At 43.4% G+C, this 144,179-nt stretch overlaps 1 protein-coding gene across 2 annotated transcripts; it reads left to right on the top strand.

Moving 5' to 3' along the window:
- The first annotated feature begins 27,091 nt into the window (after positions 1-27,091).
- On the top strand, positions 27,092-118,347 carry RUNX1 (RUNX family transcription factor 1). 2 transcript variants are annotated; one of them, XM_063079101.1, is made up of 6 exons: positions 27,092-28,906; positions 35,121-35,277; positions 54,587-54,691; positions 75,762-75,953; positions 108,111-108,272; positions 113,952-118,347. In XM_063079101.1, exons 1-6 carry the CDS (start codon positions 28,637-28,639, stop codon positions 114,425-114,427), a joined length of 1,362 nt encoding a protein of 453 aa, XP_062935171.1. In that variant the 5' UTR covers positions 27,092-28,636; the 3' UTR covers positions 114,428-118,347. The 2 variants fall into 2 exon arrangements, with proteins under 2 accessions (XP_062935171.1, XP_062935176.1); XM_063079106.1 differs by lacking the exon at positions 75,762-75,953.
- The last annotated feature ends 25,832 nt before the right edge of the window (positions 118,348-144,179 follow it).

Raw genomic sequence — 144,179 nt, 5'->3', positions numbered from 1 at the left:
GGTTATTGTGAGCATTAAGTTAGATGACACACATAAAGGACTGATTCAGGTCCTGGCAACTCAGCAAGTGCTGCATGTCCTGGGGCTGGGCTCCGTCCTGGCCTTGGATGCTGGCTGGGCTTTCTCTTCCCCATGTGGCTGCAGCTGCAAGCTACATCCATGATGGCCCCTGAGCTTTCCCTCTTCCCTGCCTTCACTCTTGTCCTGTGAGCTGTCTCAAATTCCTTCCCCATTTTTGCTTGTCCAAGTCCTACACTTCCAGATGCAGTGCTCTCATCTCCTCCTCCTCAAACTTCCCCAGTCCTCCTGGGAGAAACTCATCTCTCCCCTTTCCTGCACCCCTGTAACACTTGGCTTATGCCCCGCTGCATTCACTACGTCCTGCATTGCCCTGTCAGTATTTGATGACCAGTCTGCCACCTCCTCTAGACTGTGCATTTGTTAAGGGTTAGGGATCATGCCTTCACCAAATTTTACTCCCTAAAAATGCCCAGGATAAGACTTTGCACATTGGAAGTACTTGCATTCCATGAATTGAATATGGAATTCGTATTTTGTTGTTTTTTTCAAGAACGGTATGGGGTGTACTAATTATAAGGAAACAGAGATCACCTCCCTTGCCCCCACCCTGAAACACAAACTTCTAGCAACTAAAATGCAGCTCTGCATTGAGCAGGAGATTGTGTGTCTGACATGCAATACCAATGGGCCACTCGAGTTCCGTTTCACTTATTGTGTCAGAAAATCAATCAGTGACTTCAGCAAAATCTCAAGGCTTTCTTCCATCTCTAGAGCCACAGTAAATAATTCACGTCTCTTTCCCCACTCCCCCCTTACAAAAAACTCTTCTGTTCTTAACCTAAATAACTTTCAGAATATGCATTATTGAATCTGCCTTAGATTTCTTGTTCCCATGTTTTTAAAGAGTAAAAGAGACAACCTGTATCTCTAGGTAAAAGCTTTCTACTTCCAAAGATAAGGAATGCGAAGAGGCTGTTGATACTCAGCTCTTCAGACCCCCAAGGATACTTTTTTTCATATTTTTATAATGTTAACTTTTGTTCTGTCTCAGCAAAATAACACTGACTTTGAAAAATGGAATTTGCAAGTGTTAAAATGTGAAGGTAATTCTGAAATGAATTACTCAAACAGTACTGATCTCTTGCACTTATTTCTCTAGCCTGACAATACCTTCCGCTTTGCCAAGAAACAACAAACACAGCAATAGACATAATCAAATAGTCATACGGTTATCAATAAGAACACTTTCCATTTGCATAGAATGCTTCTTCACACGATTTTAAAATGTTTTTCTCCTTTGAGGCTTACCACAATAACCATTTTGTGCAATCAAAGCGGATGCTATGAACATGAGTCTTTGTGCCCACTCGGGTTTGGGCTAAGCAAGGATGAATGAGTGGTAATACAATTACCAAAGAAATTTCAGGTACCATTCTCTGTGGGAGCAGACCAGTGGTGAGTTTGATTTTACCTGTGAAGTATTCCCTACACCTCTTCTTCCTCCTAAAGAGCACTCCCTTCACTCCAGTCGTCATTAATTCTTCCATTAAATTTTCCTCCTATAAGCCTCAGTCAGAACTTAAGATGTCCTCAAATTATTAAAAAGTAAAACAGCACAATATGGAAAAAGTTTAAGGCTCTTAAATACTTTTTATATGTCTTTTTTCTGGTACTTTGCAATACAAAATAATTCAAGTCCCATTAATTGGGCAACTGCTAGGGTAAACACAGTCTAAAAGTTGTCTTATTGAATATCTCATTGAATCATCCTAATGATGCTATAAAGAAGAAATCATTTTCCACCTTCTATAGTTCAGGAAGTTGAGAGTGAATAACCAGCCCAGCGTAAGGAATATAGCCAGGAAGCAAGGCCTCAGCTCACTGTATGTCAAGTCCAAGAGGGGTTGGTCTGCTATCACCACATGTCCTGGCTTTATGTTCAGATTGAAGGACATTTAATGATTGGCAGCCTTCCTGAGTGCTGAATCAATTAGGAAACAGATAAAAAGAAGTGGGACATAGGCACATCAAAATGCCAGCTTGGTGACTCCTTAAGGCCAGATTGTAGAACGGAGCTTCAACGTGCAGCAACACAGGCTTCTTAATGCCAAACTCACCACCTGTCTCCAGCACAGCCGAATCAGTGCTAGGCCCGCACACATGCCACGCGAAGACACAGACCAGAATCTGTGCTTCCTGCAGGTGCTGGCCCTGGGAGGAGGGAGGCAGAAGGGGCTAAGTGCCCCGAGCTGCCACTTTCTTCTCCCGTACTCACCAACTGACCAGGTGAAGGGGAGAGGCCCAGTGACAGCTCCCTGTAGTCCTGTCCACTCCCCACAGCAGGAAGCATCAGGAGCGGGGAGGAAACGCTGCTCCCTGACATTTTCCTGTAAGGAGTTTTATATCTCAGGTACAGTAGGTGTTGAAACATACATGATGACTTCCTAGCAGGTACAATGCCATCCTCATCACAGAAGTTTGTCACACAAATCCCTATAGAGGCTAAGATGTCATTGTTTCTAACACTCCGCAGACTCACCGTGTGACCTAGGGCAAGCCGCTTAACTAATCTGTGTCTTAATGTCCCTATTAATAAAGTCTGCATTGTTGATGGGAATCATCCCCATCACAGGCACCAATGAATGAATCTTCAAACTCGGCCACAAAAAGAGCCTGTCTACCCAGGGGATGACCACTCTCAGCACAGAGCTAGTATCTGCCTTCTTCCAAGAGTCCGCAGCAAAGCGTGTGGTGACAGAGTTCCTCCTGTTTGACACTGACTGAGAGAGAACTTCCTCAGCATAGCCTGGGCGGCTTTTAATCCAAAGTTTTGAGCATATTGAATAACAGCGGGTTATTTCATGCCTCTCGGGTGTTTGAAGTCTGAGTAGCTACACACACTCGGACCTATATTTTACCCCATTGACAGCCCCAGAAAGGACATATGGTTTAGATTTTTAGACAACACTCCATGTAAAAAGCCTCGCCTTTTATAGAGGCATATTTTTAGATTCTCCTAGGCTAAACTCTAGGCTGAATTTAATCCATACAACCCTCAGTCCAATCAAGAGCCAAAACACAATTTTGTGTCAGTGTAATACATTGTTAACTGATAAGTCAGAAAATCAATTAATTACTTTTAAGAAGCAGTTAAGAATATGCCTACAATGCTGCCCTGTGAATTATTAAAGAATACAATGTAAAGGGTCCCCGGGCCTGCCCCAGACTGAAACCCTGTGCTGTAGGATGCTGCAAAATATGCATTCTGCCCTGAATCCTAGTTGGAAACAGTGTAATATTGAAGGAGCAAAACAGCGAAGAAAAGGTGAAAAGGCTGAGGAAGTGCGGGCCCGACAGAAGCAGGGCTCTGCTGCTGCTGCTGCCACTGCCAAATGTTGCCGGAGATGACACTGTGTCCTGGGCTTCCCAACATGTGCACTGTCTCTGCAGACAATCCACTCCCATCTGCACTTCTCCGCTCACTTGTGGGTGGGCAGCCCTGCGTCAGAGCCCTTCAGGCTTCTTGCTTTGCCTGAGCCCTGCTCAGCCCAGGGAAAAGTTCATGCAAGGCTGCTGCTCCTTCCTTCTCCTGCCATTTCTATGCTTGGTTCTAGACTAGACGATGCCAGGTGAAGCCCCCCAGGAGGGAGGCCAGGGGCTTCTCCCTACATTCTGTTTGCAAGCACTTGGGATGTTTAGTTTAGATCCAATCACTAGTCATCCATATACATGCTATGTATCATCCGCACATGTCCTAAATATCTGGAAACAGTTCTAAGACTGACTGGAGTTTCAGACTTGCATCAGATGTGAGTTCCCCAAATGCAGAGAGATCCTTCCTACCCCAATTTAGCCTGTACCCTAAAGACTAGGAAAGCAATGGAAACAGTTGTCTACCATTCTAAGAAGAGGGGAGCAGGCTGGGGCTGTGGGACTGAGGGGACTGCATAGGTGAGTCTTCCTTGCTGTTTTTCTTTGGTTTTGATTTGACCAGAAATGTTTACCCTCTGAATGAGAAAAATCATATATTTGCATAACAAAAGCACTGGCAGCAGTGTGCTAAGGAGAGGTCTCCTTGTACTGTGGGCCAGTGTGGTTATCACTGTGCCTGAAACTCAATGCGGTCTGAAGTGGTTCCTTGGGCTGCTGACCACATCAACCTCCAAAGCCCTCAAGGCACCAAGAGTATCACAAAATAGAGAGGAGAAGTGAAGGAGGTGGCTGGGCTTCTGGCCTTACTGCGACCTGGTGATAAAAGAGCAACTAGCAGAGGGAGATTGTTTTCCCACCACTCAGTGCCTGGAAGTAGATATCCCCTCACTCTAGGATCTGGGCTGCCTCAAGGTGCAAACAGGCTAGACAAGGCGGCAGCTACAGTTCATTGCCATTGATCGATTCATTCATTCATTCATAAAAGGTATTTGTTGAATATCTACTCTGCTCCGAGTACTCTTCTTGATGCTGGGTGCCCTCCAGCAGTGAATAGAACAAAGCCTCTCCCTCACTGCATCTACTCCACCTGTTACCTGGAGGGTGGAGGCAGACCATAAATAAGTAAGACATGTGCAGTGGCAAAAATAAATCAGCATATGTCATGAGATACCAGTGATGGTGCAGGGGTAGGGAGTGGGGTAACTTGAGCCCCTACTTTAGTGGAACAGCCATGGGAAAAACTGAGGGGTGGGGGACAAGTGGTCTGGGCAGAGGGAAAGCAGGTGAAAAGGTCCTGAGGCAGCAAGAGCTTGGCATATCTGAGAGACAGACAGAGGCCATGGCAGAGCAGGCTGAGAGTGACAGGTACTCCCAGGTCAAGGTATTCCAGGGCCTGAAATTCTAAGTGCCCTGGAAAGCCCTCATTGAGTTTGGGTGGAAGAGAGACATGATCCAATTATCATTACTCTCTGGCTACTTGACTGCATTGGAGCAAGGGCAGAAGCTGGAATAATGGCCACCGCAGTATAGGCAGGAGACGCTAGCAGCCCAGTGAGGCTGGCTGGAGAGGCTGTTCCTCCTTTCTCTCCACCACAAACTCCAGCACTGAGCAGACTACAGGCCCCTCCCTCCTCTATGCAAGTATGGGTTTAAATGTGACTATCAGGTACATGACCTTGGCAGATCTCCCATCTCTCTGTGCCAGGGTTGCTGTATGCAAGGTGTCTGGTGCTGGGTTCCTCATGAAATAGACACTGGTGGTTGCTATCATTAATATCACCTTTATTCCTTATGCTATCCCCATAAATGTATTTTTGATGCTGATTTTCACTAATTTTTATTTAGCAAACATGTATTGAACACCTATTCTTTATTTCCTGGGTCCTGCACCACACCTAGAAGCAGATGTATGAGCCAAAATTAAGAAGCAACCCTTCTTCTTTCCCCAATCTAATAGCTCCTACTGCCCAGTAAACTCCAACAAAGATGTTCTGTGCCCTCTTCCCAGGTCTTATACTAAAATATTATGCAATGTTTAAATAAAATGCCAGTCTGAGCACTAGGAATCCTAACTGGCATGTGATTAAGGAGCAAGCCCACCCTGGGAACAGTGCTGGCCAGGCTGAGGGCTGAAGACGTTCTCGCTCCTGTGTACAGGGCTAGTGATGGAGAGGACAAAGGGTGACAATGGTTTTTGCCTCTGCATTTAGCTTTCATTATACATTCTCAATGTCAGAAAGACAGTTCATTTGTTCTCACTTCCCAGAAGCCTAAAAGAATTCTTTACAAGATAAAAAGAAAAAGACTTCTGAAAATTATTTCCATTGCTGTAGATTCCATCAGGAAATTACCACAAGGGTAAGAATAGGACCTGGGAGAGTCCTCAGTGCTCCAAGCAGTGGGGAGCGCTACAGAAGTGACAGACCTTTGCTCATTTGTCAGACGCCAAGGAGCCATGTGGGGTGACTCAGACCCTCAGACCCTGGACGGAGGCAACGAGAGCTGGGAACATGGTGAGTGCTCGAGCTGGTGTGTGGGAGCTGGTTTCAGAGCCAGTTTATGCAAATCTTGATTTGTTTAAAACCAAATCAATTGGCTTGTTTCAATGGCCATGCTGGTATGGAGGAAGTTCCTCGCACCACGAAACACCGTGGTGGAGCCCATCCACCACTTGGTAGGCAATGGTAAGATTAAAAAAAAAAAGGAAGAAAGAAAAGTAAAGGAGAAGGGGGCAGAGGAGGAAGAGAACAGAGAGATATGATGTGAACAGAGGAAATTAGTGAGAGGACCCAGAATCCTGATGACCAAGTTTGAATCTTGCTGAGATGTATCAGCTCCTCTCTACTTGGCAACACTGAAATAAGCTCCTCTCCTGTCATGGCAGATGTCCCTGCTGGAGCCACAGACCCAGGGGACCTGCCCATAGTGAGTCTTCCTGACTCAGCTGAGGTCTCCACCCTCTGCACCTCCCTTTAGAGAAGTTCTTCAAACAGAACTATTTTTTTGACAAGGCATTGTAGTCTCTATGGGACAGCGACACTCCCTGTGTTTGCTGCAGCCCATGCGCCACATTAAGAAGTTGCCTCTGTGCCCAGAGAAGGCAGGAGCATTCCCTTCTCCACCTACCCCCATCTCCCCTCCTTTCTAGTCCCATTTTTCACAGTTGCAGGGTAGGGCTTGACATGAGCTATGCAAAAAAATAAATTAATTAAAAGGGAAGGACAAAGTTATAAACCTACCTGATGTGCTCCAAGTGGATTCCATCTGTCTTCCACATTAAGGAGAGAGAAGTAATAGAAGCAAGCATTAATTCCTTGTGCAAGGATTGATACTCAGTTCCAGAGATCCCCATAACAAGTGAGAGCAAGGCAAGAGTCTTATTAAGGCCCTGACTATTGATTGACTGCAAACTGCACAAGGAAGAAAACCCTGAGTTGGCCTGGTGTACAGTCAACACAGAAAGCCCTGACCCCAAAGTCAGCCCCACCCACAGTGGCACCTTCAGTGCAATCCAGCACAAGTTGGCGCTTAGCGTTTTTGCACTGCCCCAGGACTCAGGTTAATTTGTGCAACAGCAAAAGGTATAAAATATTTGTATAGGAAAATCTATTGCATTACGCCTTAAAGATAAGCAATGAGATTATACATCTTACCCTCTAGTATACAAATGCACACACACCAGCACCAAGAAGATATATCATAGCAGAAAGATCAATGACTCTGTTCCTCTTTCTTTAAAATTATAAGATAAGGCTTTTACATATCCTGAATCACTGGTCCCACTCTATGTATATGTAAAAGAAGTTCAAAGGCTGACTTTGACAAGGGCATTTGGAGAAGGATGATAAAATGTGTGTGATAAAGGAAACACAAAAGACTTTAGCAATAAAGACCCACAAATTGGGAAAGCAGGACTTGGGCAGCAGGGTGTGAAACTGTGTTATCTACAGCTTGGGCACTAAAAGATAGTGGCTGGGAGCAGAAGGCTTATCTGGTCTGCACAAAACTGGAGATTACACCTCCCCCGAGCTCCCTGTCAGCAAAGCCCAGGAAACACCTTGCAGAAGAGTTGCTGCAACAGCTGCCATCCCAGCCCTCGGTGACAGTTAGGACAGTGTTACAACATGAAATTGAGCAACGACCTTGCTGTGTCGTCCAAGTCTGTGTTTTAGACCAATTTTTCCCCTGGAGAGACAAGTAGGACATTTTGGGTGACATTTTTTGGTTCTCCCCTTACTTTCAGTTTAGACCATTAAAGAAAGGAAACATTTTTCCTTCTTCCCCTCCAATACAATTTTAAGATACCTTCCTGGTTGACATTGTAGGCAGAAGATTAGTAATATTTACTCTTTGTATCTTATTGCATTATTTCTTGAGACTTAAAGAATTCTCGATATCTCTTCTTAGAGATGTATTACTCAGTCTGTGCAACTTCTTCAGACCCAGAGTTTAATTTATGTGATTGCAATCAGGAAACCGCTTTGAAAGGGAAGAAATCAATTTGCTTTCCACAAGTTGTAAATTTTCTATAAATAAAATTTCACAAGACCCTCCCTTGTGTAAGAAGTAGAAAAATAAAGGTCAGTTGGAGGGATGGCAGGCTATAGGGGTGGGACACTAATTTATAGGTCAAGGGGTCCTAGATTGGCCACTGTTTTGGAAGCTTGCAAAAGCCACTCATTTTTTGGAGCCTCCTTTTCCCTCTATAAATAAATAGATTGGCTGACTGGTTAACTCAGCAGGTTAGAGCATGGTGCTGATGATATCAAAGTCCAGAGTTTGATCCCTGTACTGGCCAGCTGCCAAAAATAAATAGATAAATAGATAAATAGATTGTGCCGTGAATCTTTTTGTTAAGAATCTTTTCACCTCTCAAACAAAAGGATTCGATGGTATTCCACAGAAGGGCGCCCTTCAAACAGCTTCACTCTGATATATTTTATAGTAATCCTTTGCCTTCAATGACTGTGTTTAGCCTTTCAAAGGTCTTTAGCAGTTTTGTTTAATTTAGTATTCTTGATAACTTTTTGAAAATGGCATGGTTTTAGACTTGGAGAATAAGTAAACTGAGGCACAGAAAGGTTGGGAAACCTGTGGAGAGCCACAGAGATTCAAGCACCAAGTCATGTAAAAAAATGAGTACTAAGAAAAAAAAAAAAAAAGACACTTTAGGCCAGAGACTTTTAAACTTTTTTGAATAGCAAGTAACTGTAAGAAATAAATTGCATGCCATGACTCAGGATAGACATATCCATCAAAACAAGAGCTTCAGGAAGTGGGGTTCGCCCTCACTACTCGTGAAGCCCTCTATTTTCCAGTTTTTCTATTATACTTCTTCTTACCTTTCTTTTTTATTTTCATTATCATTATCATTATTGTTAACTAACAATAATTAACAGGTCACAACCCAGGGCTTAGAAGTCACTGTTAAGAAACTTTTTACATGGCAGCCTCCTGAAGCTGTCTTCTCAATTGAAAGTGGAGATCGACTTCTCTGTGTCCCATATCGGGTAACCATTGAGTGGGACTCTCCTGTTATGGTTTTCTCACTTCATCAAGAACCCCCCAGTGCTGCACTGTCCTTAGAGTCTAGCTTTGCACTGGACATGTGCATTGGGCACATAACCTCCTTGCTGGCTTTGAATATACCATCAAGTGCTAATAAATAATGAATACTAATGATACTATGGAGAGACCTATTTGCATTGTACTCCCACTAAACTCAGAGGGAAAATTGGAGCTGCTTCCTAAAAATGGCATGTGGCTCTCTAAATAAAGAACTTTAATGCATTTTATATTTAAACTATAAGGTCATGGGCTCAAACCCAATCTGAGATGGTCTCTGCTCCTTAAGTACCGTTCTGAAAAAGTCATAGAAATATTTATCCATCTATCTGGGTTCAGTGTTTCTAAAGTAGTTCATTTCCTTATGCTGTACTTCTAGAGTGGGCTATTTGCAAATCCCCCCTTAACTTGGGAGGAGCTGCCCTTCAGAAACAAAAGCGGTCATTTTGGAAAGCCATTGTCTATGAAACCTCTTGAATGAGAAATATGAAGAACAACATTGTTTTCTAAAATGCATGCAATTCAAAGATTGTCTACTCTGTGCACAGGGTCAAATTCTTACTTTCACTGTTCCATCTCTAGTGGCCTTGGGCAAGGTGTTTAAACTCTTTAAGCCTAAGGAGATAATCATTCCTAACGGAATAGAATTAGCAAGAGGATGAAATGAGATAATGCATGAGAAGCCCTTGCCTCATGCCTAGAGCTCAGAGTAGCTCAGTAAATGTCAGAAACCGCTGTTATTTGTCTAGTAAAATTTACTCAGTCATCATAACCCTATTAGCATAAACAGGCTTTCACTTTTGAGGAACCAATTCCACTGTTCTCTGTTCTCATAGACTAGGAACCCTTGCTCGATCCTCAGAGGTCAAACAACCTCATCTCTTATCTTTATGACCCCTAAACCTGCCAAAAACTGGGATAACCAACATCCAACTCATTCATGAGCTGCTGTTCTACAATCCAGGCTGTTCCTGGTATGAGAAATTATTTCCTTGACCTACTAAGCCAATAGTACAAGGGTACTTCAAAAAATCTGAGGAAAGACAGAATTAAAAGATAATATGAATCTTTCCATGAACCTTTTGAAGTACACTCATATATACACTTATATATTAGATTTCTTTTGGAAGAAAACAGAAAGGAAACATAGTTACTTTCAAGGATCCCAAAATGTGTCTCATAGGGGAAATCAGCTTTTTTCAGGAATGCTGAATCTGCTTCCCTTTCAGTCATTTCTTGTTTCAGTATTTCTCTTGAGGAGTGAATTGAAGTTATGTGCTTTGACTTCAACATTCCAAAATCTTAAAGATCAATAAAGAGAGAATGTTTTTTCTATAGAAGTTTTTATTTTTAGGTTCTGAAGAGTGGGGGTTGGGGGAAGCTATTTGATAAGTTTCAGGTGATCCAGCTTTTTCTACATGTATCTATCCACATTTTCATTTTTAGATTCAGATATTTCAAGCTTAGTAAAAATCAAGAGAATATTCCACTTTTGCTGCAGCTATTCTCTATTGTATTAGGAATCAAGTGATTTTTTTTTTTTTTTTTTTGCTTCAGTATAACATCCTAGTTTGTATAAGTATAAAGATAAGTAACAGAATAACATTCTGACTAAAGTTGGCTTTTCTCTTTCTGCTTTGCTTTAAGGCAGTATCAGGTCTTCACTCACAGAATGTCTTGGGGAGAGTATGATTAATCAAACCTGTGTTTATCAGGATGAGAAAGAAATATCACACACAAAAGTGATATGAAAGCTTACAAGTAACTTTATTTCCATCTCATTCCTAGTAACAAAGGGGTTAACCCAAAGATTTAATCCTTTTCCACTCTACTTGGGAAGGGTGTGGGGGGGGGGGGGGAAATCATTTCAGTAACAAAATGAAAATTGCTAGCCTATATGTGCCTGAGGCAAAAAGAAAAGAAATGAACTCTCTTGTAAGCTTGGTTAGTGAGGGGGAAAACATAGCTACATCTTTCATTTCACTTCATGTCACTTTCCACTGTGCCACTGTTAAATAGTGACCTCCAGAGCAGTGCATGGACCAAGAGGAGGATCTGCCCAGGTCTTCTGGGGTGAGTGCACCCTGCACTGTGCATAGCTGGGCGCTGTTTGTCCAACACTCAGCTAAATTGGGAGCTGGCTCGGTTCGACAGGTCAGCTCCCTCGTGCCCGATGTGGTGTCTGCAGACTAAACGTGGAGCCCCACTGGCACACTTGGTAAAGTTTTCTTCTTTCCTCCTTAGAAGTTCACTTCATTATTTGGTGTCTTTGGCGAGAGAGAGTTCTCAACTAAACAAAATAGTTCCTATTTTAGAAACTATACAATTCCTGTGTTAAGGAGAAAAAAACTTGATCTAGGATACTTTTGTCTAAAATGTGAGATGCTCTCTAAATTGAGAACTTGACAATTACAGAACTTCTTAAAATGGATTGCTTTAAAAATTCATATCCACATTTCTCTGTGGTATATATACACATTTCTCTGTGGTATATATACACCATGGAATACTACTCTGCCATAAAAAAGAATGAAATTCTCCCATTTGCAGCAACGTGGATGAGCCTGGAGAAACTTATGTTGAGTGAAATAAGCAAAGCACAGAGGGCTAAATACCACATGTACTCACACATATGTGGGAGCTAAGAAAGAAAGAAGGAAGGAAAGAAAGACCACAGTGGTGTGTTGGACTTGCTTACCTAGGGATACAAAGTGGAGTAGAGAAAGGGGGAAGGGGTGGGAGGGTGGGGATAACTGGGTGGGGGACATGGGGTACAATTGCAATTTGTGGTGATGGGCATGCTGCCAGTATGGATCTGGCCTTCACATCTTGGGCAGAAGGGGTGACAATCAGCTTTGTATCTCAAGAATATTCATAACTAAAAAAAACCAAATCCACATTTCTATAAATATTTGCTGCAGGCCCTTCTTGAAAACTTATCCATGAGTACTGTATTAACCAATAATGCATTTGAAATTCTCCTCAAAATAAGTAACTGTATAAGCATTAAATTGGTAAGCTAACTAGAGAAGCAAGAAAAAATGTGTGTTACTGTCACTAAAGATCAGGACACTCACTGATCAGTGGTTCAACTAGAAATAAACTAGAATTCATTTTGGGGCTCATTTGTGGTCATGTTTGGGCAATCTCTGTCCCTTGCTCTTGCTATTTAAAAAAAAAAAATTACTGTCTCTTCTGTAAAAATATGTGATGAAATTCTTCATGTTGTGTGCATGCTTAATCATTTTTAATAATTTTGGATGACCTCTGTATATTGCTTTTATTGCACATGTACATATAAATTGGAAATCGCTTTTTAAGTAATATATGTATTTCATATGTTTTTGTTTAATTTTATCAAAAATTCTTTTTACTCTTCCTCTCTACCTTTCAAAAAGAGGTGAGATCAATAGAATTAGCATCGTTTATTCATTCTAACAAGGTAGCAAAATTTGCTCCATTTTTTGGAAAATAAATTTAAATCTTAGTGTTTTTCTAAGCATGTCTAAAACAATCATATCAAAAAGTTTAAATTTGACAACCATTGTTTGATTAAGAAATAGACAATGATGTTTCATAAAAAGTCTCCACAAAAATGTTTAATGTTCTCTTTCAGTGCATGGTGCATTATCCATAAAAATATAATTATTTCTTAAACATCAATTATATAATATTAATAATGTAATATAATATGTGAAATATGTAACCATTCCAAAGCAGATCTTAGCAGTTTTATGAATTGAGAAGATGTAATATTGTTGTTAGAGAATATAATTATTACTTCTATTGTTGCTGACTTTTTTCAGCTATTTTTTTATTTCATACTACAATATGGAATTTTAAAGCTTTTGTGGAGTGTGATAATTCCATGACCACATAAGAAAGCAGGCTAGTGATAATCTCAGCCCACTATTTCGTATCAAAGTCTGTTTCCCAAATTTGGAGAGGGCAGAGTTAATATGAAACTATTTGCTTTCTTTCCGAGTGCTTATGAAACACTCTTAGGCCAACACTTGGCCATTCAATTGATCGATATAGACATCTCACGATTCCTTCACAGATTGCCTGTACTTCCTGCTCTTGATTCTTGAGTTGACTTTCTACGTTTGAAACAGACGGGTGATTTGACATCCATTGCAAGTTTCTGTATTCCCTTCCTAAGGAATTCTGCTATATTTGTGGGAAATTTCTCTACAGTCTATATGAGATTATAAATTTAAAAAATTTTATTTCAATTTAAAAAGCACCAATTTGAGGTACTAATAGTTGTAATAATAATAATAAAGAATCTTTTATTCTAAAGGAATTAGACTATGTTCTCCATCTGTATTATTTTATAAGCTATTATTTTGTAAGACAATACATAGTGACACTTCACTAGTTGGGTTGACATGGAGGAAACAGAATTAGTGAAAATGCTGAATTTTAATATTTTTTTAATAATTGCCATAATAAGTTATTATAGATAACCTTAATTGAGTAATTATGTGTTTCTCTGTAATCTCAAGTCTTGTGTAAATTATAGAACAGCAATGCATTTTTCTTGTTTCCAGGAAGATGCAGAATCTCAAAGCTATTTTTGTTTGTTTGTTATAAATCGTATCTCCTTAGACCTGCTTGATAGAATAAGTGATACTTATGTGAAATTAGAGGAGCCCTATGTAAAATGGTAAAGTCCTTAAAATGTACTGTCTTGAGTTGAGTCTGTGTTCCCCTATTTCCTTCCTTTTTCCTCCCTACTCAAAATCTAAGTTTGCTGCAGCCATATGTTGACCTGGGTTAGCACCAGAGCCAGATCAATTTCCCACAATTCCAAATGGCACATTCATAGAGTTGGAAAGCTTACCTTGTCCAAGTCTCTCATTTTGCAGATGAGAAACTGAAGCTAGGGTAAGGCAAGTAACTAACTTGCCCATGTATATTATATATATTTTTTCATGTTTTTATATAATATATATATATTTGTCTTTATAATATGCATATACACATATATATATTCATGTCTTTACTCCAAGTGTTCAAAAGTGAGTTGCCTCCTTAGAAATCTAATATTTAGCCAGATTTAGGGAATTTTTTACCATTTCTGTTTCCCACCATTGTCCACATTTAACACTGAACATGGATCTTATCCACCGCCTACTGGCTCACAAAGGGTCATTGGGCTCATCTTATCAAACTGGTCTGCAGTTAATCTCTACCCCTCCTGCCTATGTCTAGCAGTTTAAGAATTCAGTTATTTTTAAACACAAATGCTATAAAAAGGGGAAAACATCATACCTTTCTATCTCATTATTCCCCCAATGAAAGAAAAAAGATAACCTATAAAGACAAGGAACCAAAGTAGACTATTCCATTTGGGAAGGAGAGTTCACTGTGGGATGATGTGGGAAATGAGGAAGAGGACTCCTGTTTATTTATTCATACATTTATTCTTTTTTTTTTTTTTCCTGCTCAACTTAGAAACAATGTGTTTTGTTTCTAATTCATTGTGGTGGAAACAGTTTTAAATATATTAGCTAAAATGCCTAAAATGAAGCAGACTACAAAATCAAGCAGACTCTAAAAGTATCAGTTGTTTTATAGACTCCGAATCTATCATTCATCAGAAAACTTTATTGGTATAAAACTACCCAATCAGAGTACTCAAAGCCACAGTAAAGTCCCTAAACTCACCTCCTTGCTCTTCAAGTGCAGTTGATTTTAAGATGCCCCTTGACACTTGGGTATTTTCCGACTTAGCTGAAGGATGTCACTCAAAGAGGACACTGGTTTCACTCAGAAGCTTCTTGGTCTATCACTTAAAACATATCTTCTGCCTATGGCTAATGGAGCCAAAGAGAATATGAGGGAGAGTCCATATCCATTTTAGGGTCCATGCATCAGCCCTTGACCTCTGTATTCAAGTCAGGGCTAAAGGTTAGAAGCAGGTATGTTTGTCCAAAAGAGACACTCAGACCTCCAAGGGTTCCCCGTGGTCCCTGAGAACCGGTTCAGGCAGGTAGGGCTAGTGGTTTCTGTTACAGACCTGTCCCCATATTTCCTCTCCTTCGTTATTTATTCTGAGGACTGGAAGAAAGAGAAGATTGACTTCATAACTTAGACCACAAGCTGCCTCACTGTATTAAACTATTGCTGTACTGGTAGCAATAGGTAGATTGGTAGCAAATTCACATATTGAGTGGCTTTTAAAAAAATATCTATATGCTGTATTTCAAAATAAATCTGCTTATAGGAATTTCTATTTGGAAATGAGTATTTTTTTTTTAACCACTTGGCAATACCATTTTAAAATCATGGCCTATTGAAAATAGAAACTAATTGTAGTCTGTATTGGTTAGATGTAAGAATCCATCAGATGAATTTCATAGAAAACTAGTTTTGCTGGAAAAGAAAGGGACAAGAGCTGCTTTTGTAATATTGTTTCCGAGCTCAAACAAGCCAAAGCACTATTTTATAGGCTGAGCCATCGTGGCTGGTGAATGTTGAGTGGAAATGAACAGTGCATGAGATTACCTTGTGGTTCATCTGTGGCTGTGAAAATGCATTAGTGCTGTGGACCGTGGTTAGTGGACCTCTGCAATGCATTAGTGCTGTGGACCGTGGTTAGTGGACCTCTGCAATTCAGTTGTTGTTGCTGTGCATGTGTGTTCTTCCGACTTTGGGTCAATCAAGTGATGCTATAGTAAGTCAAGAAAGACGCACTATTTCGTGGTCTTCACCAAATAGCAGTTTTAAAAAAGGGCTCACTTGAACACTAGTGGAAAAGTAGCAAAATTGCTATTCAGGTGAATTGTGTTTTGAGTGTTCACTGTACAAATGCACTGTCCAGTACTGTAGCCACTAGCCACAGGTGACTGCTGACCACTTGCAATGGGGCTAAACTAAATCGAGATGTATTTTCAACATAAATGACACACAGGATTTCGGAGACTTAGTACAAAAAAAGAACGTAAAATATTTCAATAATTTGTATATTGATTACATGTTCAAATGATAATATTTTAATAGATTGGGTTAAATAAAACATTATTAAAATTAATTTCACCCATTTCTCTTTTTAATGTGGCTACTGGAAAATTTTTAATTCCATATATGGCTCACATTATATTTCCATTTGACAATGTTGCTCTAGAATAAGAAAGAACATCCACATGGTTTAAGGGCAGCTTGTCAAAATCTAATAAAGAAATTTGACTGAAAATATTATCATGCTATGACCCATCTTGCAAGGTGGTTTAGCTTGCTGGTTCCTACTGGACACTCCAGAAGCAAACTGCATGGTTTCAAATGGGCCAATTACTGAATCTTAGTCTCTTTATCTGCAAAGTGAAGGGAGTGATTATGGACCACTCTCTGCTCCAGGGTCAAAGGAATTATGCTCATAAAGCACTCAGTATGAGGCCTGACAAAAGATATACTGGTAAAAGGTAACTTCTACTATCACGGTTGCTTCAGTCTGCTCAGCTGCTGTAACAAAGTACCACAGACAGGGTGGCTTAAGAAACAGACATCTATTTCTCGCAGTTCTGAAGACTGTCAGTCTGAGATCAGGGTGCCAGTGTGGTTGGGTTCTGGTGAGGGCTCTCCTCCTGGCTTGCAGACAGCTGCCTTCCTGCTACATCCTCACATGACAGGAAGAGAGAGAGACAGAAAAAGAGAGAGAGAAAGAGATCTGGTCTCTTCTATAAAAACACTAATCCCACCCTCATAACCTCATCTTAAACTAATGACCTCCAAAGGCCCCACTCCTAATACTGTCATATTGGGGATTAGGGGTTAACATGAATTTGGGGGTACACAAACATTCAGTCCATAACAATAGCTTAAAAAGTCCAATCAGAGATAGCTTTACTATCAATTTGCATTCACAGAAACCTTTTAGACACTGCAGACTAGTGTGTGCTGGGCAAGATTTTTGCTGGAGACCAGGCAGTATACTGGGGCCTTGTTGACTCTGGGTGTAGGCCCCAGGCCAGCAGGAGCAGCAGCAGCACTAGGAACTTACTAGCAATGCAGAATCACAGGCCCCTCCCCAGACCTGCTGCACCAGAATCTGTGGTTAATGAGACCCACAGGGGCTCTGGATACACATTCAGTTTATGCAGTACTGCTTAGAGAATTTAAAAACACTAAAACATAGCCTCACGAGCAAGGTGTTCAAAATCCAGTGGTTATGTGTTTGTGTGGAGGTGAGAGTGAATCAGAAGACAATTATATAGTGTGCTTTGAGGGGGACTAATAAAAGACTTTCCCACTCCCCAATAATCCAGAACCAACCATGAGATAGATAAGGCAGTCAAGCAGACAGAGACCAAAACATCAGCTTTGTCACTTATAGAACTTCTGGAGAACATGGCTTAGGTATGTGGCTTCCTGCCACAGAGCCCCAGAAATAGGGAGACTCACCAATACACACGCAGTGTCTACCCAAAACAATCAGGGGAGGTGAAGAGCATGCTCAGTGTACCAGTTTTCTATTGCTGTTAAACTAGCAACTTATCAAATTTAGCAGCTTACACATTTTTGTAGGTCAGAGGTCCAGCTGGGCTCAACTGGATTCTCTGCTACGGGTATCACAAGCCCAAAACTCATAGGGCAGGCTAAGCAGAGCTCTTACCTGGAAGCTTTAGGGAAAGATCCACTTCCAAGCTCATGCAGGTGGTTGGCAGAATGCAGTTCCATGCAGCCTTGTTTCCTTGCTGGCTGTCAGCCAGGGATCACCTTCCGCATCTAGGGACTGCTCACCCATTCTTGCACGTGCTTCCTCCATCTTCCAGCCAACAATGGCAGGCAAGTGGAATCCTCTGCTTTCGCCTGTGCCCCAGCCTGAGAAAACTTTCCATTCTTAACAGTCTCCTGTGACTAGATTAGGGTCCCCAGGAAAATCTCCCTATTGGTTTACTCAAAGCCAACTGATTAGTTACCTTAACCACATATGAAAAATCTGCGCCCCCCCCCCTTTTTTTGTTAATGTAACATAACCAGAGCATGGAATCTCATCATATTCACAGTCCCAGGAATTAGGGTGAGAAATTTGGGAGGTACATTTTAGGATTCTGTCTACTACACCTGGTTTCTGCTTCCAAAGCTACAAACCAGGTAATTCAATATTTTATGGTGGAGGATGAATGAGGGCATGGAAAGAGGCCAGGAGTTTTACACTGAGCAATGTCACTCCACAAAGAAACCTGAAGCCAGGAAAGGAGTGGCTTCACACCTCCCTCTCACCCACCCCTCCCTGCATATATTCAAATAGCTATAACACATTGTAAATTATACTTCAAGGGTCATGAAGGAGACATTGACCCTTGAGAGGGAATTTCCCCTGAGGCAGAGGGATCTGACCCTCCTTCAAGATGAAGACAGGGAGGGTGGCCCTTCATCCTGCAGAAATGTGATCAAGAGATTACACTGAATTCAAGATGTGTAGGAGAACATAGCTGGCAGAAATGTGGTGTAGGGGATTAATCTGGAAGTACTGTATAAAATGAGCAGGAACCACTTTTTGGGAGATCTTTGAAAGAAATCTGGTGTGGGTCATGAGAACTTGATCCAGGATGATGCCAATATGGATGGAAAGGGGGATAAATTATAATAAGCAAAAAAACCAAAAAGAAGAGTTGGCAACAGATTGGATGAGGTCAAAGACAAACCCGGGGATCCATGTCTGGAAACTGGGAGGATAATGGTGCGATGGAGAAAACAAGAGGAAGAGCTAGTTTGAGGTGGGAGCTAATGGCTGATCTTCAGTAAAATGCACATGACGGATGTTAATTTTCTCGTTTCTTCCATCATGCGTGCGCGCACACACACACACACACACACACACACACACACACACACCTCTACATTGCTCTTTCCCTCCTCCTGCTACCCACCAGTTTTCCTTTCTCTTCCAACAAGCTCCTGCCCCTCTTCCTTACATCCCGTTCACTTTCCCATTCTCTGCTCTGTTTCTGCTGCTACTGCTTCACAGAATCTCTCTGGCGAAGGTTACCATGACTCTCTCCATAGACAAATCCACTGTAATCTTTTCAGTCCCCTCTTTGGCCTTCAGGACATGGCTTTCCTCTCAAAGCTCCCATTTCCCTTTGGTTTCTAAGACCCTGTTCTTTCCTCTTTCTCTTCCTGGCTCAGCCTCCTGGCTCATTCCCTCCTCTCTGCTCATCCCTGGAACATTGATGATTCCAGACCCTGCTAATGCTCTCTTCTCACTGGACACGTTCTCTGGACAGTCTGAGCTACCACAGATATTCTAAGAATGCTCAATTCAATATTTCTACACGAGACTGCTCCTTGACTCCCCTGACTTCCTGACTGTATTCCACCAGCACTTCTGATTCTGTTCTGTACATGCTAAGCTGAATCCTGATGTCTGTCTCCAAACCCAGCCTCTTCCCGGTCTTCTCTACTGCTGCTACTGGCCAGAAATTGGGGAGACTCCTCCACTGCATCACCTCAGTCTCCCCTTCCATCTTCGTTGCTTCCTTCTTCATTCAGATCTTCATGATTCCTTGTCTGACCACTGCAGTAGCTCTCCTGCCCTCCATCTCTGCCCTCTCCAATTCAGCTACTCACCTTTGACAGATTTATTTTTCTAAAATATGTATTAATTATATTATTTCCAGTTTCCAAGGCTTTGATAGAACCCATTGCCCTGAGGTTGAAGTTCATATTTCTTCATGTTGTAAAAACTGCCTATGACTTTTCTATGTCCATGTCCATGTCATTTGTAGCTGCCACATGCCACCCCCAAACTGACCTCAAATCTCTGCTCCAACTATACTGAAACTGGCACGCAGATCTGTTTCACAAACTCACACCTTTGCTCGTGATGCTCTTTCTGCCTGGAGCACCTTGTCCCCACCCCATCCTTATCTTCCTGCACCCTTCCTCTAGCTGTCCCAACCACCTACAAATCTACCAACCTCCAGGAGTCAAGTTGAATATCATTTCTACTACAAAAGAAGTCTTTCCTGAGCCCACAAGGTGGTGCTGGCCCCTCTTCCTCCTGAGTCCCCTCCCACCAGCTCCCTGGACCCCTGTGTTTATCAGCAGTCCTGACACTCCTTTGCTCTCATCTATTTGTCTTTTGTCACCAACAAGCCTAGCACTCTACCTGGTACATAAGAAGCACTAGAGGAATGCTGAAGGCAGGAAAATCAAATACTTCATGTCTAGAAAAGTCTTAAAGCTGCCACTTTGAATGAGTAGAGGTAGGATAAGACTAGAAAGCCATTTATTTTTATTAAGAATTTAAAAGCCTCTCAGCCAAATGGACCTTGACCTGGTCCTCAAACTCTGTGGATGACCAGAAATAACTTTGGGATGTTACCCCTAAATATTTCAGATTTGCGTGGTGAAGAATTTCAGAGATATTTTCTGGAGACCATGACACAGGGGAGGATAAAAGCAAAAGATGAGATCAGAGTTAATATTTTGGAACTCTTCATAGAATACGCATAGAAACACATGGTGACGGTAAAAAAGAAACATAGCTTACCATGCATGTGGACCCAGATGTGGATATGAGTGTGTGCGTGTGTTCGTGTGTGTGTGTTTAGATCAAGAGCAAAGTGACCTTGGGCAAGTTTCCTAAGCTCTCCAAGCATGAGGTTCCTCACCTGCAAAATGGGCATGGTAATGGTGTTGTTGAAAGGATTAAATCAAGCAAGGATATAAAAGCACTCTAGGTACTGCCTGGCATTTAACAGCATTCAGTGATGGGGTGGAGGAGAGAGCACTGGAATGAACTAGCCAGATTCAGCTTTCACTGTCATGGACACATACGACCTCTCCTTGCTTACAGTTCAGATTCTAGCACCTTTAACAGCTCCTGGGGCAAATCCTTTCCAATCTCCACAGGTGCTACCTCACCTGCACACCTGCCCCTTCCCCCCACCCCCTTCCCCCGCAGTCAAACCATGTTTGCTGTGTTCTCAAGGTTACTGATACAAAACAAACTAGAAAAGTTTTTTAACAGACTACATGCATACCTTTCCAAATCCACTCACTTCTGCCTTTGTTTCTAGGTTTAAAAAAAAAAAAAAAAATCTTGGCTTTTCCCTCAAAATCACTGAAATATTAGGTGTGTAAATGAACCCTTGCCTTCCTGCTCAGCGACTCCAATTTCTCAGCCTCAGACTCAGAAAAGCTTCTCAGGGTCTCACAAGAGAATTCCTAGGGTGCTTGGTTCCACTGGGTCTCTTTAGTATAAACTCTGCTGTCTGGTCTATCTTACTGTTGTGAATCCCTCCACCCCCAACCCATGCCTGTTAAAACTGAGCTCACCTAATTTCAGGATACATTTTCCATTTCTTACCTTATCATTCATAATGAGTGCAAATGATCCTTTCCCTGCCCTGTTCTTTAAAAAAAAAAATTGTCATAAAGTCATTCTATGTCCTTGTTAACCACATTTATTTCTTTTTTTAATTTTTTTTCAATTTTAGGATGCTCCTTTGAAACTATACATATTTAATTCCTTTAATCTTTCATCATAGGGTAGTCCTTCAGAACCCCATATTATTTTAGTTGCTCTTTTTGCTTTGGCAAAAACAGAAGACTAAGGAGCTGCAAATCTTGTTCTCCTGCCTATTTAAACAGCGTCTAGAAATCTGAAATAATTACCTCCTTTATTATTTCTAAAATGTTTTAAGCCATATTATACTAATATTGTCGAGTGGAGTTGAAAGCTTTAGGTCTGCAGTATTCAAAATGCTCAAATCCTAAGGCTTTGAAAAAATAATATTCCCTCCTTGTTACTCAGTGCTGACCATTATCAATATGCAAGACTGACAGAGTAATTTCAAATTCACAACATTATACACAGATATTCAAGGGAAAGAGAAACAGCTTCATGACTTTGCTTAATGAGTTTACCTGTAGCTGTACATGCAGCAGTATACAGTAAGTGACTCATATTTGGGAATGATTAAAAGATAATTATTTTCAATAATAATTGATATCAAGTGTTATATCAAGAATTAGAGGTTTCAACAAAAACCATCTGCCCTTCTAGCAAAGGGGTGGAAAGGAAAGCAAACAAGGGAGGCTATTTTTAAAATGTCCCTATCACTGAAAGTAAATGATCATAATGTTTAACTTCCAACTTGCTTCTTTTGGAATTTCTATTTCAAATTGTTTGTTTTCATCACTTCAAAGTATATTCGTATTTTTTTTCCTTGCATTTAGCCTCTGCAATATTTTGAATTATTTTAAAATATTTTAAAATTAGATTTTTAAAAACTTTTGCAGTAAGTTAGGGTTTGGTTTTAATTTTACCCTGAATTCTCATTCATTTTTACACCTTCCAAATGTATGAGTATTTTTAATCATCATTAAATAAATTACATTTGTGTCACATATAGAGCTTAAAAGAGGTGATTCTATGACATAAAAATTCAGTATTTGCTAGCAATGGCAAACACTGGTTGAAGGCACATAAAACCATGTGCGTATGTCACAGTTCATTTTTTATTTGATGATTTATTGTTTTATTTTTGTGCCAAATATGCTGGATATATTTGGACAATATGATATAAAATCTTCAGTGCTGAAAAGTATAAGAAGCAATGAGCTAGCAAAAAAAAAGAGAGAGAGAGAAAGAGAAGGGGAATTTAGTTTTTAAACTTGCATTTATTGCAATTAGAATGAAAATTCATCAACTATCAGCAAATTTGGTGTTTGCTGTCAGTATACTCATGTGATGATTTTTATTTTCCTACTTTCTATTACTTCAGAATGCATACACGGAATGAATCCTTCTAGAGATGTTAATGGTATATTAGATTCTAAATTATATTTTTTATAAAATATGCACATTTATATATGCATATGTATGATTTTATATCTATGTGTCTCTATGTACAACTTCTGATATAATTTAACCAAATAATTAAGGCTCCTTTTGCTGATTCAAATATACTTAAAAGCAGCTCTCCATATTGTAGATGTCATCCCACATAAAATATTCCAATGAAACCTTAAATGATACCTTCAGTTCTACAGTGCTTCCACCAGGTGCATTCTGCTGTTATTAAATAACTCTATATAACTCTAAAAAAATAGAGCTTGGCTTCTATCTGTTGTAACCCAGTTTATTACCTTTGTTATACGAGTGATAATGCAAAAAATTTATGAGGGTAAAATGTTTACTAAGGGATGCCTAAATTAAAAAAATATTAATTTTAAAAGTCTCTCAGTTTGCTACTTGTGAGGTGCACAAATGATTTATGAAGTTAAAGTGAAATAATCACACTTTAACCACAGCATGCCATGGAAACATTCCTAAGGAGGAAGGATGTAGTGGAAGAACTAAGGAGTTTCGTCCCCAAAGTAATTAGGTTTCAAAAGTGAAATATCTCAAAGCCACTTCTGAGAAAAAAAGAAAAAAAGGTTTAATTAAATTCCAGTGTTCAAAACTGGACAGTATGTGTAGCAGGTTATTTTTACATATATGTTACTCTTCAGCAAAACTGTTCTCCACGCTGTGACATTAGTACTAACTGCAGTAATAAAGTGCAGAACCAGTAGCAAAATATATTATCTAATTTTTAAAAACTTAAATGGTCATTTAAAATAGAAATAATTCTTTTTATAGAAATAATTCTTTTCGAAATATTACGTTTTTTAAAATGTAATTTTGGACATATCACATTATATATTAAGGGTAACTTTGATTTAAAAGAATTGTTGAGATTCTAATCCCATTTCTATGCATATTTCATCAAAAGGGTTTTGAAGATCAAAAACGGAAAATATTTAGATATTTTCTGAGACCACCGATAGTTATTTACCTAAAGCTGAAGAAGAAAAATGTCAATGAACTGTTATTGTTTTCCAGTGAAATTGTTATTTTTCTTTTTTCTTCCAAGTAGCCAAATACTTTTTAAATTCACTGTGGAAACTTACATTCCATTTTTGTCGTTAGCCTTTCTCAATCCTCCTCCGCCCACCCGCCCTTAAAACAAATTTGGAAGAATCTGTCATACAGCATCCACCCAACATATCCCTTCGTTGTATTTTTTATTTTGTGTTATGACAAAGTAATTTTTACTTTTATTCCAGGGGAGCATTAGGAATGGACATGGTAGTGTTTCCTTTCCTTTCTCTCTCAGAGGGGCAAAGGAAGGAAAATTCTACAATGTCGTTGAAATGAGCGCTCTTGGAGGAAAGGAATTCCTCGTTTCGTACACGGTGTCACTGGACTCTGTAAGCTCCGGAAAAAGCCCTTTAGACTAAGGGGTTCCCGGTACCCCTCGGTGGAGCCCCACGCCACCCGCTCTCCATTCATTTTAGTTACTCAGTAAGGAGGGGCCAGCGGTTTTCTTTTTGTTTCTGGTTTCAGGACAGCGCCGCGCAGCGCAGTGACAGCGCGCGCAGGTTCGGGAAGCCCAATGTCCGGCGTCCCGATCTAGAGGACAAGAGCAAAAGCTTTCGTTATCATCACCACTGTCGGGCTTCGAACTCGTGATTTATACCTGGAACTCTTAGCTGAGTAGCGCCCGCGGTGCTGCCTTTGAAAGCTAAACTTGGTGCGTGTTGCTGTAACTAACTTCTCTTACTTGGAAAGGGAACTTGACTGCCGCCCGAGACACCGCAGGAAGGGGCCGACCCGCAGTCCCTGGCATGGTTTCGGGTTTTAGGCAAATGGCCTGAGCCCCAGAGGTGCCTTTGACCTTTCCGAGGGGAGCCCTACCCGAGTCAGCTATTTCCCCAGAAGTCAGCCCGCTTTGACCTCCGTCACACTGTCGTGCTCCATCCCCGTCCCCGGGGGTCCTTGGGGATGCTCTTGGTGGTGGCCCCAGGAGCCCTCGGTCGGCCTTTAGGGAAATGCATTCGAGCCCAGGCGAAAAGATTTCACTTGCCCCGAACTCGCCTCCAAAGAGGGCAGCGTTAGACCCTGGACCCAGGGAAACGGTGGACCCGGGCTGGGGAGCCACAGCACGCTGGGAGGAGGGAACGATGCAGAGTTTGGCGTCCCTTGGCCAAGGTGGAGAGTTAGAAAGCGGACGTTTGGGATCTTTACACTTGAAACGGAGCTCCTTCAAAATGATTTTAAAGGAAAAACAAACATTCTCTTCCCGAGACTCCAAACCCACTAAAGATAAATGCAGTTGGGTGCTGGCAGGGTCTCGGGTTTTCCAGCGCGAAAGGAGCGAGGGGACGAGCCCACGCCGGGGACAAGCGTGGAAGGCTGGAGGCAGCCGAGGCCGCGGGCCCGGCGAGGGCGCGCCTCTGCCCCGGGCGCCCGGAGCATCAGTGGCCCTGGGCGGGCAGACGGCGGTGTTCAGGCAAAGGGCCTTCGGGAAGAGGCCCCAGCTGGGGCCAGCCCAGACAGCCGAGAGCCCTGGCCCGGGACCCCGGGCCCGCGGGGACTGGACGCGGCCGCTTCCTGTCGTTTTCCCCCAAACTCAAGTTCTTACAAAGGCGACCACAGGCGGCCGGGCAGAGCCCCGCGCCGTCGGGGGCGTTCCCGGAGCACTGCGCGGCCACCGGGCGCCCCGGGCGTGGAGCGAGGGCGGCTGCTGCCCCCTGCCGTCCGCCCCGAGCTCGCGGCCCAAAACGCCTCCCCGCCGCCCGCCTCTCTGGGCCTGGGGCGAGGGAAGCGGCCGGGCGCCCGGGAAAGGCGTAGGCACCCGGCCTGCCACGGCCCCCTCCTCCGCCAGGACGCAGCAGGGGCGCCAGAGGAGAGTCCCGGCGCGGTGGCGGTCCCCTGCACCCCAGCCGCGCGTCCGCGGGGGAGGGAGGGACCTGCGAGGGCGACGGGGTTCAAGTTGAGGGGCTCGGTGGGAAGGAGGAAGCCCGCGGCGGGGAGGGATTCGCTGTCTGGGGAAGGAAATAGGGAGTCCCGTGGAGTGGGTGAGAGACCCCCGGGGGGATGGAGGGCCCCTCGGGGGAGAGATCGGTGGAGAGGGAGGGAGCTCTGCGCGCCGGGCAGGAGGCGGGGCCCTCGAAGCTCCGCGAAAATGCCCGCGGCGCCGCGAGGACTGGCGCAGGGGGAAGTTGCCGCCCGCGCGCAAAGCCGGGGTGGGTTCGGCACCCGGGACCGCTCGCGCGCGGGGGGGCGGGGAGAGACCGTTTCCCGGGAGCCGGACGGTGAATGCGGGGCTCGGGCGAGCGGGGGCAGCCCCGGGTGGGCGCGGGCTTTTGCATGGCCTGCGAAGGATCCGACGCTCCCGGGAGCTTTCAACTTTCTTTCCAGTCGCTGCTACTTTGGGGTCTTTTCCTACTAGGAAACTCCTTTGCTGGCCGCTAAGCACACTCACAGGGAGCCGCGCTGCGTAATCAAGCCGCAGCCCAGAGGCGGCGAGAAACAGCAATTAAAGAAAAACCAAGAGAGAAAGCGAAAAACACAAAAACCATGTTGTGGAGCACCGGCTGACCTTATTAAATGAATCAGCGCCACTTGGCCGCAGCTGCCAAGCGGGCCGTGGGCGAGCAGAGCCGCTCTTTGGCCGGGCCCTCTAGCCTGCAGCCCCCTCGCAGCCGAATTCCACCCCCGCCCAGAGGCTTGGCCGTGGGCGGCCGCATAGGGCCTGGGGCTGCTTAGATCCCGGGAGCCTCGGGGCTGCATCTCCAGGGCGCGCGGGGAGCCTCGCTCCAGCTGGTCTCCAGGACCGGGCCTTTCCTGGTGCGGCGTGCGGGCCGGGTCTTCCGCGGGCCGCCCGGGCCTCCTTCCCTTCCTCCTCCTGGGTCTCCGGGTCGCGGACGCCTATGGCGCCGCTGCGCACTGCAGCCCCGGGCAGGCGGTAGAGCAACCATGCCGGGTGCTGCAGGACAGGGGTCCGCACCCGGGCGGGGTCTCGCGCCAGCGTGGGTGCGGGTGCGCGGGCCGCGTGGGGGCGGACTCAGCGGCTGCGGACTCCGCGGCCCCACTGCGTACAGTGGCGCGCGGCGCCGGGGGCGCGCAGGCCAATTCCAGGAGCCGGCGGCCGCGAGCCGCGCCCTGGCTGATACCGGAAAGGCCCGTGATTGGCCGCTGGCCGTCCCTATGCAAACGAGCTGAGGGAATGGAATTCCTCCGGCCGGGCTTACAGTAAAAGCACGTTCATTTCCAGGCACTCTCATTCATAGAGCCAGCGGGCGCGGGCGGGACGGGCGCTCTGCGGCCGGACCCAGCCAGGGCACCACGCTGCCCGGCCCTGCTCCGGCAGGCACCTCTTCCCCGGGCTCCTGGGGACGCCAGAAGAAAGTCAACCGTTCTTGCTTATCCTTGACCCGCGTTGGACCTGCATTTTTTTTTTCTTTCTCCTTACTTTTGAATTAACTGGCTTCTTGGCTGGATGTTTCAACTTTTTTCCTGGCTGTGAACTTTTCCCCGATTGTTTCCTTTGCAAACTGCTGGAGAAAGTGCGCTGTGGTTCGAGGAGAGCCGTGAGGATGTGTGCGCGTGGCAGTGTGTGCATGCATGTGTAACCAAAGCCGGCCGGTCTGTTGGGATCTGCGCCGCGGAGCCTCCTCTCAAGGCCGGCTCCACCTGCTGCGGTTACGCGGTGCTCGTGGGCATTTTTGCGTCGGAGCAGCTAACCCGCGGGCGCTGGGCGACGTTGAAGGAAGATCGTCTCGCTACTGCTCAAGTCGGGGCTGACTCACCGAGCCAATGTAGACAGTGCTGACTGCCGAAGAGTGTGTGTCTGCGTGTGTGCGACTCGGCTGCCGCTCAACTCCCACCAAACCACAGGCTCAGCCACAAACTTAACCAACATCCCCAAACCCGAAGTGCTCAGATGTGGAGAGCTGTACTCTGAGTTTCCTTGACTTGGACTTTTCTTTTAAGATTAGCTAAGATCTTTGAAAAGCTGAATTTTCTGCACTGAGCATTTGGTAGAATTTATTGAGAGAAAATGACAAGTACTTCTAGCCCTGCCTTTCTCCAACTACTGAAGCTGATTTTCAAGGCTACTTAAAAAAAAAAAAAAAATCTCCAGCGAACATTAATGGGTTTCTGTTGTGTTCAAATTCTCTACAGATTGTATTGTAAATATTTTATGAAGTAGAGCATATGTATATATTTATATAAGAGTACATATATATTAGCACGACCTTCGGAAGTCGAAGCTCTTGCTTTTGAGGACAGAAGCCGGTTTTGCATGATAAAAGTGGCGCTATATGGAAGACTCCCTTGTATTTTGTGTTCTGTTGGGACTTCAGACAAAACTCACCTGCAAAAAACTGACAGGCAATTAACTACTGGAACTTCATGTATTTGCCAGTCATTTTGCTCTCCGCATAAATATTTTAGGAAGTGTATGGGAATTTTGCCTCGGGCACTTTTGTCACAGCCAAAGACTGAACTTGAACTTTGAAAGCAGGACTCACAGGAAGATAGTCACCCTTTGGCGTTTGACTTGGGATTCTGGTCGTCCACTTTTGAATGCACTAAGCGGCCGGTTGCTAGGAGCCCTGCCTGGGTCTGAGGCCCATCGGCATAAATACAACGTTTCCCCTCCTGGACTGTTAGTAACTTAGTCTCTCCCCCCCCCCCCCCCCCGCAGTAATAAAAGCCCCTGAACTTGTATGTTGGTCTCCCGGGAGCTGCTTGTTGAAGATCCGCGCCTCGGTCGCCGTCTTGTAGGAGCTGTTTGCAGGGTCCTAACTCAATCGGCTTGTTGTGATGCGTATCCCCGTAGATGCCAGCACGAGCCGCCGCTTCACGCCGCCTTCCACCGCGCTGAGCCCGGGCAAGATGAGCGAGGCGCTGCCGCTGGGCGCCCCGGACGCCGGCGCCTCCCTGGCCGGCAAGCTGAGGAGCGGCGACCGCAGCATGGTGGAGGTGCTGGCCGACCACCCAGGCGAGCTGGTGCGCACCGACAGCCCCAACTTCCTCTGCTCCGTGCTGCCCACGCACTGGCGCTGCAACAAGACCCTGCCCATCGCTTTCAAGGTACTCGGCCCGGAAGGGGTGGCGGAGGCCGGGGGCGATCGCGGAGGATAGCGGCTAGGCAGGCGGGGCCGGGTTCTAGAAGGGGGACCGGCGCTGCTCCCCGCGGCCCCTGGTACATCTCTGTGCACTTGGGATGCGGGGGATGCTGCGTTGCCGTGACGACCCTCCGAAGGGACCCGTCTCAGCCCGCCGGGAGGCCTCCGGGGAGGACTGAAAAAATCAGGATGCCCCCAGAGACATCCACTGAGGGCCAGTCGGGACCTTCCAGGCAGGGGCCTTCGCTTTGCTACAGAGTAGGAAAAGTTACAACCCAGCAGAGACAAGCGGTCTGCTCACATCCCCGCACCCCCCAACTCGGGATTAACACCCAGACCATTTTGTCTTCCTCAGATGAAGGCATCAGGAAGTAAAATAGAGAGATGTACTTTTATGCTTTAGGGTCCGTGAAAATAAACTAACAAAGGAAACTGTCAGAGATTTTTCCCCCTCTTTAACCGCCCAGTAGGAATTAGCATGTCCAAAGTCCATGGCAGGAGTAGTTAGGTTTGCAAAAGTTTTCTGTAGAGTTTTGCGAGCTTCTCTAGCCTGCTCCTTCCAGAAGCCGCCAGTAGCGAATCCTGTTTCTTTTCCTGGAACCCTCCTGGACGTTATCGCCGGCTCACCTAGATTAAGCCCGGGGCAGGGAGAGGTGAGGAGGCTGTCCTCCGACAGCCGGGACGTCCAATCGGCCCGCTGTCCTGTTAGAGGAGGGGGCGGCGTGCGCCCGGCAACTTCAGCTGAGCAGCTGGAAGAGTCTCCGTTCACTTTTCATCCTAGATCTTTCCTTAGCTTTGAGCTGCCTTTAAAAACCTTGGCCTTCAAACAGGAATATGTAAACAACCCCAGGCTTTTTTAAACAACTACCCCACTACCCTGGCAGCAAGCAGTAGGAATTTAATTTTTGCGGTGGAGATTCTGTTCTTCCGTCTTTGGTGGGTTTAAAAAGGTGCAGCGTTTCAGTACCTTCAGTGCGGTCATTTCCTGTTCATTTAAAGGGCTAGTGAAGGCAGGTGATTCAAACTGTAAAGATGGGCTACTCTTTTTTTTTTTTTTTTTTTTTTTTCCAACCTGGTTAAATAATTGTCCCCTTTAAGGGGAGATTAATTTAATGTAAGCTTTTTATACTTCCTGGCCTCAGCTGGATCTCGATCTAATTACAATGAATAATGTTCACTTTTCTAAAAAGTTCTGTTAGAGGTTTTTATTTTTAAGATTTAGACGCTTTCCAAACATTGTTATTTCTGCAAAACAGAATTCCTAATTGGCTGTGTTTATAGAATTGCCTCCTCTTCCACTCAGTTTTCTGAAAGCAGGTTTTTGGGGTTTTTTTTTTAGCTGGGGTGGAAATGAGGATAAGGTGAGCAGCCACTTGACTCTTCCTTCCCTTCCTCCATTTATTTAGATTTGTGTTTGGGAGCCTTTTTCAATTCTAAATCATTCTAATCCCTTTACATAAACAGATCAGCCAATCTCCTGGGCTCACTCTCTTTAAGAGGGGAGGGTTGGGCCCTGGGGTCACTTTCAGATAAAAGCAGAGAGAAGAACGGCTGATGATCAACCAAAGGGCCCTTTAAACCTGGGTGACACACCAGGGCTCTCAGGGATTTTTGGCTTCCTTTGGGGGGAAATCAGGATCTCCTCTGAGCTCCGTCCTCTGCCAGGGAACCCACACCCAAATATATCAAAACATTAAATGATTAATGAAAACTCTCCAGGAGCTGGAGCCATGCAAAGTCTCAAGCCACCACATGAAAGTATTTATTTTCTTCAATAAAAAATGAAAAATCATGTTTACATGTTTTTCTTCTAAAGAATGAAAAATCATATTTACATGTTTTTCTTCTAAAAGAATAAAAAATCACCCAAATTGCTTTTATGAGATTCTCATCAGAGAATTCCTTTTAGCAGAAATCATAATAACTATGGGAGTTTTCCTTTGAAAAATGACCTTCGACAATTCACTTAAAAAAAAAAATCTTACTTTGTTTTACTGAGTGATAGGCTACTAAAACCAAGGCGTAGATCTCTTGAAAAAAAGTTCAAGTGAGTCTCTTAGGAACATTTGGGGGAAAGGAAAGGACAGCAGAGAAATCAGACCACTTTATTAATATCTGTCACCACCCCAGTCTCCATAAAGAGAGGCTTCTTCCTCAAAGAGAACTGCTCGCTGCATAACTGAAAGAATAGACAAAAAATCCAGTGAGAGAGCAAATGCAAAGGTTAGGGATAAAGGCAAGTTAAACTTCCAAACCTGGGTTGGCCCGTGGCTCACTTGGGAGAGTGTGATGCTGATAACACCAAGGCTGCGGGTTTGGATCCCTATATAGGGATGGCCGGGTAGCTCACTTGGGAGAGCCTGGTGCTGACAACACCAAGTCAAGGGTTAAGATCCCCTTACCAGTCATCTTTTTAAATAAATAAATAAAAATAAACTTCAAAACCTGCCTGTGTCCCAGGCTGATTTACTGTGTGTTCCTAGCTCCACTGTGTACTAATCCACACACCCAACCACCTCCCGTGCAGTTTCGACAAATTATTTCTTTAAAATTTGGATTTTAAAAGCCTCAGACAATCTCTTTAGGAAGTTTAGTAAGTAAGGAATTATTATATTCCCGATGATAAAGAGGAGAAAATGTGAAACAGTGGTAAAGTCTGATATTGATGAAAAGAGCATTTAAGTGCTTTTCTAGGAGTCTTCTGAAATTGTGTGTAAATACTCTGCTTTAATCTTCAAAATGAAAGGAGGATTTAAAATTATGAATTTTCTTTAAAATAGATTAAAGTCATCCTAATTGCTTCTCCTGAATTCCAATATGTTCTTCCCCCACCCCTTCCTTCCTGTAGAACACCTTTTTTTAGCATAGGGGAAACACATTTTTACTACTCAGAAAAATCTTAAATTTGCTATCTATTATCCAGTATTTACAGAAGCAGCCTGAAAAGCTGTTTAGATGACCTAGGACATATTTTGTAATCCTTTAATATTACAGTTTGTTTAGGCCCTGGTGCACCAGAGTGCAAAGACATAAACATGCCTTCAGCAGGGAAGTTCAGAGGCCTTACTTAGATGCTTATGATAATATTCTTTCATAAAAATGAAATAAGTAACATTTCTGTCAGCAATATCATGGTCCCCAGCCATGCATTAAATATCATCTTGACTAAATTCTGTGTTCCACTCCACGGCCTTCTTTGAAACACTGGAAGATTAAGGGATTTGAATTAAATGAATTGTAACTGTAATTTCGACCTAATTAGAATTGGTTTAACGTGCCAGTTTGAATTGTGAACAGGCTAGCCAAACACAGTATTTGGAGGTCCATGTAGTATGTAGGAGAGGTGATATTTTGCCCAACTTCCTAATAATTTAAAAACAGAGAAGTAAAACAAAATTATGAGATATCTCTGGCCAGCAAGTCCCTTCTTGTCTGTTTGGTCTGTGTTAAAATGTAAATGTTTGTAGCTCATTACCTGTTGTTTATAGCTTTTCATTCTAGTTGCTTCTTTTTTCTGTTTGAAGTTACATATTTTTTCATTCTCTTTATATTGCCTATCAATGACAAAATATGTACCAAATTAGCAGACATGTTAGTTTTAAATGAAAAAAAATTTTTTTAATGTAGCCTAAGTATGCTTGTTAATAATCGGATGATATACATTGTTAATGAAATTTCTCTTGATTTAATATTGTCTCCTTTCCCCCAACAAAAAAATCCCTCAGGAATCAATAAAAGGCCAAATAAATATGTGAGCGCCCAAATCTCTTTTTGAAAAGGGAGGAGTGGGAGTTAAACTTCTAATTTTTTAATTCTTAAATTCCAACATCAACAACTTTTTATTTCGCTACCATATAATTTTATTCCATATTTGTTTCTACTCGGTGAGGTCTCATGAATTTGCCAAATTACTGATGAGGATAGCTATAGGAAAGATGAGAGGCTGCAGACGTGGAACACTGCGAGGGGAATGGCAGGAGGAAGGTGTTTTAGAATACATTTTGGTAGTTATAAAGCAAGATCTATTTATTTTAACCTCTTTACAGATTCAGTCCCCACAGTGAGTTATTCACTTTGCAAACCATGTAGTTGATCCAGTCCCTATACACTTACTGAATGTCAAATTAGAATAGAGAAGCCTGGGTCGCCATAGGGAGATGGGGATGAGGAAGTGAAAATATGTGTTCAAGGAGGGCATTTCAACACTGTGAGCTAATTTTACAGAGGGAAGTGAAAATGGTGAGAAAAAAATTGGAAAATTTTTGAGACTAAAAAGAGCAGAATAAAACAAGCACATTTTGTGGAGTAGAAAGAAAAAGTAATAATCAGATAACTGATCAGAGAGATTTATTTCAATGATGCCTTTTGCAACAAAAGGGAATTGTCATATTACTGCTCTTAATTAAGTGGCAACAAACACACTTATAAAGAGAACCAAATACCTAATTAGAGGGTGCTTGGGGAATAGTGTTTTAAAATCTCCTTTATAGAAAACATGTCCAACAATTGGAATGAAAAGATTAAAAAGAGAAACAAAAGGCCCAGATACTTGTTGATAGTGCAAGTTAGACCAAATAGAGGAAAATGCCTACCTCTTGCCACAAGAGGAGATTATCCTGGTGCAGTCTTGGGGTCCAAAGACTGTTCACCTCTTGTAGTGAGCTGGTTTGTTTTCTGGGTCCTGCACCTTAGAACGCAAGAGCTGAAGGCATTGTAGTGAATAAAAACAATAGTCATCTGGAGGACACAGGGAAGGGTCGTGACTAAGCAGACAATGAAGACGGGAATCTTGAGAAACATGACTGATGTCATACAAGTAGTCTATGGCAGCCTTATTTACATATAGAAAAAAGGCACTGAAAATTTAGATACTACAAAAAAATTATGTCGCAATTATTAGGTAAAAATTGGGAGGCGTAAAACTGGGTAAGGAATAGTAGCAGTAGATTAGCGATTACTTTAGTATTACCAACAGCCAAAAAATGATTATATAATTGGAACAAACAACAAATTTTACTACTGACTGAGAAAGTACCATAAGGAGTATCAAAAATGATAGGAACAAATACAACTTGGTGCATTTTGATTCGAAATTCTATGACCACTTTGAAAAATAGGAAAAATGGAAATATGGCCAATAATAAATGTCTAGACAAAGAAAATAGTTTCTAGAAGGGTCAAATGACGGCCAAGAAATTGATACTATCGTACGAAACATCTTCAGACCATGCTCTTCAGAGCAAGCATTTTACCTGGAAATTACTACATTTTTTAAAAATACCTGAGTATCAAAAATAGATTTTATCTACCAGTTTTCTTCAATAGCCCTGATAAGAAATTCACACCTATCCTATTACATTAAAGGAATTCCTTATCAAAATTGGCTGGGTTTAGAGATACCCTAGTCATCTATCAGGATATAGTTAACAAATCTTTGGGACTCTCAGAGAGAAAAATGCAAACCAGTTCCACCCCTGAATTGAAGGGAGTTCATCAGACTGAATGCCCCTTTTTTCTAGGGCCTGTTGATTTTGTAATTAGTAGTAAACAAAGAATTCATTTCTGATAGTTTTTCCTTGCATCCCAGAATTCATTGCTCGTGAAACTCAAAGTAATAGAAGGGAGTAGGGGGCAAGATAACTGCAAAGGAACAGTTTAAGTCATTTAAAATTGTCAGCAAACATCAAATTTAATTTTAGCAGAAATAAGTTCAAATACCTGAAAATAAAGTCCAGGCCCTGTTAAGCCTGTCAGTGGAGGTCTGAGCAAATAAAAGATGGGTTAGGTGATAAACTCACAAACACCAGACTTTCTGGTTTTCAAATGTGAGGAATTAAGAAGAGATGATTGTATTCATGAGACGGCCTAGCTTTTCAAAGTTCTTGCTATTGTTAGTCTTGTCCCAACTGTGCTGTATGACCTTATGTGGCTTTATTAGGTGAATTTAGAAAATGTTTCATTATTTTAAAATTTATCTTTAGTTATACATAATGGAATTAAAAGTAAATCTTCTCATTAATAACTTTTCTGTTTTGCTTAAGTTATGATTGGTATTGCTCCACAAACTAAAAGGTATCATTTAATATACATTTCATTTTCTAACGATTACTACACAAATGACGTAAAAGTGTATATATAACATTCCTGATGTCTGCATTTATCCCTTGACTGGTGTTTAGGTGGTGGCTCTGGGGGACGTTCCGGATGGCACTCTGGTCACTGTGATGGCCGGCAATGATGAAAATTACTCAGCTGAGCTGAGAAATGCCACCGCGGCCATGAAAAATCAAGTCGCAAGATTCAATGACCTCAGGTTCGTTGGTCGAAGTGGAAGAGGTATGTATCATCAAAACTGATCTTGCAACTCAAAGTATTTACATGACAACAAACCCAGATTTCAAAACTTAACAATGGTGCTGTGAGGGAATCCCTAGAAACTTGGTCTTTCTTACTATTGCCACGTCAAGCTTTTTAAAAATATTTATTTAAAATTTAATATTTTTAACAGAATCTGACTTCGCATTATTGCTTTCTATTACTCAATTTAAGACTGATTTGGAACATGCAAAACATGAATTGTGAATTTCAAAGAAATCCCTCAGATTTTTACTAACATGTAAAAATGTAAAAATTACCATAATGTAAACTAGCATTATAGAATCAGAGTTCTCGCTTTGATAATAATAAAAAATCTATTTAATGTAAGCCTTTAACTTATGATCCATGTGCTATCTGTGGCAAATGACAGATTTTCAAATGATCACTTTTAATAATTTTAAGGGCTCTCTAGTGTATGATGTTAAGACAAGTTTCAAGCCAGCTTACCTTTTAATGGTAAAATATGAAGAAATAGTGTTAGTATCATTGATGGCAGTATACCTTCCTGATAGATTTCTGTTGAATGCCTTATGATTATTTGAGGGTTAGGGGGTTGGGCCTAAGTTAAGATTTTAGTACTAATAATAGCAGAGACTGGATTATCCAGAGGAACTGCCGCATTCGTGTAGAACTGTCACCCTACGTGTAGTTTTGTTTGCCTTTGCCTTTAGCCCATTATCAAAATATTAGAGCAGAGCAGAAAGAGGAATCTTGGCTTTTTAAAATTGTAATATCCTCTGGTTTCCAACTATTTTCAAGTATTGTGTTTTCTCTGTCTTGTAAGAACCTAGGTCATATTTTATAAACAGTAACAAGTACTAAAAGTTTAATTGAAGGAGATAGGATAGTTTGTTTTGGAAATCTTATTTTTGTAATATAGTACTGAATAATCTCATGAATAAAAGTTATCTCAGGTATAATAAAAAGACTTAGGATAGATACCTAAATAACAGTAGTAACTCATGTAAAATAAAGGATCAACCAAGAAACACTTAAACATAAGAGTAATCATTACTCTTTATAAAGGCATTCAAAAATTTAAGCAAATCTCTGTTCTTAGAGAATTTGATTAGTCGAAGAGGAGAAGGGGTAAATGTGTGTTGATTTTTTTGGCTGTTGTTTTGGTTATTCTAGCTGTCTGGGGCATTTTCGTAATAGAATCATAGCTGGAGAAAATAAAAAACTTATAACGTGATTGAAAATATATGTTCATAGTACTAACTATGTTAATAATAGGGTAATGCAAAGAAAATTATATCCACTTATTGAAAGCATGAGTGATGCTATAAGATATAAAAGCGTAAGTCGTTAAATGGGTTCACTTGTTATATTAAAAGTCCCCGCCTTTCAGTAAATGGAATTCACATTATGATTCAGAGATGTGTATTTAGAAAACATCTTGAAGGCTTTGGACGAGTAGCTGGCAGAGTAGATGAGAAGCCAATAAAAAACAAAGACTCCACAGCCTGGGCCGTGCCCACCTGCCTAGCTCACGATCCTAATTCAGTTCTTATGGATTTGTGCTGTTAGGAATCGATAGCTGACTGTCATTTGGTTGCTTTTCCAGAGAAAGTATTAGTATCATAACATGCATCCATGTGGATCTGTGTCAGGTTTTGGTTATTAAAGTTTTGGAAACTGTTTAATGGTTCACACCAGTGACATTTTCCCATAAGAAGCTTAGTGGCTTTCTGGCAATGCGCAGTAAGTTGGTGATAATAATGAGATTTTGAAAGCAACATGCTTCCTTTTCTGGCATTGAAGGCTGCCCTCACATCCCTCGTTGGCCATTTCTGCTTTGAGTGGGTGACTAATAGGTGCTTGTGTTTACTTGGGTAACGTGAACTGTTTCCCCAAGGTGTGGGTTGTTTGCATTTGGCTGTCTGATTTGTGCCAGTATGCACTTGAGTTTGCATAAACCCCAAAAAGTAAAATAGCTGCAACCAAGGCTGTGCTGTCTTCTCCTACATACCCTGGAAAGAGAAAATTAATTGAAATGCCATAAATGGACAATATTTATTTTGAACAGGCTCTTCTTCCCACCAGTGATAAAAAGCAATAAAAAATACAGGAACCCTGATTGAACATTTGACCCAATTATGGTTACTAGGCATGTTGTTGGTCTTGAGTGATACATACATATGAGGGTGTGTGTGTGTGTGTGTATTATATAAATATATATATATATATATATATATTTTTTTTTTTTTTTTTTTTTTTTGTCAGTGCTACAAAATAAAATGAGCTGTTAAGAGGCCCAGTTTGACTCTGTCTCTTAATTTCTCTCCATAGTCATAAAATACAATTTGGTTTTGCTCTTTCAACTGTGTCAACATTAAAGCTTGCCAGGTTTTTTCTTTTCTCTTTTCTGCAATTTGCTTCCCATTAGGCAGAAAGCAGATGATTCTCACTAATTTTGACAATTAGTCTTAATCTTCCTCAGTGACTCTTATCCTTTAAAAGTTTCATTATGTTTTATTAAGTGATCTTAAGACTAGTTACTGTTTCATTTTGTTTTTGAAAATATGCTTGAAAATATGCCCTTGGCATTGACACACCACACAGTGGCCCAGAAGGTCCCGGCTGTTGGCTCACCCACACGTTTCAGTGCCAATGTTGAATTCTGTCAAACGCCACTGGTCTAATGGATTCTCAAAGGGGCCTGATGCTTGGTGCAGAATGAAGGATACAAAAAGAAGCTGTCTTTTCTTTGCCAGTCTGTGAGGATCATAAACCTCATAGAAATTGCCAGAGGTTGAACATGGAAGGGTTTTTCTCTGTTCTACCCTGTCTGGCGCTGGCTGATGTCCAGGATCACAGCTCCTAACCTCAGGTTCAGCTTGCAACTGGGAAAACCTGCCTGTCCGGCTTTTACGGCCTTGGTGACTACACTGGCCCCTAAAAATATTGGTGAGGGCCTCAGCAGCCAGAACCTTCTTCCTTTTCTCCCATCCCCTCCATTTTCTCCCTGACAGTTTTAATCTTGTTTAGTGTATATCTCGTTCTTGGAATGCTTTTCTCTTTGATTCAGTATCTTCATGTAAATTGACTCTGTCTTTACGATGGCAGAAGAGATAGCAGCTCCCAGGAGATGAGAGAGTCAGGGAGCTCTGGGAAGTTCGACTGAGTTCCAGAGGTTATGCACACAGGTGTTTGTTTCAAACAATTCGCATTTGAACCACATGGGCTGGGACTATTGTCACCTCCAGAAAATCGAAGTTCAGGGTCAAGAGGAATTTTCTTTGGCGAGATTAATTAGCTCAGCAGTTTACATCAGTTTACATCTGCAGTTGGAGCAGGTGCTGCCGATATTTTCAGAGTTGCAAGAAGTGTATCATGACTTCAGCTGAGAGACATTTAAGAAATTTTAGCAATGAAATCTGTGAGAGCTTCATCCCTTTTGGAGTATTTAATCACTTGGAAAAGAATCGATCAATCAGTGAATAACGACTTTAGTTATTTCATTTTAGAATCAAAGAAGAAATCTAACAGATCACATCATCACCACATCATAAATGGGAGAATTTAATCCACTGCAAATTTTTTTCTGATTTTTTAAAGAATATGATTTTTAATCTTTTGGGAACTTATAAATCATTTTCAAAATCCTTCGAAGCTTTTTCCCAAGGAAAAAAATGAACATATGCACTTACAAAATCTAGTGTACAGTTTCAGTTTCCAGGGCCGCTGGAATTCCTCTGTGGACCTTCTAGGGATCCATGGACCCCAGAATCTGTGAATCTGGAACTTTGCATTGACCATGAAGGGCCAGCATAGCACTGTGATTCACACAGTAGATACTTGGAAAATGAATAAATAAACAAAGGAACTGATGAAGTAGACATTTTTTTTTACATCCTTTGCTGCTTTGGTAACACCGGTTTTTCTTATAGCCAGGACCTGGTTTGTATAATTAGGAAAATAGATCTCATTCAACCTGCTAGTCCAGGCCTTTGAACAGCCATCCACTGTGCACGCTTGTAATCCATTGTAAAGGGGCCAGGGCCCATTTTGTCACTGAAAGGACAGCCTCTTCTTCAGTGTATGCATCAGCCCCTGGCTGGAGACTTGCAGTGTGTCTTCCTAGCCCAGCCCTGTGAGGCTAAAGCTGACAAAGCTCTGTAGACTGCCAGCATGGAGTTTCACTTCTTGGAGGAATTTGTGTTTATGTTGACCTCCCGGGCCACTTTAATCTTTTCCACTTTACAAATAGTGCCCTTTCCCAATGCTTTTATAAAAGGAAATTCCTTCATTATGTTCTTGCTGTGGATGTCTTCCCAGACATAATATTTATCCTGTCACAATCTGGGTTATTGCATATTTGTGTAATGTTGGTTACTTAAGGTATTTTCATTCTTAAGTTATTTTGCATTATTTGGAAAAAGTATGGAGAGGTTACCTTTCAGATGCTTGGAAGTCTGGTCAAGATGTAGGTACATTTAGAAAAGAATAAACTGAACTGCTATTCTAAACAAAAGGAGACTTGTCTTTGTGTAGTGGTTATTGAGAGATGGTCTGAATGACTCACGATATTATCATAGACTCCAAGTCATCCTCTCTCCAATCATAGATTCATTTAATGGGAGAAGGAGAAATTCTTCTGCCAATCCCACAGTAGCTTCACGGATAACATTCACGATATAAGCTGGGAGTTGGATCTCCTGGAGGTAATACAAGGAAAAGACATGAGCTATATTAAAATCAACTCTCCCATTTTTCCCTTTTTTCCTCTGTTGTTATTGATCTACACTTTAAAATAAAAATATACTGAAATCTGTTTTCAGATTTCAGTATGAGCAAATATGCATGAAAAAAGACCCAGCCTCTCATGCACCAAGCCTGAGCCCGCGCTACCAAGCACTTCCTTTGGATGGCAGGTTGCAAGCTTGCGTCCATGACCTGATGTAGAATTCATCTCTAGAGATCAGGTTTCTCGTCCTGTTTTACATTTGCCAATAAAAGAGTAGCAACACTTTCTTCAAGCAAGTTGCTCTCTGCCCTGCTGGAGCCTCGGTGCCCAGCCATGGCGAGGACCACGGAGAAAAGCTTTCTTGAAAATTGCTTGTGCCTGGAACAAGCAGTTTCACAATTTATCCCTTCATGGTTTTCTTGCTGATTTTATGAAGTGCCAGGCATTGCTGATGGTGTCAGACAGCTTTTTAAAATTGAGGTTATTTGTATGAACAATATTTTACAGTTGAATGGAAGCTGTGTGTCCCTCTGCCCCCCACTCCTCCACCCCTTCCTTGCCAGCCAGCTTGCTTTTGGTGGAGGCAGTTCTTTTTGGTCAGGACGGAAGACTATCAATCAGAAAGTGCTTCGGAGAGAAATAATGGTTGAGTGATTTTTAGAGCTTCCTGTTTCAGCAGCAAGCATTATAGACATAAACAGTGATCCAGCCAATGGCTGCAACACAGCTCTGGTTCTAATAAATCAGTTTTGTATTTTCTTTTTGTGCTGGTTGGCGAGGGGCAAGAGAGGGTGGAGAAGACTGGTTATGAAGAACATATTCTGTGTTTCTGTTTTTTTTTTTTTTTTTGAAGAAAAATTACTGGTTGAAAGGAGAGGTGTACTGTCTGATGACTGTTTTCTTTCTGTCGATGATTATAAAACAAGTTCAGATCAGTAAGGGTATGTTCATGGATAACCATGTACTGTCAATATAGAGAGGGTATGTGGTTTGGAGGCTCTGTTGCATTCTTAGCATGTGTGTCCATACTTCCATTGAGAGACTTCTTGGACCAAATAGTCTTTGAGGGCTATATGTATGCTAATAACATCTTCTCATCTGAAGCCCAAATAAAACAATTAACAGAAATTAATAAGTGAACAGTGTGGATTTAGAGCTGCCTATGAATACTTCCAAATGTGCTATTTTGTTGGCTCCCTGTCAGGGCATGGGTGGTGAATTTGGCTTTTCCAAGTTTGTGTTTATAAACATGCATTAGCAGACTTCAGGCGGTACCTGTCCTCCATCCCTGGTTCTAATGTGAGTCCTGCATTCAACAGAGATGAGCTGAGAACGGAATTACTGATGGCGATCATTTCGCCCTGCACTGATTTGGGATTCTAGCATGTTGCCCAGCCTCTATTAGCCTACACGGGGCAGCATATCCCATTCAGGAATTCCATTTGATGTCACTGAACTTCCAAAGAGGGTGTTTGATAGTCAAGGACCTATAAATTTTAACAATCACCTCCTTTGAGAGACGCATGGCCATTCTGTTACTAGATTCAGAATGAGTTTCCTCTGATTTCCTCAGTGAAGAGGAAACATTCATTTAGGAATCACTTAAACTGTGTTTTTTGTCAAAGAAAATGTAAGTAAATTTCCTGTTTTTTTTCCAAGTCAGATTAATCTCTGCTTTTACTTTGAGATTTAAGACTGTCATTAGAATGTATGGGCAGCATGAACTACAGAACTAACTGCACCCCTCCCTCCCAATCACGTGACCCCAGGAAGCTCCTTTCCAGTTACTGGGAGAGCTGGCCAGCACCCTCAGGGGGGTGGTGTGTGGCCTTAATTGAGTCACCTTGTGCAAACAAAAGCAATGCACAGGAATATGGGTGGTTTGAGCACAGTCGGTCATCTGTGTTCTTATCAGATCTCAGCAGACAAGGCAAGGAGGGATGGGCCTGTTGGGAGGTGGAAACGCTCCAGTTTGCTCAAAGCATTGGTTTTGGGACTTTACAGATGTTTTTCCTTCATTCTATTTGAAACTATTGTATGGAGTGTAGTCAGTCTATCTGTCTGCAGTTAATGCAGAGCTGGTCTCAGCTCATATTGTAATAAGGCTTTGTATTTAAACAGTACCTGCTACGTGTGTTCCACCTTCGTCATCCCGTTTAAAACCACTGGGTAGGTTGCAGTCAGGATCTTATCTATCTGCCTATCAACTTTGATGATATTCTCCTCAGTGGTCCCCAACTGAGAGTGGTTTTGACCCCCAGGGGACATTTGGTGATATCTGCAGACAATTTTGGTTGTCACATCCTGAGGGAGGGAGTGCTCCTGCATCTAGTGGGTAAGGGCCAGGGATCTGCTGAACATCCTACTATGTGCAGGACAGACTCCCCCAGCAAAGACCCAATCCAAAATGTCAGTCATGCCAAGATGGAGAAACCCTGGTCTAGCGCCACATGCATATCATAAGTTGTAAAATGTCTCTGTAACCCCTCTTCCCTAACACTTTCTGCCTCCCTACAAAATTTATGAAAAACTTGTTTTAAAAATTTCATACCGAGGGCCGAGCCCGTGGCGCACTCGGGAGAGTGCGGCGCTGGGAGTGCGGCAACGCTCCTGCCGCAGGTTCGGATCCCATATAGGAATGGCCGGTGCACTCACTGGCTGAGTGCCGGTCACGAAAAAGACAAAAAAAAATAAAAAATTTCATACCGAGTAAAAAAATAAAACTAGAGAGCATCACTGAATACTAAGGAATTTTTAAAAATGAAAACATACCAGCATCCTGCATGGATAGAATTGTGTTGTCTATTGCCCCTGCCTGATATCCCAGGTCAAGGGTGCGGTGGTTGGAGGAGAGGCTGTGGGTGGGGCAGTCCACACGGTGGGGGCAGCTGCTCCCTCTCTAAAGTCACACAGCTGCAGGTCCACAGGGACCCAGACTGCAGAAACAATAAGAGTGCTCTGCTGGCTTCTCATTCCCTGAACTTTTCAGTGGTGGGGCCATGCACTGATCCACTGATCCACTGATCCAGGGTTTAAAGAGTGCTAAAAGCAAGATCCTGATATGTGTCACTGACAGACACCTTCCAGACTCCAAAAAAGGCTCAGTCTGTGTACCTGAAATAAAAATGGAGGGAATGCATGGAAGGGGAGGAGAAGGATCCAAGGCCCAACTTGCCAGCTGTCTCTGAGGACAGCCCTTGGTTTGCAGGTACTACAGGCAGACAGATGGCGGGGTTCTTCCAGAGCTTTCTCCCACCTGCCCCAACTCATTAGTTTTGCCGTCACCTCTTTTCCATACTGAGATTCAGGGAAAGATGGTTTGAAAACAAAGGTCTGAAGAGAGACACCTTGAGATGCTCTCAATGCATTGAACCAAGCAGTGTCTGCTGCAGGTTGGGTTTCTTGAATATGTTTGGTTGTGACTGCTCTCTTCTTTTTTTTGTTTGCTTCTTGCTTGCTTTTACTCCTCCTGGAGACCCTAACTCCTCTAACTTTCCTACCCCATGTATATATCTGCTTCCTTTGAGCTCCACACCGTCAAGCAGCAGCTCCCAGTTTTGGCATAGAGATCCATTGTGTGTCACATCACTTGTGACTAGTAAGAGTTAACTATCCAGATGGGAGTTCCTGGGCAAAGTCTGAGCAGGAGCCCACACATTGCCCTAGATGTGCTTGGGAGGAAGGTCGCTGGGGAAAAGGCTTGAGAACAGCTGTGGCGGACAAGGGCACACTGCAGTGGTAACTGAGACCCAAGCACCATGGAAAGGAAAGAGAGATGTGCCCAGAAACCCCCAGGATGTAAACTACCAAGAATTTTCAAAAAAACTAAGATCCAGCCTTTACTGGAAAAGCACTGCATGATACTGTCAATGACTAGATCAGTGCCTGATGCATGGTGGGCACTCGTTAAATGTCTGTGAGTGACTGTTCCATGAGTGTTTTTATTCCAGGCCATAAAGCCTACTGGTTAGTATGTGGATTTTACTGGATTCTCCACTTAGAGGAGGATGTCTCAACTTTGGTGCTTTTGGCATTTAGGGACAGTTATTCTTTGCTGTAGGGAGATGTTCTGTGCGTTGTTGAATGTTTAGCAGCATCCCTGGCCTCTACTCAGTAACCAGTAGCACCCACGCTCCCGGTTGTGACAACCAGAAATGTCTGCAGACATTGCCAAATGTCTTGCCGCAGTTGAACACCACTCTCTTAGAGCTATGTGTCCTTGAACAAGTTACTTGACCTGCCTTTGTCCATGGGGGTGGGGAGGTGAAGTGAGGGTTGATTACATGAGATAAGACATAGGTTAGGGGTTATTACTTTGCATGGTAAGATCTATTACAGTGACACTAACTGTGGAGTACGCAATAGAAACTGTGAGCACGTAATAAACAACAGCAAACAGCAACAACTGCCAGGGTCTGCTTTTTGTCTAAATGATGAGTTTTCCAGGAGGAAACGTCAATCCTTATCCTTATTCCTCAGACCCACAGAGTGCTGAGGTCGCGAAAGGGTTATACGCAGCAGGCACTGAGATTTCAGATTAGCAATGGGAGAGATGAAACTAAATATGTACTGTAATTCGAAGCACTGTTTTTCATGGGAAAAGAAGTTCTCCCAACTTAGGCTTTCCAATTCTTTTGTCCAAACATTAATGGCATGCAAATATTTATGATTCATACATGCCTCTTTTAATTCCCAATCGTATTTTAACAATAAACACTGTGCTGTTGTTAACAATGAAGCAGAATAATCCCTTTGTCCTGTCACCGGGCTACACAGGCTGGCACCCGGCAGCATCACATTCTTCCTGCGTGGTAATTGCCACCTCCACCCAGGTTTAGGGGAGTTTTGTAGTAGTGCCACGGCAGCTCACCTTAGACCATGCTTGAGGACATCCTGGCCATTCCATTGGAAGCCATTCTTGAGGTTGTATCTTAGCATTTCCATAAACTGCAAGTGAACATCCATGCATGTTTTTCTCTTCTCCACATATAAACTGAGAATTGATTACGCGGTTGCTTGGAGAATTATCTTACTACACTGTTATCTTGCATTCTGGCCAGGTCCCTGGGCTCTAGGTTACACTAAAGCTATGGTGTCTCATTTAATATTCTTCTGATTCATAATAACCACATAGAAACACGCACATCTATTTGCGATGATTCTGTGAGTCTTTGGAAGGTAGCGTGATGTAGTTTGAGAAGTGGGCACACTTGCAGGACTCAGTCTCCTCATCTGTGCAATGGGTATAACAATGCCTTTTATTGAGGCCTCACAAGGTTATTAGGATGATCACAGCAAGATGCTGTGTATGTAACAAGACTTAGGAAGAAGAGCTGGAACTCACCTGGACGTTGTTCTCCCCTCTGCAGCAATAATCATTGAGGCAGGAGAGAAAGGGAAGGCTGGAGGCAGCACGTGTCCTGCTGAATCAGAAAGCTGGGAATGACATTGTTTGCCACTGTCCACTCCTTGATGGCAAGGAGTTTTTATTTCTTTATCCTACTTAGGACCTAATAAAATGAGAGTGTCTGAGACACAGCAGGAACTTTGTAAATATTTATAAACAAATGCATGTACAGTAATAATATAGTAATTATAAACATTGGTTGAGCACCGGCTATGTGATGGAAGTATGGTATCTCCTCCTATTGTGTTATAACTATTTCTTCACCCCACCCCCAAGTCATTTTTCTGAGGGCATTTTTTTCATTCATTCTTCATTCATTCATTGATCAGATATGCATTGGGCACCTACTGTGTGCCAGGCACTGGGCTAGCATTGGAGATACAGAAGTCAGCCAAAGAGAAGCCATGGCCTTTGGGGGCTAGTGAGAAGGATGACAATTAAGCCATCACTATTCTGAGTGGACAGCACCATGGGACAGGACAGGTGTGACAGGAGCAAATGAACAGTGGCACATGGCCTGGTAGAGGCCCAGAGGGTCTCCCTGGATAAGTTGTCATCTCAGTTGGGACCTACAGGTGACAAGGAGACTGTCCAGGTGGTGGCATCAAGAAGAGTATCTGAGCAGAGAACGAAGTGGGGAAGGAACACCTGGCCGGCTGAGGAGCTGAGAGATGCTCTGTCGGACGCTGGGGGAGGCCTGGGCAGGGATGGGGTGGGGATTGCTGGAAAGAGCCTTGAAATCCACGCTGGGAATTTAGCCTGGTCCTAATGAAGTGGAGAACCCACTCTCAGGTTTTCAGCAGGGAGTTGCTATCACCAGATGCAAATTGTATAAAGGAACTTGTATTGCAGTTCAAAGAATGGGAAGGAGGTTTGGAGGCTGCTGGAGGCTTAGAGAGACCAATCCAGATGGAAGACTCTCAGGTCTCCTTTCTGGCAGCCTTGGGCATGTATGGATCCAGCTTGCAAACACCCCATTTGGTAGATGTCCCTGCACTGACAAGTTAGCTCCCACCTCAGGCTCACCTGAAGCTTCACTCTCTTCCCTCTCAACAGCAGCAGGTAGTCAAAAGGCTGGGGGGCAGGAACTGAGGACCCCGAGGCTGCCTTCCCTTCAGAGTATCCATGCCTCAGGCCTCCCAGCTGCTGTTCCATGTGGCACTGGGCTCTGTGTTTGAGGCACTAGGCTATGGCATACTGTCAGGAGTCAGCCAACCCCAGGTGATCAGTCTGGTCACCTGCTCTGTGTGGCCTCTAGTCCAAGTACCCAACTTGGTGGGTGGGTAGAGACCAGGGAATTAAGGTGTGCCAACCAAAGGGCTCTCCTGGATGGAAGAAAAGAGCAGCCCTGGCTTAACCAGGGCTTTGAATTCAGGGCTAAAAACTTGGCTTCCTCAGCTGAGATACTGGGGAACTGGGGTGCCAAAAGAAAGGAAGACCAGGAAGGGAATATGAAATCTGGGGGAAGGAAATGCAGTTGCATCAGAGCATCATGGTGCTTTGGGGGCAGGTGACAGTCCTCATCATCCACCCCTCCTGCAAGGCTGAGCCATGAGCTCAGACAGGGCACACCGTGCCATGGAAAGGGAGAGCCACCCCTTCCAGTTGAGATTAGACATCAGAGAACCAACTACCAAAGTGAAAGTTTACAGAAAACTCACTGATTCATTTATCAAACTTATATTTTATTGCCTTGGAACAGAAGACGGGAAGATAAAATGCTGTCACTCTCCTCAAGCAACTCATTTTCATAATGAGAATATCTCAAGAGAAAATGCTTCGCACATCTTTGCTTTTCTACAAATAAAAGAGCTATTTTTTAAACGACCCACCGTTCCATAGTGATGCTCTTTCTGTGGAAAACTGAATTACATATTTTAAGTGCCTGATTTTAAGCCTGACTTTTGAGGGTTGTCCTTGTCTAATAGCTTGGGCCCCCGGTCCTCCTCCTGTTTGTGTGGATGCAGGCACGATTGGTAAAGACGTCTGCAAACATGGGCACTTTGCACACAAGTGTATATGCACTGACATCTCAATTCAGTTCAACTTAGAGAAACCAGGAAACGCTGCACAAGTTGGAGAAGTTGTACCCTGTTCAGAAATCCCAAAATAAATTAATTATACAGCTCCACTGTCAAAAATAGTGACATAATAATTTAAATGTTTGGGTAAGGAAATGGCAGAGGAGCACAAGCATGAATTTTGACTGGTAGGTTGTTCCAGTGGAAAAGTGAGAAATAAAAATTAAAAATATTTTGTGAATAATACTCCAAGAACAGATTATCCCAAGAATCTCAGGGTGCATTAATGTTAATACTCATTTATCTGTGATTAAAATTAGGCCTGGAGCAACCTACAGTAAAAGGAGAAATCTCCCTGCAACCTTTCAGAATCTTTTGGGATTTCCGGAATTTGCAAAGAGCAGAACTTGAGCCTTCACTTGTTCTCTTGGTTTCCAAAAGCTGCATTTTTTTTTTCTTTTATTTTTCCTTTCTCACTCTCTTGGGTGTTTCAAGTTTGTGAGCACAACTGGCTTTTCTGCAGAGATACACAAGTGAGTGAAAATATTGAGATAGCCGCTCTGTTCCTACAGAGCGTGACCTCCCCCAGGCCAGACAGATCCTTTATGTGCAGCCTTCCTTTGCGTGACAAAGGGCAAGTTTCACATCCCCCAAAACTGCCCCAGAAAGGAGAAGATGACTCAGGGATCCAAACCTATGCCAGGAAGAGTGACAGAAACAGAGCCTACTAAGGAGTCAATGCAGACAGACTGGCTATGCATGAACCAGACCTCGGGAGGCATGCCCCCAGCAGGAGGGACACCTGAGGTAACTGTAGAATGACACTGCTGCCATATGACCAGGCTCGAACTTTTAAATATGGGCAAGAAATGATTGTGAGCCGCTCTTCTTTCACCTTGTATCCCTTTCCCACCCTTGGCCCTTTGGGGAGCAATGTCCACATTTGCAGCAATCCTGAGGTTTAGCCACTTCCCAGATGTGGTGAGAGAGCAGGGTGTGTGCCGGGTTGTGCGGAACTGCAGTGTCCAGCCATGGCTTTATTAGACCACAGACGGCTGTCAGAGTTCACCAGCCTGGGGACTCATCAACATAAAGACTAGTCAAGCCTAGACCTGGGGCCTTGTAGCTGCCTGGCCCTGGAGAGTGTGTCACGGCAGCAAGTGTCCAGGAAGATTTACCCTGTGACCTTCTTCCCAACTAAATAAAGCAGTTAGTATTTTGCCCCGGCATTTGGATGGACAAAGTGGCGTCGAGGGAGACAACATGTTGCAGTGAGGAGCGGTCGGCCTGGCTTGTTTATATAGCGGATCAGCTGGTCAGTGTTGTGCCTTATAAAGGTCGCCAGCTGGCGGGGCACAAGTGAACTTGAAGTTCAAGTTCATCTTGGGCCTGGTAGCAGCCCCATCACCTGCAGAAAACACACACACACACACACACACAGCCCACACACACCCCATCACCTGCAGAAACACACACACACACACACACACACACACACACACACACACACACACACACACACACACACACACACACACACACACACACACACACACACACACACACACACACACACACCCTCCCACCATCAGACATCATTGGCCACTTCATCCCCAACTTTTTTTTTCTTTGACTGGTAAGGGGATCGCAACCCTCGGCACAGTGTGGTCTGCACCATGCTCAGCCAGTGAGTGCACCAGCCATCCCTATATAGGATCCAAACCCACAGCCTCGGTGCTACCAGCGCCACACTCTCCCGAGTGTGCCACAGGGCCAGCCCTCATCCCCAACTTCTCTTCCTCCTCATGGCTCACGGGATCTTTCACAGCTCTGGTCATTGTGGAATCATGTTTAAGATGTCCTTAATTGTAGTAAACTGGTATTTACTGAGAGCTTGCTCAGTGCCCTGCTTTTATATTTGTGATTTCATTTAACCTGCGTAACAACGCTATGAGATGGAAGGACTGTTATTCTCCCATTTTACAGATGACAAAGCTGAGGTCCCAGAGAGGTTAAGTAACTTGCCCCAGGTCACATAGCTAGCAAGTGGTAGAGCAGGGTTTTGATTAGGAAGGTCGGCTTGAGAGTCCACACTCTTATCTGTCACTCTAGGCATTTCCATGTTCCTGGGATTTTATAGTGAAGTTCTTATCCCTCTCTGCTTCCAAGCCTAAGTCAAGACAATCCTTCTCTCCGCTGTGGTGTCTTGCCACCTTCTTGTTCAGGCCTAATATGTGTGCTTCTAAGTAGTGGTCCTCCCGGAACACAACCACAGGCCCGAGTTGACACTGCTGTTTTGCCCAGGTTTCCCTGAGTGGAAGAAGGAGGGTCTCAGCACCCCGTTCTTTTTGTTCCCTCCACTGCAACTCCCCATGAGGGGCACTTGTGACCCTGTAGTTGCCCTCTCAGAAGCTGAGAGCTGCAGCCTTTCAGCAGCAGGCACGGGGTCAGCCCCAGGGTCATCTGTGGCCTAGCCACAGCCTGTGCTAGTCTCCTGGGGCTACACCAGTGAGTGCTTCAGGGAGCCCTATAGGCAGGGACTCTCTGCAGACTACACACATGACCATTAATTCTGTCTAGCAGCCCAGAGCCTGTGCCCCTGCATTGGGTGCCGAAGGGCAATTTGGGGCTGTCGTTATTTAGCCAGTCTGTCTTCCTTTGCCTCCTCTGACTCCTTCCTATTCTGGCTCCGGCCTGCTCAGAAAAACACTTGAGAGTCTTTCATTCTCCACACCCACGTACTTAAAATACCAGGCCCATAGGTCATTTTAATGAGGGAATTTGGCTAATAACACGTGTGCAGCTCCCACCTCTGCAGGTGCTGGCCAGGAAGGGCTGTGTCTCAGCAGCGATGGGCCAGGCTGGGGTGGGGCCTGGAGCACATGGGGCCTGGCAGATGTGTTGTTGGCTAGCTGCAGCCATTGTTGAGGACAGGCCGGGTCTGGTTGGAAGAATACAAAGGAAGTGGAAGGCAGTTTTCACATAGTGCAAAAATGTAGCATACAGCTGTGAGATAAAAGTCATCACTCTGTCTATAGGATAAGACGTCCTTGTACTTAATGATGTCAGCAAGAGGCCACCATAAGGCAGGCTACCAGAATACCTCCTCCTTGGTGAAACATGTTACTGTGGCCAAAATGCTCCACCTAGGAGCTTTTTCTGGGTGGAAACTCCTTGTGACAGCACATAAAATAATGGGCATAAAATAATAAAAACTGTGATTATAAGCAGTAATTTCACAAGTATTCGCTTTGGTTGAATTTCATTCCCAATGAAGTAAGCTAGTTTGTGGTTAATCAGGGGGACGTCATTAAGCACTTGACTGCCAGAAGCCCATGTCTCTCAGTAAGAAACACTGTTGAACTATAACCCAGGTTGACAGTTTTCTGTAGAGTATGGTTTGTGTGCATTGGAGTTATTGGGACAGTTTTCACTCTTTGGGACAGTGGCCATGCATGGATAAAGTACCATGAGTCCGGATTCCTGGTGCTAGTGCCACTGAGTTTGCAGGTAGAGACTTATAACCTCGGCAACAACATGAAAAATGATGAGTTTAAAGCTCACGGATCTGGGTTCTGCTGCATGTTTGAGCTGTGTAACTTTGGGGAAATTGCTTACCCTTTCTGAACCTTAGCTTTGCTACCTATTAATCAAGGACTATACAGTCTGTCTTGTTAATTTCATGAGACTGTTGTAAGGACCAAACGAAGTAGTATATGGGAAAGTGTTTGAAAAGTTGTAGGTTCTACACAGACCTAAAAATGCCAGTATTATGAATATAACCATTCTTTGTTTTCATTTAGGAAACTATGGATAGGACAGTTGTAGAAGAACCACTATAGGAGCAGGACTATTTCAAAGGGTAAAACACAAGATGCCTGTGGAGCACTTGTCACTAACAGGGCCATCACAGGAACTCTCATGACATTTCCTGTTTGCACTGGGTTTAATAGCATTCCCTAAAAGTTCGTGTCCACCTTGAACTTCAGAATATGACCTTATTTAGAAATAGGGTTTTTATAGATGTAATCATGTTAAGGTAATGTCATACTGGATTTGGGTGGGTCCTAAGTCCAGTGACTGATGTCCTTATAAGCAGAAGGATATTTGGAGACAGAGGAGACACAGTAGGGAGACAGCCATATGAAGACAGAGGCGGAGACTGGAGTGCTGTAGCTACAAGCTAGGTAACGTCGAGGATTGCTGACAGCCACCAGAGGCTGGAAGGGGCCAGGAAGCATCCTTCCTTAGGCCTTCAGAGGAGGTGTGGCCCTGATGACACCTTGATTTGGACTTCTGGCTTCCAGAACTGTGAGAAATTTCATTGTTTTAAGCTACCCAGTTTGTGATAATTTGTTACAGCCACCCCAGGACAGTATTTTCATGACATCTCTGAAGCACTGAAGCTGTGGGCCACAGAGGACGTGCACACAGGCATCCACAGGCCTGCACATGGCGATGGGCATCCCAGGATGGCCGCAGTCTCAGAAGATAACGTCAGAGAGTTGAAAGTGACACTGTATGCATCCCATAGCCCCCTCATTTTGTAGACAAGGAAACTGAGAAGGGGAGAGGTTAAAGTCATTTATAGGGGAACCCAGATCTTCTAACTGTCTTACTGCAAGAGCTCTCTCTCTCTCACACACACATGCATGCACATACATACATACATCCCTGTAGACCTCCTCAGGACTGGGGCAATGTCGTTATCCATTGCTGGTGTCTTCAAGACACTGTTTTTTCCATTCCAATCTCCCTTCTACCTAAAGCCCCCTCCCATTGTCACCTTTCTAAGAGAGACTCTTGAGGGGTATAGAACAGGATCCTTACCCTTGGGGTCAGTAAGTCTATACAGCCACAAACCCCATTCAATTCCACATCCTAAGTAATCAAAGGTTAAGAATGATTTATGAGGAAGCCCAAAACAGCTAATCGCCAATGAAGGTGACCTGAAAAACAGGTGATGGTGTGGGACTTTGGAGGCAGGAAGACCTTGGTGAGGGGTGGAGTTCAGAGGCCTTGGTGGCTTGGGAGTGGATCCTGGGGGACATGAGGTGGGCTAGTGCAGGAGAGGGAGTGAGCGTGAGATAACACAGGGCATTGGGACAAGCCTAAAAGCTGGCTCTGGGGTTCAGTCTGGATGGTACAGGTAATGCCCCATGGTTCTTGACAGAGAAGGGACAGACTGACCGTAGAGCTTGTGGGAGGATTGGTCTGCCGGCAGTGGGCCCTGTGGTAGCAGCTGCTCCAGGGCCGTGGCTCTCTCAGCTCCTTGACCTGTTCTTAGCCAGCCAGCGGCTGAACAGGGAGATGGGCAGGTGACATCGGGGCCTGCTGCCCTCTGCTGTGGGCCCGGCCTCCACATCACTGTGTCCTCCCCACAGGGCCCTACCCGAGGCCTCTTTTGCCCATTCTCTACTTCAGCTAGGTGCCAGAGAAGGAAACATCTGGGGTGTCACCTGTAACATCTGAAGGATGTCCTAATGATGTCAAATCCCTGAAGCCCAGCAAGTTGTCCTCTAGGTTCCGGTGAGAAGGGCAGCCAATGGGGAAGGTGAATTGGGTGTGGGGCCGCCTGAAGCCCCTTTTTCACCAGCCCGTGGAACACCATCCCCAGAAAGCATTGTCACCTGTCTGTTAGACAGGTCAGCTGAGACTTTGGTCATAAAGCCACACTGGGCAAAGCAGGCTTATCATCCGATAGTCACTTAGAATCATTCTTTTTACCATAAGCTTTTATATAGATAGAATACAAATCCTTGGGGATTGTTTGGTGGAGGCTTTTCATGATTAGGAATCGCTGGCCTGCTGTGGTCAAAAAATTATATTTTCATTGAGCATTTATTGTGACCTTCCTTTGTATTAAAACATGCATGACAGTTGAAAATATTCTGCTCTTTCTAACTTGGGGAAGGAAAATAATTTGAGTTTTAAAATGGTAAATGGTTTTTGGAGTAGATAAGGGAGCGGATGGGCATGTTTTGTTTTCCTTTCACTTATTTTTGGTTTTATTTCATACTACATGATTGAGAGGAGACACTATGTTAACTGATGTTCAGTTGAAATGTAGGACTGAACACCATACATAGTCAAATGTTAGGGTCCTGTTATACAGATAGGACCTATGAGAAACAGAGAAGAGAAATAATAAAAACAAACACAACACACACACACACACACACACACACACACAACGTTTGAATACCATATGCCAGATACCTTTTTAATGGTTTACTCATATTAACTCATATACTCTCCCCCTAAACTCCATCAGGTAGGAAAAGTTGCATGTACTGATCTTCCAGGTGAGGACACTGAGGCACAGACAGGTGTAATGACTTTCCAAAGGTCAGCTAGCAAGTCCATCCTCTGAACCACTTGACCAAGAAGTAATGTTTTTAAATTATTAGATGTGTGCAATGGGGATGCACTCACTTTCATAAGTACATGTAAAATGTTTACATGGAAATCCCTGTGTATATTTATATTAATAGTACTTATTGAGTCTCGGTCTGTCAGTTACATATCCTTAAGTCCATTTATTGACCATAATTTTGTTCTGGCTAATCCCATGAGTGCCTCTAATAACATCTGGCATTTAAAAATAATATTTAAAATCAACCAGCAATTACTATTTTAAAAATACACAGAGAATAATTCTAATTTAGCCTATCCTCACATTTATTCTATCTTTCCTAATCCTCAGAGGTACCAACAAAGTTAGAGAAGAAAGGTGGTTTGCTTAACTCCTCTCTGCCCTGAGTTTAGAGATAATTGGGGGTGGATGGTGGAAGTGGGGGGTGGGGGGACAGAGTGGATATCTGCCAATCTGACTCTATGGTTCCCTGGAGTCTTGAACTGAAAGAAAAGAAATTCTAATCTCTCTTGATCCTGTGTTGTTTTTTAATGATTAGATTAAAGCCATATAACTGTATGAACTGTAACAACTAGACAAATACCATAGGTATGCATTCCAGAATTTAAGCAAAGCCAAATGCACGGGACTGTTGGAAAAACCAGTAACTTGTGCTGGAGGACTGCCACCTGTCCAGTTGGAAGGCTGGAAAGCATAAATAAACAATCAATTACCTATCAGGTATGCTCAGGCCATCACCTCATTCTTCTGTGTCCTCTTTTGTTTCCCAACAGGCAAGAGCTTCACTCTGACCATCACTGTCTTCACAAACCCACCCCAAGTCGCTACCTACCACAGAGCCATCAAAATCACAGTGGATGGACCCCGAGAACCTCGAAGTAAGTGGGCCCCCTTTGGGGCTGGTATATACTCCAGGCTGGTACACTGAGGGACAGTGTCTCAGAGTCTTTGGGTTCAACCTCTTCCCCAGGGGGATGTCAGGCCCTGCAGGGAGAACGAATTTCATTGTTAACACTCTTATTCCTCAGAGGTCATCTCTGACCACTGGGCTCTTTTTGAAGCATCTTCTTAGAGGGCAAAAGGAAATTAAATTAGACTCAAGTGCATGTTAAAACCATTTCAGGGCTGCATGAGACTAAGAACTACTCTTTCCAATATATGGTGAAGTTCAATAGAATTAGAAACCAACAGTCAATGGAAGATTGACCAGGAACAGGGGCAGCCACAAAAGGCTTGAGGGTCAGAGTGGACCACAAGTGGCTGATTACCATCCATGCTGTTCTTTTATTAATTTGTTAAGGCAGGAGATAAAAACTATGAAAATTAGCCTTTTTTTTTTTTCTGTGACACAGATCAAAATCTTATTACAGCATTGTTTAAAATAGAGAATGGAAGGGTAGAAGAGTGCCTGGGGAAAAACCAGTAAATATAGAAAGATTGTACCAAAAAATAGCTCCTGTGAGGAAAGCTTTTAAAACAGGAGTGGGGTTGTTTAGTCTGCAGAAAAGATGTCTTCCCAGTGACTTAATGACTATCTTTGAGTAAACACAAGAGTAACACTCTTTTCCAGAACCACACCCTTGCCAGGAGCTGAGGCTGGGTTACAGTTCCAGGTCTGTGGAGCTGCTGGCTGGAGCCCCCGCCCAGCATCTGCATGCCTCCAAACCACATCAGGTCCCTGGCAGAAAATTAATATTTTCTCTTCTCGGAGTGAGGAATATTGAAAAACAGGGCTTCCTACTGTCCCCGGAAACTGAGATGCAGGGAAGTCAGGTCGTAAAACAAAATGGTTAAGAATTTGGGTTCTGGGGCAAAACAAGCAGACTTCTTTAGCCTTCAGCAAGTTATGGAACCTCTCTGAACCTCAGTTTCCTCTTCAGCAAAGTGGGGATAATAAAGAGAGCTTTTTTTTTTTCCTAAGATTAAATGAAATAATTTTATGTGCCCAGAAAAGAGAATGAGCTCAGGAAATGTTAGCGATCCCCAATAGAGCATCCCTGCCTTTGTCTCTGGCTGCTGGTCCCAAGGGCCAGTCCCTTCCAGACAACCTTCTCAGCGTGATGGTTTCTAAGGGGTCTCTGAGATAGCTCCCCAGGTTGCAGCTCTCTGCAAGCCATCCTGTGATCACCGCTCATGGCAGCCTTTCCTGCAGGCCTGGCTACACCTCACAGCATCAGGATCACCTGATAGAACTACTGCCCGTGCTGCCTTTGCTTTCCCAATTCCCAAGAGTGGGTAGACCTCAGTAGAGAGCCACCACACCCACCAGAGACAGGCCCCCGGAACATGGTGTGCCATATATGGGTCCCCTTGCTTCCATTTGCTGTGCTTGGTGACTCCTCTACTTTTGACCTCATCTTTCTCCAGAGCGCCCGAGCAGCTTTTTCTCTTTAAGCCCATCCAGACTTTCTGGCCACGTGCAGATTCGGGAAACTTGGACTTAGTAACATCCCTGATCCTTCTTTTTATGTCAAAAGGAGGCCATAGGCACAGGACATGCAGTCATAACAAAACCCTGGAATGACTGTGAGCGCTTCCTGGAGTTCCAGAGTAAGCGTGGCAAACTGAAAACTAACAGTGACCCTGCATTAAACATGGCATAAACACCAAATGCCCTGGCTCTCCACAGAGGACCAGAGAAGAAGCAGGCTCAAATTACAGCAAGGTGCAGGTTGGAGGGGAGGCAGTTTTTAGGTGTAAGGAAGTCAATTTTGAGGGTGATTAACCTTAGAAAATAGCTCATTCAGGAGGCTGTCGAATCTCTGTCATTGAAAAAAGAAGTAACAGCCATCTCTTGGCCAGTTAAAATGCTGGCCTGCCTGAGGAAGAAGCTTAAACCAGTGAGACCTTCATCTGCCCTCTCCAGCTGCTATCCTCTCATGCATGGAAGAGGCCGGGTTTTGCCCCACCTCCAGCATTTCCTGCAGCATTCAAAGATCTGGCTGAGCTTCAAAAACAAATGGCGGCTGCTCTGACTTTTAAGAATTAGCAATCAGAGGGGAAAAATACGTCCTTGCGACTGTAATGGGCTGCCTGTATAAACAGTTTACTTGGCCCCTGCTGTTTTATAACTTATGAAAACAGTTGTTATGGACAAGGGCCCTGTGAACAGAGAATGGATTTGCTCCAAAGAGCCATCCATTTTTGCTCAGTTTCTCCTGCCAAATGGAATTTGGGGTCTTGGCAAAAATCGAATGGGTGGAAATAAATATAAGTGTGCTATAAAGAGGGGTTATAGCCCCATGTAGGCGGTCTCACATTGCACAAGGGACTTCTAGAAAAAAGTCCAGTGCACACACACTCCCAGCGTGACTTGGGTCATGCTGGGCCATCACTGCTAATTTTAGTGTGTGGTTTTCTTCTCATTATTGATTCAAGTGGGAGTCCCTTGTTAGAGCTTTGCTCACAGCCACGCTCCAGTGTCATGTTAAGGCACAACACTGCACCTAAGTCAGGACACCAAGACGGTGTAAGATGTCTGGACTCGTAAGACCTCACGGGTCCCTTCCATGCTTATGGTGCTATAAATTCTGGCAGTTCTGGCAAAATGGCCATGGCATTGCCAAATCGAATAGCTTTGAAAAGTTCTCTTGTTTCATGAAATCAAAGACTATGAGAGTTGGAAGGGACCCGAGAGAACCCTCAGGATGATCACCTTTTAGACAAGGGAAAGCAGCTCCGGAGAAATGAAACGATCTGCCTAGGTTTAAAAGAAATAGTTGGCAATGAAGCCAGAAATAGAATGAATTCCCGGTAGCTAATCCCATACTCTTATCCATCCATCTGTCCACCCGCCCATCTGTCTCTCCATCCATACCATACTATCTGTGTATCCCCCCAACTTGGCCTCAGTACCCTCCTGTTTGAAATGAGGCATTGGCTTATACGATTTCCCACATTCGTCACAAATGGTAGTGCCTCATTGCAGCCATGAGTCTTCCTTCCACTTTTGTGCAAAAGACCACGGGGAAAGCTTAACTCATTCACCCTGCCATTCAGGTAATTAAGTAAAGGACTAAGAATAAAACCCTGTGCCACAGCCAGTCTTGGTCATGCTGCTGGGATAACTTGATGTTTCCCTCTCTTCTTTCATGGTTTTCAGTGGTGAAGCTGTAGCAAAAAGTGTATTCCAAAGAGAACTGAAAGTGTTTTTCATTTCAGATCATTCCTTGCTCTTTTGCAGTAACTGACCTGCCACTGAATAAGTCAAAACTTGTTTTTTCCACATTCCATGGGCTTTTATTTTTACATCTCAGATCAATATAGAAATTATTAATTGTTGGTAAATTAAATTAATTATGGAGAAAGAGCAGCATCAGAAGGTATTCTCTGCCCAGCATCAGTTCTTGCAAACAACAATGAGGGGTCTGTTTCCAGTTAGTAGGTAGAACACTTAGTAGCTTGTTAACGTATTGAAAGATAGTCTCTTCCTTAAGCGTGAAAGATATAGTAAAAGGATTTTTCAGGAAAAGGATATTTTGGAGTTGTGTTATATGTTTTTTATATTTCTGAGGATCTAATGAAAAACTCCAGCACTTAGCCCACCTGTCTACAATTTTGGTGACTATATGATAATATTGAGATACCTTTACAGATAGTTCACTAAATAACTTGGATGTGTGAATTGGCTCAGGGCCATGGAGAGGGTGAGGAGATGGAGCAGCTGGGACCCTAACTGACCCATTATGGCCCCATTCTGGGTGTGTAAATCAGGTAGCTATCACCTATTTGGTCAAGTATCCTTTCCATTGGGAACACTGAGAAACCTAATTAAAAATAAAAATTGAAAAGGTTAAGAAAGCAAATATTGGCCATTTCTGGGACAAATTCTGCCCTTGGTTAAAGGAGTTCTTCACAGTGACTGGGTTCTGCTTGAGCACTTGAGATTTACCATAAAAGATAGCAAGGCAGAGCCTTTATTACTTAAACATTTTAGAGTACTTTTCGGGGCACTCGCCTCCTTGCTGACCAATCTTTTTTTTATAGGGAGTTAGAGTTAAAATAGGTCCATTGAAGGGCCTAAAAAGGGTAAAGAGTTATCTTTACCACTCAGTTGCTTTTTTAAGTACCTTGTTGAGCTTATGTCTTACATGAATATAATTTTCTTTTATGATTTTGAATGTAAATGGTAAAACTATTTTATGAATATATATAGGATCTTTATATATGGCAAAGATTTTTCATGTGAAAAAGAGAAATGGATGAGTGGTACCTGTGAGCTTATGGTGATTATGGAACTAAAAATACTTGAAATCAAAATTGTCCAGAAAAGTGTTGGATGAGCATCATATATATGGATTGCTCATGTGATTGAGTATACATATTTTTAAATGTTATTTTCTCAATAATAAAATACCTAATAATAATAATTGCTAACATTAGATAGTGCTAATTATTTGCCCAACACTATTCAAAGTGCTTCATGCATATTAATTTATATACTCTTCAGAAGAACAGATTAGAAAATTGAAGCAGAAGAAATTGACGACCTTGTCCAAGGTCACATAACTAGCAAGCCAGAATCTACACTAAGCAGTCCAGACATTGGAATCCACAGATGCCAGTGTCGTTTTTAAGAACTGCACTAACTGCTGCTTGAGCTTCATTGTACTGTAATCCCTGTATTTTTTATTAGGAGAGTTTATCAATAAAGTTCTGGTTCACATATCCTTTCTTTGAGAAAGCAGAGGCCCCGTAGCTTTGGCAGTTCTCATTTTGGGGCCAACAGGAGGGAATCAGTGTTTTCCCCTGCGTGGAGCTGCAGTGAGGGATTCCCTAGGGAGTCCCTAATACACAGCTGTGGCCACATTTGCCACAGTGGGTTCAGCATCTGTCACCAAGGTCTACTTGGGGACCTGGCATCAATGGGGACTGGAACCCGGGGTGATGAACAACATAATGCCTCCAGGTTTGGCATGCAGGAAGGACAAGTAACGTGACAAAAGTGACCAGCAGGGCAGCAGTCTGAGTCCCGTTCCCCTTCAGCCAAGGTTTTCCTGGAGGGTCTGTGTGCACGGTGTTCAGCCCACGGGGAGGGTGAAAACAGGCATCATTCTTTGCTCTTGACCAGTTATCAAGACATCAGACAGTTTTATGGATCTGTGATCTCAGGATTGTAATAACCAATTCACAAACACATTGTTCACTGGAAATTGCTTTAAGCATAATGAACAGTGATCTGCTTAGTCCTTCTTCCCTTGGATTCTTCAGATATCAGATTGGAACTTTAGTTCTTTCTCAATGAGATCCTGATTCACAAAGGAAAAAAGAAATCATTCTTCCTTCCCTCCTACCCACATATAAAGTAGTATAAAGACAGGAGGTCAAAGAAGAGGAAGATGCTCTACTTACCTAAATTTTGAAAGGTGTTTCAGGCTAAGATAGAAATTCGGGGGAAGCTTCTCCTTTTATTCTAATTCCTGCTGTGCTAAGCCTCCCAACTACCTGAAGACTTGGCAAAAGCAGTTTTGAAAGTATTAATAATAGTTCTAAATGTTGCCAATGAGCTTTAGAAACTCTGTTTATTATTTTTAGTAGTATCAAACCAACGAGAAGAATTTTATATGCATAAAGATTTCCCCGACGCTTGCATTCAGGCTAAGGTCTGAAAAGGTCCCTGAGAGCTGGGAATGTAAGAGGACCCCAAAGGGTATATGCTTCTGCCCTGAGAAGCAGCATCCCCCCCAATACAACTCTGAGTGAGCTGGGGTGGGGGATTGCGAACTCTTGGTAACTAGCCCTATCTTATAAAGAAACCACTAAGATTTTTCAGATGGCATTTATATTGCTATAGAAAGGAAGGAAAAAAAGATACCAGTGAGAGCCCAAAGAAATGATCCCAGTACCTTCTAAGTCTAATGTAGGGGGACAGAGAGGAGAGAAGAAACATGGATTGAAACTTAAACCATTATTTTGAATTTCTCTTCCCATCTGGACCATTGCAAAACAATATCACCATTTGGAATGCCACATCAGTGAGGTCGAGATCTAAACTGATATATTGCAGTTTTTGTAAGAATTTATTATATAACATTCTAAAAGAAAAAAAAATTCTGTCTGCATTTAGGCTTCCATTTCTTAATCTTAAAATGTGTGAAAAGATATCTCAGTCCTGAATGTGGGGACCTGGATGTCCACACCGGCACCATCAGTCCAGTGGGTGTGAACTTGGGCAATTATCTAAAGTACTTTAATCCTCGTTTTCCTCTTCTGTTCAATCAGGTTATGGGACGAGATCATCTCTATATTAGTTCCCACTCACAAGGGTAACAAAATATTGTCAGCAGAACACAGCCATAGGTTCCCCACAAATAGGGCCCCTTAGAGGCCATAGCCTCCAGGCCTCCGTCCCGGGCGGTGCCATCCTACATCACATCAGACAAATCCATGTGCACACAGGAGGTACATAAGATGTTATTTTTTTGCTGTAAATTTTTGAAAGAGCTTTGTAGTCTGTTTTTGAAATTCTCTGGCAATGAGTAGCTCATTTAATTTCCTGTGGCCCTGATTTTCCTGCCATGAACATGTAGTTACAAGAAGGGACTGAGATCCCCTTTTGTGCACTTGCTAACTGTGCAGGTGCCAATACCAGGGGGAGTGGCTGGTCCAGCTGAGCCTCTGAAAACAGTGACAGTGGCCATACTAATGTCATGGGGCTATGAGGCTGAACGTGACAGCCTCTCTGGAACTCTTAGAACCATGCCTGGCACATAACAGGTGTTCAGAAGACATGAGCTATTATTTGTCTTAGAGTCCTTTTAGAAATGAGAAAACTTTAACAAAAATGATCTGTGAACCCTAAATTTAAAAATTGATGAAGTTACCATAACATTACTTTTTTTGACATTTAATTAAACATTTATAAATCTTGATTTTTTTTTTCAGTTTTCATTTCACGTTTAAATCCAGTAAAATTTCTTTTCTGACATATTTATAGGCCTTGAGACACTCTGGGTACTTTTTAAAAGTTCCTAATTTGTAAAATAGCCTTGTCCCCAAATATTACATTTGTGAAAAACTCAGGGAGAAAATTATTTTCTGAGTAATGTTAAAAGTCAGTGCTTGAGAAATAGTATGTAGGTCTTTTTCAATATATTCATGGCACGGCTACAGAAGAGCCTCTTCCACATTGTTCTAGAAAAGTGTCGTGAAATGTGGCAGTCTCTTGGGGTCAGAATTCTTGCACTAGAAGAAAGCAGCTCATCTCCCAAGGTGCCTGGAATCTGTAGCCACAGCCAGGCTTTGTAGGAATAGAAACGTGATTAGCCACTCTTTGAGTTTCCTAAACCCGCGTTCAGCCGTGGAGACCCTCCCACGTGTGCATGGCAGCTCGGTCTGCTGCCCGTGTACTTTTGGCCTGGTGGAGTGCTCCCCCCGTCTGTCCCCCACCTCAGAATGATTGGTCCCGTCCCTGTGCATGCATCTTCCATAGCATGGGTGGACCCATGGCTTGCTGATGGATTGCAGTTGGCGGTTCCAGCATCACAGCACATTATAACATGTCTGCTTCTCTGCTTTTGGGTGGATTGAGAATTTATTTTCCATTTTTCCACTTTCCATTTTTCATTCTTAAAAAAACTCTCCTTGAGTTTTCCTAAAGACTTGGGTTTTTTCCTATAAGCCATGTAGCTAGGAAAGGCATTAGTAAGAATTTGATACACTGGATCTTGTAGAACTGCACCACTACCACCAAAAAAAAAAAAAAAATTCCAGAAGTTTAACTTAAATAAGTAAAAGCTGCTCCCTTACACTTAGATCTGTGTTTAAGTTCATCTGAGCTAACTTGCAATTTTTTCTTTAAAAGTTTTTTAAAACTTGCTTTTTTGCTATGAAAGTATTAAAAATTGACAATACAGAAGGAATAAATTAGGTATAATCTATTACTGTGTATTACAGCTATGTATCACAAGACATTGACATTTAGTTGGATGTGAAATGCCTTTTTCATAGTATGATTTACATGTGGTATATTTTCATCAATTTTTACATGTAAGTTATATAGTATCACTAGGAAAATTCACTATAGTCAATAGCCAAATATTCTGGATATACATCCATAAGTGAAAGCCAAGGTAAAAAAACATTTAAGTACCCAAAGCAAAGTTCTTTTCTGTTTGCCTTTTTTAAAAGTAACACAATGGGATTAATCTGCCAACTCCCTAGACCCCATCAAGTAAGTTAATGGCAATACATAGTGTGGTACCTCCCTGATTAACATATACTCATTTTCTTTTAAAGCAAGTATTGACTAAAACCCAGAGCATTATCAAAATCTTCCACCATACTTTCATATACTAAAATGCCAAACATTTGATATTTTATTTTTGTTTGTTTGTTTTTGTTCACTATGGCTCAGAAGTCATCTTCTGGTCATTTGAGATAAAAAGTAAACATTTGAAATAAGTAAGTTCTTAAGTACTATATAAATGTGTGGCTCTTTTGGATTTGTTCCTGGTATCACTTTAATTTTACTTACCTTTGAAGTGGGTTTATGATATTTCCAATTCATTCATTTTTAAAGAGCTAATGGGAAATGAGCAGGGTCACATGCTTGCAGGCATAAGCCAGAGTGTCAGAAGTGAACTGCAGTGCTCAGGGAGCCTTGGGAACTGAGAGAGGAGTTTGCAGCTGGACCAACCTGGCTTCAAGCCTGATCCCTGCTACTTACCAGCTATGTCTCACTGTTTCCCCATCTGTAGAATGGGCTTAATACTACTTATCTCACTGAAGCATGAGGATTAAATGAGATAGCCTGAGAGGCAAGCTGGAGTGGTGGCTGATTTCCCAGGCTCCAGAGATGGCTGCCTGATTCAACCTCGCCTCTCTTTCATGACCAGATTAACCTCCCCAAACTCAGCCCCTTAGGTATAAAACCAGAAAGATGATATCCCTATCTTAGGAGATTCTGTGCAAGCTGAATAAAGTAATACATGTAAGGACATAGCACACTGCCAGGCACAGAGGTGCTCCTTAAATATTAGCTGTTATTATTAAAGCACATGCCCTGAACACAGACAGGTCCAGGTCCCTTTCCCTCATCCCAGAGCCCTTACCAGGGGAAACAAATGGAGTTCTGCCCACATGGGGACAAATATTTGCCATTGCCAAGTTACTTTAAAAAATCTTGGCAGGTTGGGTCTTCAGGATACAGTACAATAAAAGCTTTTCTCTCTCTTTCCTTCCACCCTACCTGTTATTAACTCCACATACTTAATCACTGAACTGGCTTCAACACATTTATTCCTCAATGAAGCACAACCATGTTAACATATTACCCGCTTCCTTGAGGGAAAGACGGTCTTTTTCCAAACAATTAAAGGTTTTATCAAAATGTACTTCTTAACCGAACATTAAGCACCTATACTATTGTGAGACCTGCAAAGCCTCTTAGCATCTAGAAGCTTCTACTGGGTCATCTATAAGATGGGAAGAATAATATGAGTTCTGTCTACTGCATAAGATTGTCTTAGATGAATTGAGATAATATACATCAAAGTGCTTTTTAAACAGTCTATCAGGTAGATAATATAAATATAATAGATATGTAATTAGGTAATTGAAAAAATAGAAAAGTCTGTTATTGTTTTGCATGTAATATACAAAAATCTCAGGGATCTTAAGTAAGATAATTATCGGTTTCTTGAAGGTAGATTTTATCTCCTCATATCTTTCTGAAGAAAATTAGAGAAACAATAGAGACATTTAAATCAGTCCCAATTGTGAATCCGTGTTTTTAGAGATTTTACCTTTGCCATTAAAATATCTTGATATTTTCCTTTCCTGCAACTATATACCCATTAAAAATATTGGAAGAAAAAGAAGCAACCTTGGCAAACAGTTGAGAGTTGAGTTTTATTTGAATACTTTTTTTCCCCAAAGCCAGATAACAGTTTTTCTTCTAAAACACTATTATTTCATGTTCTTGCAATGAAACGCTCCTGTAACCAGAAGGCTTGGGAAGAGGTGAAAAGCGTGTAAGATTTGCTGAGTCCTTGTTCCTTCTGATCCCCCCGTGGCTTTTTATATATGCTGCTCGCCTGGGATTTCTGGATTTGATTTCAGGGAGGTGAAATGTTACACCGCTGAGTCTTAGTGCCAGTTTCCCAGGACGAGTCAGAAACTGCAGCTGCTTGGAGGGGAGAATCTTTCCAGGCTCCAGAGGCAGCTCGCTGTCCTGTTCATTTGCTGACATGCCGCCAGGAGCAGGTTCGGAGAAGCCGTTCTATTCCTTGGGTGATTCAGCCAGGCTCAAAATAAATAGGTAGCTGAGTGCAGGGAGAAAGAACTGGAAACTGCTGAAATTTGAGTCTTGAGGGCTGGGCTGTTCTCCAGAGCTGTTCTGTTGAACTCTAAAAGGAATCCTGAGCCCTGGGCAAGGGAGCAGCCCAGCCTAGTGGAAAGACCGCTGTCTGGCGGGGAGTGGAGTCAGGTTCTGCGCCTGCCTCGCTCTGGGAAGATTAGCGACTCACATCTCCTAGAACCTCAGTTTCCTCCTCTGCAGAAAGAGACAGAGGGATTTCATACTTTTAAAGTTCCTTATCAGCTCCTAAAAGTATGATTTGATGTCTGTAGGAGCAACTGTGCTTCCAAAGTGTCATCTCAACCTTGAGAAAGACAGTTTGTGGGCCACTGTGGTCAGCTTGCCCAACTGGGGAAACCAAGACTGTGACTGGGAAGGTGGAGGAAGGGCAGGTGGAGGAAGAGAGTCGGGGCGGAGAATGGATCTGCACCTGCCCCAGGCCGGGGAAAGAGATGAATAGAGGTCCGCTCTAGGGTGGCATGCCGCAGGTAGGGAAATCATCCTAACTTGATTTCCCATGGCTTTGGCTATATTAAAAAAAAAAAAAAAAAAAAAAGACATCCTTAAACCCACAAAGTGCTCAATTGTCCAAGCCCCAACATGGCCAACTTCCCAACCTTGGTGTTAATTCCTCCACCAACTAAAAAAAGATGGTGTGAGTTCTGTTGCCTTAATTGTTGGGTGTTTCTGAGCAGGGCGGCCCTCCTCCTTTGCCTCCTTGCACTATTATGGGCTTTTCTTCATTACCTGCTCCTACCTATCTTCACGATCTAGCCGCAAACAGCTTTGGTTGACCACACCACTTCCCTGTTGAAAGTTAATACTGTTTGACTCATTCTGTGTTACTAACCTGAAGCCAAAGAAAACAAGCCAGAGAATAACCGGCTTGTATGGAGTTTGGAAAGCTCTCAGAGGCCCTGCTTTCAAAATCCTATACAGTAGCGTTACTATACCTCTCCACTGCAGCTGCAAAGAAAATGAAGGAAGACGAAGTGGCTAAAAAAAAAAAAAAAAAAGTTGGGGGGTGGGGAAGAGACAGAGAAAGGAGTGGGGTGGGAAAACTCAGCATAATCTGCAATATGTGAGGGCTCTCTCACTGACCTGAGATTTTGCTTGCTTTGACACACCAGAGTATTCACACAGAAGAGGGACTGTTGACAGAGTTAAAAGGAGAGAAAAGTTCAAAACATTTGTTGAAAAGGCTGTTCTATTGCGTATGTAACAGAGAGGAACTGGAGGCCACTCCCACCAAGCCGGCCTTCCACAGGGGAGCCACAGGGAAAGGGGGAAGGTCTGTTACTCTCAAATCTGGAAAGGGTCTGGATAGAAAATGTTGCCAGTGTTTGCTAGGGAAGTAGCATGGCCTGGGATAGCCTTCTCTTTCTTCCTTCCAGAACTGACTCAGATGTGGTCATCAGGGTGAATAGGGGTACTTTCCCTCCCAGCATCACCTGGCACACAGTGGGCCCACAGGTTCACCACTGTGCTGTGGCTCTTTGGGAGTCCAGGCAGATAGCCGCTACCAGTCAGGTAACTGGTAGAAGAGGACTCCCTCCCCCCAGATACCCCTTCACAGCTGGTGGCTGCTTCCTGCTGATGTTGACAACAGTGGGTAAAAGCCCAATCCACAAACAACCTGAAAGCTTTGTCTCTGGATGGTGTGAGGTAGGGCTGATGATTTTTTTTAAAACCAACTAGTTTCTGCTGGCTTTCTTACCAGTCAGGACTCAGCAGCTATGAGTGGCCGAGGTGTCACCATTCTTTTGTAGCAGCCGGGGTCTGCTCAGCCATCTGGGCTTTGGCTGGTCCCTCTAGGGCGAGCCAGCCTAGAACTTCAGTTGGTGTTGATGATGTAAGAGAAGGGTCAGAATCAGATGCTCTGTCCCTGCTGCTGGGAAAGCCCCTGGGCCCAGCAGACAGAGCTTTTAGAAAGAGGAGGGAAGTTCCTCCTCCCTTTTTAGAAGTACAGAGGAGTAGAGATCATCCCGCACATGGCTGGGTGAGCATCCCAGAGTAAGTCTAGTCCCGGAAAGAGGCATTCATTCACTTACTCATTTATTCATTCATTCAACATTTATCGGGGAATCACCCAACCTTCAAAGGCCCTCAGTTTACCTCGGTCCTGTCCAAACACTCTCAGGATTTCTCTGCTAATTATGCATGCTATCTGCCCATTTGGGGAGGGATCGAAGATTCCTGCAAAGAGGTGGGAAGGCCTGTGTGGAGAACAGCAGTGCCCTGGCCACACTGATGCGTGGAGTTTACAGGATTGTTTCTCCTTTCCTCCAGGCCTTGCTAGCCATGCTGAAGACCTGAATTCCAAAGCCAAATCACAACTTCAAGGCACATTTCACGAGTCCGAACTCACCTCTCAACACCGGCCTCACTGGCCACCAAAACTTACCCTTCCACAGGAGCAATAGACAAACCCATACTATCTGTCGACACCACTCCCAGCTTACTTTTTAATTACACTCTAACTGGGGCTTCCCTTAAGACAATGCCTTAACTGAGGGAGGGCTGGTAACCCTGGGATTGCTGGTAGAGGAGAAAGAATCTTGAACTTGTGAGCTTTCTGCACCCTTCTTAGGAGGTTGTCTCCGCCGCCCCCACAGGGTTCCGCCTCTGGTCAAGAGCAAAAGACACCAGGGGGTTCTCCACCCTAAGCTACAATGACCCCTTCAGTCACCAGACAGCAGCAGGAGTGGACGATGAGTAGGGATTCTGATTGCTCTGCTCGTAGGGAGGGCAGGGGCTCAAAGAGCTCACGTGAGTGGGCTAAAACCCCCACTGCCTGTGACTCTGAGCCTCGAACTCAGGGGCCTGAGTTTTGTTTCTATTTTTCTATTGTGAGTCCCAGGAGCATGATGCGGGGAGCGGGCAGGCCCTGTGTGGGCTTTGCCCACAGCTGTGTTAGTTGCTGTCACCTGGGCTAGCTTTGCCAGTGTGTGTTGTTGCTTACCAGGCCTGTCCTTTTATCTTGTCTATGGCAGCTTCATCTTAGCCTGTGTCTTGAGGGGGATAATGGGACACCGTGTGTGTGTGTGTGTGTGTGTGTGTGTGTGTGTGTGTGTGTGTGTGTGTGTGTGTGTGTGTGTGTGTGTGAGATGTGTGTATATGTGTGTACTTGGATGTGTGTGTGTGTTCGTGCATCTGTATATGTGTTTGTGTGTGATGTGTGTATGTGGGTATGTATGTGTCTTTGTGTTTATATGAGATGTGTATGTGATATATGTGTTCAGGTATGTGTCTGTACCTGTGTGTGTATGTATGTGTATGATGTGTGTTCATGTGTGTATATTTGTATGTGTGAGTGTATGTGTGTGTTCATATATGTCTGTGTATTTGTGTATGTATGTATGTGATGTGTATTTGTGTATGTGTTTCATGTATCCGTGTGTGTCTGTATGTGTGTGTATTTGTGGATGTGTGTGTACTTGTGTAGGTGTGTGGATTCGTGTAGGTTTGTGACCGTGTATGTGTGTGTGTGAACGTACTCACTACAAAGAAACAAGGGAATCTACTGCTGTTCTTTGCTACACTCAATGCAACATAAGGGCCTTTTATTCATTCCTTTTTATTTTTTAGTATGATAAAAGAAAAAATAGAGAAACTGAGTTTTGACAAATGATTTAAATTCTGAGAATGCTCCATGAAACTCGATATGCTCAGTTATGACATTTTTCCTCAACAAGTAGTTTTTCTACAGTTATGCTTCAGCTGAAAAATTTTAGTTTCAATGTCCTTTGTCCCAAATGAATTCTACTTTCCTACAGCCTAGTGGAGGACAACTGGATGGCAACAGTCATGGAGGATCTGAGTAATCATTTATTTAATCAGTCCATCATTCAACCAACATTTAGTGAGCCTGCTAAGTGTCAGGTGTTCTTATGGGCACTAGAGAGATGGCTGTGAAAAAAAGAAACAAAATCCCTGTCCTCATGGACATTATAGTCCAGTGGACATGGATAGACCATAAGTAGCATTAATAAGTTCTATGGAGAAAATCAAAGCCAAAAGGCTAGGGATTGGCCAGGTGGGGGAGAGTTTGTAAGTTAGGATGTCCAAGAATTCCTCAGGGAGGAGATGACATTTGAACAAATACCTGAAGGGTGGGCAGGATCAGGTCTGTAGGTATCTGAGGGAAGAGTATTTGGGCCAGGGAGACAACAAGTGCAAAGGCCCTGAGCCAGCGATGCAGGAGCAGCAGCAAGGGGCCGGTGTGGCTGGAGCCAGGAGGAGTTCACACTGCCTGCCTTCTAGTGTCAGACAGGGGGCAGCCTGACCTCTGACATGTGGGACGACCCAGCTGAGGGAGTCCGTGCACAGGCACTCAGGGGGCACTCACTTACCTTTTGCCACCCACAGGAGAGCAAAAGCACTCAACCAAAGGCACCGCTGTCCCTGTTGGTGATTCTCCTGGGATAAGGCATTGTGTCTCTAGGAACCCCTGAGTAAATAGGAAATCTTTCCTAGCTGACTTTCCCCCACTGGCTCAGTGGGATTTGTCCCCCTCTAGGAGGTATGGGGGGGCACAGAGAGTGTGGAGAGGTGGGGTGATGAGTATTGACCTAGGACTCACATTCCTCCTGCGCTGCCAGGAGCAGTGGGCGGGGGGGCCAAAAGTGTCATTATTTTCTACCCCATACGAGAAGTAGGGAAATGAGGGTCTGGATGAAGGTTCAGCAGAGTGGCTTTCCTCCAGCTATAGCCTCTGACAACCTCCTAGAAGGTTTTAAGGTGAATTTAATGTCCCACTTTCTCTGATAAAGGGGAAGAGGCAAAAGCAGGATGGAGTGTCCCGATCAGACAGGAGAGGCTCCGTGAAGGCTTGGAAGGAGAGAGGAGAGGAGCTGTGAAAACCAATGTCCAAGGCCACGGGCAAAACAACAGCAGGCAGAGGGAGAGGGGATTCTTAGGATGCTGTGGGCAAGGCTTCCGATCACCAGCACACAGAGAGGCAGGGCAGGCCAGGTGGACTCCCAGATGGGAAGACTTGGTAGGGATCAAGATAGAGCTGGGAAGACCAGCTTGACTGTTGGACTTGGGACTGGCTCCTAAAGTCCAGGTGTCCACCTGAAAAAAAGACAAAAAGAAAACTTTGAAAATCGTCACATGATATGAAGTTATTCAAGAAAGAGCGTGCTTACAGCCATCCAACAAGAACTGGCTGAGCAGATAATTGCAGCAGATGTAATTGCTGTAGATGCTTTTAGAGCCCCTCTGAGTAATCCATCTTAGTCCTTTAATTCCAGGCTTCTAGATAAGGAGGCTGGGTGCTGAAGAGGCTTGCTCTTATCCCCAGAAAAGTTTGGTGGAAAAGCAGATTTAGAACAGAGAATTCTTAACGCCCAGACTGGCAATCATGTTTCGCTGGTGCCATGCTGTTTCTCAGGAGAGAAGGATTATGGCACCTGATCCTTGGGGGCCCTTAGAGGTCTTAACTGTGACATTTCTGGAATGGAATAGTAGGTGCCACGTAACCCTTTCCTGCTGTTCTCCAAAGTCCTCCCTTAGATGACAGAGCAGAAGTTATTTCCTATGGGAGAACTCAGGGTTCACTTTACAGAGCAGCCTAATGAACATGATAGTGACTCTAACAGAATCTGTCCACTTGTAGTGAGAGACAGTCACACACCTGCTATGTGCAGGGTAGAGTTTGGGCATTTTCAGCTGTTCTGTATACATCAAAGAATTTTAGAAATAAAGAAAAAGACCACCAAATAGTTATCACCAAAACGAAGCCACCAGTCAGCACCCATGGACACTTAGTGGAAACACAGGTCAGGTGTATTTAGTGTTTTATTCCCAGTGCACAGCAAATTAGAAGCAGCCATGCTCACTGGAAGCTCGCACACCAGGAGGAGCCTCTCCCTCTCTCACACACCCCCCATACTCCCTGCCCCAGCAGGGACATAATCACCTAGGACATTACTAGAAATCCAAATTCTCAGCCCCACCCCACCCCAGAGCCACCAAGCTGGGACCTCCACATGATTCCAATGCCTGCTTGGGTGTGTGAGATGCAGCTCTCTACCCCAGATCACAGGACAGCTTGGGCTCTCTTCTAATTCTATGGGCAAACCAGGAGCAGAAGAGGGATTGTAAAGGTAGGGAGTGCAAAAGCTGAAGTGCTCCAGCATCTCTCATCTAAAACTGTGTGACACTGGATGCCTCTCCTCTCTTTTCATTTTAGGTTCACAGCATTTGTATTTCTAGAAGCACTGAGCATGACTGTGTGTGTATCAAGGGCTGTTGAGGGAGTGGGTGTGTTTTCAGACCTGCCCTCTTCCTCTAACTGGCTGTGTGAGATTGTGTGAATGGCATAACCTCTATGAACCTCACTTCCCACACATCAGTTTAAAAACAAGGCTAATTTCTCTGGCCCTTCTCTGATTCTGAAGTACTCCAACCCCATGCTATTCTCTTAGGTTAGCAATATGAGAAGGAATGGGGGGGAGGGGAGAAGGTGAAGCTACCCATATTTTTATAATATTGGATAATATATAAACATGCAAATGCAGTATGTATTATAATATATAATATGTTAATACATTATATTCTATATTATTATATATTTTGTATTACATGATACATTGTATTTATAGTATAAATGCTATATAATATTGAGCAACATTTCCCAGCATTAAATTAGCCAGCAGATGCTTAGGTTTGTAGTTAGGAAGGTTTATTTCACCACCTGCAAGGGACTTCAAGGAAGGATCACATTCACAGTCAGTACCAGCGCTTTAAAATCCTAATGACCCTGGAACCTAGAGGTTAGCCTTTTATACCAGGAAAAGTGAGCCGTTCTCTTACACACATTGATTTATTTCCCATAGTCATAAAACAGGAGCGAATGAAGGAAAGAAAAATCCATTTTTAATATATATATATATATATCCAGATCTGTGTAGTTAGTATCAAATTGACTGGCAAACATCTTTTGAAATACAGATCTCCTTTCAAAAGCAAATATATGAAATTCATATGTTCTTTTAGAGGAACCACAATTTTTTACACAAGTACAAAAGATATATATCTCTTTGATATTATTATTTTGAATAGATCTTTCTCAACTGCTCATCATGATAATGCCTTGAGAATACACCTTCCTAATTTTTCTGTTGAGAATCTATCAGGAAAACTAGTAAACCCATTTTAGAAACATGGACTAAGATGTTGACTGTCAGAAAATTCCTTATTCTTCTCTAGCCAAACATGTACCAAAAAAGGTGGCAGTTTAGCTTTATCTGTTTTCTTTGATAGAATATCATATGCCATATTTCAGTTACTTACAGCCACAAATCACAACAGTGTCTTGAAAAAGGCAGGTCAGTTATCAATGAGATGTGCCTGCTCGGTCTAGTTTTTATAGCAGAAGAGGCAAAGCTGGTCTCATTATCAATCAAAAAATATCAGAACATTTAGGGATGCCCTAATGGGCAGCCATGTCAGAAAACTACCGGAATGTCTTTGGAATGAGACAAAGTTAGCTAATGGCATTAATTTATTTTTATTATATATATTTTTTTCTTTTTTTGGCTTTTCAGGACTCCGAATATATGTAATAAGATTCTAATCAACTACTTTTTCTCAAAAATGTGAAAATGGTAATTGAAGAGTTTGGGATCCTTTACAATTCTGCTTGCGACTCAGTAAGATGTCCCAGTATAAAATCTTGATGTAGGCACCATTTTCAGCACCACCCTGCAAACATTCACAATTGACTTCTTATGTGCTCAGAAAGCCACACCGCCAACATGCGTATGTTCTGGGCTGCATAGTAACTCTACCAGAAGGTACGCTCTTAAGGTTGAATTCCCTGTTGCCCTCCAAAGCCCAGTACTCAGTAGAAAGAAGAAAAGTGAATTTGATAGTGGACATTTTCCATACTCCTCTATTTAAAATTCAGGGGGCAAATGGACATTTTAATTGCACACAGATACCGGAAACTGGAGATATAAAGCATTCATTTTCCCCAGCTTGAAAGTTTATATCGGAAGCTCCTATATTTCATACAAAATATTGCTATTTGGCACATGAAGTCAGATGGTTTCAGAAAAGAAGAATTAGGTGTTCTTTCGATCTAGCTTATAAATGCATCAGAACCACACCTTGAAGATGATAATGCTCTTCATTTCCTCCATGTCTTAGTGTTACAACTCTCTAGCACTGTTGTGAGGATGGGGTCAAGGTTCCCTACAAAGGCAGTAATGCTCCTGTTTGCTACCAGAACACACGTGGGGAGAGTGTGGAATGAACTCTTTCTCAATACTCCATGTTAAGCTCGGCCCTGAGACTCTCAGGGCTTAGGAGACAGCTTAGAGTGAAGACTTGTTTTCTCTGAGAGTTATGCCCGAACATTCCTGCTAAAGCAGACAGTCATCAGTTAATCTCTGTAAATGACTACAATTTTGGCAGGTGTCAGCTGGTACAGAAATTGCTCACATGTTAAGACTTTTTTTTTAAGCATAGGGTAATCGGGGGAGACTAATAAATAAAAAATAAAAAATAATCGCACGTTGTGCCTGGCCACAGTAGTGACTTGCCAGAAATGACTTATTCTTGATCAGTTTCTCAGTGGCACGTGTCCCCAAATTTGGTGGCTGCGGCAGACATAACTGACAGCTCTTCAAAGGCTGGCCGTAACTCCACCACACCAAATACCACGTTTTCAGAATGATCTTTGTACGCATCATTCCCTGCATCACCCACTTTCCTTGACACGGTGTTCTTCAAAAATGCCACTGGGGGCCCAAGGAATGAGGTTTTGAAATGGGTACAAAGCCTGTGGGAAGCCTTTGCCAACCTGCATCCTTTCTGAGGCAGAACTCTCCAGAATCATTTTTCCTGCCTTCTTGATTCCCAATACTAGGCATCAGGCTGGGAGTAGGCATTTTAAAGACTGAATTATTATGTTTTAAATGGGTTTTAAGTTGGAATTGTTTATTTTTCTGCAAGGAAACTTCAGATTTTTCAGCATGATTGTCAGGAAGCTGAGGATAAGTCGTAAAGATAAGAGGAGGGAGGAGCCAAGGAACGCTCAATCCAGAGACTTTGAATTAAACCATGATTGACAAAAATAGAATGTTCTAGAAAAAGACATTTCCGTACTTCTGAGGGAAGGAGATGAAGGGGGTTGCTCAGGGACCTGGCCCCACGGCCTTTCATCCACAAAGCTGATGCTTAAAATACTCAGCCCATGAGAGGCCTCTCACATGCGTGCTGAGTCTGCGTGACTCAGGGTGTTTGTGTTTGAGTCAAGTGTTGTGGGCTGGAGCGCTGAATCAGAGTCCAGATTTGCCTTGGTGACACATGAAAAGAGGGAGCGTTGCATTGGAACTACACAAATATTATGCTTAAGTATTTTTCCTCAATTTGGAGCCAAACAGGTCTTGCTAATGATAAAATCACTGCAATATAGTGGGCCCTTTTTCTGGTTGGGAATTTGAGACCGTGTCAACTGTGCCAAGGGGCCCGGCAGCAGGAAGAAACAGCAAGCCAGGGAGATTTGGAACCATAATATGAGCAAGTTATACAATGTAATGTTATAATTGTAGCCATTGGGAGCTGGGCCCCAGGCTGGGGGAATGGAATCTCGGGATCCTCTTCCTAGTTTAGGATGGGGTCACTTTAGGGGCACAACAAGGGTGCTGCTTCTCCAGTTTGGTTTTGAGGTCACTTGACAATCAGGGGTGGTTTTGTGAAATCAGATAAGGACTCTTATTGGAACCACGAGGGTGAGGAAGCAGCAGGAGGCTGTTCTCTTTAAAGGAGGAATGAATCGCTCGGGCCCCCCGTGGCTGCATCTTTACCTTGGATTCTCAGCTATGTTTGACAGGGCTTCTCTAATTTGAAGACATTTTGATGGGGATTAAGGGAGAAAACTGGAGGCCCAAGTCCCACAAGGCTCCGCTCGCTGCTTCCTGGTGGCAATGATTTAGGTGAGGGGCAAGGGGAGGTCACTTAGCTCTGTACAGACACTGAGGGGCCCATCTTCCCACCTTGGATTCCCACCAGATCGGCTGGAGGCTCCCTCTGGGCTCCACTGGGCCTGGCCTGCTGGGAATATTAGGACAAGGCCCAGGATATCTGATCTCCCCGGGGGCCTTGGGTTTGCAGCCACACCTTATTTCCTGTTGGAAGGAGCATGCCACTAAGATCCAGGGCCCACTTTGCTGCCTCTAAAACCTGCCCACGGTGGTGTTTGCAGTAAGGAGCTGCGTTTTGATGCGGCAGGAAGAGCACCTTTCCCAGCTGCCACAGCTTAGCCCTTAGCCCACAGCACATGGCTGAGAGCCACCAGTTAATTCACCTGCTCCCTGCCCCCTCCTCCCACTGCCATCACCACCGCCACCAAGCCCACTGCATTTTGCCCAGTGGAGGTGGGTGCAGAGGGTTGGGGTGGGTGCCAGGGCCCAGGCTGGGGTAGCACCCAGTGGCCAGTGTGATGAAAGAGGCCCCAAATTCCCACAGGCAGCCAGCCAAACGGGTGAATCTCCAGCAAGTTCACATTGGGGGTGAAGGGAGAGGGAGGGGAAAGACAAGAAGACCCCCAATTTTAGAAAATCCACAATACATTTTTTGATCTCTTCCCTCCCTCCCTCCTTCCCTGCTTCCCTCTGCCCTTCCCCACCCCACAATAGGACATCGACAGAAACTAGATGATCAGACCAAGCCCGGGAGCTTGTCCTTTTCCGAGCGGCTCAGTGAACTGGAGCAGCTGCGGCGCACAGCCATGAGGGTCAGCCCACACCACCCAGCCCCCACACCCAACCCTCGTGCCTCCTTGAACCACTCCACTGCCTTTAACCCTCAGCCTCAGAGTCAGATGCAGGGTAAGTACCTGGATGGAGCCCGCTTCGCCTCACCCTCACCTGGGTTCCCATCTGCAGCTGGGCTCCGTGTGCAAAACCCACCCAGACCAACCGTGGTTTGGCCTGGGTGCCAAAGGGAGATCCTCAAACCAGCAGCACCACTTGGAGCTTGTTAGAAATGCAGAGTCTTGGAGGCTGGCCTGTTAGCTCAGTTGGTTAGAGTGGGGTGTTATAACCCCAAGGTCAAGGGTTTGGATACCCATACTGGCCAGCTGCAAAAAAAAAAAAAAAGAAAAGAAAAGAAAAAAATCAGTCTGTGGCTCCACCCCAGACCTACTGAGTCAGATCTGCATTGTAACAAGATCCCCAGATGGAGAAACACTGGTGCATGGGTTATAGAGGAGATATGGATATGGATATCCATATATGGAGATATATAAAGAGAGAGAATTTTTTTAAGAGTTAGCTTTAGCTGAGCTATTCTGACCTACCCATTAGGCTTGAAGACACACACACACACACACACACACACACACATCAAGCCAGGTGAAGATGGAGATGTTTCAAGTTCTTATCTTCAGGTTATTTGTGGGTTTTGTATGTAATCCTGTTTATGTTTTTGTTTTTGCTTTTTTTTATTATTAAGAAATAGTAGGAATTTATGGATGCTATCACATCAAGGGTATTATGTGCAAATCAAAAAATGGAGGTTTCCCCCACATGGGGCTAGCTGGCAATTGGCAAAAACACTGTAAAATGCAATAATTGCACAAAACCCACTATGCCAAATTAGATAGTACACAAAGTTCATTTACACTGTAGAACCACTGACGTCAGTGACTGTTTGCTCTGTGATACCATTTCAAATATCCAAAATGCAGTCATTTTCTCTGTGCCATGTAGGACACAGCTGTATATGATATGGTCACAGTAATATTTCTTTCTCAAAGTAGCAGGCTTGTTAAACTCAAAGGAAAAGCTAAACAACACATCTGGAGAAAAGGGCAGGTGGCCAGCAGTGGATGTGGTAGCTCCTTGCTCCTCTTGGAGAGCAAAATTAGCTTCCCCAGGCGTTTTCTGTATGGGAGCTGTATTGTATTGTAGATGTACAGGCATCCTCTGTCTTTAGGGTTTCTGGGCCAATAGCTCTCTTTCAGGGTTAACACGTGGGGCTCTAGCAGGCAAAGTCCACTCTTTCCATGGAAGGGAACAGCCCATCCCACTAGCTCTCACAGTCATGTTTCTGGAGGAGGCTCTTTTATTTGAGTGGAAAATTCCCAAAGAAATCTTCCCATAAGATACTATGCCCACAGCTGTTAAGTGGCCTGTCTGTAGAGAAGCCCTTTTGTGTACAAACAGAAACCTAAAGCTTGATAGAGGGGCTGCCTCTCATCTACAGTCCCATCTTGGAAGAGTTCCCATGAATCATCAGTAATCATTCAAAATAGGCAGACTAACTTTTAAAAATTCCAAAATGCAGGCGTATATGGTAAATTAGGTTCAGTGGTACAGTAAGTGAGAGATGGGCTTGGGGTGAAACGATACTTTTCTTCTAAGAGAATAAAACTCTCAAGATTCTTTTGTCTTGTGTGTAGGGTCATTTGAATTTATGTCATTTTCAGGACTCCATGTGTAAAATCAAAGAGAAGACTTCTGGTTTCTTATTCTCTCTTTGCTTAACTGACCATTTATACTGCTATGTTGATAAAGGGACTTGCCTTTTTCTGCTGATATCAGAACCAAAAATATTAAGCATTTTTAAAAGGCAATGGAAAATTCAACCACATGGGGGCCAAATGAAATCGTCACCAGTGAGTCTGCTTTGTTCTGGAAAGTTTTGGTGAGGAGTGAATCTAATCTGATTTCCCTCTTCATCAGATATTCCTCTTTACCAAAAAAATAAAAAAGGAGGTGGCATGTTGAACCCTTGTCCTCAGCAGTCAGTAGCTCTTGGGTGGAGGCACCGCCGTGGACGGACCGCCGTGGGCGGGCACTGGAGTACTGCATGCTTAGCAGAGAACCAGGTCTCACACAAAGCATCACTCCTTTCTTGTTCCTTTTAGAAACTATTTACTTCTGCAACTGTAACTCACTTTTAGAGTGCCTGAGGGGCTCGGTCACTACTCTAAAGAAAGTGTTAACTGTATTGCTTATGTTCTTTCTTTCTAAAATATGAATTTGATATTCAGTAAAATTGTAGGCACAACTCTTTAAAAATAAGTATTGAGGATATTTTCATGTAAAACTACTTTTCCTTTTTCTTTTTTATTTCCTATGAGAAAATGCTATTTTACTGTAGTAATGTTTTGAGTAGAACATTGGGCTTTTTTCTCTTGAAATTAGAAAGCTAATGGGGATAATATAAAAGTTTCTTTCAGCCAAGACCTTCATTTTGTTCTTGACATGTAGAGAAATGGTTATTTTCCAGGCTTAGCTCTAGAGCTTCTATACTATGTTTAAGAAGATACTTTAAGAAATACAGCATGTGTTTATGGCTTCCTTTGAAATAGCAGCAGTAGTTTTAAGAAAAATATCCCACAAGTAGTCAGAGCAGTTCCACAACAGTGTCTCATACACATGTGAATGTTTTTCAGCTTTACAGAAAAGTCAGTAGCTGGGGGTTCAGAGAGATCACTGGGGTTTATAGAGAGGGTAGGGAACCCTGCCTTGCTAGCACTTCACCTATCAGGAGGTTTACACTGCCCCTTCTAACTCTGTCAGCAGGAAATCACGGATGTAGAATAGCGCCTCTGTTTATCTAGAATCAGATGTTCATGAGAATCACTCAAAGTAGATATCTTGAATTATCTGAAGCAGGGTAGAGATGGAGAAGGGGGCAGGTTGCCATGCCACCTAGCCAATGTTTATTTGTTGAGGTTTTAACTATAAAAGGGCCGAGGCTAACTGCAACTTCCTATTTTACCAAGTGTTAAAATTGAATAGAAAGCTGTTCTGTCACAGCTACACGTTTATGCATGTCAAGATATCACCATTAATTTCTACAGTTGAGTTTTAGAATTGCCTTTTAAAAGATGGAACAGAACACACTCTAGAGAGATAGTGGTACCCTTGCCTGTCGGTCACACCTGCCACTTAGAGATGGCTTCAGGCAACCCAAGCAAGTAATTTTAAGAATCTGATTCCTGATTTACCAAACATGATGAACTACATTTAAGGCAATGTAGCTTTCTCCTTTCTGGGAAAATAGAGAGGGAGTGATATGTGCTGGTGTAGAAAACTGTTAAACCTAGATAAATTAAGAGGCTAGTTTTGTTCTTGTGTGCATTGGTTGCCATAAGCATCTTGTGTGTGTTGGTTGCCATAAATCTAGGCATAAGATTTAACTCTTTAATTGGACTAATTGTGATATATTTTGGCATGGGTGAGACCTTTCGTATACATTATTCTGTTCTGACAGCAATCCTGTTGATAGAGAAACTGAACCCCAGAGGTTAAAAATTGCCCAACATCTCCAAGATCATATGTAATTAACTTGGACTCAAACCCAGCCCTTTCTGCCTGCAAAGTCAGTGAAGGGTGGGGGGTGAGGGTGGGTGGCATGTTTTCCTGGGCTTATACTCTTACATCAAGGACTGATTAGCTACAGGGCTGACCAGTGTTGAGAAGAATCCCAGTCACCAAAGGAGAGATAGGAGAATGTTGGGCTAGTCACTCATTTGGTATTGAATGTGTTCTGTTATGATTAGATGTTGGTAATAACAATAATAATTTTGGGACCAGGCTCTATGGCAAGCTCCTTAAAAAACTGTTTCCTTTTGGTACATGTACATTTTTTAAAGATGGGTAGGAAAGAAAACAACGCAAAATAATGAGTCTCTAAGCATGAGTGAAAGAGGGACATGTGGGCAGGGAAAGGGCTTCCCAGCCCTTCTTTGTTTACATTATTGGGGCCACTGCCTGGCCTTCCTACATGGGAGAGTCTCTCTTGTGAGGCCCACTGGGACAGAAGCCTTCTGTGATATTGTGAAATATATATATTTGGTCTTCATTCCTGTCCTCTCCTGGCACACAACTCTTAAAATCCTTAGAATCTGGAAAGTGTGGTGTCTTTTCATATGCTAATGAGTTGACTGATGGCTGGCAGTCCCTAGGTAGGTTCAGAATTGGGGCTGGGGCTGGCGCAGGAAAGACCAAAGCAGTATGAGAGGGTTGGGACTTTCTGCACACACACACACACCCCCCCATCCAGGGAGGGCAGAGAGGCTGAAGTTTGAGTCGATCACCAATGGCCAATGACAGGATTCAGAGAGCTTCTGGATAGCTGAACATGTGGAAGTTTCTGAAGAGTGGCTTGCCCAGAGAGGGCATGGAAGCTCCGTGCCCCTTCCCCATACCTAACCCTATGCATTTCTTCATCTGCATCCTTTGTAATACTCTTTTATAATAAACCAGTAAACATAAGTACATGTTTCCCCAAGTTCTGTGACCCACTCAGCAAATCAACAGAACCCAAAGAGGAGGCTATAGGAACCACAAATTATAGCTGGTTGGTCAGAAATTCCAGAGGCCTGGGTTTGTGAATGGCATCTGTAGTTGGGGGCAGTCTTGGAACTTAGCCCTCACCCTCTGGGATCTGACACTATCTCCAGGTAAATAATGTTGCAATTAAATTGAATTAGAAGACACCCAGCTGGTGTCTACTAGAGAACTGCTTGCTTGCTAGTGGGGAGAAATCCCCACACTTTTGGTCACAGAAGTCAGAAGTCTTCTGTGTCAATTGTTGCTGAGTAAAGCGAGAAAAACACACAGTTTGTGTGTGTGTGTGTGTTTCCCATACATCTTCTTAGTGTCCAAACCCAGGCAACTTCTGATCAGCTTTTAAGGAGCGTGGATGCCTTACTTTTAAAGTTCCAAATGGTTCCCCTGACCTCTCACATCATCTGCTGATTTTTACTATTCCAAATGATCTTTATTTTGATGGTTATTTTCCCCAAAAGTTAAAGTTAGCTTGGAAATACCATACTCTGGTGCCACTGTCGGTGAACTCTTTGAGGTGCTTAATTGACTTTGTGTCTCAGCTGTACGGGGTTACTTATATCAGTCTGATTCTTCATCACCTGAATTGGCAAAAGGAAGAAAACCTTTCCACCTTCCCGGAGAAGGAAATAAATCCCCTGCATAGCACTGTTTCTCTGTCTCTCTCTCTCTCTCTCTTCCTCTCCCTCTCCCCTTCTCCCTCCCTTCATCCTCTCTCTTCCAACAATTCTAGAAATTTAAAAACAAAGGGGGGGGGCACTGTTTGATTACCTTGGAAATAGGTGCCACAGTCAAATACCAGAAATTCTCATATGTAAATCGTATGTAATTCTCATATGTAAATGGAATTTAATGTTACACAAAGCAAAGTATTCAGAGTGCTAGAAATCAACTTATAAGACCTGCTATGCTATAAACATGGCAAGTGAATGATTTTATTTTAAAATAGCTCTTATCTAGGTGTAGTGAGGTTTGAGAGCATTTCAAGGTCTACAGCATGAGCATCTTACAGTGAAAACAAGCCTGAATGAGGTGTTCCCATGAATAAATGAAAAGAAATGAAGGAAGAAAGGGGAAAGAGAGAGGAAAGCAGAACCAGTGGGATGAACGCAGTGAGGCGCCGTCTGCTGGGGGTGGCGTGGGAGCGCTCCTACCCTTTTCCGTCACAAGTTCATAGAAGGAGAAGCACTGTCAAGGCAGCAGCTGGGAACTCAGTTTCTGGTTTCCACATTCTTAGCTAGTACAACATAACTGTAAGTTTAAGGGAAATCTGGAATCAGACGAAGGAATCGCACTATAGACATTCAGAAAGGATAAAGAAGGCTGGGGAGAAAGCTATGGCTTTGTCTTCTCTTTTAAGAACCTCCTGGTCCACCAGTGCCCTTTGTTTCTGGAGTCTGATGTGGCTGGCACAGTCTGTTGTCCCTGCTTTCTAGTCACTCACTCAGTTACTTCACAGCACTTGGCACGGTGGCCAGGCCTTACATTTATTCTCTGTGCTCTACTTATGGACAGGCACAGTTATCAACACAGTACTCCCTGGAACAGCACTGCTCAAATGCCTGTGGTGTCTGTACAGGCACCTTATTGTGTACAGCTGAGTACACAATAAACCAGCCCTTCAAAGAGCTGACCGTCTGGCGAGTCATCAGCACCCTAGCAGTCGTTAGCCATTTGAGCGAGGCTTCAATGTCAGACCAAACGTTTTCATGCATGTCATTCAGAGTGATCAGATCATGTTTTCGTGCGCATGTTTTTAGGACTTTGTGGATATTCTTTCTAATTAGAAGATAAAAGTGTTCACTTTGGAGCTTGATCTTAATGATGAAATATTCCCTCTGTGGACTGCATATGTTCTGATCTCTTCCCTTATGTTTGTAAATCTATAGGCCAGCACACACATACAAAAAAGGTTTCATTGGGAGGAATAATAGCTTTTGACAAAGCTATAGTTTGAGCAGGCATTTGATATTGATGGCTAAACAGCTGGAGGGTTAAGCTGGAAATCTAACGGCCAAGAAAGATAACAGAGCATCATGGCTAGGAGTAAGGGCTGACAGGCAGACCGCTTCAGTCCAAAACTGGTCTCCAGCACATATACTATTGGGCTTTCGGCAACTTAACCTCTTAAAGCCTCAGTTTCCCATCTGCAAAATGGAAGTGATAACTGTACTCACAGATCCTAGGACCACCGTGAAACACAAAGCAGTCAGGTAAGCCCTCAATAACTGTTACAGTCAGCAACAACAATACCAAATTTATTAGTTTCCTGAGGCTACTGTAACAAATTACCACAAACTTGGTGGCTTAAGACAACAGAAATTTATTCTCTCACAGTCTGGAAAGTCAGAAGTACAAAATCAAGGTGTTGGCAGGACCGTATTTCCTCTGAAGGCTCTAAAGGAAGATCTTTCCTTGCCTCTCCCAAACTTTGGTAGCTCCAGACATTCTTTGGCTTGTGACCACATCTTCCTGCCTCTTCTTCTATCACTACGTGGCCTTCTCTTCTGTGTCATCTCCTCTTCCGTGTCTTATAAGGACACATATTGTTGGATTTAGGCCCCACCCAGATAATCCATGATTACCTCAAGATCTTTCACTTAATTATAGCTGCAAATACCCTTTTTTCCAAATAAGGTCACCTTCACAGTTCAGGAGTATAGGACTGGACATTTCTTTTCTGGGGCCTCTATTCAACCCACTATATCAAGCTGCAAATAATATCAGGCCACGAATAATCAGGCCACTGACAAAAGGCATCAGGTGAGTACAGAGATAACTTTTCCATGTCCATCCTCCAGAACAGATATGGGAGACAGATGAATGTGAACTCAGTGACCCATACCTGAATGCCCATTTATGGTTCTGGCTACTATGATCTTAGCCCATCATTTGCTGGAACTCAGCATCATGATACTTTTATTTCCCAGCCAGGAGAATATATGAATTTTTTTTTTCTAGATGACATAAGATACTTGTTAATATTTTTTAGATCACCTATGTAGATAGAACCAGAGGTCATGACAGTGGTGGAGAAGAGGGACTCTTTTCCTGTGTCTGAGGAGCAGTGCCAGACGAGGAGACAGGAGGCCTGGGTGCCTCTTGCCCTAGCCCCCAAAAGCTCATGACAGCATAGATGATAGTAAGCAGAGGAACCAAAAATGATGTGAAGACCAAAGCCAGCCAGTTGGGATAAACTCAAGAATTTGACCTCCTGGACAGAGCTAGGCATGTCACTGTTGTTTTGAAGCAAGCTGCCTTTTTAAAAAGTGGTTTTATTGCGAGGCATTGTTGACCAGACACCCATTTCGAAAGGATGGTGATTTACTTTGCAATCTCAGTATCCCTGATTTACAAATCACCTGATGATAGCCTTTCAAATTTGGATATTTAAAAAAAGAAACTTTAACTATAGCCATGGAGTAGTACCAAAGTTTACCCGAAGTCTGTACTGAGAGAAGAACAAACAGTATTCTGACACGAAGGACAGCTCGAGTCAGACAGCTAGTCCTTGTGGTTTCTCGGTAGGAGCCATTGTTCTGCAGACTGAATTGGTTTTTACACATTTACATTCTTTCCTCACCTTATGGAACAGAAATGCAGGCCCACTCTAATTCAGTCATCGAATGGCTGAAAAATCCAACATTTGTGACCTAAATTATGCTGAAGAATTGTAATTCCTTTTGTCTTTGCTATTTCCCTCTGGTCCTCAGAACACCCCAGCCTGACTTTCAGGGGGAAGTGGACAGAGGCAGAGGGTTTCACTCATCTCGATTGTCCACAGCCACCTCCATGCCTATTTGTCCTGTATTTTCACATTTCTCTTTCAAAGCCTTGGCCCATGTGGACTTTCTTATTGTTGAACAATCCCTTCAAAGCAGAAGGACAACCCAGTTGTTATGGAGATTAACAATACCGATTGCAAAACTCCTGTAAATAAAATCTTCACTGACGAACCCAGTTTCTCTCCATAGACTTTTCTTCCATAATCTTTTTCTGGCACAACATTTTATGTTTAGATGTTAGAGATTCAATTACCAACCACAGTAAATAAGACAAAATAAGACAAAGAAGTAGTATAGAACTCACCCTAAAAACAAACATTGGCCAGTCATGATTATTTTTTGTCTCTCTGTGCACTCCTGAGAACTGATAGGGGAAAAAGGAATGTACCACTTCTTATCCAGTTGATTTCTAATTAGCAAGCTGGAGGAAGTCTTCAGGATGTATTTAGCCAGTTCAGAGACTCCTATATGGCATGAAATAGAACATTTACTGTTTTAAAAATATAAGCAGTTTCAAGAGAAAACAACCACTGCACTAAGGCCCTGAATGAGTCAGGTAGGAGAGCTTGGGCAGAAAAGAAAGCCATTTCCTCCAGACACGAGGTGAAGCGCCACAGTCCCGGGCGTTGTCATTCCTACCACCTGGCAGTCATGTTTAGGGTTCAGAACTTTCCAAATATAGCTTCAAGATTTTGAAAAGCATTTTCCAATTCTAATCTCCATAGATCATATCATAGGGGTTAACCACCCTTTTTTAGGAAGGGAATTTCCCTTCTTAACGATGAAAGTCCCTGTTTCCTCCTGGAGGGAATCAGCATAGAAGAAAGGGAGGAGATGGTGACTGTGACCTATGCACCTAACCGCTATGGGGTCGCTTGAAACCTGAGCTTTGAAACCTGCCAGGAACTGAAATGTGTTTATTTCTTCATACATCTTGCTTCTGCCACCCAATCTGAATTGCGTCACTGAATCTGAGCCTCCGTAAGTCAATGTAATCAGTTCTGTTTAAGAAGATTTGGCCAACGGCAGTGGCCAGCCCAGTCCTTCTGGGAGTGTGGAGGAGGATGCGAGGATCCTTCAGTTGGTGTCCTAAACACAGAGCATCCCTAGGGAAGGTCTGTGAGTCAGTGCTTACTACCCTGGGTGTCAGTGGCTCACCGTCTGAGACAGTTAAGTCTCTCAGCTCTGTAAATTGCTGGTTCTTGCTATGGAAAAAATCCTCCTTATCCTACAGTTATCTGTGTTCAACCTGAGTCATTCCAAGGCCAGGTTCAAGACCTCAAGACACAGAAAGCTTATGCCATGCCAATCCTCCTTGCCTCATCAGAAGAGCTGTGCACACACACTTGCTTTGGGATTTTTAAAAGAACATCTGGTGATAAAAACAGAGGAAGAAATAATGTGACTAGTGATTGCACTTCTTGGAGCTGTAGGTCATGCAAGGGAAACGAACATGGTTGTTTTATTAAGTTTCATGGGATGATTGCACAGTTGTGGCCACTCTCCCTCCATTAGTGCATCTCTCTGCACATATCGGATGGCAAATTATATAAAGATAAAGATATTAAAATATCTGTAAAAGTCAGCATAAGCTCAAGGGCTCAACTTGGCCTTTCTGTCCGTTAAGTGGTTTATTTAGATCTCTCATCTCAAGGTCTGTTAATCTTTTTCTGTACTTTGTTGTAAATTGCCCGCTATGTGGAACCACCGCAGTTGCCTGAATTTTATGGCGTGCTTCTGTTGGGTCATCCAGTAAGGCTGGTGTCTCCAGGATGGACGCAGAAACTTTTGAGGTGTGAACTGCTTCCCACCCTTTCTAAAACTGCAGCATGTGTTTGTGATTGTGTTGTTGCTAACGCAGTTGTGGCAGCAATATTATGACAAGCATATTGCCTGGTCCACACGTTTACCAAAGGCAACAATAAGACAACAACAGCTGCATTTATAGAATGGACGGATGTTGTGGGTTCGTCAAACCCCCACCACCGACCACCCATAGCTTCATGACACCATTGGGGTAAGCGTTGTCCAGAAGGTCCTTCCTGCAGCATTTGCTCTGTTTGCACATGAGCTGGCACTGTTTTATTTACCCCCAAGTCCCAGTCCCCTCATCTGTCATGTAAGTGGTAAACTGGGTGGTCTTAAACAGTAACATTCTGTAATTCTGGTTATTGTAGCTTCCAGGCATTAATGGTTCCCCCCAACATTCTCAGGGAAACCAGTAGGGGTTCCCCAGAGCCCCTCACTGCTGCCTCTGATTAAAAGGCTCTTTTGTGGGGAAGGCCATATTTTTGCTGTGTGATCGAGCTTCAGGAGGCTCTGAGCCACAGTATGTTGCTAAATGAGAAAAGTCATTACCCAGACGTGGATCTGTTTAATTTAATATCATTTTCCACAAATTACAAACATGACTTTAAAATTGAATTTGTGCAAAATTATGGATGGCCAATTCAGGTGGAAGGGAAAGGAAATCTGGTTATTCCTATTCCAGAATCTCTTCCCGATTTCCTCACTTGATTTTTTCACGCCTTGGGGTGGGGGTGGGGGATATGCATTAGTGGGTCTATAAGGAATTACTGTTATTTTCAAACTTTCACCCTGGTCATTCATGGCTCCCTCAGAGGAAAACACAGAAGCCTGGAGGTGTCAAGGGAGAATGCCAGTTCTTCCGTCCATCCGTCCCATCAGCCAGGATAGAGCTATTCTTCCCATCTTATCATCAGAAGGGACTCAGAATAAACACGCAAGCCCCCAGAATGCACTTTATGAGGAAAGCTGAATGGGCACCCATGATACTAACAATAAGAACTGTGTGGAGGATAATGGATTTGGGCTTTGAAATTCAAGTGCCGGGTTGGCCACTTCTTAGTTATGCGACCTTGCAAGAATCACTCATGTCTCCGGCACCACTGTTCCCCATCTGTAAAATGGGCATGATGGTCACAGCACCTCACTCGTTGTGAGAACTGAATGAATTAATGTGCATAAAATACTTGATACCTAGCACATCGTAAGCACTGCATGTATTTTCTCTTATTACTTCATAAAGTTGTCACAAGGATATATTTTTGTCAACTATTTAGCATGGAGCCTGGTAGGCTTAAGAACTTAACAAGTGGTCAGTGCTGTTCTTTTTACTGTTCTTGCTGTTTCTGTGCTCTTATCGTTGATGCTGGTGTATTCGCAGGGTGCTGCACATCGGTCCTTTCCTGTGAGCCATGCAGCACTCTGTGATCATTGCCTGTAGTGTCTCCTTATTCCTCAGTGGTGACAATAGCCCTGGGGTAGATAAGGCAGTAGTGGTGTTTGTGATGTTACCACTGTTCCACAAGACCAAATGGCAATGGTAAACTGTTAAATTGAAAAGGATCTTAAACTTCTTTGCTCAAAGCCTCTCAAGGCCCAGGCAGCCTCGGTGATATGTTCGATGGAGGCAGACCTGGAACCAAGCCTTGGGCTCCAGCCAAGGCTCTTCCCATTGGCCCTTCTGCCTTGGACGTGGCCACAGAACCAAGTCTCCACTGTTTGTGCAGACCATTTGTGGGGACATTTTACCGTGCTCTCTGCCTTACACCACCTTTTTCTAGAAGTACACTGTCTCCTCCGTGAGATAGGTCTCTATTCTCGGATTGTGTATCATACATTTCTTCTGCCTCTCCACATTTTCAAATGTTGAATTTCGTGCTTGCGGAGGGATTTTTTAAAACAAGCAAGGATAGACTATCCTTCTCAAACCAACCTCCATCCTTCTCAGCCCCACAAAGCACCCCAGCCCTGCTCGCTGGGGGTTGGGGGACAAACAGCTGCAGTGAAGTTGGCAGGTCACTTCCTGACCACCAGGCCACGTGGGCAGCGGTCAGGGCTGAACCCTGACCTGTCCCGTTACTTGCATGAATTGGGCACATTCAGAGAATGTGAATGGTCAGCCTCTTTGGCATTTTTAATGAACCATCTACAAAAGGGTTTCTTTGAACCGAGTTTCACCTTCCTGTGTGATTTTAAGTAAACACCTTCCTGTGCTGATTCTGCCCACAGCCCGGCCCTTTAAGCCTGCATGAGGCTGTGGCTTGGGCTGTCAGGCCAGAAGTAGGACAGCAAGCAGGTGTGCTAGTGACAGAGCAGAGCCGGGAGCCACAGCTGTGGGAGCGTGAGGTGGCACTGGCAGGCTGAGGCTGGTGAGAGTGAAAGTCCCCTCATCCCAGCTCAGGACACTGATGCCAACTTCATGCCATTTACTCCCTAAAGAGTACACAGCAGTGACCAGATCAAGGTGTCCCTGTGACAGCCATGTCCTTGCATGTGAATTCAGGGTCAGGGTCATGAATAGTAGGGCCAAAAGCTACCCTGGGATGTCACAGGAGCTGGCAGACACCCAATGCCCTTCTCTCAGAGGCACTGGAGAGGAGGCTCCTGCATTGACAGGGTGGCTTCTGGGCTCCCTTCCTTTAGTAAGACTTGGGGACTCCGTAATCCTCTCCCCTAAATGAAACTTATTTAAGAGTTAATCAGGAGAAGTAGGGACTGGAGGGCCTGCACTAACTAGCCATGCGGACATGGCACATCTTCCTTTGACCCCATAGCACATGGCTCTTGAGGTGTCATGACCACATTCCCAGGGGGCTTGAGCTCTGGGCTTGCCTCAGTAGTCTGTGAACCCCGTTTCTAAAGAACAGATAAGAAGAGGAGACCAATGAAGGGAGATGCCTTTTCTTCCTCAAAGAAATGGATCCACTCAGAAACACAGCATACAGTGGTATTGCGGATTTTCCCCCAAGGGTAATGATCTCTCCTGATTTGGTCAGTTCTTACAGCGACTTTGAATTTCTGACCATTGGAGATGAGTGAATCAAAGAAAGCCAGACAGAATGAGATGGCTGGCCTCCTCTTAGATAGATGAGCAACTAGAAACCCAGAGAGGTTAACTGACATGCCCAAGGTCACACAGACAGTGCCCATATTTAAGCGCCGGCTTTCCTCTGCCGTCCTTCCCAGTTGAACACATTCCTAGTATTTGGGTGTAGCAGAGTGAACCATCCTGAGCAGTCCCTTCAAAACAGCACTTAGGTGAAAGAGGGGCTGTCGGAACAAGATAGGGCAGACACCAGTGTGCCTCTGCGCACTGCCCCACCCAGTTTCTCATCTTTATATTAAAAAAAAAAAAAGGCTCAAATAACCCAAACAGGCAGGGTCTGATCTGCAGACAGTCTGCAGGCATCTGCCCAAGAAGCTGCCGGTCGGCTGGTCCATCCTCCTCTGATTTATGTTGTGTGTGTTAAGCCCTAAATTGTTGAGTCTCTGGCTGGCTGCAGTGGTATTACTGGAGGGCTGGTGCATGTTTTCAGCTCACAGAGCTGGCTCGGGTACTGGAGGTGTTGGCCCCGGATCAAGCCCAATCTCACACCTGTCTGAGACAATGAGGGCCTTGTTAGACACATCTCCAGTCGAGGCGGCTCAGGCTGCTTATTTTTCACATTCAGAACTGGAAGGAGGGGGATCTGGGAGGAGAGGGACAGGGAGAAGCTGAGGGGAGACTTTGGCAATGCTGGGGTCAGCTGCCTCCTGTGCCTTTTCCCTCCGCTTCTCCCTCCTCTCCGCCCCCGACCCCCATTTTATAAGCTTTTCCTTATTTTTGGAAATTAAAAAGCAAACAATACCAACAGTAGCCCTCTTATGAAGGAGAATTTACTACTGCAAAACAAAGAGTTCGTGGCCTGTTGTAGAATAAATTCCCAGTTATCACTGGGGTTGAGCAAACCAGTGGAGAACAGGGGTGAATAGGTAGGGTATAGCCCCCACCCCACCCCAGTGCTGAAACTTGAACTCTTTCCACACTGATGGGGTCTGTCGGTGAAAGGTTTTCTCTCCTTGTTTTTCCCTCTACTGCTGACATTTCAGTGACTGCAGCAGGAAGCAGAGGGGACTTTTTCCCCAGCTCTGTCTTATTCACTGATGAAATAGCAAACTGTTCTGTCCAGTTCAGCCTTCCTGTCCCTTGTGATCAACACAGAGAACAGTGCTGGCCACTAGGACTCACTTCTGCAGACCCCTTGCAAATACAGTTCTCTAAAGACCCGACTTGGGGTAGCCACTGATAGGAACTCTTCTGATTCCAGGCTGGCACCCCTTAAGGTTAATGGCTCTGAATGATCATTATTCAGTCAAAGCCACTCTGAAGTGGCTTACTCTTCATAGGGCCATACAGTGTGGAGTTCCATAGGATAAGGGTCAAGAAAAGAGTTTTTCCAGGGTTATTAAGTGGGCCCTTTACTGCAAGACCCCACAGTGGGGAGCCCATGTGGTCTTGAGAACCTAGAAGTCCTACCCCATGTAGCTGCCAGGTCTTGGAGGACTAAATAGCTCAACAAATCTCCCAGCTCCCTTTGCAATCAGGTAGATTCTGCCCTGAGCTGGGAGGCATTTAGGTGCCAGCAGTCACTCTGCTCTGCTTGTCCTAAATCAAAAAATAAGCAGCCCCCATCCATTGCACCTGCAAACAACTTATTTAAGCACAGAGCCTCACTGCCAACTCATAACTTCAGCCTCAGAGACACAACAGGGGAAATGCCTATTTTTTTATTTCATTTGAGACCGAGGATTTATCAGAGATGAAACTGGGCCAGTCCAGTTTTCATAGCATAAGTAATTTTTTAACTGAGCCACCCTTGTGTCTCTATATGTATGTCATCCAACATGCCCAGAGAGACAAAAGGACAGCTCTTCAGAGGCAGCAGAGTGATCCATGGTGAACAGCATGAGTTTCAAGAAACATGGGCACTTCTGGCTGCTCTCCAGCCTAGATTTATAGCCCTTCTATGTGGCCTTGAGTGACAACGTGTATGAAGCCTCTATGGCCTCCCTGGTGACACCTTGGCCTTCACGGACTCCAGGGACCGTGTTGCACAGCCTCTGTCAGCCCTGCGCTCCTGGTTGAATACATTACCTTCAGACCATGGCTGAGGAAGCAGATGTTGCCTTCTCAAGCCAGCCGGTGGCTGGGGAGGGCCTAATACTAGAATAAAAGATGCTACCTACAGAGACCATTTAAACCACTGATTCCCTGTCCCATCTCTAGCCAGGGCTCCCTGTCTTGTTCTGGGCTACAAGGCTCTCCATTCCTCCTGAGCCCATCCATGCTCAGAAATGACCAAGAGTCGAGCTGCTGAGCAGGAAAGAGGCCAGCACTGAGGCGGCTGGAGGGGGCTGGGCTTCTCGCCTGCCCTCCTCTCCTGCCTCTGAACACCCATGGCCAGTCCTCCCACCAGCTTTGCTCCAGGAAGCCCCTTCCTGTCATCCCCTTCTCTTCAGGGCACTTCACCTGCCCCACCTCCTTCAGGAGGACCAGACTGACTCCCTTCTGGACTCCTGGACCATCTGTGGGCCCTTCTCCCTCTGGCACCACCCACGCATGCATTGCCCTGTGTTGTTGCCAGATCAGCCGCGGGGTGAGTGTGCTCCCCCAGCTGTCATGGGGGAGGTGACCCTCTGTGCTGCAAGACAGACAAAAGCAGCAACAGCTCACGAGATGCCTTCCAGGCAGGCAACACCGGACCTTCCTCGAGCCCAGGCAGGTGCCCTCTCCCTCTCCTTCCAGAGCAGTCAGGGTTCCGAGATCCACGTTAGGAGTGTTCTGGGTGGGCGGGAACTCTCTCCTACTTCTCCAGACCCACAGGACCCCAGCCCAAATCTCCAGGGAGAGGGATCAGTGTGAGTCATTGAGGAAGGATTTTCTCTGCTGCCAGGACAGCAGGTCAAAACTGTTCATTTGTAGGTTTTAAGCTCAATTTCAAAATTCTCTGTCCTCAATGATTTTCTTTCTCCCAAAGCACCAACTCTCAGGTAGGGCCTGTGGCTTCTTACTTCCTTCATTGGTGCTTTCTCTTATGTTCTGGATCCCGGCTGAGAGCCTGGGGGAGGGACCCTGGCTGGTGTCACTCACCCCTCCCTGGGCCCTCTCCCTTCCCTTTGCTTTGGTGGCAAGGAGGATTGTGGGAAGTCTCTGTGCTTCTCGACTGTCTGAACCCCCCACTCATTTCTAAGCCTTCTGTTAACTAAAGCTGCCAAGCCACCCTTCCTGTCCCTCCGCTGTTCCCTCCCCCAGGCCAGACCCTCTCCTCTCGCTCACCCTCTTTCCTTCCCTCTTCCTTTGTCTTCAGACAGCTAGCCTCACGTGAGACTGTCTTCCAAATTCCCGAACTTGGTTTACACATTTAATCCAAGATCTGGACCCCAAAGTAAGACCACATTATTTATCCACTGTGTCCTCAGCATCAGCATCACCCCCCCCCCCCACACACACACACACACACACCTTACTGCTGTCTCCAGGGCACCTGCCCTCTCCCTGCTTCCCCCATGCGCAGGTGGGTCCTTGTGTTGCCTCCTTCCCTCTATTCTTCTTGGTTCTACCACTTTTCGCATCCATCCTTCCAAGTTCACTCTTTCTCTTACTCTCCCTCCTACCCTCCCTCCCCTAATCTCAGCCTCTTTCCCAACTGACCTGCTGCATGGCCGGAGGGCTCAAGGGCCCCCACCCCCAACACTGAACACTGCACTGCCACCGTCCTGATGGCCTTGCACCACTACCAAAGCCAAGAAACCTGTCCCCCACCCCACCTTCCTCCTTCATGTGATCACATTATAGTTTTCCGCTGGGTGGGTGAAGAACTCCATTCCAATCCATCTATGTCGCCCGCTGTTCTGTGTCTGAAAAAAATAACCAAATATGGACCAGTGCAGGGAAGACCTTTGTCACTTTCCTTGTCAATCTTCCCTTTTTGCATTCCTTGTCTCCTCCTCTTCCCTCTGTGTTCCTCAGAAACCTCTTTTGTTCAAATCAAGGGGAAAGTACTTCTGAGGTGCTGTTCAGACTGGTTTGCATTTTTTTTTTTTTTTGCAAACAATACTGGAAGTTCCTGTTTTTTAGAAAGGTTGTTCATTTCCAAAGAAGTTACACAGCCAGTCAGCTATAGGATGATTTCTTGCTGCATTTTTTAGGGGTGGTACACAATACAAAAAAATAAATCAATGAGAGAGACAGTCAGTGAACACAAAGGGAGATGTTATAATAGGATTTTGTTGGTACTTGCATTTTCTTGTTGAAAAACAGAGCAAAGACCCTGAGGTGCTAAGGTGCGGACAGAAGCCTGATGTTATCAGGCCCCCAGAAATGCTTCCTGGAGTCCAGTGGCAGGCAGGATCCAGAACTCGAAAAGACCAAGGCAACTGGCCCTGCTCAGTACAAACGGTGCTTTTAGTCTTTCGTAAACAGCCTGTGCCTCAGGGCTCAAATCCTTCAAAAGTTTGCCTAGGTAATTGCGTTTCATTGCTGTCTGGCATGCGCTCATCAGTCTAATCTGGAGGTTCAGACAGCCAGGCCAAAGCTTGTGAGACTGCAGGAGAGGGAGCCCACGACTTTAATCCACTTGAAAGACAGACTAATACAAGTGCAGCTAACTCATTATTTTAAGTGATGTGAGTAGAAAAGGGTATGGCACTTTCCATAAAAGGGTTTAAAATCAGCACGTTGCAGCCACTTGGCAGTTTAAGGCCATTAGAAGAAAAGGCGTGAGCAGGGTTACAGTGTGATTGATCCCTTCTGCTGTCTCCTTGTCTCTGGAAGCCTGCCTCCTTCCCATGGCCACTCCCAAAGCAAAGAGCCGGGTAAGTGGTGACCTCCCCCCACTAATGTTGACCTTGGGTTATTCAGGAATTCACAGAAACAGCCACCACCTTTTACTTGAGATTTGGGGTTGGCTGGGCTTAGTTTCAGGGTGGAAAGGAGACATAAGTGGAGTAAAGACTCCCAATCAGCCCCAGCAAGCTCCGAATCCCACAGAACTGGAAGCAGGACATGGTACTCCTTCCCGGCACCTATCTCAATAACGTGTTTGGCCATTACTTCTCTTTTTTTTGAGGTTTAGATCAGTCTTTTCATTTTGTCAGTATATGGTAACTAGATTTGTAGGGAGGGAGGGAGTTTCTAATCATCACAGAGTAAAAAAAGTAGTCTACAAAGAGCCAGAAGGTCTGTCCCTGCCCCGTCATGACCTGCCGTGGGGAATAAAGGGAGTCCCTTTACCCCTCCACACTTCAGCTTTCCCCAAGATGGGGCTGGCATGGAAAGTCTCTGAAGCAGCTTTCTGCTCCATCATTCCATGAGATGTTGGAATGAAACCTTAGAAATGTTGACAGTGATTTGCATCATTATCTAGTTACATGTGACTCATGCCCGAGAAGCTCAGGAGAGGCAAGCACAAGCCTGTCCCTTCCCAGGTGGCAAAGCTGAGCTCCTGGTCAGCTCAGGAGCGATCTTGTTGGTCGTTTACACCTGCAGCTAATCCAGGGCCGGACATGCCAGCTCTATGGGTGCCAGGTCATGAGACTGTGAGAAAGCAGTCGTCCCAAACCCTGGTATGGGGACGGAGTTCTTTCTGGGTGCGTTGTGAGTTCAGCTTCCCCTGGATTCCCACCTTGCACCTTATCTCCTCATACCCCTCACTTCCATTTGTACCCTGGCACACAATGCTGCATTAAGTTTCTCCAAGTCTGAGGAGCACCCTGGAAGTCGCACATCTGGCTTGTCATCATGGTTGAACATGGTGACTGAAATCACTGTGGTGGTGTGTGCCTTCCCTGAGTCAGGTTTCCCTTGACACTTTAGGGTACCCTTGACATTTGAGGTCAGATCATTCTCTGTTGTGGGGGGCTGTCCTGTGTGTTGTAGGACATTGAGCAGCATCCCTGGCTTCCACAGACGAGATGCCACTAACACTCCCCTGACCTCAGGAATGACAACCAAAAATGTCTCCAGGCATTGCCTAAGTTCTCTGGAGGAGAAATCACCACTGTGTAACAATCGTGTGTTTAGACCGATCTGAGAAATTCACAGGGATTTAGTCAGTACACACAGGATCTCAAGGTCTGAAACAAATGGGAGTTACTTGGGTGTCTGTACTTGGTAGTCAATCAGTTTTGACTCTTAACGTTTTTAGGTCCCTGGCATCCTTGTTCTTCATAGGTCATCCCTTTGGTGGAGCAACAGTCTCATAGCTGTCTGATATCTCAACCTCTTCATTTAGGTTTTTTTGAAAAAATTCTTCCAATTTAGTCCAAGTCACTAAAAACCTATTGCTTCTATGAAAAAGCCTTCCTTGACCTTGTAAATCAAAGCAGTTGTCTGGAGGGAGGTTTCCCACTGCTGGGCTCAGTATCATCTTTCTCAGGGTGACCTCATCTATTAAAGTATGAAGGTTGTATTTGAAATGCCATTTACTTTCTCTAAGTCAATAAATGAAGCTGTGGATCTTTAGATCATCAGAGGTCTGCTTCTTACCAACAGTTTTTTTGTGTGTATGTCATTTTTTAAATCGAGATCTGTGTTGGAGTTTAAAAGAATTCTGGCAGATTTCCATTTGCTTTTCTGAATCAGAGTTTGGGGTGATATTCCTCTCCCTGTGTAGGTTGCCCGGAGATGAATATGACTTTATTAGTTTAAATCCTTTGTTCAGAGCACCAGCAAGGAGCTTATGAAAGCTCAAATGGCTCTTATCTTCAAAGGTCTACTTTATGCTGCAAACCCCACCTCACCAACCTGTGTTATTAATCTATTGCAATCCCAATTAGTTCACATCAAGGTCAGTTCTTTGGGGTGTGAAAAATGACTGCAAACTTAAATGAACAAATTCCTCTTGCACAGATCTTACACGAAGTGGGGAAGAAGACTGCCACAAAGGAACTTAGAAGAGGGAGTTGTCTGATACCACGGAAGAGCTTGATAGTGATCCTCTTGGCTCACAAGCCAAAGAACTCCAATTATTGTAAAGAATATAAAACTTGCACAGGAACATGCAACTGAATGAGGGAACAGCTTAGCCTCTTCTTACTCTGCTGCTCGATGGCAAATTAATTTACCAGCTTTCAAAAAACCCGAGTAATTCAGCAGTTTGCAGAAAATAAGAGGCATCAGGGCCCTATATCTTGGGGGCTTTTTGTGTCTAGAGAAGCATTGAGTTTAAGTATAATAAACACTACTCGTCCAAAAGTGTGCCTGTGAAAAATAAGCCAGAGTAAGTGGGTCTGTAGGGCATCATGTTTGAGGATGAAGGCCCATGCCAAGCGCACAGCTGCCAAGCGTGCCGTCTCTCTGAGACTACCAGCAGAAGAGACAGATAGTAACCACATGAATGGCATGTGTCTCCAGCTGGGGGGAAGGTCCTTCCTTATGTGAACAGAATATGCTTCTGTCATCATTTCTAGCATAGCAGAGGGGGAATAAAAACCAACTGCCATGGCAGTGCCCTTTAAGAGAGGAACTCGTTTTCTGTACATTCAGAAACTTTCCCCTGATTATAGAGAAGTTCAGAGGTGTTGCAGGTGAAGGGACAACCCCCTCTCCAGCCAGGCACTGGACTTTGAGCGGCTGCTCTCAAAGATGGCAGAAGAGGGTGTGGAGTGTCCCCACAGGGCAACTCCCCTAGATCCTGGCCTCCCAGCACTTGCTGCAGGGAATTCTCAGAGCCTGGGCCTTAGGTGTGGGAAAGGAAAACAAGAAGGTGAAGAGGGTACAGAGAGGAAAAGAAGTGTGGTGCCACGATAGTGCAGACAGGAGCACTGTATGAGAACAGCGGGAGAGAACGTGGGAGCAGCACTTTGCTAGCAAGCATTTATCCAAGAGGGCTGGGCACATCAGCTTGGGGATCATTCTACTTCCCTTAGTCAGAATATTCTTGAGTTGGGAGCATGGAATGAAAGCTCTTAAAGAAAGAACGGTTGCCATTCAAGTGACTCACGCCTCAGAGGACAAAGCACAATGGATCCTTGATTTGCAAAACTCAGCTTTCAGGTTCTCTGCCGTGTGCCCATGAGGCAGTTGCATCCTGCGGAGCGGCGTGGTGATGTTCCCTCTGAAGAGGCTCGTGCTCAGCCGGAGAAAGGGCTTACATTTCACTTCAGCAGTGTGTGCATATGAGTTGTGAAACCACGGTTCGCACATTGGAACTCTGGCTGGCTGAGGAAGGTGTCATTCCTGGTGGCTCTCCGGGGCCAAGCCTTGTCCTCCTTTGTCCCTTGGAGCACCATGGATGGGAAATCACTGCTGGACAGCCTGCTGAGCAGTGCTCTCCAGACACCATCATCTTTTTCTGGAAGGGCAGGGAGAGAAGACTGTTTTCTGCTTCCTGGTGCCGGGTACTGCATCGACAATGATCGGGCTTAGGGTCACATTTCATCTTCCCAGTAACCTAAAGGGCAGATGCAGTCGCCCCTCTTCAGAGGTGGAGAAACTGAGTCTCCATGAGGTTAAGTCACTTGCTTCTGCACACAGTGAGTGAAAGGCCAAGTGGGGGTCTCTCAGACTCCAAAACTATGCCTTTGCTATCTCCTTTCTCAAGCCCTTTTGGTTCCTTGAGGGACAGCTGGGAGACATGTTTCCCAAATCCTGGAAATGTTTGGGGCCAACACAAACCAAAGGACATTAAGCATCTTTTATGTTCTTTCATCACTCGCTAGATTTCATTGTCTTACATTGTCTTTTCTCCTCCATTCATATGAGTTTTTTCTTCTGATTTTATTACAACGCCATGCTTCAGAGTTTGCCGCTTAAAACTAGAATCCTAGAATCTCTGTCGTAAAGTCCAAAAAGGATGCATTAGACCCTGTGTCTTATGGGAGCAGAAGATGACAGAGACTGCTTTATGGGCTTCAAGTCAATCAAATTTTTCTAACAGTACTCACATTTTACAAAACCACAAAAGTGCTACAGTAAAACCTAGGGTAGCTGCTTAGAGAATGCAGAGAAAGTGTGGGTGGGCTGGTGGGGAGACTGGCCTCAGGGTCACTCTGCTCCATGCCCCCTCTGCCTCTCCCACCAGAGGTCTGTCTGAGGCCAGGTGTTGGCTCCAGGGTGGCACTTGGGCACAGAGGGCTGCAGAGGTGCATGTGGTGGTCCCCTGAGCAAGCACAGGTTGCAAAATGGCATGAGAGATGCCTGTCATGGACCACATCTCCTTCTGAGCTGGGCTCAAGAGCATCATATTCTCCAGTACTGACAGCTTGTGGGGTAGGAAGTTCTTCATTTTGTAGCCTCTGACATGCCAAAGATAATGTCACCCCTTTTTTTCTTACCTGCAGCATTACAAGGACCCTGGCAGAATCTCAGCCATGTTACTTAATACATTCTGCCCCAGGGACAGCTTTTACTGTATCTGTTTCATTGGAGGGATCACTGGTGAGTCCCGTAAGCCCCTCATCAGCACATAGTAGAGACTGGCCGGAAAGCACAGCCTTCCATGGCCAGCTGGAGTGCAGATTGGCTTGATGGTCTCCTGCCCTGAGCCATCCAAGCAAAGATTCTCGAGCCTGTGAAGTCCTCTTGATAGCAGTGCTGCCCTCAGTGGAATGTTCCTTCAGAAAATTCTGTTTCATTAGCTATGGGCAGTACTGGGAGATGCCAAGTCTCTCCTGCTTGGAGCGTCCCTTTGGAGGTGTCAGGATGAATGAGGGTCCTTGTTCTAAACCAAGGACTTGGTCCCAAGCTGGAGGCTGCCTGAGATTTCCCAGCTCTCAACACAGTATTTCTGGCTCATCCCTTTCAAGCAGGTAACAAAGAGAGCAGACATGCTGGAGGAGGAGTGGATGGGAGCAGATAGCATCTTTACCCTCCCTGGTTTGAGATGTGTGTTGGAGGAGGGAATGTAGGAATGGAAGGAAATTCATCGAGCAATTGTGGAAGAATCTGAACACGTCACATAATACCTTGGCATTACAGGAAAATCTCCAGCCCGCCCATAAGAGTTCCTTCAGGCCTGGAAAGCATGTATGGGGGCAGAGGTGCAGAAAATTCTTATGGGACAGGTGTCTGCAACAGATGTTTATTAAACAAAGTACAGGCAAGTAATCTGTCTGCAAGGGAGGATGCAGCAGAGACCAGAAGGTGCCCTCTGTCCCCCAGAACCATGGTCCCTCCACCCCATGTGCACTGGAGGCCACTCCTCCGCCTCAGGGAGACAATGCCAGCAGAGAACGAGACATGTTATATAACTCCATCTTTTCTAGAAGCTGGTGACTTATCCCTGAACCCTTTAGGGAGGGCTCTGCCTAAATACAGAGGCTTTTTCCAGATGCACCTCAGACTGATCTGGCTGAGGGGAGCGGCCTCGGCCTCGTGGCAAGGGGTGAACTGTTTCCCCTGGGAACTGTCTGGCAACTCTAATGAGGAGCAGCACTTTGCATTTATAGAGAGCCTTTCATCTGTGGGCCTCAAAGCTGCTCCACAAACATTAATTAACTCTCACACCTGTGAAGCAGGTGAGTCTGGTCACCCCCATTTTTAGAGATGAGGAAACAGAGGTTTGAGAGGAAAAAGATCCTGGGGTGAGCCGCCAGGGTTGGGGGTGACCCTGACGTTAGGGACGAGCACTGGGGATCCGCAGGGCCCTGACCACAAAGCCACAGAGCCTCCCTGGCTGGGTGAGGAATACGGGTTCCGGAAGCAGTGAGTGGTGCAGACACAGCCGGCCGCACAGCTCCCTGCTTCCCTCCTGCAGGCAGCCTGCCACCTCCCAGCCCGCCAGTCTGCGGTGAGGACGGGATCCCTCAAACCCTGGAGGCCTTTAAAACACAGCCTAGCCAGGCAGGTCTCTGTCCCAGCTTGGTCTGGATGCTTTCCTTCAAAGGAATTGCTGGAACAATGAATGCATCTGAGCTGCACATGACTAACCGAGATGTCTGCAGCCAGCGGAGACAAACGGCTGGCACATCCCCGCGCTCTTTCACAACCTCCCTTTTTTCCAGGATCCAGAGCTGTTGGGAACGGAGCTGGTGGGAATTGACTCATGTTATCATGGGATTTTACTGATATAGCAACAATGTGCTAACCCCGTGTCTGCTACCTGGGGTACACGTGGGTGACTACTCTTACTTGTGCTGTGCTGCAGTTTTACTCCCTACCACAGAAGCCAGAAAAAAATTCACTTCTCCAAAAGAGTAGAATTTTCAAAGAAATGCCCCTTTCATAGTAGAGAATTACCCAACCCCTGGGGTCATGAAAGCTGATACCATACAACTCTCAAGGCAGCTGCAGGAAGCATCTGGGAGCATCCCTTTTTTTGCAGGGGAGCCCAGATCTTTCTTCCCTGGGGTCCCAGACAGGGAGATGCAAACTACCACTGGGGCTGGCCCTAACACATCACCCTGGAAACTGACTCACATCTCTGAGTCCTGAGTCACATCCTGTTGTGTGTTCTGAGGCATCCAAGAGGGCATTACACCAGCTACCCATGACTGAGGTGAACTTGGAGGGCACCCTGGGAAATGCCCTGCCTTCCTCCAAGCTGAAAGAGGGGAAAATACCCTAGGGAAAAGCCAGGGAGGGCCCAAGGGTTATATGTTCACCAAGCAGGTTTAGTTTTTTTTAAAAAATAAACAATAAAGCTCTGTGGCATATGTAACTGTCTACTATTCATTTTTAAATGATTCTGAGAGGTGACTGAAAGACTTGGTCTTTTAAAGATATCAACCAAATAGCCAAGGAAAGCACTTCCTAACTGTAATAGCTGAGCAGTGGACTCCCATCAACCTCCTCCTGTCCTAGGACAAGGGCACAGCTCATGTGGATGCTATTGGAAGCCAAGGTTCTGAGGGTGGTGTTGACAAAGACCTAGAGGTGGGTGGTCAAAAACCAGGAGGTGTCTCTGTCCATCCTCTTGTGTGCCTGAGGGGACAGTAAGGACAAGACAAGTCATTTTGAACTTTTCAAAGAACAAGCTTTAGGTTTCACTTATTTTTTTCTATTACTTTCCTATATTCAATTTCATTGATTTCTACTCTAATTTTTACTATTTCTTTTCTTCTGCTTTCCTTAGGTTTATATTGCTCTTTTTTTCTCTGGTTTCCTAAGGTAGAAACTTCAATTATTGATTCTGGATCTTTCTTTTCTAATATATGCTATTTTCAATGCTATAAATTTCCCTCTAAGCACTGTTTGTTGCATCCCACAAATTGTGATGTTGTGTTTTCATTTTCATTTAGGTCAAAATAGTTTTTAATCTCTCTTGAGACTTCTTATTTGACCCATGTGTTATTTACAAATGTGTTGTCTAATCTCCAAATATTTGGGGATTTTCCAGCTATCCTTCTGTTATTTTTATGGTCCAGAATGTGGTCTATCTTGGTGAATATTCCATGTGAGCTTAAGAAGAATGTGTATTCTGCTGTTGTTGGAGGGAGTATTATATAAATGTTAGTTAGATCAAGGTGATTGGTATTGCTGTTCAGGTCAACTATGCCCTAATTTTCTGCCTTCTTGATGTATCAACTGCCAAAAGAGGGGTGTGGAAGTATCCAACTATAAGTGTATTTGTCTGTTTATGCTTACAGTTCTAACAAGTTTTTGCCTCATGTTTTTTGACACTCTGTTGTTAGGTGGACATATGTTAAGGATTATTTCTTCTTAGAGAATTGATCCCATTATCATCATGTAACCCCCTCTTCATTCTTGGAAATTTTCCTTTTTCTTAAGTCAGCTTTGTATAAAATTAATATAGCTACTTTGGTTTTCTTTTGATTAGTGTTAGCATGGTGTGTCTTTCTCTATCCCCTTACTTTTAACCCGAGTTTTTATATTTAAAGTGGGTCCCTTGTAGACAACATGTAGTTAGGTCTTGTTTTAAATCTGCTATATAATCTGTCTTTAAGTTGGTGCATTTAGGCCATTCATATTTAAACTAATTATTGATATAAGTAGATTAATCTCTACCACGTTTATCACTTTTATATTTGTTGCAACTGGTTCTCCTGCCCACCCCCCACCCCTCTTTTTCTGCCTTCTCTGGTTTTAATTGAACATTTTATATTATTCCATTTTATCTTTTCTCTTAGCATAGTAAGTATACTTTTTTTATTAAAATGTTTTTAGTTGTTGCCCTAGAGTTTGAAAAATACATGTATAGGTAATTTAAGTTCACCATCAAATAACCTTCTACCAATTCTTCCTTCCTGTCTTCGTCATTACTTTTATTCATCTCATTTATCCACATGGTATAATCACCCGATACATTTTTACTACTATCACTTTAAACAGACAGTTATCTTTCAGATCAGTTAAGAGGAAAAATTATACTTTATCTGACCTTAATTTATTCCTTCTCTGACGCTCTTCCTTTCTTTATGTAGATCTGAGTTTCTAACCTAAATTATTGTCCTTCTCCCTGAAGTATTTCTTTTATCATTTTTTGCAGGGCAGGTCTGCAATGAATTACTTCAATTTCGTTTGTCAGAGACTCTTTATTTCTCCTTTACATTTGAAGGAAAATTTTGCTGGATATAGAATTCTAAGTCAGTGGCTTCCTTCTTTCAACACTTTATTTACTCTCTTTTTGCCTGCATGGCTTCTGGAGAGAAATCTGATGTAATTCTTATCCTTTCTCCTCTAGGTAAGGTGGCATTCTGCCCCACCCACTGGCTTCTTTCATGATTTTTTCTTCTCCTTGGTTTTCTGAAGTTTTAATATGACAGGTCTAGGTGTAGATTTGGTATTTATCTTGCTTGTTCCTCTCTGAGCCTGGATCTGAAGTTTGGTGTCTGTCATTAATTTTGGAAAACTCTCAACCATTAATACTTCAAATACTTCTACTTTGTATTGTGTCTTCTCCTTCTGGCATTCTAATTATGCTTATGTTACACCTTTTGAAAGTGTCCCACAGTTCCTAAATGTTCTATTTTTTTTCTTTCTCTTTTCTCTTTACCTTTTAGTACAGGAAGTTTTTGACATATCTTCAAGTTCATGATTCTTTCCAGCCATGTCCTGTCTATTGGTGGGCCCATAAAAGGCATTCCTCATTTTTGTTAGTTTTTCATTTTTAGAATTTCATTTTGAGTCTTTCTTAAAGTTTCCATCTCCCTACTTACATTACCTATCTATTCTTGCATGTTGCCTTCTTTTTCCATTAGAGCCCTTAACATGTTAATCATAGTTAAATTTCCTGTCTGGTAATTACAAAATTTGTGTCATATCTGCATCTTGTTCTGATGTTTGTTTTGTCTCTTCAGACTGTGTTTTTTTCTTTCCTTTCATGTATTTTTTTGTTGAATACTGGACATAATGTACCAGGTAACAGGAAGTGAAGCAAACAGACTTTTAGTGTGAGTTTTTATGTTCCTCTAGCTAAGAATTGGACTGTGTTTAATGTTTGCTATAGCTGTAGGTGCCAGAGGCCTCAAATTCCTCTAGTGTCTTTGTTACTGTCTCCCTTGTCTTTTAGCTTCCCTACAAACTCCTCCTTAAATAGTTTATGCCTTGAATCTCTTTTGACTATAACCCACTGCTATGATATTGGATCCTATTAGAATCTAATGAAGTTCCTGAATAAAAAACCCATGAAAGTGCCCTCCCCACAAGACTGCAGCCTCCAGGAGTTTCTTACTTTCAGACTAGGCTATACTTAGCCTTCAGCAATTTATCAAAATAACTATTAGGTGTTACCAGTTACCATCAGTGTATGGATCCAGTAGCTTCTGCTTCTGGTAAGCAGACTTCACTATGATTCTCTATATTTGCCTGCCACTCAAGATTTTGGGGTGGCAGTTTGCCCTGTAACTTCAATTCTCTAGTGGATCCAAGAGAAGTCATGGATCTTAGTTTGCTCAGGCTTTTTCTTGTTGTAAAGATGAGCATGATGACTCCCAGACTCTTTACATTCTGGAGCTAAAACCAAAAGCAACAGGACATTTTGACATGAATTATTTGATAAGGTTGATTCTAGATGCATTTTGATATCGCTGCATCAAAAGATAAAAGCACTCTACTTTCTTATAAAGTGACATATGCCATCGACATCTCTCAGCTCACCACTAGCCTCAAACCTACCTTATACCTACTTCTTTTTTCCCCTTTCTTTGACTGCCATTTCAAAAGGAAGGGAGAGGGGCTCAGGAATGTGGAAAGGCAGTTCTGTATTACCCATTTTTTGATGAATGAAAAGTTGAAAATAACCCACCACAAAATGGCCTCAGTAAAGTGGCTATATCAAAACATCATTTACCTGGAAAAAACAGGATGCAAAAAGGCTCAAATATAGTATTTCTAATCCTACGCTTTTTAATGGAACCATTAATTGGTTGAGATATTGAATCCTTGCCTTTTCATCCACATCCCAAATTTCCAGACTTCTTGTCCCTTTACCAATCAATCGTCCAAGCCCAGCTCCTCCCCAGTACTGAAGAGTGTGGCTGTCAAGCCCTTTTGCAGTGAATAAAAAAATATTACCTGAGCCTCACCCCGGAGTAGGTATGTGGCCTTGGCCCTACCGATAAACATCAGATAAGTCCCTTGGCATGGATTTCTTTTCCTTTTTAGTAATATAATCATAAAAATTACTCAGATGTATTGAGCACTTACTATGGCCAGAAATTGTGATACTTGCCTTATACATAGTTTATCTCACTTATTTCTCACTATTACCCTTGGAAGTCAGAAGAGTATAGATCAGAGAAAATAAGTGACTTGCCTAAGGTCATACAACCAATTTATGGTGAAGGCAGCATTCAAACTGAAATCTGTGACTTAAGTTCAGTGCTTTCCCTAGTCTGCTCCTCTCAGAGGCAGAACATAAACATGTAAAAAATACCACTAGGGTTCTTGTCTCTACCTTGACAACAGCTCTTTGAAAGTCCAAATTAGGCAGCTAATCTAGCAGTTATCCTGGATACAGACCGTAGGTGCCCAAGTAGCTATAACTTCCAGAAAGCAGGGACTATAATCTATTCACTAGTGAGTCCCCAACACAGTAGTCCTAGTACAGCAACAGTGTTTGTTGGCAATACGAATGAATGAGCAAGTGAAAAATTTCATGAGCCTCTGAGTGAGTAAGTGAATGAATGAAGCTACTCTCAGTATGATGACTAATGCAACAGAAAGAAGTCTTTCCAAGCATCATACGGTCCTGGGATCTGCACTGACTATAAATTCCAGTAGGGCAGGGACCATATTGGTCTTAGTTCATCATTGTGTTACCACCTAAATTAGCACATCTGGCACATAGTAAATGTTCTTTTCGATGGGTTGACTTATCAGAGGCAACTTCTTCACAAACAAGTAGCCCTGTACTCTGGAGAATGATGGTGCTTCTCTTCCTCAGCCTATGGCCTTTTCCTGAATAAGTTCCACCTTGTCCCTCCCTACTTTCTCTTCCCAGAAATGCATATTTATTACTACAAACACCATTCTTCACCCCACACCCCCTGCCTAATTCTTCCATGACTCTGCATAATGCTCAAGTAACACACAAGTTAAGCAAATAAATACTGGGTAGGACCTATTTTAATTAGAATCTTACACTGTCACTACTGGAAGGGATTTAGAGATCATCTCCTCTCAGAGATGAGAATATAAAAGGGTAGGTGAGTAATCCAGGGTCACCCAACACACTCAACACATGGACAGTCCCAGAGCCCACTTGTGCCTATCAGTCCAGTGCTCAGGGAGGCCGACAGCACTGCCACTTCTACACTTGCCTTCATGCGTTCATGTTGGCCCCACAGAGCAAAGACTGAATATTAAACCCAGAATGCACCATATATCAGGCCTTTTTTGGTTTTGTTTTCTATCAATAATACATTTAGGAGAAGAAATCCCACAACCCAACATGAGAGCTTACCGTCCTCATCTTCTGGCCCACCACTGGCAATGAGCCCACGCACAGTCACTGTGTCACAGGAATGAAAACTGATGGGTGTCGGGTGGGCATCAGGTTTTTTAGTGCTACCCCCAACTCCAACACCTGGAAAGCTGAGTTACGGTGTGAAGTAAGAAGATGTTGAATCCACAACCCTGTGTTTAAAAATAAAATCACAGAACTTGGACTTTAATCATAAAGATCATTTTACCAAAGCATATTTTTAACAGGCTGTGAAATATTATGCAACGTTTGCATGGTTTAATTATGAGTTTAGAAAAGCCTAGCACAACTTTTTCACTACAGTAAAACATGACAGAGCATGAATCATGGCATAATGCTTTATGCTTAGTGTGGTTTTAGACATGGGGTTAAGGGTGCTGGGATGTCTACACAACAAGGCATGAATTACTGTACCGCAATTTGCACCCCAGAGGGCTTTATGACAATTATAAAACCTCTTTTGTTTGTTTTTTAAATGATTAAAACATTTGCGTGTTATATATTCACTTCATAAATGTGTGTGCATAGAACATACACATGTCTTACAGAAAATATCTGAGTTATGATTTTTTTTTTTTTTTTTCACTTAAAGCAAAATCCTTGAAGTAACATGACAGTATTGAACAGTCTGCTCTTTCTTTTTGCCTTCAGTTACTGGAAATACTGCTAGTTGGAAGATTCCATAGGATCTTCAACTACAGTTGAACATTAATTTTCTGCTGAGTTTAAATGAACCAGCTCTCATTCCTTGCCATTTTTTCAAATCCTCTAAAATTAGTAATGAAATGAAGACCTTTTTTAAAATCTGATTTCAAAGATTCCAAGTTAAAGTATTTGCTCAGGAAGTACCAGGTTTTTTAAACTTAAAAATGCAGTGATTTTGAAGAAAAGGAAAGAAAGAGATGGATCAGAACGAGGAAGGGAGAGATCAGGAGAAGAGCAGGAAGGAAGACTTGGGTCTCCTCATGTCTGATTCTAGTGTCCACTGCAGAAATTTCAGGGAGATAAACAGAAAAGACAAAAATGAAAAGTCCCTGGAGGGAGCCAAACTGAATATTTTGTAATAAGTAGGAATAACTCATTTCTTTGTCATGGCCTGAACAGAACTTACACCCAGCATTTTCCTAAAGAAGTCTGCTCTTCCTAGATTGCTCCCAGGATGGTGAAGTTCTGGCTGTGAAGGCCCTTGGGAGTTACAGTAGTTTACTGTTATATCTGTCCACAAGGAAGGTGGGATACAAAGATAAAATTAATGTTAAATCCTAAAGAAATGTAAAACTGTCTTGTAGTGGGACAGTGTCCAATTTAAATTTCCTCTCACATTTTGCCTAAAAACAGAGGGGTTTTCCCTCTTGCTTTTCATCTCCAAATAGTGTGATAATTTTGAAAACTAAGACTCTCTGAGCATTGGAGCCAAATTTTCAAAATCCATTTTCCCTAAATCTTTTGAAGTCAGACTTTTGTCTTTTCTCTATCCCAGAACACTTATAATGACAATCTATAATGTACTTGCTCAAAAATCTGCCCTTTAAAAGTTGAAAACTTGAAGTCTTGAAAAGGAGCAGGATGCCTAGGTTGATAAAGCCAGCTCTCTACTGCTGGGTTTGTGAACTAGTCACTACAGTCCATTGCCAGTTCCCCAGCAAGACTTTCTTTTCTATCATCCTTAGGAGAGAATTCACCTGCATAGAAAAGACTTACAAGCCCATAGAATATGTTTTGGCAAAGGTACAAAAAAATCCCAAAACTCTACATTCTTTTTGTTTACTAAATACAAATAGACAGGTGATCACCTGAGTTTATCATATGTCTCTGATGATGATAATTGTAATTATCGATAAAGCTCAAATAGTCTGAGTGGTCATTACTTAAAGTCATCAAGCGCTGCAGTCCCACAGTTTGAACAATAATGCTTCCGCCTTGAAAGCAAGATCCATTCCTCTCATCATTATTAGCATGATTAAAGAAAACCTTTGGAAGGAACAGATATCAGACAAAACTCTCCAAGAATCAAACATAAACTATCTTTCAGTATCTTTTGGGGGGAGAAATCAGCCAACAGAGGCATATACTTGGACTTGAGTAGGTTTATTAAACACTGGAAAACAGGCCACATACATGTATAACATATTTAAACAAAAGTTACTAATTTCTTATTAAAAGATTTTTTATTTTTTAAATCCCACCTCACTGTACATATAACTGACCTTCCTGATTCTCCATAGATACAAGGCAAATCCAGCCATCCCCACCGTGGTCCTATGATCAGTCCTACCAGTACCTGGGATCAATCGCCTCTCCTTCTGTGCACCCAGCAACGCCCATTTCACCTGGACGAGCCAGTGGCATGACAACTCTCTCTGCAGAACTTTCCAGTCGACTCTCAAGTAAGCTGCCTAAAAACACACTCTTTGCTGCTGAGCTGGAGTGGAAGGTTTGGGAGACTAGAGGACGTGCATGAAGGGTGCTGACAGAACATTATTAATTGAATAACACATGGTTTAAAGACAAGGTTGCCCATCTCTACTCTTAAGTCCCATGCCCATGCACTGATTTTTCTTGGCAGTCACAAGTAGAGATTATGGATGTGGAACAGAAGTGGCTTGGAGAAGGCCATTCCTTCAGCATTCTGGGGTTGCTCATGTTTGGCAAGAAAGGGCGGCAGCTGAAGGGCCACAAAAGGGCCGAAGTAGTTTCTAGAACTCATTATTCTAACTGAATTCTTGACTGTGGGACCAGTCCATCTGGCAATGGAATTTTCACAGGACACCTGAACAGCACTGGGGTACATGTGTAATGGGGAGCAAACATATCCCAAATGAGACATTCCCAACCAAGACCTATTCATACTGAGGTTAAAGGAACAGCATGAAAAGCTCAGGTGTCATGGTTAGCTTAATTGTTGTTAATATGAGCTCATTAAATATTAGTCATTTAACCTATGAGCCCTTTGGGCTTGGCACTCCCTTCTGCTTGTGGGCAGGGAAATCAGAGTTACAGAGAAAACTTCCTTTGGTCAAGGCAAAAGAAGAAACTTACTGTTTGGGGCTTTGAAATTGGACCTGGACCAAGGTGTGAAAATAATTCAGAGAACTTCAGCATTATGATGCTCACAAACACACTTGCATGTGTGTTGGGAGGAGGGAGGTTTCTGCTTTTCAGCTCTTGGGATCAGATTATAGCAGATTAGGAGGCAGGCAGAAGGACAAAGAAGTCATGTCTGCCATCTTAAACGTTGTGTAATGTTGTGTTTTCCAGACAATTGGGATTACTTGAGATTTCACCACATGCCTTAGCTTCTTAGAGCTTCTCAAAAGCAGAACTATTAACATTTTGGGACAAATAATTCTTTGTTGTGGGGGCTATCTGGTGTATTATAGAAAATTTGCAGCATCCCTCGCCTCTATATATATATGCCAGTAGCACCCCGCCGGTTATGACAATGAAAAATGTCTCCAGACATTGCCAAATTTCCCGAGGGGCAAAACTGAAAGCCACTGCCTTTGAGTATTCTTTAGGTGCCACAGCAGAACAGGAAAGCCAACTTAGATGCACAGTTTTCACATTATTTTCAGCTGTTAATACCAACATTTTCATGGCACCTGCTGGTCTAAGGAGTTGAGAGAGTAGCATAGGAATTATGTCATCTGTTCAGCTTGTTGTTTCCAGAAACCTATCCCTCAGGAACAGAATTTGATTCCAAAGGCACTTGTCAACTTTTACTGATTCTTCTCAGTGGCACTGCTCTGCCCACTGGCTATGTTCTACATCTCAAACAATTACTGTTTTCCTTGGAAATGTCCCTGCTGTGGGACTGTCCCTTGGAATTTATTACATAAGTCTTTTGACTTGGTCACCACCCAAGATTGGCACCTTAAAGTCCAAGAACCCTAGGGGCCAGCTCCCCAGCTGACCAGTGTTCATATGTAAGGGTGAGAAAGAAAGGAGTAATATGTGTTCTCCAAAATCCCATATCACAGTTAGACTTCTGAATAAACTGGACTTCAGTTATCCCAGCAGTAAGGAAGGATGTTTTATGGCATGGGAGTGTGAAGCAGATAAAAACCATGTCCATTTCAGCACCCAAGAATGATCCTCTGCTGTCTTGGAGGCAGGACCGGAGAATTCCAGATGAGCTTTCACCAGTGGCTCAGAACAGGATGGGAGACTGCTCATCAACTTGGGAGAACTCCCTCTGAGAAATCAAGCCTGCAGCACAGACCTGAAAAACATCATAAACCTGGGGGCAGGAGGGGGTTGGGATACATTAAAGAAAAGTGGCTGCCCGGCCGCCAGCTTTGAGAACTTGACACTGCTCTGTGACTGCCTTACCTTTTCATCCCACCCGACAGCTTTGTGCGCAGCCCCTCCCCACCCTCAGCCCCACCTGGCTTTCCTTCTGCACTGGGGACTTGGACTCTGTCTCTCTCTCTCTCTCCTTTGCAGACAGACTCCACACCTTGTCTGAAAAGAGTTGTCATCTGGAGGTTTATGTTCCTTTTTTTCTTCTTTTTTTAAAAAAATTAATGTTTAGCTGCCAGCCTGGGCGACAGGCAGCATGCATTCATCTGAGTCAAGGAAAAGATCCTTTTAAGGCAGCCATTATCTGCTCAGGTTGTTTAATCCTTTGGGGGCAGTGGGAGGGGTACCGGAGTGGGGCTGCTTTCATCCATGTCAAGGTGCAGAGCGAAGACTTGAGCTGTCATGGCAAAATTTAGCCCCATTGATGGGGGAAACATTTCCAACCAAAATACCTGAACCTCCTAATCCCCAGATTTCCTACTCTTAAAAAGCTCCCTGTGAATATCAAGGGTCCCCAGCTACACCCATACTGCTACTGAATAAGGGGTCACCAGGCCAGCCAAAGGGATAGATGAGCTATGGCCGGATAGGTGAATTTTGCATGACTGTTGGGTTTTAAGAGGGATATCAGACCAGAGAGAAAAATTAAAACAAATATTTGAATAGCTCATTTGAATGTGAGTATATCTAGGGAGACTAAGTTGTCTTATCATCAAAATATGTGTAAAAAAGATAATTTGACCAAATGGATGGTCTTTTGTAGTATGTCAATCCTACAGTATAGAAAGAACAATCACGGACAGTATTTCAGATCTTTCAGATATTCTGCCCACAAGTGAAAGAACTATTTTCCCCCGACAGCTGAGACCATAACATCATTCCAGTACTTATGCCCATGACAAATCACAGACTCACTCGGGATTCCATTAACTTGGTACCACCGCATTACCATGTACTAGTTAGAACAGACTGGCAGAGCATGTCCGGACATTGCTGTAAAACACGGTGACCTTTCATACATTTTCCAGTGGATTCACCTTTTTGTCTCAGGGCAAATGAAGCAAGAGGAAGAATGGGCAGAGTCATTTATTTGTGTCCAGAGTATTGCATCAGATGACAACAAATTGATTGTATTTGCCTAACGCTTTTCCTCCTACCTTGGCTTCTCCCTAGACTATATAAATCTAACTGGAAAAATGGAGTAAAGCTTCCTGTTAACTCTCAAACATGCCACAGCTCTTCATGTAAGCAAAAACAAGTGACACAGGGCTTGCTCACAGATGGCCCCAGCAAGCGGGCAGGGATGAACCCTGTGGAATGAGGTGGGGCCTGGCTTGAGAATGAGCTAGAGAGTGGCCAAGGAAAGGCAGCCACAGAACCACTGTCAGTTTACAACTTTTTCCCTGCCCACACGTCTGACTCGCATTGAAAAGATTAACAGGAGTGTTTGTTTGAAAGTCAGACTCCTGGTTTCCTCATTAGTGGCGGGATTTGCTGCAGACTTCGCCTGTTTCTATAAACTTTAATTACCTCTCTGATGAGGAGTATATCCCCTCATCACATTCACCCCAAATGTACAGAGAAGTTCATTTTTTAAAAATGTGTTAGAGCAATAAAAGACCATTAGAGGGAAGGAGAAAAGGAGGGGCAGCGGGGGAGGGGGGAGGGAGAGAGAACACTAGCTCTCCCTGCTGGAATAATAGGCTCGAAATATGAGGAAGTTGGTCAACTGCTGATGCCTTCCAAAAACATATTAATCCACCCTGGTAGCTTTCCTTTCAGAGCAAGGATTTGGCTCTGTCAAGTTTCTCTATCAGCCTGAACTCAAAAAGACACAGGCCACATGCCATCTGAGCTTAGGTTTATTTTTTATGTTGATAAGGTAAAGTTTTAAAACATTTAATTCTGCTCTGTTTTGTTGGTTGTCTTTGGGTTTGCTGATGTAAAGACTATAGTCCTGGCCTGGTCATTTAATGAGTAATTCAGAGGAACAGAAACTACCCCAGGACAACATCCTACATCTACAGTGGTGGTTCTCATCCAGGAGTGACTGTGACCCCCTCACCTCCACCTTCAGACTATCTGGCAGTGTCTGGAAACATCCTGGTTGTCACAATGGTGGGAGGAGGGTGCTGCTGGTATCTAGTGGGTAAAGGCCAAAGATGCTGCCAAACATACTAGAATGCAGAGGACAGCCACCCACTGCCCCAGCAAATAACTTTCTGGCCCAAAATATCCATAGTGCCACTGCTGATAAAATCTGATCTACTGCACAACCCTGTCTGGCACCCAAACCCTCTGGTAGTTCCCAACAGCAACTAGTAGGCAAGAAAAATACAGGGGGATGCAGTGTACGACACAGGACAGCCAAAGCCAGTTTGTGAAACTGTCAATGCACAATCCTGATAAAATGAATTTTACAGACAAAGCTTCGTCATTTCTGCTAAAATTTCAAGATGAGCAAAAAACAGTAGATAAATCAAGGTTCTAAATCCATTTGTGTTAATAAACCAGTGAAGCCCTATTAGAGATTACCAGGTGAAACTGAAGCTGTATTGTTTCTAAGAATGTGGAATTAATCTGAAGTAGATGTGGGGAGAGAAAAGAGTGGTAATGATACTCACTGGCATTCACTCAAAGTCACTGCTATGGCTTGCATTAGGTTGAATGATAGGAAATTACCAATTTTTCAATGTTTGAGGCCTACAAAAATGGCAATTTCCTATTACTCAACCTAAATATTATATGTAATATAATATTATTGTATGTCGATATTGTTAAAATACATATATTGTATTAATAGTAAAATTAATGCATCCATTATATTAGTAGTTCTTATGTAGTATTGTAAGTTATATATTGTTACATTAATATCACAAATTAAATTTATATTAATATTGGTATATTACTATATTGATTAAATAGAAGGTCAACAAACTTTTTTCTGTTGAGGACAAGAGAATAAATATTGTAGTCTGTGTGGGCCATATGGTCTCTGTCATGACCACTCAACTTTGCAGGGGTCGCTCAAAAGCAGCCATAACGCAATACATAAAAGAATGAGTAAGGCTGTGTTCCAATTTATGTATGGTTGCTGAAACGTGAATTTCTTATGATTTTCACATGTCAAGAAGTATTATTCTTCTCTGAATTTTTTTCAGTCATTTAAAAAAGTAAATCATTCTCAGCTCCTGGGTCATACAAAAATTGGCAGCAGCCAAAATTGGCTGGTGAGCTGCAGTTTGCCAACCCTGGGATTATATCAATATTTTATCTACATTATACATATTAAATTGCAGTATATCTATACTATGCATATTATATCTATACTATACATGTGTTATATTATACTCTACCATATCATTTCATATATTGTATGCCATATTACATTACATGTATCCTATATTACTATCTTCTGTTACAACTACACATCATCATACCATCTTCCAGGCCAGCAGCATTCTGGGTAGTCCTCTCCCATCTCCCCTGGCTGCAGCATTCTAGGAAGTCCCCCATCTTCCTGTGCTGTAGCATTCTGGGTAGACCCCATCTTCCTCTGCAGCAGCATTCTGGGTAGTCCTCTCCCATCTCCCCTGGCTGTGCATTCTGGGTAGTGCCCCATCTCCCCCAGTGGCAGCATTCTGAGTAGACCTCCACCTCCCTGCCCCACGGCATTCTGGGCAGTTCCCCCGCAGGCAGAGGAAGGGGCGTGGCCTCCTGCCCTTGAACTCCCGACTCACGCGGTATTTTCCCGCTTTCCACAGCTGCGCCTGACCTGACGGCCTTCGGCGACCCACGCCAGTTCCCCGCACTGCCGTCCATCTCAGACCCTCGCATGCACTACCCCGGCGCCTTCACCTACTCCCCGACGCCCGTCACGTCAGGCATCGGCATCGGCATGTCGGCCATGAGTTCGGCCACGCGCTACCACACGTACCTGCCGCCGCCCTACCCCGGCTCGTCGCAGGCGCAGGGCAGCCCCTTCCAGGCCAGCTCGCCCTCCTACCACCTGTACTACGGCGCCTCAGCCGGCTCCTACCAGTTCTCTATGGTGGGCGGCGAGCGCTCGCCGCCGCGCATCCTGCCGCCCTGCACCAACGCTTCCACTGGCTCGGCGCTGCTCAACCCCAGCCTCCCGAACCAGAGCGACGTGGTGGAGACCGAGGGCAGCCACAGCAACTCCCCCACCAACATGGCGCCCGCCGCGCGCCTGGAGGAGGCCGTGTGGCGGCCCTACTGAGGGCGGGCGGGCGGCGGCCCGGAGGCGCGTCCTCCTGTCACCGGGCTGAGCCGTGTGACACCATCCCTTGGAGCCTTGTGTTTCCAGAGAAAGCCGCTGGGCCGGCCAGCGCGTCTGGGGGCGAGCGCGTCTGTCTTCTGTGGTCTCCCCTGCGCCGGGCCTGCGCCTCCTGCGCTTCGGAAGCCTGTGCATTCGCCGTCGCCATCGGCCCTCTGCAGATCTTTCAAACCTGACACAACTTGAGGGTGTCCGCCAACCCACCACCATGTGGACACGTCGTAAGGCAAACAGGAAGATTCCCAGAGGGAAACTGTGAATGCTTCTGATTTAGCAATGCTGTGAATAAAAGAAAGATTTTATACCCTTGACTAAACTTTTTAACCAAGTTGTTTATTCCAAAGAGTGTGGAATTTGGGGGGGGGGGGATGGAACTCATCCTGTTTGGCATCTAATTTTTATTTTTAATTTTCCGCACCTTATAAATTGCAAAATGCATATTTGCATTTGGGTGGTTTTTATTTTTATATATATATGAAAAAATTTGAGCTTGCTTCTTTCTTGCTTTGACAATTGAAAGAAATATGATTCCCTTTTCTGTTTTATTTAACTTTTCTTTTGGACTTTTGTGTAGTTGTTTTTTAAGAGACAGCTACAGCTTTGGGTCATTTTTAACTACTGTATTCCCACAAGGAATCCCTAGATATTTATGTATCTTGATGTTCAGACATTTACTTATGTGTTGATACTTTTTTAATTATTTAAGTGTACTTATATTAAGAAGAAAAATATCAAGTACTACATTTTTTTGTTTTTGATAGTAGCCAAAGTTAAATGTATCACATTGAAGAAGGCTGAAAAAAAAGATGGGTAATGTGATCACTTGGTTATCTAGAAATATTGTTTACATTAAACTCCCTTTCATGTTAATCAAACAGGTTGGTAGCTAATGCAGCAATGTTTTTAATAGGATTTTTAGACACCGAGGGTCACTCCAAGGATCAGAAGTATGGAATTTTCTGCCAGGCTCAACAAAAGGTCTCATATCTTACACCCTCCCTTTAAAAGAAAAGGTCAAATCTGGTCCCACAGAGTTCAGGCAGGGGTCAATGATTACACCTCTGGAGAGGATTTAATTTCTGCCCAGGTGTTTGCTCACTCCATGGCCTTCTGAGAATTTCCGACATGCTTTGTAGCAGAACACATCCAAAGTAAGCAGTGTGGAGGAGCGGTATTTACAGAGAAATCAAATGAGTGAATTTAGGCGTTCCATACCTGCTCAATTCTGGGGTAACAGGAAAATAATCCTTTTTGACACAGTACCATTCATTGATGCAGAACTCAACTTGTGGCTGTACCCCAAGGGTGGAAATAGAATGATGTAGACCCACTGCTGATCTAGAAGGTGCTCCTTTGAGGGTGGAAGGTCTCCAGGTGAATTTTCAGAATGTTGTCCCAGAAGGAGGCCTGAAAGAGCCCATTTCCCGCTGCATGCTTCAGTGGGAGAACGTCATCCCACCTGTGAAGGACCGCCATACTGTGCTGCTCACTCACAAACATCTTTGTGTTGCTTTCAGCAGGCTGAGATCCTACTCTGTGGGGAGTGTGCACTTTACCTGTGCACCAACATGACAGAAAGATTCATGTCACTGCTACTCATGGCTACAATTCAAAGGCATCCAATGTCACTGTAAATTTTATGGCACTATTTTTATTGGAGGATTTGGTCAGAATGCAGTTGTTGTACAACTCATAAATACTATCTGCTGATATTGACATATGTGTGCTCAAAATGATCTGGTTGTTATTTAATGTACCTCTTAAATTAGTTGAAATGATTTCAGGTCAACTCTGAAGAGTATTTGAAAGCAGGACTTAGAACAGTGTTTGATTTTTATTTTATAATTGTAAGCATTCAAATTAGACAGATCTTTGGCTGCAGGCAGCGAAACAGCTGGACTTATTTAAAAACAACTTGTTTTTTGAGTTTTCTTATATATATATATTGATTATTTGTTTTACACAGATGCAGTAGCACTTTGGTAAGCGTTAAAGAGTAAAGCAGTTTGTGTTGTCAGGTTGTTCTTATCTAGAAAAGAGCTATAGCAGATCTTGGAGAAACTCAGATTATATTCATTTTTATTTTAGACATACTCCCTCTACAACTCAGTTTTATATGTTGTGTTACTCCATACTACATCTTTGCAGCTAAATTATCATCAAATGTTTGAAAATTTAAAAATTTAATTTCTGAAAAAGACCATTAGCCCATTTCCCCCAAATTGAACTTAAATGTTCTTTTCAGCACATGTTGCCATATCTGACCTGTTAAAATGCTGACAAAAAATGAAGGAAAAAAATTTATATTTTTCAGTTCAGTTCTGGTATCTGAAGATATTTCAACTCAAAACCAGCCTAATGCCGTACGTAATCTCTCACATCAAACCTTCACTCTCAAAGCCATGTATGGAGAGGGCTTGTCACTCTGTTTAGACTCACTGGTTTGGCCATTCAGAGCTTCACAGACTCCTACCAGCATATACAGTATTTAATCGTCTCAGAAAAAATAAATAAAACCGTAGTTGTTTGGGAGATAAGTCTCATACAACACTTTTTCTTTTTCCTTGAAAAATTGCATTCATTGCTTTCAGATAAATTAAGGTATCTCTTTATTCATTGTCTTTAGGTAAATTAAGGTATCGGCAAGACCTTTAAGACAATCATGTAATAACTGGGTTTATCTAGGAGCATTGGTCCAGCAGAAGATTGAATAAGCCATTTCTACTGCTTATTCATGCCCTTATTTATGATTTCAACATGGACACATATTTCAGTTCTTTCTGTTTTTCTCACTATCTAAGAATATATTTCTCTTCTTCTCTGTCCCCCAATATCTTCCTCTTTCTCTCTCCTTTCTCTTCCATTCTCCCACTTTCTGTGAGGAGCTAGCACACACCCCATCCCAACACCAAATGTCCAGAATACAAGGTGGTCCAGTGCTTCTCCCTTTACATAAAGGAACCTGGTGAGTCAGCCTTTCTCCTGCTTGTGGGTTTCTTCCAGCAGAATAGAGACTTTGCCAACCATTTTGGATCTGCATGCTGTCCAAATGCAGCAGCAGAAACCTTCATGGGCAAATTACAATCAGTGAGTAAATACCCTTTCTGCTGCCGAGGGTTTCTGTGCAGATAAACAGAAATGCTCTGATTAGAAAGGAAATGAATGGTTTTACTCAAATGTCCTGCAATTTAGGATTGCAGATTTCTGCCTTGAAATACCTGTTTTCTTGGGACATTCCGTCCTGGTGATTTTTGCTTTTGGTGGTTTGTGTTTTGGGGGGGATGACATGTTTGGGGTCTTTTATACACGAAAAACTGGTTTGACAATCTCATAAAACGTTTTTTACATCTGAACAAAATGCCTTTTTGTTTACCCTAGAGTATGCATTTGTTTTCGGTTCTTTGTTTGTTGGGAATTTTTTCCCTCCTTTTAGCCAGGTCAGTATTGATGAGACTGATCATTTGGCTTTTTTTTTTTTTTCCTTCCGGAAGAGTTGCATCAACAAAGTTAATTGTATTTATGTATGTAAATAGATTTTAAGCTTCATTATAAAATATTGTTAATGCTTGTAATAATTTTTTTCAATTTTTTTGTGTGTGTTTCTAAGGACTTTTTCTTATGTTTGTTAAATACTGTAGAAAAAAATGCTTCTTTCTACTTTATTTTAGACTTAAAAACGATCTACTTATTCACTTTTGTAAGCAGCTAATAGCATGGTTCCAATTTTTTTTTTAAAGTTCACTTTTTGTTCTAGGGAAAATGAATGTGCAAAAAACCAAAAAGAACTGTTGGCTATTTGTGTTATTCTGGATGTATAAAAATCAATGGAAAAAATAAACTTCCAAGTTGAAATGATACTATAACACATCTATTGAAAAAAAAAATGAGAAATGTAGTCCTACTTAAATGTAGTCCCACCTAGTGTCTACTTGTGTGGCAATTATTGGATCTGGTCACAAAGCATCTTGAGAATTCATGTGTGGGATTCCTTCTTCCTGGTACTGACATATTGAACACTTCCTGAAGGAGAACTGTCAAGCTCAAGTTTTAAACCAGATAAGATACAAGAGAATCCCCCAGATCCCCCTCTCCCGGTGTTTGTAGATAGCACAGGAGAGCAGGCACTCCATGGCACACAGTCCACTGTACGTGGTAGGGTGGGCCGCTTCCCCCTCCTGGGAGCAGGCATCATGCCCGGCCTGCACAGGGCAGCTGGACTGCTGCTGCCCGGGAGCCACTGGAGCCTGACTTTCTTTGTACCACAGTTTCTTCTGTAAATCCAATGTTATAACTAGTGTGGATGGCAAATAAACACTTTGACAAGTACATACACCATATCAAATTGGTTTTGTGTTTCTCTGAGATGGAAGGCTGGGAAGCCAAGTGATGCCCACTGCAACGCACTTTCTATGAAAATCCCTTCAACCAACAGCTTCAAGCTGAAGTCCGTGCCCTAACTCCCAGTGCTTTCACATGCCCTGGCTTCTAGGGAAGGCCTGGCTCCTGCAGTTGCTTCTTTGGATATGAAGGAGCACTGAAGCATGTTTTAATGATTGCCTAAAAAGAAAAAGAGAACAAAAAGAATTGCATGCGATTTACAAGGGAAAGGGTATATGTCCAGCCTGAGGCCAGTCACACTCATCTGCCTTCATTCCTATAAATCTCGGGAGTACGGCTGGTTGGTTTTTAAATGAAATTATTCCCTCACTACCACCCCTGTGCAAATTATTATTAGTATTTCAGTCACAGACTGTGTGACCCAAGTCACCTTTCTGCCAAGAACCACTGTCTAAAGCTTCTTTCAGTTTGTCACCGCCATCCCACGGGACCTCCTCACTGATCTTAAACAGTCTGAAAGGAGACCACAAAAAAAAATGTCAGGAACCAAAGCAAGTCATGGCTAATGGGCAGAGGTAGGAAATGGTGGCAGGATCAGGTTATACGTGATCGTGGCTATGCGCTGGGAGGTAGAAGACAAACTTGCCAGGTAGATGTTTGAGCACCACTGTCTGTAGCAGTTTTTTAAACCAATAGCATCAGAGAGATTTTGTACCTTCTGAAGAGCTCAAAGTATTCCAGAGAAGGAATCCAGGCCTGAAGAAAATATCAAACGTTTTCACTTTGATGTTGAACTTGATCACCTGGCTGAAGTAGTGTTTGTCCAGTTTCTCCACTGTAAGATTGTTTTATTACCCCCCTTTCCCTATTGTTTTCTTTGGAAGGAAGTCACTATGCATAACCCATACTTGAGAAATGGGGAATTATGCTCTCCCTCCCTTCAGAGGCAGGAGTCTTTGGCTGAGAACACTCGGCCAGCCCTCACAAGCAGGCCTGCCTTATGGGATACAGGGACCAGATGCCCCTGGTGAGAAGAGCTCTCTCTGCTCCAGAGGGGTCAGGCAGCTGCTCCCCCTGCCAAGGTATACCAGCACCTGATCCCCACCCCTCCAGCCTAGAGCATCCAAACGCTCAGATTGCTCAGGGATCTAGAAGCAGTTCCATGTGGCCCAGTCACTTTGGACCCACCAGCTGTCTTTGTACAAGGCCGAGCTCGCCTTCACTCTCCAGATGATGCAGATAAAGTCCTCACCACAGTATCCACATGTGGCTCAGGATTCCAAGAAGTTGCCACCATTTTCTTTTTTTTTTTTTAGGTTTGGGATAGTTGACTGAGCTTTATCTTCTTATTATCTCACAGAATTCCCCACATTTTTGTTCAAAATGAGCCCACCTTGTGTTCATGACCATGCTTAGCTGGGCTCTCAGAATCCTAAACCCCAGAATCTCAAGGGAACTCAGAAATGAGTAAATGCGACCCTGTCTCAGATGCATAAACACCTCTCCCCACCTATCGGGCTTTCTCATCCAACAGCTTTGTCTCTGTCCTGACTGATATAACAGAAAAGTTCCCATGTTCATTTTTTTCAGAGGGAGAGGAGATGGCGTGAAATGTGTTTACTGCCCCAGTAAGGAGGAGTGTTTGTTGTGTGCCAAATTTTAATATTGCTAATTAAATTTTGCATACCTCAAATTCTCCTTCTAGTTTCAATTTCATTGATGCTGTTGTAAGGATTAATTAATGTTTTGAAAGTGTTTTGCAGATGAAAAGTCTTACATGCATGCAAAGTTTGATTATTCGTTACTACAAATAATTGTATACAGCCCACTTTTTTCTATCACCTAAGTGAGGGTTTCTGCAGACAATTAAAAATTGCACTGTCTCTCTTTAAAAATGTATTTTCATCAAAATTTACTTTTATATCAATTCATTTATTGATTCATTTTTTCATCCAGCATTTGTTGAGTGGTGGGCATTGGGGAACTGAAAATGCTCACAATTTGTGAACCACGTAGACACACAAGGCCAACTTTATGCACCGTGCTCTCAGAACTTCCCACATTTAGTTTGTTGCTCTGCTGTCTCCATCTTGAGTTCTTAATATTTTTTTTAATAGGGGGCCCTGCATTTTCATTTTGGATGAGGTACCCAAATTAAATAGGCAGTCTTACAAACAGGTAAAAAACCACCAAAGTACAGCATGTGGGGCCATAACATAGGTATAAAAAACTCAAAAAAGCTACTAATGAAACAACCTGAAAAAGTTAGGGAAGACTTTAATACATACTTAAAATTTCTTTCAGGAAACAGACAGGAATTGTCATGCTTAGAAGGGAGAAGTATGATCTAGACTGAAGGAGGACTGAGCCATTAACACACATTGTTTCCTCAGAGTCACAGTAAGAAGACAAGGTTGACACGGAGGTTGAAGCATTTTGCATATGCACTTGGGGAGAAATGTATGAAAATGTGAGGAGATGCAAATTAAGAACGACTAGCCCCAATCAAGCTGAGGATAATTTATCAGGAGGGTAATAGAGGGACAATTCTCAGAGCTATTTCTGTCTCCAACATTATGTGTGCACACTTACACACACACACACAACATACACATGTGCATGCACACATATACACACCATAAAGTTAGCTGCTCAGAGTACCAAGCTGATGAGGCCAAGGTCATCTGAGCCATTGAACACACTGGATTAAAATGTCATGAGGATGAAATTCTGGGTTCTAATTCCTGAGAAATTTCATTAGCTTTGTTCTAAATCATGTCCCCAAATTGCTTCCCAGCCTCAGGCTGCTGTCTCTCAACCATAATCCAAAACAGCAATAGAAGTGTGCCCCAATCCAGACATTAGACACTTAGAAATACTCCTGTATAGAGTCATCATGTGTCAAGAGGGAGAGAGGGGCAAAATTACTGCTATGGGTTAAATTGTGTACCCCCAAAATTTATGTGTTGCTGTCCTAATCCCCAGTACCTCAGAATGTGACCTAATTTAGAAATAGGGTCAATTACAGATATAATTAGTTAAGATAAAGTCATACCAGAGTAGGGTGAACCCCTCATCCAACATGACTTGTGTCTTTAAAAAGGAAAAATTTGAACACATAAGCATGCACACAGGGAGAACGCCCTGTGACAATGAAGGCAGAGATTGGGGTGATGCTTCTATAAGCCAAGGAACGTCAAAGACTGCCAGCAATGACCAGAAGTTCAGGGAGAGGCCTGGAACAGATTTTCCCTCATAGCATCAGAAGGAACCAACCCTGCCAACACCTGGATCTCAGACTTCTTGCCTCCACAACTGTGAGACAATAAATACCGATTAAATAAGCCACCCAGTTTGTGGTACTTTGTTAGACCAGCCGTAGCAAACGAATACAGTTACAGACTTGTGAGGGTTTGGAGTTTCTCCTAAGTGGTTCTAGACTGCCACGTGAGAGCTCTGCACCCCTCCCTGGTTCTGGTGCTGAGCCATGGCTCACGTTTGCATCGTTCCCCTTCATGAAGTGGGTACGGCATGAGCCGTAGAGTTAATGGTTGTGTTCAAGCATCACATCTGTCACCAATTTTATTTCCCACGGAAAGATCCCCTGGGAAGGGGTGTGATCTCAACACTCCCCTCTCAAGCGTTCAAGGTGGATTATCCACCTGGTGATTCATTGGAGTTGAATCCTGTTTGGCTTGCCTTTGTCACCTAGCTCCTCTCTCCCTGTCAGTCAGTGTGCACTCAGGGAATGCAAATGAAATAGCATGTTAACTAAGCAAAATGTAGTTAGTAGCGTAAATCTGCTGAGCAAAAAGAAAAAAAAAACATAAAACCCATTGGAAAGAATAAAGGGAATTTTTCCAGAATTGTGCCAAATTTTCTCAGTTAGTACAAATATAATGGGCCAGTCACTGAGTCTGTTTCCTCTGAGTTGCTATTAAGTCATTGCAATGAAACTTATTATCTGTGGAGATCGTAAAGCTTTAAAAAAATGGCCTGAGATCGAGTTGTGACTCCACGATGGGGTTGCTGAAGTTCTTTGGGTGTGTAACAAAACATCTTTGTGTCTCACTTTCCCAATCTGTAAAATTGGAATAATAGGTTTATTGTGAGGTTGACATGCATTGAAGCATGTGAGGTTCTTTGAACATCACCTGTTACATTGACTGCACTAAAAATGTAAGTTATTATTATTCATTAATTCACTCAACAACCATTTGTTGAGTGCTTTCTATCTGCCCATTATTGGGGATTTCAAAGTGAATAAGACCCAGACCACAACCTAGAATAACTCACACTCTTCCTAAGTCATACTTCCAGAGCAAAGAACCACCTCTCTGGTGGGAAGGACTTAAAGAAATCTTCAAGGCTCTAGCCTGTCAGCAGCCTGGAAAGATACCAGATTCAGACATCTAAAGGAGATATGCCCGTGCCAAATGAGTGCAGCTCCTTGTCATCCATTATAGGTGGGAGAGGCAGATGATGCAATACAAAAGGCTACATTCGGTGCGAGAGTCCCACATACCAGGCTTAGCTGAGTGAACTTTTACTCATTTTTCCAAGACATATTTGTGGTGTCTGATCTGTGCCAGGCACCATGCCAGACATGGGAAACATGTCAGTGACCAACTCAGAATCCTTTCCCTCCTAATGGGGAGACAGGCCCTAAACAAATTAATAAGTAATGTATTACATATCAGATGGTGCATTAGTTTCCTAGGACTGCTGTAACAAACTACCACAAACTTGGCTTAAAATAAAAGAAATTTATTGTCTCATAGTCATGGAAGCTAGAAGTCTAAAATCAAGGTGTCAGCAAGGTTGATTCCTTCTGGAGGCTCTGAGGGGGAATTTGTTTCTAGGCCCCTCTCCTTCTCCATTTCTGGTAATTGCTACAATCCTTTGGGTTCCTTGCTGCTATGGTCTGAATGTGTCCCCAAAAATTCATATGTTGAAACTTAATAGCCAATATGATGTCATTAAGAGGTGGGGCCTTTAGGAGATGATTAAGTCATGAGGGCAGAGCCATCATGAAGGGGACCAGTGTCCTTTTTAACGGGCTGGAGGGAATTAGCTAGACCCTTTTTTGCCCTCTTCTCCCTTCTGCCATGTGAGAACACAGTGTCCTCCTCTCCAGAGAGGGTACAGCACCAAAGCACTATCTTAGAAGAAGAGACTGGGATCTCACGAGATGCCAAATCTGCTAGTACCTTGATCTTGGACTTTCCAGCCTCCAGAACTGTGAGAAAACTCATTTACATTGTTTATAAATTACCCAGTCTTAGGTATTTTGTTATAGCAGCACAAACAAACTAAGACACTTGCCTTGATGTATCATTCCAATCTCCCCCTTTATTGGAAGCATTTATTAAAGCACTCTTCTCCGTGTGTCTCTACGTCCAAATTTCTCTGTTCTTACAAGGACACCCTAATCCAGTATGATCTTATCTTAACTTGATTATATCTACAAAGACCCTATTTCCAAATAAGGTTATATTCACAGGTATCAGGGGTTAGGACTTGAACATATCTTTTGGGAAACACAATTCAATCCACACAGGTATAGGAATATGGCGATGGAGAGAAAGGGAGATGGGACGCCCCAGGGATGAGGCACTAGGATTCAGGGAAGGGTTCCCTGTGAAGAAACGTAAAGGGTATGGGAGAGTGAGCCATTGAAGGCAAAGCAAAACAATGAGTGCAAAGTCCCCAAGGCAGGAGCTTGCTTGAAGTCCAGTATGGCTGAAGTAACAAGGAAATGTCACCACAGAAGTAGCAGGGCCAAGTCACAGAGAGCTGCCATTGTGGCATTTTGGCTTTCCTTCTGAGTGAGCAAGTTCTGAGCAAAGGAATGACATGAGCTAACCTATTGAGCAGTTGCTAGTCTACAGTGCACCGTGGTGCAAATTGGAAAGGATGCCTCCTCTTCCGGGTAAGTGCAGCCTTGAAACACAGTACACAGCTCTCTCTTTCCTGAGTGGAACAGGGCTACATTTCCGTTTCCATTCAGCTGCTCATCTGGGCACCCTGTGTAGGAGATTACTGCAGTAGAAGAGGTAATAAAAGTTAGATTCTGAATCTATTTTGAAAGTAGAGCCAACAGAATGTGCTGATGAATTGGATATGGCAATAAGAAAGGTTTTGGGCCTGAGAACTAGAAGAATGAATTAGCCATTTCCTGAGAAGGATATTTGGTGAGAGGCAAGTTTGTTGAGGGACCCCAGTCTGTTGGTGGCACAGGGGAAGGGGAGACTGAATAAAATGCTCTTCAGGATTTCTTCCAGATCCTGCTATGAAAAATCCACCCAGGTGAAAACTATGGTAGCTGAAAAAAATTGGTCTACTCTTGTTAGGAAAGCTGCTTGAGAGCCACACACATGGTTTAATAGGAAAGCAGTATTGTATCTTTGGACAAGTACTCAGTGATGTAGATCTGATCCTTTGCAAAGCCAGGAGGACCTTTGAACTCCCCTCACCAAGTTCTCCTTGCTGTCTACGTAGATAGGTGAGGGTTTCTTCTTCCTTTGGCCTTACTTCCCCTAGACAGGCAGAAGCACAGCAGTGGCCTGAGTGTTGGCTTCAAGTTCTCCCCACATGGTCTAGCACCCAAGGATAGAGAGAAAATTTTCCTAGGCCTACCTGGAGAATTCTGGGATACAGTTGTTCTATTATTAGGTTAAGTGGTGAGTATATTATATATATACTCATTTTATCATTATTCATAAAACTTGATTTAAGTAGACTGCTAATGAAATCAAAACTCAATTTTGGATCAGTTGAGTTTGCTCTGGTTCCTGGTCTCCTTGGAATTCCATAAACCAACCTATCATGTGACCAGTACATACTTGTGGTCACCACAGGAACCAGGTAACATTGTAAATGCTGCTGTTGGTACCACAACTCAGATCCCAAATTCCAGTGTCTGTTCTTATATGCAGGGCAGAATTATTTCTTCTTAAGGACTGGATCATTTGAGTCAGAGGAAGAAAAAACGCCAATGTGCTGTTGAGACAAAATATTCAAGAGGGTAAGTCACATTGTTATCTGATTTCCATTGACTGTATCTTAACAACAACCACCCTCAAAGCCCTCATAATGTTCCTGAAGTTATTTATGAGTCTTCTCTGGTTGTTTCACAAAAGAGAGGATATAGACTTGCTGTCCATAGATTCACTCTCCAGATGTGGTTAATAATTTCAATATCGAAGAAGGGGGATATGTCTGTGTGGGTAGCACTGAGGGGCAGGAGACAGTTGTAGACACTTCATCAAAGTAAAAGAGGCTGGCATCAACCACTAATTTAATTCAGAAACAAAACATTCTTTCTTTTGGTTTCAATTGTCTTTTTTCTCAAATACCTTATGTCTGTGTAATGATTGGCTCAAGCTCCACTTAAAAAAACAAGCCCTTACCAAGATTCTCCTTCATTGGTTAACAAGAAGGGAAGAAAGCTTGGCTTCGTGCTGTAAAAAGTTTGATGTAATTGCCCTCCTCCCTGGCCTCTTTTTGTCTAAACTGCTAATTCCCGCAGTCCTGAGACTCTGCTTGGATTTCCTCCCGATATTTGAATACATAAATACAGGTCTGCAAGTACACTGCCCCTGTTTATGAGCCTTTTAAAGATCAAAGAGTCATTTTCAGCTCTTGGGTATGTCACTTTAAAACATGCTGTACTTTACCATTTAACGGATAGTTCTTTCAGAACAGCCCACTAGGTTCTCTCCATCTCTATCTTAACACTAAGTTCTACAGTTTGTGTAAAAAAAATGCCTTTAGTGGAGGATTCAACTCAGTTTCCAACATATTAAAATGCTCAGAGCTTCCCTTTAGTGGACACATCTGGTGGTCTGAGCCACTATACGCACCATTCTGAAGATGCTATAAATCTGATTCAAAATCAGTTGTCACATTGACAAAAGATAACATCACAGGTGAGAGAAAAAAGCAAGAGCTCACAGAACACCAGTTCTCTAGGTGCTGCCAGGAGTTGATGTGGCTTTGAGATTATGCACAGCCTGGGGACCAGGTCCCGGTGCTTGGCAGCTAAAGAGTCATAGTGCCTACATGTTTACCTTATGGTTTTGGGGGCAACACCTTCAAATTCAGCATTGGGTTCAAATCTGAACTTCTGGACAGCTTAAATAGCTCTTAAACAAACTAAAATGAGTGTGGAACAAATAAGAGGAAGAGTAAAACCAGAGACTAAAGAAATCAAATGCCTGAAACTTCCCGTTTAAGTTGATGCATAAGCATGACTTATGTTTTCACAGACCTGGTCCTCAGAATTATATCAGGCTGCCTGAAGTTAGGTAGAATTATGCATTTGGTATGTAAAAAAGTACATTTTGAAAGATTTCTGCCTCTAGAAATGGTGAAATGGTATATTGCAGGTCTGCTCCCACAGAGAACAATTTTTTAAAGTTTCAGTCTGTGTGTGTGTGTGTGTGTCTGTGTGTGTGTGTGTCTGTGTGTCTGTGTGTGTCTGTGTCTGTGTTTGAAGACAGCAAATCAAGGTGGCAGGAACTTGAGGAGCCAATATCCTGAAAAGAAAGAAAAGTGAGAAAGAGACGGGAAGGTGAATCTGACATATGGCCCTGATTTTATTTTAATCCTCAAGAGGCATTTTCTGTTTGTTAAAGATACTGAAAAGCTAAGAAACTTCTATTAGTCTTACAGGGCACAGGAACAAAAATAGGAGTTAAGGACTCTTTGAGAAAGAAGAGTGCAGGAGAAGAGCCCAGGCTTCCTGTTGGGATGCTCAAAGAACTGTACTTGGAAATACAGCCTCACAAATGTGAAACCCAGACTCTAATCAATTCAACATTTGCATGGGTTAAAGTGAGTGATTTTAAACCCAACTGCCTTCCGAAATGTACAGGGCCTCAAATCATCAACTATTTTTATATACAATGCTGGTTGTTCAATCAAAAATTAGTGAGCACTCCCAGAGACATGAGTAAATAATAGAAAACTAAGAGAAATCACAGATACAAGAAACAGTCTCACCAGAGTTATCAAAGACTTCAAAATATATGTGATTAATAAATTCATGAATTTAGATGGCTATATGAAAATTCTCAGCAGAGAACTTAAAGCTATAAAAAGAAAAAAGTAGATATTGTACAATTGAAAAATACTTGAACTGAAATTAAGAATTTAGCAAACAAATTTAATAGTAAAGAAGAGATAGCTGAAAAGAGGATTAGTAAACAGGAGGATAGGTCAGAAGAAATAATCAGGCTGAAACACAGTTTTATTTTTGCTTTTTAAAAATAATACATACAGAAAGAAACATAAGAGATGCAAGGTACATAATAAAAGGTCTAATATATATGTAATCATAATTCTAGGAGACGAAAAAGAAAATAGAAACAATATTCAAAGAGATGATAGCCAAAACATTCCCACAACTAATTAAAGGCAATAAGCCACAGATTTAAGAAGTGCTAAAAACACCAAGCAGGGTAAATACTAAGAAAATTACACCTAAGCACAACATAGTAAAACAGTGCTGAAAACTGAAAACAAAGAAAAAACTCTTAAAATCAGGCAGAGAGAGGGAAAAAATCATATTAAACTCAAAGGAACAGCCATTAGACTGAATAATGACTTCTAGCAGAAATAGTAGAAGCCAGAAAATAATGGAGTGACATCGTCAAAGGGCTGAATAAATAAATAAATAAATAAACAAACAAACAAACAAACAAATAAATAAATAAATAAATGCAAACTTTTACTCAGTGAAAATATATTTTTAAATGAAGAAAGAATAAAGACAGTTTCAGGCAAACAAAAACAGAGAATTTGTCACCAATAGAACTGCAATACAGAACTACTATAAAGAGAGTTCTTTGGGCAAAAGGAAAATGATTCCATATGGAAACATACCGTGCAGGGAGGAATAAAGAGCAACAGAAATGGTAAAACATATGGACATGAAACATTAACAGTGTCTTGTAAGGTCTTAAAAATATAGAAAAAATTAAAATATGTGATAAAATAACTCTAAAGGCAAGAAGAAATAATAAAGTTAAAGTGTCCTATGGTTCTTTCATTATCCATGATTTTTTAAAAAATACTAATTTATATTAGATTTAATGTTAAAGATGCATGTTGTAGTCTAGAGTAACCACTAAAAGAAGAGTAAAAGAATATATAACCAACAACCATTTGACAGAGAAAAGAAACAATAAAAAATTATTACTCTAAATAAGGCAATAAATGTGTATTAGCTACCTATTGATTTATAACAAGTTACCCCAAAACTTAGCAAATTAAATCATCATGTCAAAGGGATGCCTGCTCTTCCATGTTCATTGCAGCTCTATTTACAGTAGCCAAAATACAGAACCAACCTAAGTGTCCATCGACAGATGACTGGATAAAGAAAATGTGGCATATATACACAATGGAATACTACTCAGTCATAAAGAAGAATGAAATTCTGCCATTTGCAGCAACGTAGATGAGCTTGGAGAAAGTTATGTTAAGTGAAATAAGCCAGGCACAGAAAGAGAAACACTTCATGTTCTCACTCATAGCTGGCTGCTAGAAAGGGAGGGAGGGAGGGAGGGACAGAGGTGGGGAGGGGAGGAGGGAAGAAGGAAAGAATGAAAGAAAAAAAGAAAAGACCACAACAATACACTGAACATTCAGGAGAGAACAAACTGAGGATACGGGAGTGGGGGAGGGTTGGAAAATAATGGGTCAGGCAAATGGCATTTAATATCATGATTTGTAAAAATGAATATGCTAATAAGAAATAAAAAATAAAATATATTTACATAAATAAATAGCAAATTAAAACAACAAAACATTTAATGTTGTAAAGTTTCTGGGGGTCAGGAATTCAGAAGCAGCTTAGCTAGGTGGCTCTGATGCAGAGTCTCTCATGAGATGTCCATCAGGGTGTCAGGCAGGACTGCAGTCATCTGAAGGCTTGACTGGGGATGAAGTATCTATTTTCAAGATGATTCGCTCATAAGGCTGTGGGCAGGAGGCCTCAGTTCCTCACCACATATGTCTCTCAATAAGGTTGCTTGAGTATGCTCAGGATATGGCAGATACATGCCTTTTATGATCTAATCTTTAAAAATCACTCACTGTCATTTCTGAGCTATTCTGTTTAATAGAAGCAAGTCACTAAGTGCAGGTCACAACTCAAGGGAAGTGAAATTAAGCTCCATCTCTTGAAGGACGAAGTATCAAAAAAATATGTGGACATAGTTAAATACTATGATAAAATAAGAGGAAAAGAATCATAGATCATAGAAGGTGAGACAAATGGAAAACAAAAGACCAAATATACAGAAAAATTTAAAATAAAAAGATGGAAATAGATATACCCCATGCAAACACTTACCAAAAGAAAATGTGTGTAGCCATATTAATATCAAAGTAGTATTGAAAGCAAGAAGCATTACTACATAAAGAGGGACATTTCATAACAATAATGATATTTTGTTACAAAAGGATTAATTTACCAAGAAAATGTGATAAATCTAAATTGATATGCTGTTAATAACACAGACCCAAAATAGAAAAACCAAATTTGGCTGAACAATAAAGGAAAATAGACAATCTATTCACAACCATAGAAAGAATATGGAATATTTGAATGACACGAATGACAAACAACTTGATGCTTATACAGCACTGCATCCAAAAACTGTAGAATATGATTATTTTCAAGTGGCATGGAGCATCTACCACAAATTGATCATTTACATGTTTACAAAGCAAGTCTCAACAGATTTCAAAGGACTGAAATCATACTGAGTCTGTTGTCTAACCTCAGTGGGATTAGGTTTGAAATCAATAATCAAAAGGTGATTAGAAAACTTCCAAATGTTTGGAAATTAGGCAATGAACTTATAAATAAACCATGAGTCTATGAGAAATCTTTATAGAAATATACATTATATATAAATATATCTATAAATAAATTAGATATAGATTTATATAGAGATGTATAAATAAATATATATTATATATATTTTTAAATACATAAATTAGCAAATACATCAAAACTGTGGAATGTAGCTAAAGCAGGGCTTAGAGGGGAATTTGTAGTCCAAAGAAAATAGATAAAAGGAGATAATACTGATAAGAGCAGAAATAATGAAATGGAAAATAAATATGTAATGAAGATAATTTTAATTGCCCAAGACTGGCTCTTTGCAAACTTATCAAGTTTATAAACCCCAGGCAAAATCGATCAAGAAAAAAAATAGAAGGGAAAAAAAACAATATCATGACTGAAAAAAGGGAGACTTCACTGCATGTTAGATAAAAAATATTATAAGCAGCTCTATGCCAATTAATTGAAAATATAGATAAAATGGACAAAATCATAGAAAAACACAACCTACCAAAACTGACACAAGAAGAAATAGAAACTCTACATAGATTCCCATGTCTACTAAAATAATTGGCACCACGCTCTCCCAAGTGAGCTAACCGGCCATCCCTATATGGGATCCGAACCCATGGCCCTGGTGTTATCAGCACCGCACTCTCCCGAGTGAGCCACGGGCCGGCCCTACTAAAATAATTGGTTCCATGATTTAAAACCTCCCCATAAAGAAAACTCCAAGCCAATAATTTTCATTGGTGAAATCTTCCAAACACTTACTTAAGAAATTAATAACACTAATTTTACACAATCTTCTTCAGACTGTAGAAGAAAGTGACATACTCTATCTAATGAAAGGGGGTACATAGAACCCAGAGACCAGAGTCAAATTCATGGTTTTCTAGTTCGCAGGTGGGCCTCTGAGTCTCACATCAGGGCTCTCAGAGGCCAAGGTTTCCAGTTTGTGAGAGGAGAGTGTTTGGACTTTCAAAGGTAACTCTGTGCCTGGCCCTTTATGAAGCACTCTACATGAATTATCTAATTTCATCTCTACAATAGCCATATGACAGGTATATTATTTGTTTCAAATTACAGATAAACCACCCAAGACTTGGAGAGGTTAAGCAGCTTGTTTATGTTCACAAAGCTAGTAAGTGGCAGAGCCTTGGTTCCAACTCAAGTAACCTCTCTCCAGAGCCCATGTTCTTGGTCCGTATACAATACCACCTCCCTAAAGAGTGGGCTCTTGCTTACTGAATGAATTAATGAATGAGAAAATGAAGAAGTGAATAAAAAGAAATATAGACTGAGTGCTTACTACACACCGTACAGCAAGCTAGGGCTACTGCCAGCTCTTCTAGCTTACACAGCCAGGTAGATGGTGCCAGGTAGGTGCCATCAGGCCTGAGATAAGGAACACAAAAGAGTAAACATCTGTGAAGAGAAAGGTGGTGGTCTGAGTTCTGGCTGTATGGAGCTAGGATGTCTACTGGACATCACCACTGAAGGCTCTGCATAATAATCTCCCTATATTCTTCCCCTCCCTAAGTCTTCAATCCATGCTGACAGGAACAGCAAGCAACTTGCATTTCTCCAGTGTTGCTCATGTGTCTATCTATTGAGCATGTCAGGATCTTCCTAACCAAACTGATAGCTCCTAGAGAATAGGAAAGTTGCCTCCCACATCTTGCAGGTCCCAAATCACTACTCATTGATTGATGATTCAACGTGGCTATTCCCAAATTTGAGCCATAGATCACTTGGGGGAGCTAAAGTCTCAGCAGTCCACCCATCAAACCTGCTTCCTGGTGACATTGTATGTGTGTCTCTTGACCAAGCAAAAAAAATTCTGCTGGCTTTCTGTGAGACACACATGATGTGCTGTTACAGCTGAATTACATGTTTTCAGCTAGTTGTTATTGGACTTATTCCAGAAGCAGCAACCTCCCGGGCTCAGTACAAATACCATCTTCTTCATGGAGCATTTTCTGATCATGTGGCCCTTGGCAATCTCTCCGTCCTCCAGATGACCACCAAAATTCATTGTCTGGGCCGTAATTTGGCACTTGACCTTTTAACACATTATTTATTGTATATCTCAAACCAACTCCATGAGTGCCAAGACTATGTCTTCTACCTCTTTCAGTAGCAAGATGAGATTTTGAGATACACATTAACTGCACAAATATTTATTAAGCATCAATGATATGGCACCCAGGAATACCACAAACACATAGGAGGTTGAAATTCTTTCTCTGGTCAAGGCACTCTCACCCCACTCTGCCTTCTTCTCCCCTTAACTCTCTTCCCTTGTTCCTGTAGTGACATCCACTATCTAATGAGAGGGGATACATAGAACACAAAGATCAGAGTCATATTCATGGCTTTCCAGCTCTAAGCCAAGCCTCTGAGTCTCACTTCAGGGCTCTCAGAGGCCAAGGTTTCCAATTTGCAAGAGGGCAGTGTTTGAACTTTCAAAGGTAATTCCCAAAGACTGTCAAGCCCAGGTCAGGTACATTGGGTAGAAAAGAGCACACACAAGAGCTACACAACCCTTTTCCTAGAGACTGGATAAAGTCTGTCCAAACCAGGGATGAAAACTGAAAGGGAGAAAGTCGTGGGTGTCTAAGGAGGGGCCTGTACCCTATCCCAGCATTGAGTCTGGAGCCAGCTCATGTTGGCAGCCAAGGTTCAATTTTCAGGAATTTTGTGAACTGCTTGAGGTTAGTTACTAGCTTGAAATTGGCCATGGTGGGAGTTTTCACATCCCTGAAATTGGCATATGCTGCAGATTTGGGCTTCTCTGCACACCTCTCTTCTTGTCACCAAAGCCCGTTGTTAGACATTTGCCAGCACACCAATGCCTACTCCCCTCCCCCAGCTGAGCCTGGAGCCCACAGAGCTGCCCTCTCCCCCACCTCCCACTCTTAAATGCAGTTGACTAGAAAAGGCAGCAGGGCTGAGACGGGACGGCCTGAGTTAGCACCAGAGAGCTTTGGAGAGCATCAGAACTCGTCCTCACTCCCTGGGAGGATGCTCCTGGCACCTCGCAGTCAGGACAAGAAGGAAACAGAGGCAGGGGCTGACCGGAGACCTCAGTGGGACCACAGTGGCAAAGACTTTCTCCCTGACCTAACTCCAGCCAGGCTCCTCAGAGCCCTCTTCTTGACCAGGGCTCAACCTTGATCTATGAAGACATGAACAAACACATGGTTTCTAACAGCTCAAGGCCACATCCGTAGGATGACTCTAGCCCCCCTCAAAGTGCCTGCCTGAGAAAACTGAAGCTGCCCAAAAAATTTACTGTTTGTTCCAGCCAACACCTGAGGATAGGGCTCTGTCTCCCGGTCTCTGTGGGAGGGTAGGAGTCTAACTTTGATAAGTTCCAGCTAGTAGACACGGGTGGCCTAATCACCTTCACACTGATTCTCTGTAGTTTCTCACTTCCCTGATTCTACTGAGCCCCGTCTTGTCCCCCTTCCCACTCCCTCCTTCTCCCTGTAACATACAGTCACCTCTGTGCAACTGAAGTTAACTACGGTTCACACTGAACTTGTTTTTTCCCTGTTGCAATAGTTGTTAGTGATTATAATCTATCCTCACCCATTTAGGCAGGAGGCATCCCATAAAATAACTAATTATTTTAATTATTATTAGAAATAGCTAAATAAATAAAAGAAGGCCATGGGGAGAGTATGGCATGATCCAAAGATTATGATTGAGCCAATCCTGTGCTCCTGAGATCTAAAAGATGAATAAAAAGTAAGGAAGAGAAGGAGGAGAAAGACATAGACGTGTTGGGACCACTGGCCTCTTGGCTGAAGCCATGGAGACTGCAGGAGGTTAGATGTGAGGTGCCATGATTTTAAGGCAGATATTGCCCTGGAAGGAAGGGAAGGCAGAAACTCCTCTGAACTCACTAAGTTCCATCCTAAAGCATCCAAGAAAACACCAGGGTGAATGAGTATGTTTACTCTGAATTAATTAAGATTGTTTCCACCACCAGGTGGAAAGGGGACCCTGAAGAGGGATTGAGCTGACACTCTGTTGGCGAGGCTGTACCCAGCAAGCACTCTCACCAGAGCGAGAATCTAAGTTGTCAGAAGCTTGCGAAGGGAAATTTGAAACATCTAGAAAGCTTACAAAAGCACTCACGCCTTTATCTCAGTGATTCCATTTCTGGGAATTTTCCTATTGACCTCCTTTCCCCCATATGCACATGGTCATTTACTGCAGTTTTGTTTACAATAAAAAAAGATTGGGGACAGCCAAGTGTCCATCAATAGGATACAGCTTAAATCAATAATGGAACATTCTACAGCTATAAAATAATGAAGAAGCTCTCCACATAATGATGTAAAAAGGAAATTAAGAAAGCAAAGTGCAAGATAGTGCATACGATATGCTACATTTTGTGTGAAAAGGGTTTATTAGTCCATTTTCTGTTGCCTATAAGAGAATACCTGAAACTGGTTAATTTATAAAGATACACAATTTATTTTGTACAATTTTGGAGTCTGGCAAGCCCAAAGTCCAGACTCCAAAATGGTACAAAATTGCACATGTGGTGAGGGCCTTCTTGGTGTGGAGTCCTGAGGAGGCGCGGGGTATCCCATGGCAAGAGGTTGTGTAAGGGCACGAGCATGTGCTCTCCTTATAAAGACACTATTCCACACCCATGATAACCTATTAATCCATTCATGAGGCCAGGGCCCTCATGATCCAATCACCTTCTAAAGGCCCCGCTTTTCAACTCTACCTCATGAGAATCAAGCTTCTGCATGAGCTTTGGAGGGGACACACATTCAGACCATAGCAAAAGGAGAAATAAGATTATATATTCACATTTGGTCATATTTTAAAAGGATTTGCAAGAAACTAATAAAATTAGAGCAAAATGTCTTAAGTTACAGCTTATAATGTTTTGTTGTCATGTAATATGATTGTATGATCTATTGAAAAGTAAGGGGAAAAAAGCGAATTGGCATTTCTGCATACCTGAGTTTGAGATTTGTAAAAAATTACTACCTTCGCTACCTGTATCCTCCGTGTTAAGGCATTCAAGGAGTGTTTGCTGATTGACTGACTCCGATCCTACTGCATCACTAACATGACATTCTTCAATTCAACAAGAATGTGATGAGATCCAGGCTGTGCCCGACCCAGCCTGAGAAGCTGTATAGTTTAAGGCAGATAGCCCTGTAGTCAAAGCAGACAATATGGATTGGAGAGTCAGCCAAGATCTGCTTAAGTAGCATATGACTTTAGGCAGGTCACTGTCCCTTTTGTGACTTCAGTTCTTACATTACAAAGTAAGAGAATCAACTCAGTTCAGCAAATACTTACTGAGAGGTGGCTGCTGTCCTGGAGACTCGATGCTGTGTTAAGACCCCATGCCTGTCCTCGGGGCCTCGAGGACTGGTGGTGGAAGCAGCCACGGCAAGGACAACCTCCACGGAATGTGGCAGGGCCTGTGTCAGAGGTTTCTCCATGGAGCTTTCAGGCCTAGAAGAGGGCCACTACCATCCCATGAGCTCCTGGAAGCCTTTCTACAGGAGAGGGGTTGGGGGAGAAAGTGTCCTAGCAAAGAGAATAGCAGAGCCAAGCCGTGACCCAGAGCACACAAGGGAAGCCCAGGCTGCAAGGATCCTGAAGCATCTAGACTGGGACAGGAAGGAGTGGCAGGTGCAGCTGCACATACATCCTTCCAGAAATCCAGACAGCTCTGCTTCTCTAGGTGCCTGTGTTCTGACTGCAGACCTCCATGGAGGGGTGTAACCAAATCACCGGCCAAGTCAGGGGCACTGAAAACAAAATGGGGCTCCACAGAGGACCAGGGCCAGGTGAAAGGTCCCCTTGCATCCACTGAGGGCCTGTGGCTGGGCAAGCAGGAACTCTCCCTCTCCAGGTCCCCATCTGCCAAGCTCTGTAGGAGCTGCAATTAGGGCTGTGGTCCCTGGCACTGGCAGCACCACCCCCACCCCCAGCATCTCCACTCTGTGATTTCCCTGGTACCCAGGGCTTGTTCTGCCCTTAAGGAAATGTGCCCACCTGGATCTTCTCTGCACTCCCCACCCCCCCAGGGCCTGTGCTGCTTCCAGCTGCCAGCATGCCCAGATGATCGGTGGCCTTGCAGGGCAGGACCCAGCCATGTTACAGCATCATCTCCATCTCATTGGATTCCCACAACAATCCTGCCACGTAGTGTTGCTGTATCCATTTTAAAGCTGAGACAGTGAAGCTCAAAGAGGTGAATTGGCCCAAGGGCTAGTTAGTGGCCAAGCTATTATTCAATTCCAGGTCCCTCCTTTCCAAGCCTGGGAGCTAAGAAAAGGTCTTTACCTAGAAGAAAGGGTCTATTTATTTGCTTGGCCAACAGATTGGGCATCCCAAGCCTAGTCCCAACTACCTGGGCTGGTCCACAAAGCTCCTCCCATGCTCCAGCTGCCCCATTCTTCCCCCAAATCCAAAGCCAGTTCCTCACCCTCCTTGAGCATGGCTGGATCAGATTAGCAAAAGCAATAGCATTCACAAGATTGCCCCACTTGGCTCCAGCAATTAATTAAGAGCTGTCTGAGAGCCTCCAAAGCGCCTGCAAGCTCCAGCAAGATACAGCACACATGGCTTAATCCAAAATATTTGCCGTGTTTTTCCCCTAGCTGGGAAACCAGTCCTTACCTGTTACCTGAACCTGATTAAATTTTCAAGCCGCTCACTCTCAGTGCCAGCCATGAGCCAGCCGCTTGTCCTGTGGAAGGTGGGGAAGTGGCTGGAAACCTGACAATGATAGGAATTGACAATAAATATGGTGTTGTCTATGGGCTGCACCATGAAGCATCCAGTATCTGCACCAGACACTGCTTATTGGGGTCAACAGGCTGCTGGCCCCCGGGAGACCCCCAGGCCCAGCCAGGGCATGGCAGGAGCCCAAGAGACTCAGCCCAGAGGGACCTGTGAGGGGGGCCAAGTTGTGGCCATGATGGTGGCCTAGTGGACTCAGAGGCTGATGGACCATTGACCCCTCACAGTCTTAACAAGGGTCTTAAAGATCAGGTCCCATGTCCCACCAACTCCTTGCCTCCTGGTCTATGTTCTTCCAGCATTAAACACTACCAACCTATTGGGTCTCCCTCCAAAATACATCTGAATCCATCCATTTTCCCCACCACAGTGCCAACACCTAGACCAGAGGTCAGCAAAACTTTTCTGTAAAGAGCCAGAGAGTAAATATATTAGGTGCTATAGGCTGAGAGGCAAAGTCAAGGATATTATGCAGATACATCTATAACAAGAGACAAAACACATTTCCACACATTTTTCATTATGAAATTTAAAATATAAGAATAATATTAATAATTGAGTACATTTTTAAATACAGGCCAACTAATGAGAAGAATAGAATTCTTCTTTTGGGGGGATAATACTTCACTTAATTGGGGTTCAGAGTTAGTGTTCTCGCTCATCTCATCAAATCAGTTGAGAACGTTCACTACTCTTACTCCATGGGCCACACAATAGCTGGCAGCAGGCCAAATTTGGCCCACCGGTTGTAGTTGGCAGACCCTTGCCCTTGACCGAGGATATCAAAACAGGATATTGTCAGAATATTGAAACAGCCACCATTCTTGTTCCCTGGCAGTCCATCCTGTGCTTGGCACCAGACAGACCTTGGTAAAGAGTCTATTTGATTGTCATTCCCTTGCCTAAAAGCTTGCATTGCCTTCCCATTGCCATTTTGGTCCTGAAATGTTAGAGTCTAGAGAACAGAATGGTGGCTCCAGAGGCCGGGGTGGTTGGGGGAGGGAGCACTTGAATTTCAGAAGGAAATTATTTGCCAATCTGGGACTTCCACACTTTGGACTTAGTGTTTTCCATCAAAGAAAGAATTATTTTGAACATTTTTTCAAGAAGAATTGGTTAGACAGTATAAATTACTGAAAATTCCAAATTAATAGAATCCAAATTAATGACGTTAAGTTGTATCAATGACTGGTACGTGAGAAATTCTGGTTCTTTTTTTTATAGTTCTTTTTTATTACTATTATTTTTAATTGACAAATCATAATTGCATGTATTTATAGGGTACCCTGTGATGTTTTGATATATGTCTACAATGTCAAATGATTAAATCAAGCTAATTAACATATCTGTCACCTCACTTACCCATCATTTTTTGTGGTGAGACATTTGAAATTTAGTCTCAGCAATTTTGGAGAAATTACAGTTCTTTAAAACTTCCCTTTCCCTACAAATTTTTACTGAGAAACATTCCACTTAGCTCAGGGTTGTGAGGTTCCTGCTTATTTACACAAGCAAAGTAGAAGGTTCAGCTGACTTCTTTTGATAATTATGATAAAGGAAGAACAGTCCCTGGACTCAAGTATTTCCCTTCATCACCTCTGGGCAGAGAGGACAGTGCGGGCTGACAACATTCACAGGAACTCCATTCACACACTTGCTTACTCACTCATTCAACAGACATCTGAGTGCTCGGAACATCATTCTCTGGAGATGACTTTCATCATCTTATCTCCCAATAACCATATGAAACAGAGAAGCCAGGAGATGAGAGTGATCCAGGAGGGGACGAAGGCCGTGGAGGCATGGTGACATTGAGACGCTTGGCAGTTGTCAATCCAGCTTTCTGAGTCTTCTGCCTCTGTGGGTGCTGCTGTTGACAGAAGGATTGTGATCTTTTGCTCCAACTCCAAATCCTTGTGTAGAGAGCTGAGAATTGCCCACCCGCTTGTCAGAGGCAGTGGGGACAAAGATTGAAGACCATCGTGGGTCTACAAGGTTGAGGTGGGTAAGGCTGTTACTGGAAATGCTTCCCAAGGCATCTCGATTGTATCCCAAACATTTAACAGCCTTCCTTTATACTTAGTACACCACATAAGACCCAAATCTGTATTCCTTTGTCATGTAGGCTTCAAATCACCCCTACCCTGCTCTTTTGCCCTGTCTCTGCCTCCACCCATGCAACCAGTGTGTAAAAGACAGGCCCACCTGATGCCCCAGTAGGGTCCCGGGAGCTGCTCCTACGTGCCACTGAGGCATCAGCTGTGGACCTTGGCTACACACAAGGATAACCTGGAGAGCTTCAAAAAATACTAACACCTGGAGGCAGCCCCAAAGATTCCCGTGAACATGGTCTGTGCTGTGCCCTGGCCATCAGGAATTCTAGAAGCTTCCGGGTGGTGCTAACATGAAGCTAATGTCAGAAACTTCTGCTCTTAGCTTCTTTGAGCCAAAGACTTGTGGTTCTGGAGGCTCCAGCCCTAAGAAAGGGAAGAGACTAAGGCTTCTATCGATCTCGGAAGGCAGCAAATATGGTTAAAGGGTTCCATTTGCAGCCATCCAGACCACCACCAACTTCCCAGGGCTTTCTAGAGGGGCTCTGCTGGGGCCTGTAAACAGCCTTGGCCCCCGGCCGGTGCCGCTGGCAGCTGTGGACGCTGTGACTTCACTGCAGCTTCTCACCGTCGCAGGCACCTGCCCGGCCTCTCTCCTCGGTCTCTGCGTCCGGGACACAAGCCCGAGCCGCGCTCCTTACCACCTTGCCTGCACCAACCCGGCTTCTCTGCTTTTTCCTGCTGGGAAACAGCTTCTGGTCAGGCTAATAGCATTTTTTTTTTCTTTTTCTTTTATTTTCCTTTTCTCTCTCCGTTTTCCCCTCTTCCTGTTTTTCCTGCAGTCGTCTTTCTTCCCCCTTCTCTGCTTTCCTCCTTTCTTCTCTCTCTTCATTTCTCTTCCTTTATTCTCATCTATTTCCCTTTTTCTCTTCCTCTTTCCCCATCCCTCTTCCTTTTTCTCTCTTTCATGTTAGTTTCCCTTAAGGCTTTCCTAGCAGCAGACAGTGACCCACTTACTCTAAAACAAACCAAGATGAAGATGATGGAGCTGGGGATTCTGGGCAGCCAGAAGAGGCGGTGGGGACCAGATGTCACCAGCACTGTTTTGAGGACTGTGCCATACACAGGGCACCATCCGAGCCCTGTAGCAAGTGGGGATCTGATTGAATTGGGGAGATAAGACACACCCATGTGGAAAGGAGCACCCCAACCAAGGACAGGCAACATCCCCAAAGTGGCTTGAAGGTCAGTAGTTTAGAACTTGTATGTAATGGGATGTATTTTCCCATAAAAACACTGTCCTGAGTAGAGGGCTGGTTGGTCGGCTAGCTCATAAAAGCCAATGTCACCATAATGTTTAAAGCACAGCACTGAAAGCACCTTTTCAGGTACACCTTCCTATATATCACTGTTTACCTCAGCAGGAAAATTGTTTTCTGGTTCCAACTTGCTACAAAAACATTCCATTTCTCCATTGCTGGCAGCCATGGAGTGTGGGGACTACCAGGGAGGTGGGATCACTGAAGGGTTGAGGGTACATGAGAGCTCTTCTCTAGGATGAATGTCCCTGATGGTTTGAAGCAGGAAACCAACCCAGTGTGGGGGCTGCCCATAAGGACACAGCCTGCTCTCCTAACCTAGACACGGGTGTGGGGGGCACAGGACAGGAGAGGGGAGCTTCCTCCACACTTCAGGAAGGAGGCAGGCATTGGGCTGGCCTGTGAGGACAGGCGGGATGAGGTAGGGAAGGGCACAGACAGGAGCCACTAAGAGTTGGGCAGTGCACCCCAGAATTGATGCTGGAGGGGTGTGGAGGCAAGAGGCAGGAGTTGGGGGGCAGGTTGGTGAGAATATTGAGAACCATGCTAAGGGTTTCAAGCTTCCCCTGAGTCAAAATGTGTGCACAGCCCTTCAAGGGGTCATGAAGTGAAGGCAGTGGGAAACCTGTAGCATTAATTTTAATGAAGAGGAATCGGACAAAATAGTATGGAATGGGTTCACATCATAAACTAAATTTCTGTACCGTGGGCTTTTGAGGCATAACATGTTGACATGGATGTTTTACAATGAATCTGGAAGTGATCTGGGGGATTGGTGTCAGGGAAGAGGGTCTGACAAGGAGAGGTCTGAGGGAAGACAATTAGAATACGAGGGTACTTCAAAAAGTTTGTGGGAAAAAACGAATGAAAAGATAGTATGAATCCCCCCATGAACTTTCTGAAGGGCCCAGTGGTGGAAACCTCAAATTCGGGCAGGGATGGGATGAGGCCGCCAGCCCTACTGCCAGGAGGAAAGTCCACCACGAGGACTCTGTAGGATCAGAGACAAGGATTCTGCCTCTGCGAGGGCATTCAGCAGCCCGGGCCCAGCACAGAGCCATGGCTGCCCAGCTCCCAGTCCCAGGTGCCAGCCCCTGCAATTCCAAGGACAAGGGGGACACGTGTGTGTGTGTGCTCATGCATATATATAACAAGCTACCTATGATGTGCAGAAGATTATGATCAACCACTGATTTGTGCCAAAGTGCTGCCATTTAAGTAAAACAATATTTTAATACTTTGTGCCTTGGAACATATAAGATATGAAGACATGGCTTAGGTGGCATTTCTGAAAATCTTCTCCTTAAAAGGAACTTCTGGATGGCTGGGTGTGTGTGTGTGTGTTTTACCAACAAACTTTATTTTTCCTAAATTCTCACTGTTCTGTGTTTTCTCCCAGTTCCCTTTTTGATTTTTGAACTTTTAATTTAAAAACTACTTACATTTTAAATGCTACATTGTAATGATTGATATTTTCATTTTGTATCACCATGCACAGGTAAGCAAAACACCTGTGGTAAGTATAATACTTGTTAAAGATCACTGAACCTCTAGAAGCCATTTTTATTCTGAATTTTGAATAACTGCAATGAATGAAAACCCAGATTAGGATTTGATGAACAATGCCACATCTGTCCATTATTCTAGCCTCCTTATTCATTCATGGGAGGCAAAAAGAAAGCACGCAAATTCTGTTTTTTGGTTTTTGTTTTTTAATGTGGTAACTTATTCACAACCATCTAGAGATCTTTATTTCATGTTTAATAGCTTGAAACTCACATTCATAAACATACCTCTATATGTCATCTAGCTAAATGATGTCAAAAAACCAGACACGCTCAGAGTCATGCTCTTTCCTTCCAGGACCCACCTGGCAGGAGTAACTGATCACAGTTTATTGAGAAGTTTAAGTACCACCACTAATGCACACACAAGAATCCAGTAACAAATGTGGGCAGAGAGATATCATAGGGAAAACGAAAATGGAGGGGAAAAAGAAGTGCTTCCCACGTCTCGGTGCCCAAGGGTATGAAATTAAAACGTATATACCTGGTGCTGTGCAGGAGGGTCCCCGGGCCGGCCTGCACTTTGGCAGGTGTGTGCACTGCTCCTGGGAAGTAACGCCGGTGAAGATGGCTGTAGAGATGATTAATGTCCCCCCAAAAGTTATGTTCAGATCCTATCCCCCAGTGCATGTGAAGGTGAACTTATTTGAACACAGGGTCTTTGCTGCTATAATTAAGTTAAGGATCTCAGGATGAGATCATCCTGCATTTAGGGTGGATCCTAAATCCAATGACCGATGTCCTTATAAGTGAAAGGAGAGGGAGATTTGAGACCTATAGAGAAAAGGTGACATGAACACTGAGGCAGAGATTCAGCGTGAGGCAGACCTAACCCAGGGAACACTAAGGGCTGCCAGGCTCCACCAAATGCTGGGAAAGAGGCCTGGAATGAGTTCTCCCTCATGGCCTTCCAAAGGGGCCAACTCTGCTGACACCTTGATTTTGGATTTCTGGCCTCCAGAACTGTGAGACAATAAATTTACGTTGTTGTAAGCCACCCAGTTTGTGGCAATTTGTTATGGCAGCCCTGGTGGACTCATCCAATGAGAATAGTTTATGGGTAAGGAAATGTGAGATGCCGATGGGGAGAAAGGTCAAAGAGGCTGACCACATCCCCTCCCTCACCCCAACAGAAAGAAAGGAAGGAAGGAAAGGGTAGAGTTGGGATCCAGCCTGCCTGGGCTGGAAGCCTGGCTCCACCCACAGCTATGGAACCCTGGGCTCTGTGCCTCAATGTTCTCATCTGTGAAATGGGAATAACAGTAATACCTCGCTCCCAAGGTTGTTACTTAATTGTACTTACTTACATGCATTATATGTGATGTATTTAGAATGACCAGAGCAGTGTCAGCTACTACTATTATTTCAGGGATCACTTTTCAAAAGTGAGAATATAGGTGTCTTGGGCATAAGAGAAGGACAATACTGAAAGGATTAGCTAACCCCCTGTCTCCAATGCAAATTTAGCTCTGCACTAACATGACTGAGCTAGTGAACCCCCCAAGCCTGAGCCGTGCCAGCACGCAGCACTGTCTGGCAGGAGCCAAGGGTTCCTGCAGGGAGGGAGTGAAGGGCTGGAGACACAGCTCAAGGCTAGTGGTGCAGAGCCGTGAATCCAGCTGAGGACCAGTGGATGACCAGCAAGAGGGGCGGGGGAGCGGGCAGGTTCTACTGCTCATTGCCCAGTAGCTCCAGAAATCTTGGTCATACCATGTCCTCATCCAGTGAGATTCCTGATGCATACACGGACCTCCTTTAAACAGAAAC

Source organism: Cynocephalus volans, chromosome 1 (genome assembly GCF_027409185.1).
Source record: "Cynocephalus volans isolate mCynVol1 chromosome 1, mCynVol1.pri, whole genome shotgun sequence".
Classification (NCBI taxonomy): Eukaryota; Metazoa; Chordata; class Mammalia; order Dermoptera; family Cynocephalidae; genus Cynocephalus; species Cynocephalus volans.
Note: the sequence above shows the minus strand (reverse complement) of the source record. Positions and strands in the feature narration are given on the sequence as shown.

Bases quoted from the DNA above. Each gene is read 5' to 3' on its own strand.
- RUNX1 (XM_063079101.1), top strand. From the start codon at position 28,637: ATGCGTATCCCCGTAGATGCCAGCACGAGCCGCCGCTTCACGCCGCCT. The intron at 28,907-35,120 runs GTACTCGGCCCG...ACTGGTGTTTAG, and splicing joins CCCTGCCCATCGCTTTCAAG to GTGGTGGCTCTGGGGGACGT. The intron at 35,278-54,586 runs GTATGTATCATC...GTTTCCCAACAG, and splicing joins CGTTGGTCGAAGTGGAAGAG to GCAAGAGCTTCACTCTGACC.